The 144,179-nt window shown below is 36.1% G+C and overlaps 1 protein-coding gene across 1 annotated transcript; it reads left to right on the top strand.

The window, feature by feature from the left end:
* Positions 1 to 49,855: 49,855 nt before the first annotated feature.
* LOC149783237 (acid-sensing ion channel 1-like) lies at positions 49,856 to 96,269 on the top strand. The gene is made up of 11 exons (XM_089931444.1): positions 49,856 to 50,427; positions 63,069 to 63,253; positions 64,570 to 64,691; positions 67,194 to 67,300; positions 69,352 to 69,515; positions 72,828 to 73,041; positions 74,612 to 74,681; positions 78,318 to 78,375; positions 83,813 to 83,880; positions 85,073 to 85,151; positions 93,851 to 96,269. The coding sequence occupies exons 1-11, from the start codon at positions 49,926 to 49,928 to the stop codon at positions 94,064 to 94,066; spliced, it is 1,785 nt and encodes a 594-aa protein (XP_089787570.1). The 5' UTR covers positions 49,856 to 49,925; the 3' UTR covers positions 94,067 to 96,269.
* The last annotated feature ends 47,910 nt before the right edge of the window (positions 96,270 to 144,179 follow it).

Below are 144,179 nucleotides of genomic sequence, written 5' to 3'. Positions count from 1 at the left end.
CGCTGTAACTGCCATCGATGACGTCACATACAAGATTGACCGCAATAACATCTGTGATATTTACGATCCCGGGTGAGATGTGTCTGCCATCGGATGCTGTACTGTTGTCGTGCTTGAGAATAACAGGTTGTGGTTTTATTCGTTCGTACGCGGCAAGAATATCTTCGAAAGATTGATCGATGAGATCAGAGACTGATTTTCTCAGCTCGGGCACGTTATATCCAGGAAATTTAAAATCTGAAATATCATTCACTTGAATACCATATTTAATTGCAAAATCTGCTCTGGCTATCTGTCTATAATTATCATCGATATAGTCTTTAAGATCCAGTAAAGCCTGAATTATTCTTAGATTTATAGTTTCCATGGCCGATGCGAGTTTGTTTAGTTTTTCTATGGTTGTGATAATATTATCACGCGGACTTGTTAAATCAGAAATATAATCTTGGAAATATACTCGCAGGAGTTGTAGCTGTTGTTTATGTACTAGATTGATCGGAATAAATAATTCAGATTCTATATCATCTAGACGGTAAACACGGAGCTCCTGCCCCCCCTTAACACGTGGAGCTTCTATACTCCAAGTATCGGGCATTAAAGTACTTTTTCTTGCTAGTAATTGATCTGCAAGGAGTAAATAATAATTGTACTCGAGGTCGTGTAGTGCTTCTTTATAGGTCATAAAATCCGATTTTTCAGGTTTTGGTGGACGAGGTTTAACCTCGGGGGCCTTTGGCCATCCTAATAATGTTCGGATTGAGCTGTTATAAATATCCACGGCGTATCCTGGCGTTGAGATTTCAATGACCGCAGACAGCGTTGGTTCATGAGCTGTTATAGATATTTTGGCTTCCTTGCCGGTGATTCGTTTTATTTGGCGTTGTATCTCATTATTGATTTCTTCGATCTGATAACTCCCAGTGGGAAGTGTAATTGTATTCCAGTCAAGTTCACCCTGTTCGCCGGAGTCGGCTTTGCTTTTCCCGAACACGAATGAATTATTTGGCTGCAGACCACCAAATGATGCCGACCTAACATTGGGCCAGCTGTGATACACACTGAGCTTTGCTAACGCGATTTCACTCACTGGAATTGGAGTTCGAAAATTAATACCGAATTCTGGTGTCGTCGAGGACACTGAGATCATTGTGGTCCTTACCGGTGTTGTGTTTGTGACTATTTGTTGAAGCAGTTCTATTGACATTATTTATTTGTTTAGTTTTCAAATAGTCATTGTACGCATCTGACATTAGTTTGAATTCAGAATCTGATATCGTAGCGTCGCTACTTTGCACGTCTAACGATGATGATATCAGCGATGATAATTTCTGATATGCGGTCGTGGCTGTATTTAATTTTGTCGTGTAATCGTGCAATTTTGTGTTAGCACATGATGATATTTTTTTTGCTATGATGCCGAAAACTCCAGCTGTTGTTGTGGCCGCGGAAACACAGATCGTGGCGGCGACTGCTGCAGTTACCGGAGTGACCGCTGATAGTATTGCTCCGGCAGATGCAACAACGGCAGATACTGAATAAACCATAATATCCAGCACTGTTATGCGGCGCTTGTATTTTTTTACTTTTTGACTAGTTACTTCGATGACAGTTTTTAACTCAGATTGCCACTCACGGACTTGATTGTATCGATATTGTTGAGCATCTGGCGTCGTTGACATTATTCAATTACGCGGTAACCAATTGAGGCGTTGCAGCGACGAATTCCAAACAAAACCAGTAAGATGTTGCTGTTAAACTATCGTCCTCGGCTTCAAGCATAAATGTTTCCTCGGTTCCGCTGTTTAGTATTACAGTGCAAACCCCGGAATACTTATCGGTGGAATGTCTCCAAGGATATGTTGTGAAGATTTCAAATTTAGCGGCTGAAAACACAGACAACCTGTAAACACCGGTGGCTGTTGCTGTATATTTGATAGTGTTATTTTGTCGTGACCATGTTGCGAATCCCGATGATACCGTGAATACGATGTTGGTGATATGCCCCGGAGTAACTCCAGTGGGAACTTTAATCAAACTGGCTTTGTTAACGATATCAGGAATACCCGATACGATATCCTGCTGTGTTTGTTTGATCGTGTTAATGTCGGTCTTTACATCAGCGAGTTTTACATCGACGACTGGAGGAGTCCCAAAGAACTTATCCACGACCTCATCAGTTTTTACGAAGTTTCTTCGAAATCTTGTAAACGCGCCCACGTGAACATCATGCTCTGCACGCAGCGTATTTAGTTTTCCGTTGACGATGTCCACGTATTGTTTGTTTGACGCATCCTGGTCGGATTCGGGATTCGCTAACGCGGTTATTTTGTTGCCGCTCATGCTGAGTTCGCCTGTCATCGTGTCACCGGCTTTTTTCACACATTTATCAACACCTTTATCAATACTGTCTTTGATGCTTGCGATTGATATATTCGAGTCCTTGATCCGGCCGCCATCACTAAATGCAACGAAGTTATCCTTGGTAGCTCCAAGAACTCTGCGAATTATATCATTCCACTTAATGTTGCTCGTTCTTAGTTTTCCTTGCCTGTCTTGGAAAATAGCAACTTCATCTGGGTCAACTCCAGCTATATTCAAAAGATTATCGACTTCATCTTTGGTCGCATATTTTGAGAGATCAGCATCTGTGCTTGGTTTACCTCCTCGTGTGAAAGGTCTTCCGTAAATATCCACCATTATTCTTATTGCTGTTTTTCAAATGCTAGCATTTCTCGATGCGGTATATTCATACACTACTTTATGAGGAGGAGTTGCTGGATTTCTTGAGATTGCATCAAGAACATTTAAAACCTCCCTCCCACAAATGGGCGGATCAATTAATGTTTGTGTTGGTAACGTCGACTGCCACACTGGAACATTAGAAAATCTGCTGACATACTTGAGAAACTCAACTGGCGGTGCTAAACCGTACGAATCAAAATAGATAATTCCACGTGGATCGATCGCGTAAGCAACCAGTGAGTTCCCGGACCATCTTTGTTGTCGAGATTGATAATGCCAGTTTCTGGATTATTCGGTCGTTGCGGTAATTGATCTCGCATAAATACGCCTCTGAAATGTTTTACACGCAATTTTTTAACAGCATCGAGTAAATCAAAATTGCTCAACGGCGTTAGAATTTTTTTGGATACCATGATGGTGGAGTTCCTGGTAGTCTTAGACCGCGTCCCTTTTTTTTCTTGTATCCTTTTCCCGTTGCCTTTTTTAGTGCCATTCCAGCTGCAGTTCCAACTGCACCGAGTGCTGCGGCTTTTGCTACGGCTGGTGCTGCCGCGGCAATCAACGCCGGTATTGCTGCGAGAAGAGGAAATATTCCACCGGTTTTAGTCATGTCCTTGATAGCTGCAGCAGAGAAATCAAGTCGGACACCGGTTTTTGCTGTTAGTGCCTTATTAAAATGTTTAAGCTGAGTATTAGTCAACGACAATTTGTTTGGACCACCAGTAATCTGATCTCGTTTTAGTGTTATTGATGTCCCGCACGTGCTTGCGTTCTTTGATTGCAATTTCTTCGTTTGACCGGAAGTCAAGGTGACATTAACATGACTGTATGACATTATATCCTAAGTTTGATTTTAATTGCGTTACATATTCTCGATTGGAGCGTCGATGACCCTCATTCGTCCGCCAACACCTTCAAGCAGCATTGCTTTATCGGAGAGTATGACAGCAATCGCTCTGTAACCACCAGCAGGAACACCTACACGAGCTCGGAAATGTAGGTCGACAACAGATTGTTTAACCAGATCAAGATGTTCCAGCGAAAAGTAATAAATCGGATATAAACTCATAAAGTCTCGCTGTGATATTTGCAGGCCAGTGTCTACATTAAGGTCGCGCCCCATAAATGACATCAGACGATGATACGCGCGTGCGACACGATGATGTTCGAAATCTATTAATATATCCTCAGATGGCTCCTGATGCCCATTTATTCTCAACGAAACTTCAGAAACTCCAAGTGTATCAAATACCATTGGATTTCTTTCCTGGCTATCTGTTCTAGCACGGTATTGAAATGCAATGAAAATATGTCGTGGTGCTGATACTCCTTGTTGCGATGATATATGCCATGTAAACAACCCACCATTATCACCCTGAATAACGTCTGTGGTTGTTGTTTTCCAGGATAGCAGTGATTTACCGCCCGTGTCCATGAAAGACAACAGTCGTTGTTCTTCGGTGATTGACGGAGACAACACTGGCATCCACAACCACAGTTTAGTTAGTATTACCTGACCAGGGGCAACAGCAGCATCTCGCCAGATAGCGTCATTATCATCAGGTTTTCGCACAAGTACAACTGTGTGTTTGGCACCGAATATGACCTTGTGGACATCTCTGCAGAATCCAAAGATGTGAGACAATGGAATCACACCTGAGAACTCTTCATCTCCACTTAACATCGATCTACGTGTTGCAAAACCCAAATTAAAATTTTCGTTCATCGATGCAACTGCGTCACCGGCATTATTCATTGTTACATTCCTGTTCTCGGGGCTGTCGGTTATATCCTTTGCAAACATCATTGATGGTCCGGCTGATCTGGTGTAATCATCCGAGTATCTCGCCAACCCGAGAATTGTTGTGGCAACGTCGACGTTATCATGAATTGTTTCAATTTCTTTTCCATCTATCATGTAAATAGCGGATTTAAATAACGCCATGATGCCGTTGTTAACAAATCCAACTCGGTCGCCGATTCCGTAGTTAGTGTTATCATTCTTTAAAAGCCTACCTTCAACTTCGATGAAGGCCTCAGCGGGCAAGAAGTATCTACTTGTATCCTGGACCTGTAGTTCAATTCTTCCGCGTTGGTTAGGATCACGTGCTTCATAAGAATAATATTGAAAATCACGTACAGAATCATCTTTAAGTACTGGTTTGGACATATCAAACGCGTCATTGGATTTTCGTGCAAACATTATTATTATTTGTGATGATCTAATTAAAATGTTATCGTCACCGGAAACCACTACCAGCTATCAAATTAGCAGTTACACTATCTTGCAACGCTTTGGAGGTAATTCCTGCTGTTGCGATCTCAGCTAATTTCTGATTTACGGCCTTATTTACTACGCTACTAACATTTGCCGGCATAGCTTCAGTGGATGGTAGTTTTACTGGCACCAACCTCTCGACTGGGTTTTTTTTTCGTATCAGCTGTGCTAGTCGATCCTTGATTGATTGAAATGCTTTCCCGGCAAGACTACCAACAGTGCCAATGGCTTTATCCTTGACAACATCAGCGGCTTTCATCGCGAATTGTTTTGCTAACGGTCCAGCTTTCGGAGCGATTCTTGTGACTAAATCCCTAACAACATCACCGACTCCATCTCCGTAAACAACCTCGTATACTGGTAATCGTGAGTTTACTACTCTGACACTTCTTGGTCTGCGAAAAGAATCGTGTAGTATCATTTTATTTAATTATTGTTTATCTAACTGAATTTGCTAGCAAATTTAATTATTAGTCGCTGTGGTAACCGTCTGCGAGTTCATCAATGAGCCCCCGGTAGATGCTGATATCCATGATGCCACGCTGAAATAGTCTCTGACAGATATCTGCGGCTTCATTTATAATTTCCGGAGAATTGTTTCCGGCACGTCTTCCTCCGATGAGAACTTCCAACCGTGATACATCATCGATGATATTATTAGGGCAGGCAATAAAACCGGATCCTAAACCCTCCCCTGTTGATGGTACAATTCTTGGGGATAAAATGTCTTGAGGCAAACTTTCAGAAGATGTTGTTAAGCTAATTATCGGCGACCTAGTTTGTTTGAATTTTTGGCCCCGCGGACTTCCTTCAGATGCAGCCTCGTATTCACTTAACGGAGTTAGGTCAGGATCTATTGCTCTTCGCCGTGAAGGATATTGTTGTCGTTCTGTGTGTTGCAACGGTGATTTTTCTTCTTGAGGTTGCGATGGTGGAATTTCAAGTTTACGTATAGCATCTACAAGTCTATCGTATTTTGTATCGTCCCTGCTGATTTGTTTTTTATTTTCACGTATACGATACGAATATTTGATAAAATTATCATCTGTCATAGAACCGTGTTCTGGGTTTAAAGACACATCTCTTCTAATCAATCCTAACAGTATTGTCTCAGGTAATTTCTCTTCTGGTACATTTTTAAGAAGTTCAATATAATCCGGCGTAAATCTTTTGGCGGGGTCAGTAATTCTCCCTGTTACTCGCTTACCAGCAGGTACTGACACAACAACTTCATCGGGTGGAGGCGGGGGTTTAAGTCCAGCTGAAATATCCTGTAAAATTTTCCTTTGCTCTATTAAAGCCTCTTTGGTAACAGCTGCGGATTTTTCAGTAGCTTTGGTCACGGGTTTAAATAATTCCTCCGTAGTCTCTGCAAAGCCTTCCCGTGCTTGCTGTCTTAGTTGTAATTTTTGTCTGACACTATCACGGACAGGAAGAAATTTCTGAATTGCTTCGAGACGTTCTCGAGCTAATCTAGTCGTATGTGCTTCTCCAATATTTGCCATTATTTATTTGTCAATGATTTAATTCCGCTAACATAAAAATGTTTTTCCTTGGAAACTCATTTCCCAGAGCAGCAGAGGGGATGGACCCGACCCATGGATTTTTCAATAACGACCCCGCCACGGAAACTGTTTCAGATTTATTGAAGTAACCCAAGTTGTCAGTGCAAACTCAACGAGTTTGTCCCTGGAAACTCTTCGAGTTTTCGGGGGACATTTTTTTTTGTCCTGTATTCTGAATAGAAGGGTTTATTTCGTCGAAATAAGCCCTCTATCGAGGAATAGTTTCCTGGAGGGGTTTATTGTGCAAAAAGTTTCGGTCTGTACAGCCCCTCTGCTGCTTACGTATTTATCAAACAGAGTAAGGCACGTTAAAAACTGCAAGCAAGTAAAGTCTATTTAGCTGGTTTTTAATTGCTTATTCAACTGTCTATTTCTAAATGTTATTGATTTATTACTGCCACGTACAGTTCTTGTTCTAATGTTGAATATGTTACAGGTTAGGATTTTGAGAGAGAGAGAGAGAGAGAGAGAGATAAACTAATTTATTTATCAATTTATACCTACCTACTTGGCTGCATGGTTATCTGAGGATCAAAGGTTCGCCAACATAACACTGGTCTGTCACTAATATGATGATGTATTAACAGCTTATTTTTATTAGTATTGACAAATAACGAGGAAATACGTGATAGTGTTGATAAAATGTAAATATGGCCAAACAAAGAAACAACAAATTATAACGATTATCGTTAGCACATATTTTTGAACATATCTGAACATCAATCCCATAATATCGTCATTAATTTATTTGAACATTACTTGATGATCAGTTCAAATCATCCTCGTCATTAATTTGTATGAACATTGCTGGATTATTATTATTATTATTATTATTATTATTATTATTATTTTCTTTTCACAGCATGTTCTGTTCAAATCATTCTCGTGATGATGTTACGTTTAACCAATGCCTTGATAAGCATTTCTCTACATGGGTCTGTTTTTTACAGTAAGCATGGTCTCACGTTTTCAATTACCTGCATGGTTCGATTGTTTTTTTCATTGTGAGTAAATCTAAGATATTATGTAGAAGTACTTTTAATGTCACATATCTTCTACACCGATCGATGTTTTTAATTTAAATTTTCGAATACTGTGACGAGAAAAACCCACGGACGCTAATTTTTGTTTCATATAAGCTAATTTCATTTCGTTAAAGGTTATGTATGATTTTAAATGTTAGCGGGCTTTATAGCACCGTCAAGCGGTGGTGTGGTGGTGTGTTATAAAGCGGTAATATGTGAAAACGTCCCCTTGCAAATGAAACAGTATAACCACCGGCCTGATCAGGCACATTTGGTCGTAGTTCGCCGGACAGGAAAGGGCCAAGAAGGGGAACTTAAAAAGTGTACGGACAAAGTCTTTGGTCGATCAGGATGCAAGGCTCGACCAAGAAACGCGGAAATCTTGCGATCGAAGAAATCTCCTCTCATCATTACGCACTGTTCGTCTCTCTCTCTCTTGATCGAGTAACGACGCGCAACCAGCGACACAGGTGACGATTCTGCGACTCACTCAGCGACCCAGTCGGCGACTCAGCGATGCAATCAGCGACACAGTGGACGACTCTGCGACCCAGTCTGTAACCCAAGTCGGTAGCTCTGCGACTCAGTCAGCAACACATTCAAAGACTATGCAAAGCGGTAATATGTGAAAACGTCCCCTTGCAAATGAAACAGTATAACCACCGGCCTGATCAGGCACATTTGGTCGTAGTTCGCCGGACAGGAAAGCTCCAAGAAGGGGAACTTAAAAAGTGTACGGACAAAGTCTTTGGTCGATCAGGATGCAAGGCTCGACCAAGAAACGCGGAAATCTTGCGATCGAAGAAATCTCCTCTCATCATTACGCACTGTTCGTCTCTCTCTCTCTTGATCGAGTAACGACGCGCAACCAGCGACACAGGTGACGACTCTGCGACTCACTCAGCGACCCAGTCGGCGACTCAGCGATACAATCAGCGACACAGTGGACGACTTTGCGACCCAGTCTGTAACCCAAGTCGGCAGCTCTGCGACTCAGTCAGCAACACATTCAAAGACTATGCAACCTAGTCAGCGACTCTGCGACCAAGTCAGCGACACGGTCGACGATTCTGCGACTCACTCGGTGACCCAGTCGGCGACTCTGCAACCATGTCAGTGACTCAGTCGGCGACTCTGCAACCATGTCAGTGACACAGTCGACGACTCTGCGACCCATTTGGGTACTCTGCGAACCAGAAGACGATCCGGTGACTCAGTCTGCGACCCAGTCGGTGACAAAAATATCTGGAATAAGATGGTATCCCGCTAAGGTAAAAATCTGTCGCACTCTGGAGCGCGAGTCCTCAGGCAAATTTAGCGAGGTATCACTCCAAATAGAAAGACCTATCCTAAAGAACCCGAGATAGCGAGACTCAGAGTAGTGTTGCCAAGGGAGTTTCCACCTCGATACCATGTTTGCCATTTGTGTACCTTGATGGGACAGGAGTTCCTGTTTAACCTTTCTAAGCAGAAAACGGATGACATCATGCGAACAGTACAGCCTAACACGGCATAAAGATCATCTGTATTAAACAATAATCTTTCTTAAACCGATTGCATTTTTAGAGTCCTTAAACTATAAAAAAAAAAAACTCTTTCAAGCAGCCGTCTGTCTTAAAAGGACACTTTTCTAACACACCAGAGGGAACTGTTTAAGACAGGTTTTTACTCTATTAAGGTAATGTGTACAATGTTTTAGAAGTCATGTTCCTTTTACATTATAAACCATAGTAAGAAGAAACTTTGGGCTAATATTAATTACTATGACCAAAGTTTGACCTTAATATGCACAAAGTTTCTGTATCTCCTACATAAGCAAAATTCGAGTGTCATAATTGTTAAAAATATTTTAGAATATTTTCCACTAGTGTTAAGTATACTTAATTTGATTTGTTAGTTAGTTTTTTATTCATTATATGCCATGGCTTATGTAAAATTGTATATTGTAACTGACGTAGCCCGAAATCAAGTTCACTGTTTACCTGACCAAAATCATTGATTTTTTCAAAACTAAGTCTGTAAACAACTAAAACATAGCTAATATTTTTTTCTATGAGTATGGGTTTATTATTTGGGTCATTATCAATAAAAATAAACATGCTTATCTTGGTCTAATTCAATTACATTGTGTTTACCACATTCAATATTATAATTTAGTAGCGTATTTTATCTTGTAAATATTGGAATCTTCCAGAATGTAATTTCCCATTATGTAATAGTTTTCTTAGAAACTGCTAATTGTGACCTACTTAAGGTACAAGACGCTAAAATCTTGCTTACTGGAAAAAAATATTTATCCTGCGACAACAACTGGGCAGAAATCGTTTATACTATTGAATTTAAATTTTGACTTGGGTGAGAAAAAAAAAATTTCCCTCAGGAAATACTAAATGCTTTATATATAAATTTCTTGAAAGGAGACATTAAACGGGGTTATTGTGAATTCAAACAAGGAAACCTGGAATTATATTACTGTTGTTCAACAACAGGCTGTTGGCACATCTTCATTTTACAGGTCACTACAGGCACATCAACACCATAATCATTTGTTTTATTGTTATAATACCACTAAAGTTTATTCCGAACATTAATAATCACGACTTGTGTTAGAAATTCTATTATCATTTGGGATTTAATTCGCAATGTCGTAAGTTCTTTTTAAATTTTCACTTTTTATTCAAGGGAAATAAATTATTTGTTGAAATATAGAAAGACTTGCTGGCTTTCACTATTTTCTGTTAGTGTCCAGAGTATAAAGTTTAATAGTGTTGTATTAAGTTTTTTGGTCTTGGGTATAAAATTTACCACTATTTTTGAAATAATTTCAACTCTTAATTATCTCTCTAGAATTCGTGAAATTAAGAGCCTGCTAATTACGTGGTTTAAGAAGGTTTTAGCTCTCATTGGAAGGATAAATGTGTTAGGGGTTTTATTTATCTCTAAAATTAATAATCGTTTACATTCGTTACGGATGTAATTTCGGCTCTCATTGGAAGGATACATATGATATGAGTTTTATTTATCTCTAAAATTAATAATCGTTTACATTCATTACGGATGTAATTTCGGCTCTCATTGGAAGGATAAATGTGATAGGAGTTTTATTTATCTCTAAAATTAATAATCGTTTACGTTCGTTACGGATGTAATTTCGGCTCTCATTGGAAGGATACATGTGATATGAGTTTTTATTTATCTCTAAAATTAATAATCGTTTACATTCATTACGGATGTAATTTCGGCTCTCATTGGAAGGATACATGTGATATGAGTTTTTATTTATCTCTAAAATTAATAATCGTTTACATTCGTTACGGATGTAATTTCGGCTCTCATTGGAAGGATAAATGTGATAAGAGTTTTATTTATCTCTAAAATTAATAATCGTTTACATTCATTACGAAATCATCCAGACTGGTTCTTAGTGAACTAAATACACTATTTTATAAGTTAGTATTGCATGGATCAAAGGATAAGATCAAGACAAATATCGCCATGAAGAACTATCATGGGGGCGGGATTAAATATCATTGATATATTTAAGTTTGTGAATGCGTTGAAAATTACAATTTTCAGTCTCAATTACTGATAATATATTTTTCATGGAACATAATTTCTAAACTCATTGAAAAAGAATCCTTGTCCTTGTTCGTTGGAGATCTTTGAGGCATATTTATAGGTAAGTATATCGTTAAAATAGGTCACGGCTGAATATTTTTTTAGGACTACAAATATGGTTTAATTCTCTTATTACAATAGATGGTTTCTTGATATGTATTGATTATTTTAAAATTGGTATTCTATTAACATATATTTCTTAGATTTTCATGGCATACTTTCATGTCATACTTTAAGTAATTTGAAAAGAAATGTAGTATCAGTTACGATTCAATCTGCAACTGCCATTTACAAATATTAATGTGTATTATATTATAAGAAAAAAGATTGGATGTTGCGGTATATTAATATATAAACTCATTGGAAACAGTGAGGTATCAACTTCTAGAATAAAATCTTAATTTTGAATTTGGCACTTTATAAGATGGCAACTGGCAGAAATGTTTCCTGTTACTATATAAAACTTCAAACTGTGCCAAGTGTTAGTTGGAACTGAAAATATTAATAGAAACCTGGCTATGAACGCCTTCCTCGAAAGAATCCGAACTATTCGAAATGAGCTCTGCATGTTACATACAGAGACGCCATTCTCATTTCTTATGGGATTATTGCATAAGTAAGAGTTTTATACAATGGATACATGTAAATTTAGTCATACTAATTATTTGGGATTCATAAAGATAAATATTATTTTGGAATTAAAGGGAAATCTGAAGCTATTGTTATAGATAATATGATAATTCAATAGGCCAAATTTATATTTGACAGAGAACTTCCACGTTTGTCTCAGTTTAGAATTGCGTAGCATATAACATCAATGTCGAAAATGATAGCACTTCATTTTCATTGCAACTGCACACAAAGGTCATGCAATATATCCTTGTGTACACACATAAAAATACAATACTCGTAAGCTAACATGTAGAGACATGTAACACTAATTGCTGCATGTAAAAGCAAAATGGTAACCACATAATCATCTCAACCTAGTATATTGGGTTCAAAATCTAGCGAAATCAGCACGACAACCATAGCTACAACATGATACAGATTTGTGGTTTTTTTTTTTTTTTTTTTTCTGTACAATAGGTAGGATCCCTGAGAAACATCAGAGCCACACCTATCCATACTGCTAGAGATACCGACTAATCTGATCTCAGTACATTTGACGTCATCACCCTTCCCCACTGTCAGATAGGAAACCCAGTAGCGGCTTTAGCAAACGTGAGGCCCGATTTGGATCAATATGGCGAGTCCCGTGCATTTACGCGCGGAGCCCCCAGAGAGCATGACATTTGGAAATAAACGTTCAACAAGTTTTATAAGATAGTGAACTTAAAATATTCTTACATCGATTTAAAATTAATTCTCTATATACATATGTTTGTGTAAATTACTAACGCGCGGATCAGATGCGAGCCTGTGGCCCGAATGGGCCAAATCGGTTCAGTCGGCGTAAGGCCGGCCCTAAGGAAACAAATACCTTTCTGGCCAAATTTGGTAAACAACATATTCTTGGATTCCGTCCTCCCTCCCTCGCTCTCTATCTAGTCTTGGCGATACAAATTCTTAGATTTCGTCCACCATCCTTCCCTTTCTATCTCTCCATGAATTGCTGGTGATAAAAATTCTTAGATTTCGTCCTCCTTTCCCCCTATGTATCCATTGTTGTTGATACATTTGGGAAGGCACTAGTATAACTTCCTTTCATTTTACACAAAATGTCAACGCCGGCGCAATTATACTTATTGTAGATTACGGATAAATAACAAAGATCATTATTTCATTAGCCTTATCACACATTTTATCATCCATAAAATATTATGCCTTCCTAAATGTTCAAATAAGACACATTAATACCATACTTAAAGGCTTTAATAGGTAATGCTATGGTACTGATGAATTTACTAAGTACTTATTTATCAATAATACAGCAATTAGCAAAATACCACTTATCTATCAACGTGAGATTTCGCCTGATAGCAGTATGGGTTTTAATGGGTTTAATGTCTCTTCCGTTTGTATGTTAGCATAATACGATTTGTTGTGCTCACAAAATAGAGATGTTGTGAGTACTTTGTGAGACAACAGATCGAAAGTCCATGCTAAATCATTTTAAAAAATCAAGTAATTCTGTGAAACATACAAGATCACAACTTATGTTTAAAAAGCAAGGTTAAAGTTGATAAACGTTGAAAGTCAGGTCAGGTCTACCTAATTTGAAAACTAATTTTACAGTTGATTTTACAGTCACAGCCTTATACTCCGTCTGCAAACGTCTACAGTGTTGACTAAACACCGTCGTTGTCTGGTGGGTGAGTCTATTTTTCCGTGGAGTTTACAATTTGTATACCGGCACATGCTCTAAAAACCAAAGACAAAACATTGCTTGCATGGATCATTGTGTAAATAGTCGCCCAGGGGGCAGGGGCCAGCTTGATGTGCAAATTTAATGCCGCAATCAGCGACTTGGTATAGAAAATCATAACAAAACAACTAAAAATAAAATAAAAAAAATACACAAGTGAGGTCACAATTTTCCATATTTTTGGATACCTATATTAAAACAAAGCAAAAGAACATTATCCACTTGACCAGATAACTCAATGGCTTTTCATAGCTGAATAAGTTTATGTACCCAACCCCAAATATATGCCTGAATTTTTCATGTCCGAAGGTTATGTTTGACACCATGTGATGCTCACAGTGCAAACACAGGCCTTTTTCCTAGATGACATATCTGCAGAACAGTGTGTGCTAAACAGGGTGATGTAATTGAAAACAGTTGTCATTCAAGCTGTTTTTTTTTTTGTGAGATATTCTACTTGTCCCAAAACCACGTGTTTACTGCTATGGGAGGCTAGCTCTTCTTCCTAGCCAACTATTGGTATTTCACTATCAACATACTGCAGAGTAACTATGGATTGTGTATATGCCTGACATCAGTTTCAAGAGCAACACAAGCCCGAAACACCGTGTTCACAAATATATCCATATCTTTAAATTGTAAACAATAATAGCTGAAAAAGTCACACTATAGCCTTAAGTTAAGAAATTAGCCAGGGGCTAATTTACGAAACTGGACTCTGCCATCTCAACAAGGCTACGACATTCATTATAAAAATTCTAGAAGCGCAGGATGGGTATGCTTACCTTTGTTGTCTACTCATTGATATTATGGAATTATAACATAGCTGTAATTATTAATTTCATACATTATTAATTACACTTATATTGATGTTTATATTCGTCCTGGATACAGCTGGTAAAAACATTGCTCTGGATTATGTGAAAAGATGCGTGAAGATATTTGGCAGTTATGGAAACTTGAGCAAGGAAGAAATTCATAATTATGAAAGCACAAATACAAACTGACAAAATAAATTTATCGATGAAATGTTGGAGTTTATTCAGACCAAAGTGGCATGCGAAAATGTATGCCTTAGCCAGTTCAGATTCATTTATCTGACTTTGCTCTATAACAGTCTTCATATAAATTCGGTAACTGTATCGGGTCTAATTTAGATAAAGACATTCACTATTTTTATTCCTCACAACATTACGTCAGTTATGTAGCCAATCATAACACCTTTCAATTCGATTCAGGAGAAGTCCCCATGTTTCTGTTTCAGAGAAACAAAATATAATTCGTGATAGTGGTACATCCAAACACTTAAAAAACATCCATAGTCTGTGCCCCATCCCTAAGCCGACATTAGAATCACAGTTTTTGAAGCAAGAGCAGATACTTCGACAGGTGCTTGATGTATGGCAGTCACCAAGATTGTCGGCATTCGCAACCACACCGTTTGTCACTTCTCCATACACTTTCATTAATGAAGCCTTCTGAAAACTGTTGACGCATCGTCCTAATAACAGACAACTTCAGCGACAGATGGTATTGTTCATTAAATCATCAAAAATCATACAGGGTGAATTACTACGGCAGTTTTTATTGTGAGTCTAAGTCTTGATGTCTTTGTTGTGACCCACCCATACACACCAACCCCTATACATCTTAAGGCAAAGTGCTGTCATACACACCAACCCCTTTTACATCTTAAGGTAAAGTGCTGTCATACACACCAACCCCTTTTACATCTTAAGGCAAAGTGCTGTCATACACACCAACCCATTTTACATCTTAAGGCAAAGTGCTGTCATACATACCAACCCCTTTTACATCTTAAGGCAAAGTGCTGTCATACACACCAACCCCTTTTACATCTTAAGGTAAAGTGCTGTCATACACACCAACCCCTTTTACATCTTAAGGTAAAGTGCTGTCATACACACCAACCCCTTTTACATCTTAAGGCAAATTGCTGTCATACACACCAACCCCTTTTACATCTTAAGGCAAAGTGCTGTCATACACACCAACCCCTTTTACATCTTAAGGCAAAGTGCTGTCATACACACCAACCCCTTTTACATCTTAAGGCAAAGTGCTGTCATACACACCAACCCCTTTTACATCTTAAGGCAAAGTGCTGTCATACACACCAACCCCTTTTACATCTTAAGGCAAAGTGCTGTCATACACACCAACCCCTTTTACATCTTAAGGTAAAGTGCTGTCATACACACCAACCCCTTTTACATCTTAAGGTAAAGTGCTGTCATACACACCAACCCCTTTTACATCTTAAGGTAAAGTGCTGTCATTCACACCAACCCCTTTTACTTCTTAAGGTCAAGTGCTGTCATACACACCAACTCCTTGTACATCTTAAGGTAAAGTGCTATCATACACACCAACCCCTTTTACATCTTAAGGTAAAGTGCTGTCATACACACCAACCCCTTTTACATCTGAAGGTAATGTGCTGTCAGATATGAACTCTTTTCGGAATGCACGCTGCGTTACTTTCTTTCCAGATTTCTATAAGCACTATTCTTCATATCTCTTTAACATTTCTCTCAATTCTGCCTTATCAATAACTCCGATGTAATGCATTCGTATTGTCTGGTTGGCATAGCTACATCAAACCAGGCTCTTTCTAGCTTAAGGTTCTAGATAGTGGTTTATTTACTGTGATGGAGATATTTAAAAAGTTCTTCCTTGGTGAACATTTCGTCAGGGCATCTCCTGACAGTACTCATCATCTACTTGTAAACACCTTTTAAGGCTGATTATCTATCTATTAACTGCCGTTTGGAATTCACTTAAGGGTATCTTGTTGATACACGGGTAGAACGCACTTTCAGTTTTCATGTTGTCTGCTGCTCTGATGACAGAATCCAGCCAAAGGTTGATGTTGATGATGTTGTGGGGTTTAACGCCATTTTTCAGCACACGATAGGCTATACATGGCGGCCAGTATTAATGGTGGAGGAAGAACCCGGGAAAACACCGGGAAGAACCACCGACCCACGAGAAGCTACTGGCAAGCTTTCTCACATACCCACATTGGCCGAATCCTAGACTCGAACCCACGCAGACAGAGGTGAGATGGCAGTGATCCGTAACGGAGAGCGCTTTAGACCACTCGGCCACTCGGGGACCCCCAGCCAAAGGTAAACTGGAATTAAATCAAGACTCTTTATATAATCTTTATAAATGATCGACCACTATGTCTTACATACTCTAATTCCGAAATATTGATGACACAGCTAACGGCAAAACTGGCAGTTCTATAGCTGATATCGATTATCATTTTTTTAAATTATATCCAGTCTAATTAAAACTTCGGAGCGCAAAACATAGTACATATAAATCTATCGAACCATCTAGTACGACAATTGGCTCCACTGAAAAACTGTTGAAAATGCACGCTGTCAAACTTCGTAATGAATTTGAAAACTTTTCTTTGTATACCTCAAAAATTGTGATAATGACCTTCATTGGTATATCCAAGTTAATCACATTTATCTTTAATTAAATAAACGAATTCCACTTGCAAAAATTCTAATTACGTTTCTGAAATATTCTTAAACTATATTCCAAGATCAGCATACTTGCCTATTACAGATTATGGACACGCCATTTGAGGTGACTTCATAATTGCTCAAATAACTGCAAAAAGAAGCTTCCTAAATAGAAACTATTATGTTCACATCATTCCCTAAAATGTTTTCGATATTGACATGCTTGTTGCAAAATGCTACGCAATCTACAAGGCGGTCGACAGCTTTGCATCCATTTGTCTGTCTCATATCAACAAAACGCTTATCTTCGTTTCTTTTCTAAGCATTATTTTTTATTTCTCCATCTCTAGCTTTACATATTGATAAATCATTTATTTTATCGGGTCCAAAATTATGCAGTTTCTTTCGAGAGACATTTCTTGCCAGCAGCACTTTACCTTTGGGAACATTACGTACCATGAAAGAATCCATTAAGCAGCATGGTTTCACATTATTTTTTATTATTATCTGTAAATGTTCTTTTAAGTGGAGTATGATATGACAGTTTATATCAAAAGTACTTTAAAACTTGCTAACTTGCATCTATTAGCATTTGTGTGATTTCATTCAATAACAAGACCGTTTGTATTTGTTTACATACATCAGAATATGGCTGTCTTTTTATTGCTGTTTCATTAATTAAGATTTCTACTGTCTAATGCTGTCGGTAGCAGATCCAGAGTTGGTACTAACAATAGATAATAAACATGCTATGTTACCTATTATGTTATCAAACACTCTCGCAAATAAGTTGAATCCAACGGCAAACTGTAAATATACAAGAACCGGTCTATGCAGCTTGTTAAGAGTAATCAGGTAAACAAACAACATAGCAGATCTGCTGTTATTTTTCCGCATTAGACCCTGTTCTGCCATGCCCATAAGTTCAGTCCTACAATAATATTATCTGTGCTCATCTTTTTGACATTTCAAAAAGCGACATCTTTTGAGAAGAAATAATTGGATAACAGGGCTTTGTATACAGACTTATCTTTAGTCATTACTATTTTTATCGTGGCGGAAAGTGAAAATTTAAAAAGATCCTACAGTATTGTGAATTAAATTCCAAATAGTATAAATAAATGTTTTATTGCTAGCCCAAAATATCGATTATCCCAAATGAATTCAAATAGCGACTCTGATTAATCCCAATCTTGAATGTGCTGATGTACCATCTGCCTTATTAGCATTGTTGATGTGCTAACAGTTTTCATGTATCACAATACTATAATCAAAAATATATTTGAATGATTTCACAATGCATGTAATTTCAGAAAAGTGATTTACTAAAATATGTGTTAATGAGCACTTTCTCATTCCAATAAAGAGCTTAATTAAATACATCCTCTCAAATTAAAATCTGAACATGGCTAAAACACTGATTCCACTTGTTATGTTAAAGTAGGAATAAAATAATTTTGTTTACTTTCAACTTGCATTAAAACCAAAGACTATGATGAGGGTCATTGTAATGGTGATTTCCATCAAACTGTAAACAATATTCGTTTCTTGGGTTAGAATAAAAGCTGTATCTAGAATTAAAACCAAATTAACATGTTTACCCACAAATTATAATAATCTTAACATATAATCTGTAATCGTAGGCTAAAATCAGCTATGTAATATATTGTTTATATGATAAAAAATAACATTATTCAGGTAGGCCCAAACTCCTACTTTTATATATTCTATTGATAAAGATTACTCATACAATACAAACTAAATATACATAACAGCTGGTAATAATTTAACGGCACATTAACCGCGTGACTGCCTATATCATTGCGAGGAAATGGGAGCTATTTACCATTCTTAAGGAGACAATTACGAAGCCGGCATTGACTTGATTGGATTGTATACAACCTACAACACGTGCAGTACGAGTTCGATGATCTACTGAGCTAAGCTACAGTGGCTCCGCCACTGCAGAGAAAGACAAAAAACCCACAAAAGAAAATGAAACTTTCATATCAAGTGCCATATAAATTAAAACGAAAATGATAATATTAAATTTACGCGGCTTCAAGAGAAATCTGTTTTGACAGTAGATTTCAGATCATATATCGCACATTTTAGATCATGATTGTTTTCTCTTTATATATGTTTATGGCGCAGTAACACGTTGAAGTTCATATGAGACTGAGGCAAGCAGAGTAAATTATTTGTCCATGAACACACTACTGTATACGGTTCGCGATGATCTAATTGTTGGAATCGAAACTGCATTCTTGTCACCAGTCCAACGCAGTAACCACTGAGCCATCGCGGCTATCTCAGTTTCTATAATGACTTTGAAGGAAATGATAATTTTTGCGATGTATGTGCATACTGACAACGATGAAAACGATTATTATTATTATTATTATTATTATTATTATTTAAAACCTTAATCTGGAACATAATGTTATCTTTACAACCAGAGGTAGTACCAACTGGTTCTGTCGTTTGCTCTCTTGCATACCTTAATTTGCTTTCCATTGCTTTCAATTTATACAAGCTTAAATATACAATTACCTTGTTTCTGCTTACAGTTTTATTTCTCTCTTTGCAGCTAATTGACTACTTTTAATCTTTACGATGGTTTCCATCTAATCATAAAAGGCATAAACCAAGGAAAAGAGACATAATGTTGAAGAGTCCCAGAGGGAACATTTTCTTTGTTTAGTTTTGCTCTGGCACGCAGAATGTGTGAATAGCTCGTAATGGAATCAGATAAAAAAAATGTTAGTTATAGCTATAACACAGGTAGCAATATAAGCAAATCACACATTACGTGCAGGCTCTCTGTTAGTGATTATTGGAAGCAACAATAAGTAATGGCCAGGTCATCCTCCTAAATTCTAACTCTTCTTTTATCCGTAAGCTACTGGAAAATCAATCGTCATCTAAAACTAGATATATGATCAAAACAGAGCTGATATTAACATGCTTTTGTAGATATTTGTCCCTAAATCTCTTTGAACTCTGGGAATATATATGTATATATTTGGCCCTAAATATTGTAAGTAACCTCTAATTCTTATCTGTTAGGGAGGGTTCATTGAAGAAGTTCCACTCAACAGTAAAGTCAACCAAAAATTTTTAATGAAAGTAACATAACTAAGAAACTGGAAAGCTGTCACCAATACAAATTATTTATTGAAATAAGACATATATTCCTGCAAGTAAACACTCGTTGTTTGCACTCTTGTATTGTAACAACTGGATACTGACGTTAAATTTCGATGTCTTGTTTCTGGATCATTTCAATAAAATGTCTCAGCACATAACAGTCTGTTTCAATGTTAAATAAATTAAATAGAGTGACCCCAACAGACGAGAGTTGAAGATTTGCTTTGTATTCGTTTAACCCAGGTTACCAATGTAGTGGGAAATAATTGCACGATAATTTTGAAGATTAATTTGCTTACTCAACATTTTCTACATGATTTTCCAAAATGCTTGCCTCTGCATATTGTTAAAAAACACGGACGTTCAAATGTTCAAAGTATTTCTTATTTTACTAGTTTTTCACCTAAATAATGTCCAAATAATTCAGAGTATTATTATTACTTTGTCAGTCATATACTATTATTATTATTATTGTTTATTATTATTATTTAGCAATTTATGTATGTCATTACCTAAAAGGGGTGTTGGACTTCGCAGGTGTTACTTCTGGTTTTGAATCTGACCGCGCTCGGCAATTATCTCACAAGTACTGTCTTCCACTCCAATATATAACATTCGGTTTTATACCACGTGACATTACTGAACCAATCAGAATTGGCAAACCGAATCCGCCAACGAATCAGCATATAAAACATTCTCACATCTTGTATCTTATTCTGTACAAAACTCTGAGACATAAACTCTATATCCTAAAAATTTCTATATAGTTTTCAGTAGCAGAACATCTGTTCTCGAATGGATAAATTGTGTCAAACTAATGACAGGGTATGATGATACTAAAAGCATTGCGGTTGCTGGGGAGGTTGCTTCTATGCACAAAACAAATTGCATTACTCAAAAATTCTAACAGTTTTTATATAAAGTCGGTATATTTAAGATATTACTTTCGGCCATAAGTTCACTGTGACTTCATCTGAGTGGAAATGTACGTGAATCACATATCTGTAATATCGAACCATCGAGGTCATGGGTCACAAACGAACAAAAATGGCGTTCATTAGAACTTGATCGTTGAAAAGTTCGTTTACCGCGAAACACGAACAACCTGAAACTTCATGATTAATACAAGAGTTGTGATGTTTCCATCAAACAACCACATCATGGAGAAACACATTTTGTATTAAATGAGGTAACACAAGCATGTAATTTGTATAAGAAACGGTGCTGAATGTAAAATAAACCATGACAAGCCAAGTGTAATATAATGATCAACATGGTAAAATATAAAATTTATTGACAGAGATTTCCTACAGGCATAATAAATATGGGATTAACCAACTAGTAATTCAATATAAATTGACTACAGGGACCGCAGGAAGTCTGAGAACATGCCTATGAAGTGGCGCGTTATCGAAAATAGGGAGAAGTTATACGTTAAAATTCATGTAACCACAAAGCAACTAATTTGCCACAACTACATGCTCTTGCACTGCTCAAGGTCCAATGAGCTAAACATGTAACACTAATATCTTAAAAGAAACATTTCTAATAACATATGGAGAATTAACATGCAGTAGTAAATATCCACCCCATCTCCATTATGGTGCACAGCTGGCTAATCCTGAGCCTATGACAATATTTTTGAACTCTGTGAATATAGATGTTTTACGTTGTTGATATTTGGTCCATAACCTCTTTGAACTGTGTGAATATAGATGTTTTATGTTGTTGATATTTGGTCCATAACCTCTTTGAACTGTGTGAATATAGATGTTTTATGTTGTTGATATTTGGTCCATAACCTCTTTGAGCTGTGTGAATATAGATGTTTTATGTTGTTGATATTTGGTCCATAACCTCTTTGAACTCTGTGGATATAGATGTTTTACGTTGTTGATATTTGGTCCATAACCTCTTTGAACTGTGTGAATATAGATGCAGACAATTTGCCTACAAACTGTCTTAGAACTCTGTGAATATACATGATTTATATTGTAGGTATTTGACCCTAAATATCTTTTAGCTCTATGAATATAGATGCATTTGCAGATGTAATACTTCATGCCGATCCACTTGTATAATCTTACCTGTTTTACTAATCACAGTCTGGTATAATCCAAGTACACTCTCACATCCTGTAATTAATCATATACAAGTATAATCCAAGTACAATCTCACATCGTTTAATTAATGATATACTAGCATAGCCCACATCTAACTTCACATCATTTACTTAATTACACGCTGGTATAAGCAAATATAATCTTACATCTTTTACTTAATCACATACTAGTATAACCTAAGTCTAATCACACCTTTTATACTTAATCACATACTAGTATAACCCAAATCTAATCACACCCTTTTTTACTTAATCACATACTAGTATAACCCAAATTTAATCACATATATTTATTAAACTTAATTATCTACTATTATAACTCAAGTCTAATATCACATCTTTTGACTTGATCACATACTAATAACATATTTTTGACTGATCACATACAAGTGACGTATATTTTCCTTTGTTTTTTTTCTTCATCTTTCTCGCATCCCTCGTTCAATCAACTCTAACTTTTCTGTAGCTCTGATTGTAGGACTAAATAATCATGGTTTAGGTATTTATCGATGAATCAATTTTACCTTATCTCTCACAACATAAATGAAGTCCGCAGGATTTCATATTGACTATGTGAGTGGTAAATACCAACCATGCTGATTTAATCCTTATAATTACACTTTACATACATTCTGCTATCATATTAACTGATTTCATGACCAAAACGTTCTCATTGAGATAGATCGATGTTTTGTTTTATAAGTCCCTTAACAGGGACCGAGTACCTAGCAGAATTTTCGCTAGTCAAGAGTCGTCGATTCTTTATATAGTAATATAGAGGACAGTATCAGACTTTATATAGCAATATAGAGGACAGTATCAGAGCGGGTCATACCAGTTGTACATTGCTATGATCATAATTCTGGTAACAAAAATAGTCCATGAATTTTAAACCAGTCTATTACGTTCTTTCTAACATTACACTTGCGTATGTCACGTGTTGTAATAGCATATGGTGATCTTGGTTTATACGAAGTTCGATCTTTAAAAGGCATGTCCATTATTAGTGACATCCTTTGCTCCACATATGACATAATAACAGGCGGTGAAACATTGTCAAAGTACACTGCAGTAATTTATCAAAATTGTCTTGTAAAGCCTGCCATATTTTGTTGTGGTAAAAGAGGTAAAGGTTGGAATGGAGGAATGATTGAGCGATTACATTGTTTGAACTTCAAATGGGCGATCTTGATCAGTGAATGCACATTTTGTTCGTTAATCACAATGTAGATGGGTGGGACTTCTTGTTAACATTTATAGTGTAAGACATTGGTATAGATAAAGCTTGACACGAAATTACCTGGAAACTGAAAAACAAACGTAGTCCGCAGACTATACCAATGAATAAGACGTTATTGAGAAGTATCATGTGACAGTTTATATCCAATTATATTGCAGAAAATTTGATCGATTCACAAAAATTGGCAATTGGAATTATTCCATCAGATATGTTGCTATTAAACGTGTGGCATTGGTCTATCGTATGATGAAAATGTCAAAAACGGCAAAGTCGTTGGAACCCGTCCAGAGGTTTGCTGCAAAATTTGCTGCATACCGTAAGGTTGTTGGGGCCTGACTAAAGTTTGCTCAATAATGCGCAAGAAGACAGTGTTTGTGCAACTCAGTATCTCATTAGCTGATATCAATGTTTTCGAGTCTCTACCATTGTGACATATGTCAGTTAATCGGTCCTCTATATATTCTTTATGATTTCAGTACTGACCGTCATAACCTCTACTATTTTACAAAATATCTTGCATCTTTTTGGCATGCGTAACACATGTTATAAATGATGAAATAGCGAGTTTGCTTTAAAGAGCATATAATAGGTAAAAACAACCACAGGCATTTCATTTCCAACTTGGCTGAAAGAAAGAACTCATCGGCTTTGTGTGCAGCTGATGACCACCATATAGATACCTTCATTAAAAGCTACTAACCATTACGCATTGTCAGTCTAATTCCTAAAATGTAATCCAATAAAAGACATATACTCAAGCATTGTATAGGGAGGTGGCTTTAAGATAGCTTTAGCTTTTAGCACGTAATATATTGTTTTATTGCTAATGTTACGTGTTTAGACTCGAATAAACAGTAACACAAGAAAGAGTAAAAGCAACAAGATTGAGAAATATGAACAAAATATTTATTTCCCTGGAGAAAATGCTGTAAAAATAAAAAATAAAGAACTTACAGTTTTAAGAATCAGATACAAAAATAATCCAAGAATAATCCACGAATAAAATTTTAGAAGTCTTAATAATAAATGATTTCAAGTTCGTGTCCCGATGAAGAATCCATGATGGAAGGCGATGACGTATGCTGTATCCTGTACTGTATTGAAGTCTACAGTTCCTTATAGAAACACAAGAACTAATCCGGTGATTGAAATAATTAAATTTCTTTGGTCAAGAATTTTGCGTGAGCACTCAAAATATTTCAAGAGAAACTAATTAATCCTTTTGAATCCAAATAATTTGAATAGACATTAAAAAGTAATTACCACAATGACCACAAAAGAAACACATCTACGTCTCAATGTTTAGAAGCCCAACTGTGAGATCTCTCGAAACAATTTTTTAAACACTTGAATATCGCACAAAACAGATGCCCGGATAAGGGTCACGTGATCAAGTTTATCGTGTATGGCCCTGACAAGATCCAATCAATTTACTCAAAGAATAACATGAAAAAAGGTTGTTTACTTGAATAAAACTATTTAAATAAACTTATTTACAAGTCTAGGATCTCACTTTTATTATTCCCACAATACAAATAAATAACAAAAAACTTGTTGACGTGACTGTTACTAATTTTGAATTAAGGTCTGGAACCAGGTCAGCCTTATATGTTTAAAAAAATGAGCAGTCAAGGTCAGACTTTCTTCTGGAAAAAATATCGAATTCCTAGTAAGCAGAACTACATTATTTTGACATATAATGAAATTAAAAAATAAAAAGACTTTAATACTTATAAACAATTAAATCACACACACACACACACACACACACACACACAGATATATATATATATATATATATATATATATATATATATATATATATATATATATATATATATATATATATATATATATATATATATATATATATATATATATATATATATATATATATATATATATATATATATATATATATATATATATATATATATATATATATATATATATATATATATATATATATATATATATATATATATATATATATATATATATATATATATATATATATATATATATATATTAAATCGCATATACTTAACACTAAGTTGTTTTGCCAAACTTTTAAAAATACATTTGAATCTGAAGGAACTTTAAAGATGAAAGACATAGCAGCTAACAGAGCAAATTATCTGGAAGGAATTTAAGGTACACTGACAAAATATATTGCTAAACTTGTAGCATTTGAGGCTTGTTTTTACTTCATTCCTTCATTGCTAGCTTGATGTTTTGTCACGTGCTTATAATGATTCTATCTTTCTTTTCAGATGCAATGATAATTCGTTGACAATAGGATTCAAATATATGTCTAGGTTGAAGACGGTAAATCTCTCTGCAAGATAATCGATTCTTTCAAAGATATGGTTTTCTTCTTTTCGGTTCGTTCTTCGTTTTGCTTAATTTGGTTTTAACACACTTGAATGATTGTCGTCATCGAACTGTATATATGATCAAACGTATCTGTTCATATACTTTATGAAATAAGGTGAAGAATGATTTGCGAGATTTAGTGAACTAAAGATCGATTTTATTCAATGGGTTTCATAATATATTGTTTAAAATGAGAAAGATAGTAATATTATATTTATCACACCGCGACATATGATGATTTTGTTCAATAAGTTTGCTTTCTAATTTATTGAAATGACCACATTGTGCTTTGTAATGTCTCTCTTATGCCCTTTCAACTTAAAATTATGACGTAAAGGGGTGATTATATGATGTGATATCGGAAAAAATCTCGTATGGATTTATTAACCTGAATAACACACAAGAAATAATAACAATTCTAATGCACTGTTGTTTGTTAGTATATACAGCACTCTGGCATACTATCATCCGTTGTCATGGTAAATGATGACGCAATTTCTTGTGATTTATGGTCAAACCTTAATGTAGGTCTTCAAGCAATTAAGTTTTAATTTTTCAGAAACAAGACAGTTTGTTAATTCTAGATTTGATATCAATTTATTGTAAATAGCCATAAGAATAACACGCAATTGACATAATCATGAAAATAATAGATCTGGACAATGAGAAGCAATTGACATAATCATAAAAATAATAGATCTGGACAATGAGAAGCAATTGACATAATCATGAAAGTAATAGATCTGGACAATGAGAAGCAATTGACATAATCATGAAAGTAATAGATCTGGACAATGAGAAGCAATTGACATAATCATGAAAGTAATAGATCTGGATAATGAGAAGCAAAGAGGAAGTTTGACAATAAAGTGCGGCTGTATAATGATGCGTAATATCATTAAAGCGAATCAGTTATCACACATTCTGATTAATATTGTGATATCAAATATAGCATTGTGCGTTCTTGCTTATTGTAAGTGCATCCCAATATTAATAAGACCACAGTCATACTTACGCGTTATAGACATGTCATTTTTTTCAATCTTAATAATGAATAGGAAATTTATTGTCAGAATAATTTTAAACAAATTAATTCCCACGTTCGTAAGAGAATCACTCGAATAACATATGCGCAAATTTATTCGTTGGCACTTTTATAGAAAATATTACTGTCATTTATATCTGGACACACCCGCTGACTTTATTATACAATTAGTTAAGACGATTTACCCGTATAGTGTCGAGTCTGTGATTTGTCAATTTCGACACAAAATTCATGGAAGACTTTTTGATCTCTTTCCGGGTGGTGAACATAGAGCGCGAGGATACATTTTATTTACTTGAATATCGCGTGCGGCTTGTGTTTTCATTAGTGTGACTGTTAGTTAAATAAAGAAATTTTGCAAAAACGAAACAACATTTCTTCTCATTAACGTTGTGGGAGTGTGTACTTAGGTATTGATATCGCACACTAAAACAAGTGACTTGGCTGGAAACAAAGAAGTTAAACATGAAAGATCCCAAATAGCCATTGAGGAAAATAGCACGAGGACGGACGTGAAGGTCAATTATGGTTAATATCTTTTAATTTGAATAAACTATGCAGGTACTGAACATGGCTACATACTTTATTCTGCGCATATACCGAATATGCAGAATTGTTATCTGATAAATAAAAGAAAAATAATTAGGTTCTATTAAGATGGGACAATTATAAAATGTGATGGTAGTTGTTTTTAACAAATGGTGTTTCAATCACCTTCCTATCAGATCAGAGATAAAAATGTTATCTCACAAAAACATGTGCGAAACATAATACGACATTGCTTGGCGAAATCAGTCTCATGATTTGTTCGTATTTTTCTATGGCTTTATCACCACGGTACACCTGGTTTATTCTAAACAAATTTGTCCTGGTGCTTGTTGACCGTTGACAGCTATTTTTATTTTTTTATTATTTTATTTTTATATGTTTTTTTTTTATTTCATGGTGTTTGGTTTTGTAATACCATTATTATGTTTTCTATTTTATAGGTGTTGTCTAATGTTGTAAAGCGCCTAGAGCTTCTAAAGATTAGGCGCTATACAAAGTCCTCATTACTGATATTATTATTATTAAGATACAATTATTTAAATTAAAATGATAGATCGATCAAAATTTCTATATGGAATCATTAAAGCATCCGTTTTAGACCATCTTCTCTGTCTGATGGCAATCCGATTAATTTTGTATCAGGTGATATACGTGCTATTTGTGTTAATCTCCTTTGTCAGGAATTTGATTACAAATTGTGCGTGATTTTCATTTTAATGCATTATCTTACAGCTTGTTAATGAAAACGACGGTTCAATCTGATAATTTATAAGATTCATTTGTACAAAAACTAAACAATCATTCTACCGATACATTCCTTCTGGGATACTCTTTTTGCCAGCAGTATTTTACTCTTGGGAACATTACATACCATGTAAATAAACAGTCCATTAGGCAGCATCGTTTCACAATATAATTTATCGTGATCGGCAAATGTTATTTTAAGTGGAGTATGCGATGGAAATTAATTTCAAAGGTATTATAAAACTCGTTACCTTGCATCTATTAGCGTTTGCGTATTTCATTCATTAACAAGACCGTATGTATGCATCAGAAATGAATTGTCACTTTGTTGACGTATTTTTAATTAAGAGTTTTAATGGTTAACGTTGTCATTAGCAGCTTCAGAGATTTTACCACATAAAGATATAGATGTTTTATATTGTAGACATTTAACACAAAATAACATTGAACTCTGTGAAAATAGATGCTTTATGTTGTAGACATTAGGCCCTCAATCTCACTGAACTCTGTGAATATAGATGCTTTATGTTGTAGACATTTGACCCTCAATCTCACTGAACTCTGTGAATATAGATGCTTTATGTTGTAGACATTTGGCCCTAAATAAGATTGAACTCTATGAATATAGATGTGTTATATTGTAGACATCTGGCCCTCAATCTCATTGAATTCTGGGAATATAGATGTTTTATGTTGTATACGTTTGGCCCTAAATAGCATTGAACTCTGTGAATATAGATGTTTTATGTTGCAGACATTTGGCCCTAAATCTCATTGAATTCTGGGAATATAGATGTTTTATGTTGTATACGTTTGGCCCTAAATAGCATTGAACTTTGTGAATACATATGTTTTATGTTGTAGACGTTTGGCCCTAAATCTCACTAACTCTGTGAATATCGATGTTTAATGTTGTAGACATTTGGCCTCAATCTCATTAAACTCTGGGAATATATGTGTTTTATGTTGCAGACGTTTGGCCCTAAATAGCATTGAACTTCGTGTAAATAGATGTTTTATGTTGCAGACATTTGGCCCTAAATTTCATTGAACTCTGTGAAAATAGATGTTTTTTTGTTGTAGACATTCGGCCTTAAATCTCATCGAACTTTGTGAATATATATGTTTCATTTTGTAGACATTTGGCTCTAAATCTCATCGAACTTTGTGAATATAGATGTTTTATGTTGTAGACATTTGGCTCTAAATCTCATTGAACTCTGTGAATATAGATGTTTTATGCTGTAGACGTTTGGCCCTAAATCTCATTGAACTGTGTGAATATAGATGTTTTATGTTGTAGACTTTTGGCTCTAAATCTCATTGAACTGTGTGAATATACATGTTTATGCTGTAGATATTTGACACTAAATCTCTTTGAACTACGTGAATATAGATGTAGATATTTACCCCTAACTGTCTGTGAACTCTGTGACTATAAATGTAGATAATTCGTCCTAAATCACTTTGAACTCTGTGAACATAGATGTAGATATTTGGCCCTAAATGTATGTGAACTCTGTAATTATAAATGTATATATTTGGTCCTAAATCACTTTGAACTCTGTGGATATAGATGTAGATATTTGACCCCAAACATCTTAGAACTCTGTGAATACGGATGTTTTGTATTGTAGGTAGTTAGCCCTAAATCTATTTTAACTCTGAGAATACAGATGTTTTATGTTTTCGATATTTGGCCCAAATCTCTATGAATTCCGTGAATACAGATGAAGATATTTGGCCCTAAACCTCTTTGAACTCTGTGATAATAGATGTTAATATTTGGCCCTAAATCTTTTGGAACTCTGTGAATATCGTTGCATATATTTGTGCCTAAATCTCTGTGAACTCGGTGAATATAAATGTAGATATTTGGCTCCAAATCTATCTGAGAACACCGTGAATATAGATGTTGTATGTTGTAGACATTTGGCCCTAAATTGCTTTGAACTCTGTTCATGTAGATGCATTGTCAGCTTGAAATACTTCATGCCACTACACTTGCATGATCTCACATGTTTTAATAATCACAGACTCGCATAGACCAAGCATAATCTCACAGCCTTAACTTAATCGTAAACAAGCATAGCCCAAATCTACTGTCACACCATTAATTTAACTATTACATACTAGTGTAACCAGATATAATCTTACATCTTTTTCTTAATCACACATCAGCATAACCCAAATCTAATCACACCTTTTATTTTACTTAATCACGTACTAGTTTAACCCAAGTCTAATCACATATTTTTTACTTAATCACATACTACTATCACCCAAGTCTTATCACACATTGTTTACTTAATCACATGCTACTATCACCCAAGTCTTATCACACATTGTTTACTTGATCACATGTTACTATCACCCAAGTCTTATCACACATTGTTTACTTAATCACATGCTACTATCACCCAAGTCTTATCACACATTGTTTACTTAATCACATGCTACTATCACCCAAGTCTTATCATACATTGTTTACTTAATCACATGCTACTATCACCCAAGTCTTATCACACATTGTTCACTTAATCACATGCTACTATCACCCAAGTCTTATCACACATTGTTTACTTAATCACATGCTACTATCACCCAAGTCTTATCACACATTGTTTACTTAATCACATGCTACTATCACCCAAGTCTTATCATACATTGTTTACTTAATCACATGCTACTATCACCCAAGTCTTATCACACATTGTTTACTTAATCACATGCTACTATCACCCAAGTCTTATCACACATTGTTTACTTAATCACATGCTACTATCACCCAAGTCTTATCACACATTGTTTACTTAATCACATACTATTATATCCCAAGTCCAATTTCACCAATTGTTACATAATCACATACTATTACAACCCAAGTCTAATCACACAATGTTTATTTAATCGCATGCTAGTATAACCCATGTCTAGTCTCGTATCTTTGACTTGATCACATTACTGGTATAATCTAAGTTTGTACAGCACACTTCAAGTGACGTTGTATATTTTCCTTTGTTCCTTTCTCCATCTGCCTCACGTCCCTCGTTCCATCATCTCTGTCTGTTCTGTAACTCTTGTTAAAGGATAAAATGATCGTAGTTGGGTAGTATTTATCGGTGTGTCAACTGTATCGAATCACTCACAAAGTAAATGAAGTCTGAAGAACTTTATGTTAATATTGCGAGTGATTACGTGCAATTTACGTATCAGTAGATACCCAACCATAACCATGTAATCCTTATAATTTCAATTTACGTCCATTCTTCCAACATAACAACATATTTCATCAACAAAACGTTGTCTTTTAGGTAGATCGATGTTTTTTCATAAACCTCTTAACTTCGAGAGTATACTAAAAACGATCTTCGCTAGCCAAAAGCCGTCGATTATTTATATAGCAATATAGTGTACAGTGTCAGAGCGGTTCATAAACTTGTTATCATCATTTGCTATAGATTTGTTATGATCATTATTTTAATTTATATAAAATGGTTGATACTGTTTAAACCAGACTATTAATTTTCTTCTTTACATTACGTCTGCGTGTGGCAATGTTTTGTTTTTGCATTCATTGTTCTTGCTTTGTATTGATTTTGATCTTTAAAAAGCATGTGCAGTTTTAGTGATATCCCTTGCTCGACATATGACCCTAACTTTTAATATCAGCCGGTGAAACATTGTCTGACATATACATTCTTTGGTAAAATGGGTGAGTGTTATAATGCAGGTTGACTGTGCAATTACATTTCTTTAACTTCTAATGAACCATTTTAATCCGAGGATTGCACATTTTTGTCGGAAATCAATGTGGGTGGGTGGAACGTCTTGTTAATATTATGGTGAAACACATTGGTATAGATAAAGCTTCACATAAAATTATCTGGAAACTGGGAACCAAAAGTAGTCTGCAAAATTTACAGATGTATAAAATCACTTTGATCCGTATCACATGACTATATATATCCAATCATATTTCAGAAAATTTGGTCACTTTATAACCATTGGCAATTGGAATTATTCCATCATACATGTGCGATCACACGTGTAGTGTTGGTCCATCATAGGATTGAAATGTGACATATGCCGAAAGGTTGTTGGAACCCGTCTAGAGATTGCTCAAAGATGCGCACATAAAAAACAAACAACAGTGTTTGCACATCTGAATATTTCATTAGCTTGCATCAATTCTCTGCCTTCCTGACAGATGTCAAATGTTCTCTCCTCTGTTCTTTATGATTTGAGTACTGATGGTCCTAACCTGCACTATTTTACAAAATATCCTGCATGTTTTTTGTCATTCGCAAAACAGTATATACATGATGAAAGAGCGACTATGCTTTAAAAGAGCATATAATAGGTGAACACAAACCCAAACCTTTCTATTCTAGGTTGGCTGAAAGAACGAACTCATCGGCTTTGTGTCCAGCTGATGACCATTATATAGATACCTAAAAACGTCGCTCCCACTAAACTCTACTAGCCAATACGCATTGTCAGTATTACTCCAAAAATGTACGTTGTATTCCAATAAATACAATATATGTGGCACTGTACAGGGATGTGGTTTTAAGCTTGTTTTAGCTCTTAGCAGAGAATACAGCGTTTTGTTATTAAGGTGGTTTGCCAAAATTTTAAAAATATCACGAGAGTCTAAAAGAATTTCATAGCTTAAACACATGCCAGCTAACATATCAAATTATATAGAAGGAATTTAAGGTACATTGTTAATATATGTTGATGAATTTAAAGCATTTGAATCTTGTTTTTACTTCATTCCTTCATTGTCTGTTTAATACTTTGTAACGTGGTTATAATGGTTCCATCTTTCTTTATATGCAAGAATAATTCGTTGGCAATATGATTCAAATATATGTATATGATGAAGACGGTAAACCTCCCTGCAAGATAATCGATTCTTTCACAAATATCGTTTTCTTTTCTTCTGTTCGTTTTGACATAGTTTTGACGGAAACTTTTATGAATTTATAGAGAGAGAATTAAATCGGGGTCTACAGGACGGATTAAACCATATCCAGGCCTTACAGACCAGTATCAGTTTAAACGAAGTAAGAGAAATTATTAAAAGTCTAAAGAAATCAAAAGCATCGTACCATGATCAAATTTGCAATGAACATTTGATCTATGGCAGCGACTACCTCATCGAGTGTATGACAATTTTATTTACTCGGATGATTGATCAATCTTACATATCTGTAGATTGCAAAATAGGGTTAGCAATACCACTGTACGAAGGTAACAAAAAATCAAAGAACTCCCTCGAATGTTAAAGGCCTGTTACTTTACTGCCTGTTATCTACAAAACTTTTGAGAAAATTATTCATGAACGTTTGGTAACCTGGCTCAAAAATACTAATTCTAGTATACCCAGTTCACAATAACATGGTTACCAAAAAGGTTTAGGTTGCACAACAGTGAGTTTTGTGCTGATGCAATCAGTCCAATATAATGTTAACACGGATTCATGAGTTTTTGCTGCTTTTCTTGATATAAAAAGGCATTTGATACCCTGTGGCACAAACGACTACTTTTGAAATTATTCATGTTGGGAATTACGGGTAAATCCCTTTTAATATTTTTTAACATGTATACAAATTTACAGAGTAAAGTTCTTGTCAATGGGCAATTTTCAGATTGGTTCTCAATTGACCAAGGAGTGAGACAAGGGGGTGTTTCGTCAATCTTGATGTACACAATATTTATAAATGACTTGCTGCTACAGTTAGAAAATAGTGGATTTGGAGCAAAGATTGGATCCTTAGCTGTGGGAAATCCAACCCTAGCTGATGATATTTCACTTTTTGCTATATATCCTAGCAATCTACAAAAGCTGTTAGATATAGCATACGACTACAGTAATAAGTGGCGATTCGAGCTTAGTGTCACAAAGTCATACATTATCATTTTCGGTCCCCAATACAAGAATTAGGCCAATATGAAATGGTATCTTGGCCCGTCATGTTTGCCGGTTACTGATTCGGCAACACACCTGGGTCACCGGATTAATTCAAAGCTGACGTCGCTTGACGCAATGCTCGATGCATGCAAGAAAGGAAAACAAAAATCTTTTCACGGCCTGTTTGGTATTGGCATTAAACCGAATGGTTTAAATCGTTTGATTGCTGCAAATGTAATCAAAAATGTAATTTTTCCTTTAATGTTTTATGGATGTGAATTATGGTGTAACATTTCAAAAAGTGACCTTACTTCATTGGATAAAACTATGAGGTATTTTGCCAAACATTCACAAGATTTACCATCACATACAAGATCAGACATCGCCCTGAGAATGCTAGGATGGACATCAGCGCAGTCCGAAATTGATATAAGAAAATTGATGTTTTTACACAGATTGTGTTTGATCCTAATAATGTACATACTAAACGTATGTTTAACGTTGCGTTATTTCACTTCATTTTGCGCGGACACTTGGCCGGGTATCTAACTGATTATTTGCATCATTCTGAAATTCCAGATAAACAAAATTGGAAAAAAAGTGTAAGGTCAAAAATTGTTGGTCTTGAAAATAGCCTCTGGAGAGTTGGTATGTATCATCAAGCAGATTTTGATAGATTCTCTTCGATACACGAATACTTACGACCTGCCTCAGTGTGGCAGTCGGCTAAAGCCATACAACTCACTAAGGTATTTACACATGTCGCTAAACTATGGGCTGCTGTTCCTCAAACACAACTCGATATGTGTATTAGATGTGGAAATGTTTATACAGACTTGATACTTCATTGTTGTGTTACTTGTCCTTATATGTCGAATTTCAGAAACTCTTTCTGGGATTTCCTTACTGAAAAATTTCCACTGAGCCTTCACTTTACGTTATTTAATGCAGAAGATGAGCTGCAACTACAATATCTTCTAGGTAAAAGGTTACCATCAGGTGTAATCGACAAAGAAAACTCCAAGTTATTCGTCCTGTATGCAGCATACTTTGTCATGCAGTGTGCAGCTATCTTCTGCAAATAAGGTACTGAGACTTGCAACTTATGCAGTTGACGAACACTTTGTTGACTGATATAGTGTAAGAATTTGTATTCTAATATTAATTTGTATTTGTTTGTATTTTTTTTAAAAAATACTTACTTATTGATTGTATTCAGATGATTTATTCTTATATCTTGTAACCTTCTATGGAAGGAAATAAAGATGATGATGAAGGTGTTTTGCCAAAATTGTAAAAATAACATAGTCTAAAAGAACTTCATAGCTTAAACATACCAACTAACAGTGCAAATTATATAGAAGGAATTTAAGGTACACTGTCAATATATGTTACTGAATTTCAAGCATTTGAATCTTGTTTTTTTTCTTCTTCTTCTCATTCATTCATTGTCTGCTTAATGCTTTGTAACGTGATTATAATGGTTCTATCTTTTTTATACGCAAGGATAATTCGTTGACAATATGATTCAAATATATGCATATGATGAAGACGGCAAACCTCTCTGCAAGATAATCGATTCTTTCAAAAATATAGATTTCTTCTTTTCTGTTCGTTCTTTGTTTTCCTTAATCTGGCTTTATACACACTTGAATGATGATCGTCATCGTACTGAATATATAATCAAACGTATGTGTTCATTTCCTTTACGAAGTAAGTTGAATAATCACTTACGAGATTTAGTTACTAAAGATCGATTTTATTCAATTTGTTCGTCATATATTGTTTAAAATGAGCACAATTGTAATATTATATTTATGACACGGTGATATATGATGATTTTTTATCAACGAGTTTCCCTTCTAACTCATTGATATGACTGAATTGTGCCAACTTAATTATGATGTAAAGAGTGAGATTATATGCTGTGTTATCGGAAACTATCTGATATATGTTTATTAACCTGAATAGAACATACTGATTTGTGACACAATAACAAATTTGTTTAGATTTGTTGGAATTAAATCTTTAGAAAATTTCTTTACAATTAATATGTTTTGATGATGTAAATACAATAGTTTCACAATCTTAAATTGAAACAAAAAATATCATATTTGCATTATACGAGATGCATCGTCAAGTACAATTTGTAACTCAAAACTGCGTCAACTCTGAGTAATCCTTGTCTCTAATGTCAATACACATTGACATCATAAGTGAGCCGGCTGAATCTTATTTCACCATCGCAAGCGGTAACCAGAATAATATTGTAAAAATGTCGCATATATAGGAAATCAATTAGCGATCTACACATAGGAAGTACGCTCCTTCGTCATAATAAACCTGACTTGGAAAATCTCTACGCATTGAATGACGTCATTATGGAGACCTCAAACTATTCACAGTGAAATATTAAAAAGAATAATGCAATGAAGATACGTAAATACAATATTAAACAATTTAAAAATACGTTATCAAAAATTTACTTAGTTAAAGGATAACGGTCTGGAACCGCCTTTGTTAATAAAGAGGTTTGAAAACCTAAATGAAGATGTCTTACTTTTTCTGTTAACCCACACGAACAACAGTTATTTAGTGAAAAATAGTTATTAAATTGTAACCCTTCTATCACCTTGGATTTAATATGTACAGTTTGGAGACCTTGATAGAAATATAGACATAATGGACCCTTCTATCACCTTGATAGTAATATACACAGCATAGACTATTCTATTACCGAGAAAGTAATATACACTATATGGACTCTTCTATTATCGTAAAAGTAATATACACTATATGGACTCTTCTATTACCGTAAAAGTAATATACATTTTGTGAACTCTTCTATTACCGAGAAAGTAATATACACTATTTGTACTCTTATATTACCGTGAATATAATATAAATTATATGGACTCTTCCATTGCCTTGATAGTAAAGTACGTTTCATGGACCCTTCTGTCATCTTGATAGTAATATACATTTTAAAATGTAAAGAACTGAAATGGTCATAATTTACTTCCAGTGATGTAGACAGTGGGAGTTCTAGACAATTTTTCTTCTGTGACTGTCCATGGGGTTCATCCAAAAAAAAATTCACCGTTTGTACTGGTGGTCTAACGGACATTGTCATCTATGTAAGATCAGAATGTTTTTGTGTTGCTGCTCTCCGTAAGACAATCACATCAATCTAACAGAGGCAATAGACATGGAAAAGCCGCAATGTGCCTCTCTGCGGCTGCAACGTGAAGCAAAAAATTAATTCTATTTTGGTTTAGACAGGTCTGGTATATAGCTTGTTTAGGTCTCACTGGATAGTTTCGTATTTTGACACCCTCGTAATTTTTACGGTAGAAGGCAAGAACCTAATTATCACAAGTCTAACATTTTTAAATTCACACATAAGCTAAATATGTAATGTGGTTTAGATTTACTTTTGGTTTAGATTTACTTTTGGTTTAGATTTACTTTGAGTTACGCTTGGAAATGGGTTGGCTTGTTGGTGACTGCCTGTCACAGTTAGACGAGCATTGAAGATCAAAGGCGTAAATTGGACTGCAAATGAGCAGCCGACTTGGCTTACGTATTTACGTGTGTCTACTACTAAGGTAAATATCTAAAAATCTAGATGGTTGAGGGGTTGTTGTTGTTGAGTTTAATTATAGTAGCGTTCGCACAATTGTGCATGTGCCACTTTTTTCTGACTGCACCGCAGCCTGCTAGTTTTTCCTGGGGAAGAGGATGGTGCCACCTCCCCCAGGCTTTTATGGATTCAAGGAACCCTGATAGTTTGGCCTCAATCTGTGGGTCCATAAAGGTCCCTACAGTTGAATGGTTGGCTGTCATTAGTGGGAAGGAGAGCTCGGGAACGGTCCTGCTTGCTTTACATCGCTGGTTTCTTGTTGCATTTGCCTGGTGTTTTTTTTTTTAAATATTTTTTTTTCGAGATTTTTTTTTTTCTTCTTCAAAATGTTCTAAAAGGAGGGGGATGTTCTATGCTGTTTATAGAGGTTCTTAGTAGATATCATGTATGAAGAGAGATTTTCAAGGTTATTATAGGATTACTAGTCGAGGTGTTTAGGGTGTGTTTCCTACGTTATGTTATTTATAAGTTTTTAGATATTACCTCTTTAAGTTATTTATTAATTGATGTTTTTAGAGATTGAATGTTATTTATACTTATTTAGCAAGAGACCGGAGTCCTAGCCGATTGCACTGTTCGTTAAGGACATCTAGAACAGGAATCCTAGCTGATTACTCGGTTCGTTAAGGACATCTAGGACATCCGATTTTGCGGTTTCCTTAGTTTTTTATAGGTGCTTCGTAAGTGAATTATTTATTAATACTTTTATAAAATTGAATGATATGTTATGGTTTTTGATGTGGTGGCTTCTAAGTTTATTTAGCTAGTTAATGGGTCTTTTGGTTTTGTGGGGTTAGTAATTATATTTTGTTCCTAAGTCCTGCTGAGTCTATGAATTGATTTATATTTGTATATGCTGATTGTTTATTTTTATTAGAGTCCATAAGTAACTCTGGGTATGTGTGTGGTGATCCAATCTCTTTTTGGTTTTTGATAAATATTTTCCGAGCGGGTTGATATTTTGGGCATATATTGAATACGTGGTGTAGATCTTCGGTGGTGTGGCAGTTAAAGCAATTAATGGTTGCTGTTTGGGTCCTATAAACCTTCCAAAACTGTTTGCTAGTTCAGTTTTTCCAGTTATTGTCCTGTTTATGGTTTTCTGTTCTAAATAGGTACCCTTAGGTAGCTGTATGTTCCTATCTACGTTTTTTGGGGTTTCATGGTGCTTTTTACCTTTTGTGGAGGAGTTCCAAAAATCTTGCCATGTTTGGTCTATATATGTTTGTGCGAAGCTTATTGCTTCTGTAGAGCTATAGTTAAGCTTGATAGAGTTTTGATCTCCTAGTTTGGTTTTTGCAACTTTGTCTGCTATTTTGTTGTAGGAGATTCCAATTTGCGACGGTATCCACATGAGCTCGACTAATTGATGTGCTGTGGTGATATCGTCGATCAATTGGCATGCTCTGTCGAGGAATTGTTCCCTAGAGTGTGTATTGCGATTTTGGATCGATTTGATAATGCTTAGGGAATCGCTTATAATGACTGCTTTAGGGATTTGGTTGTCTTTGATCCATTGTAGTGATTCAAGTATAGCCCAGAATTCAGTGGTGTAAATGGAGCAATAGTCAGGTAATCTGGATCCCGTTTGTATATTGAATTCAGGGATGACTATTGCTGCTGCTGTTCTTGGTGGGTTGTTTGTTTTTGATCCATCGGTATATATTTTAACATAGTCCGGGTATTTTTGGTTGATTTCGTTTACCAGTACAGGTTTTAGTAAGTTTTCTTGTCCTTCTTTATTGCCTAATTTGGTAGCTTCAATGTTAATCCTTGGTGGTTTTTGTAACCATGGTGAATTGTTCTGGTCTGTATTGTTTGTTACCTGTTTTTTTAGTAGAGGTATCTTTTCTCTTAGTTCAAGGATTACTTTGCCACTTGGTGTGATTGGTATGATTTTGGGTTTGAAGACAACTTTACACTTATTTATAGCTATTTTGGTGGGATGGTTGTCTGGGTGGGTATCTAATCGAATGGAGTATCGGAGGAGCAGTTCTTGCCTACGTAATTTTAAGGGTAGTTCTCCTGTTAGTGTTTGTAGTTTTTCTAATGATGTTCAGGGCAGTGTTCCTGTGCATAATAATAAGGCTTTTCTCTGGATAGTGTCATGTTTTTGTAGTACAGGCTGCTTAGCTGAGTTATATGCTTGGCAACCGTAATCCAGTTTTGATCTAATTAGGCTTTTATATATCGTGAGGAGGGTTTCCTGGTTGGATCCCCAGTCAGTCCCTGTGATGTTCCTGAATAAATTGAGATCTTTGTTACAATTCTGGGTGAGCTGTTCAATGTGCTGTTTCCATGTGAGGTGTTTGTCAAAGAGAATTCCTAGGAATTTTACTACTGTTACGTATTTGATTAATTGATTTTGTATATAGAAGTTTGGATAGACTAGGTTGTTATTTCGTTTGGGGGTGAATATGATTGCCACAGTTTTTTCATGAGATATTTTGAACCCCATTTGTCCGCCCATCTCCCTATGTTGTCTAGGCTCTGCTGGATTTCTTTAACTACTGTGTTATTGGCAGGATTTCCATTCCTCCATATGCCACTATCATCTGCAAATTGTGACAAGTTTATTTTTGTGGAGGCTACATTGAGGTCAAGGTCGTTTACCATTAGGTTAAATAGTAACGGACTTATTACACTGCCTTGCGGTGTTCCATTTTCAAGTGAAAATTCTTCCGAATGGGTGTTGCCTATTCTTGTAATTTTCCGGCCTGTGAGGAAATCGCCAATCCAGTTGAACAAGCGTCCAGTTATTCCAAATTGGTTTAATTTGGCCATTAGTCCATTGGTCCATACTAGGTCGAACGCTTTTTCTAGGTCTAAAAAAGCCGTTATGAGGTTGCGATCGGTTTTCCTATGTGCGTTAAAAGCGAGTTTGATGTCTGTTTCCAATCTGAGAAGCTGGTCAGGGGTGGACCATTTGTTCCGAAAGCAACATTGACTTACGGAGAGTAGGTTATTGGATTCTAGGTGGTGTTTTAACCTATTTGCGATTATTGTCTCCATTATTTTGCAAATATTGTTTGTAAGGGAGATGGGTCGGTACGAATTTATGTTTTTGAGATCTTTACCTAGCTTGGGGATTGGTATTACTATGGCCTGTTCCATTTGGTGGGTATTTGGCCTTTATCCCATATCCTATTAAAGAGTTTGATTATGGCTATTGTTATATTGATAGGTAGTTTTTTGTAGATAATGTAACCTAACTGATCCTTACCAGGGGATGTTTCGTTTTTGGATCGTAGGGCTATCTTCCATTCATGTACTGTGATGTCGCTATTTAGGTGAGATTCTTTTGTTCCTTGGTCTTGAAACATTTGAGGTTGGGTTCCCTCCATTAGTTTTTTGTGTTCTTGAAAGTTTTTGGTGTGATTATTATTGCTACTCATGTTCGAAAAATTCTTCGCTTGGAGGTCTGCCTTATCTTTATTTGTTATGGCATTTTTAATTTTTGGGGCTGAGGTAGTTGCTTTCCCTTTTATGGCTTTTACCTTGTCCCACAATTGTTTTGAGTTTGATTTTAGACCCAGTTTAGAGCAAAAGGTTTGCCATAGATTAATTTTAGCAGTTTTTATAGTTTGTTTTAGTGCTTTTTCTTTATCTTTATATTGATGGGAAGTAGATAGAATTTTTGGTGCATTTATATTTATTTAAGGCCCTTTTTCTTGTCTTTATGTGCTATAGTGCACTGTGTAGTCCACCATGGTACAGGGTTTTTATTTTGGATATTAGTTGTCTTTGGTATGCATTGGTTAGCTGCTTCTATAATTGTGTCTGTTATGTTATCATAATACATGTCAATACTTGGGCTTTCTAAGTTATCTGGATTTACTCTAGCTAGTAATAATTGGAATTGGTCCCAGTCTGCTTGTTGGTACCTCCATTTAGGTGGGGTTTCGTTAGGGATGTGTTGAGTTTTTGTTTGAATATTGATTGTGATGGGAAAATGGTCACTTCCTAATGTATCTTCCTGATCCACCCACCAATTTGTGATTTGAGCCAATTTTGGGGTAGTGATGGTTAGGTCTATGGCTGAGAGAGTGCCATCCTCAGGGTTTAATCTAGTGTTCGACCCGTCATTTAAGATGACCAGATTGTTCTCAGTTATCCATTTTTCAACCATTTTTCCTTTTTGATCTTTTTTTTACCTCCCCATAATTCATTGTGTGCGTTGAAGTCGCCACAGATCATTAGATTGTTGTTGTTGTTATTAGTGATTGCCTTTAGTGAGATTAGGTTGGTAGGGCAGAAGGTACCCCCTGGGTCGTATGCATTTATTATTTGAATGTTTGTGGTTCCTATATTTATCATTACTGACATTATTTCGATGCTATTATTAATGTTTATGTTAGGGGGTACTTCTATTACTTCATAGTAGATTAGTGTCTCTATTAAAAAAAATTGCTAGCTCACCCCCTTTCTACCCCATGGGTCTGTTTTTAAAGATTCCCTGGGTATAGCCTTGTAGTTTGGGCAGGCGTTTGTGTTCTTGTGTTATGGGGGTTTCCTGTAGGCAGATTACGTCTGGTTTTATGGCCGTATTATTCAGTTTGTTCTGCAGTTTTGATAGGTTTTTAAAGATTCCTCTGCAGTTCCATTGCCAGATGGTGATTTTATTATTTTTTGTACTATTCATTTTTGACGTTGTCTTTATCTGTTAGTCTTGTGGTCCAATCAGCTAGTATGGTGAAAATGGTTCTGAGGGTTCTGATTATGCTACTGAGATCTTGCATTATGGTTCGTGTTGTTAGGTTCATTACTTAATGTATTAATTCTGTGTTGGGGTGTGTGTTTGATTTGGGGATGTTTGGGGTGACACTTTTGTTTGTATCTGGAGTGTTATCAGGGTGGTCATGGTTAGTTGCAATGTGGGTTGTAGTTTTTGGTTCTTTTGTTTCCTGATTCGAGGGTATGTTTTGTGGTGCAATGTTTTCCCTTCTGATTCTGCGTGGAGGGTTTTGGTGCTCATTGATTGTTTCAGAGGTAGATTTTGGTGTGTTGGGGTTGTTTTTACAAATAATGTTTTTGGCAGAATGGTAGGTGAGGTGTTTTTCGTTCATTAAGTCCACTATTTGTTTCTCTTTTATTGCAAATCTGCATTCTGCCGATCTAGGATAATGGTTTTCTTTATAGTTAGCACATTTTTGTTTAAATGTGTGGCGTTCTCCTTTGTGTTGACCTCCGCAGTACTTACATCTTGGTTTGAATCTACATCTGAGGGAATAGTGTCCCCAGTGCAGGCATTTGGTGCAAAATCTTGGCCTATTTATGTAGTTTTCCAGCTTATGGTACACTCCTGACTGTCCTAGTTTTATTATTGAGGGTATTGGCTCGGTAGCCTCTATAACTGCTTTGTTTGTTCCTTGTCCCTTGTGATTTTTAAGACGATATACTTTGGTGGTCTGTGTTCCATTTGCTGTGAGTTTATGAAGTAGGAGTTCATTGCTTATGTCCTTGTTGTATCCGTTTAGTGCTATTACTTTTTTAAAGATAGTGGTTTTAGTGGGTTCAGCCAGATTAGTTGTGGTTTCACTGTGTTTGGAGTTCGAAGTGACTCATGGTTTCCTCTGAGTGCTATGGTGTCTCTCTACTTTGATCTTTATTGGGCCTATAGTTTCAATTTGGATGAATTTTTCCACCTGTTGAATTGTGCTGCATTGGACAATGAGGTAGTTTCGCCTTGGTCTTATCAGTTTGAATTGTCCAGTGTGAATTTTGGCCAGTGCTGTCATAATACTATTGGTACTTAGACTAGTAAATTCTGTTGCACCTGCTGCTTATGTATATGGTGTGTTCGATGGAATGATAACTGTACATTTTGTTTTGGGGGTTATGTTGTTGTTTTATTTCCTGTTTTGAGTTAACCTTACTTGTGGGTTGTTTGGATTGTTTTGGGGGTTTAGCGGGCCCTTGCCATTACCTAGGTATGTGTTTTGGGTTGTTTGGGGTCTTTGGGTTGCCATATTAGTGATGCTGCTGGGTCGTTTTGTAGTGTCTAATTCATTGGATTTTTTCCCATAGGTTGGTGGTTCCCTTGCTGTTATTATCCCAGATGGTCCAGGAGTTTTGCTTGAGTGTCTAGTTTCTTTCCTAATGTTTTGATTTATTGTTGTTTGCTTGATTTCCTGTTGTTGATTTGTTTGCATGCTTCTAGAATTGTTATTTTATTTTTTGGTGAATTTTGGGGTGCTGGTTATGGTTAAGTGGTCTAATTGTGGAGAGTTTAAGGTAAGTAGGTTACTGTCAAATTCATTTGTTAGGTTTGGAATAGTGGTGTCTATATCTTCATTTGTGTTTGGTTTTTCCGCTTCCTTGAAGAGGATTGGCGATAGTATTGGCATTGTATTCATATTGTTCCCTGGAGTGTAGTTTTGTATTTCTAGTACTTTCTGTTGGTGGGGTGGGGGTGTGTTAATCATGTCTGCTGGTTTGTGGTTTGTTTGGTCTGTGTTTGAGACCAGAATTTCGGGTCCCAGTGTGATGTTGGTTGAATTCGAGTTTGCTGTGGTTGGTACTACTTGCGTTAATCTTGCTTGTTTTACATGCTTTATTGGTGCTGTTTGGAGTTGTGATACATCCAATATTTTTACTGATTTATTGATAGGGTTGTTTGATTGTTTGTGTGTTTGCGTGTTTGGATTGAATAAAACTATTTGTTTGGACCTAGTTTGCATTCTTCTACTTAAATTGCGTATAGTATTGAATGATGACTTATCTTTTGTTTTTGTCATAAGCCAGGCTGCTCCTCCGCTAGAAGTCTCTCCTTTGTTTTCTGTTACGTGTTCCCATCGTTCCTTTGTTTGATAGTTCCTTTGTTCTGTTCAATTCCTTTGTTCACGGCTTGGCGGTTTGCTGATCGTTTCCTCTTCTTGGTATTATTTCTTTGCTCTTGTTTTCCTGTTCCTTTATTCTATTTTAATTGGTGACGGTGGTGGCCGCAACTCAGTAGAACTTTTAAAATTATACACCAAGCCGGTTTTACACAGTAAAAAAATCAAGCAAATTGAGAGAAAGTTTTCAAACTTAACGTTACGGTTGAGGGGTGATGAAAAGTATGCTAATGTGTTACAGTACTAGTGAACTTAATTTATGCATAAGGCACATACTGATTCTTTTAGCTGCCTTATCACAGGAAACTATTCAAAATAGCTATTTCTTGTCAGGGTTGGTGGCAGTGTTGGTTCAGTATATAAACCACCAGTTGCATAGGAATTAACCTGATTGCTGCAGTCAAAATCTCATATGTATGCTTTCTACAAAAATCATTAGTAGTTTGTTTTTATTTGCATCTTCAGTGTAAAAATGTTTTCATTTTTTTGCAATAGGTCATTGTTGGATGAAAGTTCACCAGAAAAACTGTCCAGTGAGACCTCAAGACCTGTAGTATGGGTCTTATTCTGGCCCATAAGACCAGAGCACGGCCCATATCCATCGCCGCTCCTATACTTAAAACGCTCTTGCTCCTGCGCGCGCAAGCGCTTCAACGACTACAAGCATACTATACGCAAGAGTGCAGCGAAACTTCAAACGCAAAGCCTGTTTTGTGTAATGGGAGAGTATACTCTGGGTCATTTTGTTTTATTCAGACACAATGAACTAGTTTGTACAATTATGTAACGTGGTAATGGCATATAGTACACCACAGTACAAAAAATAATGTTGCGAAAAATACGTGCATCTCTCTGCTGAAAGGAAGAACAGATCCATACGGCTGCCCGTGTGCCGCACGCTCTCACTGGTGTAAGTGCGATACAGAGGAAAGGCTCAGTAATGAACTTTGTGACAATGTGGATACGTGACAGAATCAATTTCGACTATTGTTGCTTTGCTCAAGAAAGAGAGAGTGCACAAAATGGTCTCCAGCAGATCAAATGATCTCCCAAATTCAATCTGGGCCACAGTACTTGCTCAGTGCAAGCGCACAAATTTGAGTGTGATGGATAGTTATGGTTGGGGTGGGGTGCTCCCAATATTTTGTTTTAACTATTATAGAACTCCCACCCAGGCTCAATTTTGGTTGGACATTAAATTAGTGAAATATGAATGCAAAGCTCCGAGCCCCCAGTCAGCAATGTCGACGGTTAAATGGTTAAATATACAAAAAGGTTGAAATTCAATGAATAACAATTGCAATGAAAATTTAGTAACAATTCAATAATCGAATGCTTCAAATTTCCAATTACACTCCTTCCGCTCGACCCTTTCATAGCCTTTTGCATCACTTGATTATCAGTGTGAGATCGATTTCCAGTTCACCCAATTCATTCTCCTCTTCCTCGCCGACTTTCTCCAAATTCCTTCTCCTCCTCGATTTCTTTGTACTCCTCATACTCCATCATGAATATGTATGAACGCATGATAACAGCTTTGAAAACAATTTACGATTTATTTATTGCATGTTATATGAAGAAAGTCAAAACGATCAAAGTATTTTACAACTATCCGTTGAGGTTGAAAATTCTATAAAGACAAGTGTACATTATGCTGATAATTAATAATATCGGTGTGGTAATTTGGATGAATTAAAAAATGAGACAAATGAGAGTTTTAACAAAGATTTACAACGTGTACAGATACTTTCCAAATTTAGGTAGATATGAAGACTCTAGCGTTAAATGGTAGTAATGACATAATTAAAACCGAAACAAAACAAAAACACGAAGGCTATGAAAATAATAGTGAATACTGAAATGGGTATAAATAGGTTTTTTATAGAAATTATAATTGATGCATTATTAAAGGATATCAATGAAAATAAAAAAGAATTTTGAAATTAAACTTAAGCCTGGACTTGTTTTATGAGTGTCGTGATAATAACGTGTAACTGGAGGTCTTTGATTAAGGTATGAGTTGAACACAAATGATTAAAGTTTATTTAAGGACAACAACGCCTACTTCAATCTGACAATATTATAAATCTAAACAATTTGCAAGTATCAGCCATTTCTTAGATCATTGTCGTAAGTAAAATATTCTTTTAGTGAGCAATTCCATGCAGGGGCCGGAAGCTGTTAATTGCTGATTCATTTATAAAGTGGCCTTCATTAAATTTCTATGTGGCTGATCCTGCCGAGGTGACAATCTCAAGGAGGCATTTAAATACCAAAATCATCATGCAGATGACATCGGGTGTACTTGTATATTGCTCCTGTGATTTCTCTTTGTCTGGCTGTACGAGATGCTATGTCTAGGGTGGCAGTCATCGGGGAAGGATACGGTTGGCTTACGTTTGGAATTTGTTCGATTTGTGTTGTTTCTTCCTCTTTTTCCTCTGTAATTAGGTTGGACCATCTGTTGCCATGGTTGCTATGTTTTGAGACTTTAATTTCCGTTGATGTAATAAAGACCTGAAAATTTGATGAAAAGTTTCTGGTTAGGTCAAATAATCTAGTTTTCGAAAAAAAATGTTTTCTTTCGATAACGGTTTCTTCCTCCAAAACTTTTGAGAGTTGTGCGGGAAGATGGGCTTTGAGTCGTTGTATGAGGCTCCATTCTTCGGATTTTTTTATAAAGATCACACTAAACTTACGTATTTGGGCTTGGACCGAAATTACGAAATCCAAATATTAAATTTATCCTGTCAGGAAAACTGATGGGAGGGTCACCAATGTGTGGTTATTACCTTTGAAATATGTTTCCTTTTAACATGTACGCTTTTTTTTCATGACAGGTATCATATCGTTTTAGGTGTATTTTCAGAATTCGGGGTTCGTTGTCTTACCTCTACAGTTATATATATATATATATATATATATATATATATATATATATATATATATATATATATATATATATCACTGTCTACAACAATTCAAACTCTCTCAAGAGCTACCGCAAAGCCGGATAAAATCAGAAATGTGGTAAGTCTAACCTGCGTTTGAGAAAATTATTAATTATTAATCACCTCACAGTCACTACACAGTTAGAACTATTTACCCTCCCATTTTTGACTGTATCGTACCATTGACTACCATATAAATTTTTTTCCAAATTAGAACTCACGAAAATTAAAAGTGATCCGTATAAAAGATATTAATTACTAATTGTTCTTTTCGTATCGCAGCCATCAATTAAATAAAGTAATAATAGCAATTGTTTTTGTTTCAGTTTTCTCACTCCACTGCCCTCAGTAATATATTCGTATAACAAAAAAAAAACTATGCTGCTCCTTTCGCTCATGGTGAATTATTTTCAAAGTTTAACAATAAAAATACATTTTTATTCTTGATGTTTATTCTTCTTTTCTAAAGGAAACACATATAGCTAGATTCTACTAATTCAGATTTTTATAATATACCTCATGACTTTTATATATAGATAAGAATCAATAACAGTACCGTCCTAAAACTGTTTGGATCGTATCTACTGTCTATATGGGACTATTTATTTCATTGTTAGTCCAATTAGTATCTAGCGACAGAAGACCAGTTACGGCAATACGGATAATATGATGAAAGTGTTTCTGTATGCGTTATGATCAGTGTTTGAAATCGTTGATGCAATTAAAACTTTATTTCACTGACAGGTGCTCGAAACTTGTAAACAGACGAGCCAGATTTTCTTTCTGAAGGTTGTTAAAGTTTGATCTCAGAATTAAGTACGAAACTACTTTATTTACAATGATTGGGTAAAAATCCCAAGAGTTCTCGCTCGTCAAAATGATAATCTCTTTTCCGTCAGCAATCTATGTAGATTTATGGCGTTAATCATCGCTTTAGTCTGGGGGGAATCGTAAAACTATATGACCTGGATAAAGGACAGCAAAACCACTATTACAATATGTTTATACTGTGTCAGAACTGACACATCTAACACGATGTCTGAAGATACCTACTCTTTAATTTAGAAAAACAGTTTTACCCATTTTTTCGTACCATAGGATGGGATAGAATGAAATCAATTGTAATGACATATCCCAGAATTGCACACCTTCACTCTTAACTAAGAATAATCTCGCTGTTATTGTTACAGAAAATGAGAATCGTTTATTATGTTTTCGTTACTATGCATGCCTACATGTATGTATGTATGTATGTATGTATGTATGTATGTATATATGTGTATGTGTGTGTATGTATGTATGTATGTATGCATGTATGTGTGTGTGTGTTTGTGTGTGTATGTATATGTGTGTGTGAGTGTGTGTGTGTGTGTGTGTGTATGAGGGGGGTATGTATTTACTGATGGAGGGAAAGGTATAACGGAAGGATGGGATAAAATGATACATGGACGTATGGATGCCTTGACGCATATCTTATTACAGTTCTCAATTTTTTAAAATCAAATCGTCGTACACTAATCCATCCATGAAACTAGAGGAAACGGTATCCAGTAAGCACGTTTCGTTTCTGTAGTTATGGCTTTCTCTAAGGAATTGATTGGCGTACTCAGCGAACCTGGACCATTGAATCAATTAGTTTTCTATTAAATCATTATGGTATTTGCTCATCATATCGACTAATTCTAATGGCGATGTATAATAACGCTGTCACAATATTTAAACTATGTATGGGATAAGATGAGATATGAATTGGAGCTGATACAGCAAGAGTAACAGTCAAGGCAGGTAATACTGAAAAATACATTAAATAGTGTACATTGAAGTCATTTCTACAGATTTTGGATTTGTATCATAGCTATTTTATTAGTGTACTTGAGTCTTTTGATCTTTATAGTTTTAAATACATCCCGTGCATTTTCATGCTGGTTTATTTGGATGTAAAAGCGTCACACAGGCCAATAGTTATGATTGGCTTTTATCAATGTGAATTGTTGTGAACGCTAGGGAAGTGAAGGAAGGATGTGAGGCCTAATCCAATTTTTGACAGGAAGTGAAAGCATTAACGTTTTTAACAAGGTAACATATTGGTTAATATGTATTCATATTTTAATAGTACAGAACAAGATATTTTCTTAGCTTTTTCTCTTTTCAGATCAGAGAATCAGTGTTCCCCCCACACCCACACATATCTTCAGAAAGAGCAATTTCACAACGTGTAGTTAGACTTTCACTGACGAAGCCATTCTCTGAATGGATATGAAAGTCCCCGTATTAAACATGGATTCTACAAAGAAAAAGGACAAGAAGAAAGATGCTTTCGAGGAAATGGTCAAAGCCTTGGATTACAAGAGATACGATGGCTCACCAAACGAGAATTGGTCGATATTACGTGAAAGATACGACCAGTTCTGTGAAGAAACGAGTTTAACCGTTCTTTCCAGAATTCATAATTCAAAGAACATTTTCAAGACAGTCGCCTGGGTTTTGCTAACCTTGGCAATGCTATCATGGATGACTGTGGAATGCTACTGGCTTTTCTTGAAATACTTTCAATACCCAGTGGAAGTGAAGACAGCACTCAGAGCAGTTCCCAGACATGAATTCCCAAGTGTGACCGTATGTAACCTCAACCCTCTAAAGGATTCTAGAAAGCGCGATGAACCCTTTAACAGTTTAGGTAGTACCTTTATCATAAAAGACGACGATATGTTGTATAACGAATACGTAGGAGGGCTGGAAGAAAGATTAAGAGGTAAATCTCTCTCTCTCTCTGTCTCTCTCTCTCTCTCTCTCTCTGCGTTTTGTATATGTTTCGATTAATCTCCTAGAAAGAATTAAATCTTTTCTTTTTGCCTTTAAAACCGCCTTGAATTTTGTAGGACCCTTGCAAGACTGACGAATGTCTGTAGTGATATAGAAACAAGAATACCATACCAGCAACTCGAAACAGAAAAATATATGTGTAATGCTGTTGCATTTGTTTTGAATACAATCGCCTCCCAAAAAATTGAAAGTAGCTAAAGCACAATGACACGTTTTAAGAATCCTTTGTAATTATGAATGACTTTTAAAAATGAAATGCAGTTTGTGAGAAAGTATGGCAAAAAAAGTTAACAATTTATCTGGTTAAAATGATAATTTTCCGACTTAATGTGGTCAAGGCAAAATTTAACGGACATTTCTTTTAAACCAGGCTGTATATTGAATTGCAAACTTTATATTAAATAAGCATAACTTTCGGGATTATTATGCATACTTTTTCTTTAATGTTTGAAATATGCAACATGAGATTGAGGTTTTCTACTTCAGCTGAAATAATTGAACAAATAAGGAATTTTGTCCCATTTTCGAATATTTGTTTTAATTTTAATTTTTTTTTTATTTTTTTGGGTGGTGGGGAGGATTGCAACTTTTGAAAATAATTCTTCCTGCATGGCGCAATTGAATACCTTTGCAAGTTTTATGCCGAAGAATCTTAAAATAAATCATTTTGATTTTTAAGTATAATTTACGGAGATGACTGACTGTGTTGTGGATGAAAATGGGACTTGAAGTCAATCAAAAATACAGACCTTATAATGCTTTATGAACATGTATAAAATTTTCTACATATTAACGTGGGATTAACAGATTACATGGGATGTGGCACGTGGAACTCCTTCTACAAGTTGCGGCAACCTATATTAACATCAGTAACACAAGTTTACATTTTTAAAATGTAAATCTACCTCGATGTTGCTATATTTGCCCACTTCACAAAGGACGATCATAAACAAATTGACAAATTCTTTATTCAACTCCTGTTACAAAACACAACATATTTGGAAAATATTAGTATCTTATTTTTCTCACGTAAATGCAATACAATTCACATTGACAGCATTATTACATTATTACATTATTACTTTATTACAGTCATGACTTCAATGAAATAAGATCATGTTGAAACTTAATTATAGAGACAATGGTATATTTTGGAAGACATGTTTTAAATTACTGTATATGGAACACAAATTAATCTCAAGTCAAGCAAACTGGTTAGTTACTTTAGAATGATGAAAGCTAGGGTACTTTCCTTTTCCGTAAAAATAGAATAATAAACACATGGAGTAATGATGATTTGATATTAACGAAATTTCGATAAAATAATGCCAACCATTTTAGTTAAACACCAAGTTCTCTGAACACGTTAATTTGTTAAACTTTTGCACTTTTGGTCTCGTATGGAAGTGCTTGGGTGTTTGTTGTATTCTTTGTTCTCTGAAATAGCAACATTCATAGACATAATGAAATTCATCACCAACACAGTTATGCAAGCACTGTGTACACACTTTGACATACCTCTGCATATTTTCCCATCTACTCTTCTTTTTTCCCAACGCTAAAAATAACATGACTGTCAAAATTAAAATATGATTCACGACTGCACTAATAAATACTGTATGATGAATCTACATAAAATCAAATGTTTCTAAATCGCAGAGTCAACATAACACAGTTCACAATGAAATCAACGATTGATATGTTTATAATTTATTTTCTTTCCCTCATTCCAAGATTGCGTAGTTTCTAGAATTAAAATTATTGATCGTAGTTGTATATTATAATTTTTAAAAAAGTTAAGGTACCATATATGGTGACCAAAGAGTTCTCTAAGTTTTAAATAAATCTGAGGTTTTTAAGGAGCTTAACATTTGTGCCAAAACAATTTTGTGTCCAAAGACCAACTGACTTATTTCATTGTAATAAAATGACATATTTAGCTATTGAAAGACATGAGTAAATTTACTTGACTGATTATGTACTTATTTGTACAGGTTCATAATGAATACTCGAAACTGAAGTACAAGATAAAGGCTGCATCACATGTTGAAAGCAAAAGCATTATAAAAAACAATTATTTATAATTTATTCTTGTCAAATATATTTGGAATTTTTAACTAATGTTATCTGAGTAACAAAGCAGTTTACATTTTCGAATTGTAATTTTTTTCTTCGGATTGTTTACAAAATGCTTAGAGTGTCCGACTCGATGCTGGAGGTCGGGGGTTCGAACCCCGGCAAAGGCATACCAAAGACTTATAAAAATGATTCCAACACCTGTTTCGCTAGGCGTTCAGCATTACGAGGTTGGTGTTAGGAATGGTCGGCCTGGTGTCAGGATAATGTAACTGGGTGGAACATGATGCTGCATGTCTGTGGTATGATGCCCCAGTACTAGACATCGCTATAAACTGCCACACTGCATACATCGGAACGATATGACTGAAAACTGATTAAAGCTACGTTAAAAATCCAATCACACACACACACACACACACACACACATCGAATCTCTAACAATATCAAACACTTGCGTGTACCTCCATTGCGACTGATGCTTTCTCTGTTTCCATGGACTTCTAGACAAGAGTTGTTGTCAACCGAAGGGTTTATAAACGCGCTAAAACCTCAAATAATTTCCCCTAGCTAACTTCTACTCATTCAGGAGTCTCTAACATGCATGGTGTTTCTTGCTTCACATTCTTATTATGACTTATCCGTACATAACATTACCAAGCCCATAGTGCATGGAGTTATTCAAATGACCAAACAATTTACGAGAAATTATCGTAAGAACTATTAACGTTAAGAATTAGGAGGAGTCCATTTTATTAAACTAAGCCGTGCAACCATTAAGTTTCATGAATAATTTAAATTATGAACTCTGCTCCTAGTACTTGGCTTATTACACGGTTCGAGAAAAACCGTCCCAACAATGACTCCCCAGAATCAAACAAATAATCATTAATATTTATCAAAGATAGAAAGTGAGGAGACGCAAAAACGATAATATATATACCCTAGGTTTGTTACATTACCCACACCTCCAAAAATTACTGTCCCCAAACTGATCATAAACATACTTGTGTCCATGACTCATACTCGATCACTCAGTAGAAATCAACGACCACCGGAAGTCGTGATTCCTAACAGGATAATCACCCAAGCAATCAAGATGTCAGACATCTGACCTACTATTTCTGTTAGACAATGAAAAGAGGTGCAATCACTAATTGCTTTTAAAATATTAGAAATAGGAACCGCATGAAGCTCAACGAATGATGACTGGAAATAATAATATATAACTCAAAGAATGATGACTGGAAATAATAGCATTGCTTTTGGTTTGGATATAACGCAATTTGTCAGCATATGATAGGCTACACATGCAGGCTAGCATAACTGGTGGGGGGAGAACCCAGGAAAACCCCTGTAAGAACCAGCCTACACACGAAAATATATGGACAAGCTTTCTCATATATCCATACTGGCCGAGCCTAAGACTTGAACTACGTGGAATGAGTTGAGATCGGTAAAGGCAAGCACTTTAGACAACACTGCCACGCGGGTCATCAATCAATCAATGATATTTAGAACTATCTGTTTCACAGAACAAGCAAACCAGTTCTAAACATGGCATTGCGACAGGGCATCTGATGCAGCTTTTTCATTTTCGAGCAATAGGAGCAGTCTTTTTGTTCCGTTACCAAATGAACACTGATCTTCACTCGCTGATTACTCCAATTACCCATCATGACAACCCCACTACACAATCACCGATGCTATGCTGGTACCCATCAACTTCAAAGTTAACTAACAAACGCTTCTAAAAAAGACCTCTATCAAGCGAAAACACCACAGGTTGATTCTGCTTAAACACGACCAAACCAAAACTCATGTAAAGAAACAATGAATCATACAGGACAACGCGTCTCTAACAGAAATGGGACAAGCAGCGCTCGAACTAATCTTTGCCAGGTCCATTGCTACGTGTCTCATGTCCGTTTCTCTTAGACATGCGTTGTACACTCCGCCATATCACAGTCCTAGCTTGAGACGTAGCGTAATATGATGACATTTCCTCTTCCTCAGGCGCCATGGTCCATTCCATTTAAAAAGAAACTTAGATGATTACCCATTCTTTCTCAAAGTATGGCGTAACCACACACGGGGTCACCAATGCCGAACGACTGACCATAATACTTGATATTTTAGTTACATTTTTGATGCCAAATATCATTGCCAAATTCGTCTCGCCCTTCCTCGTTAGCCACCCACTTTGCCTTCTTATAATCTACCAAGAACTTCAACAGATTCTGATCATAAGGTAATTAAAATATAAGAGTGTATGCTATTATTATTTACGACTCTAGATGACCCACTTTGGACGATATAGTGGTCAGCAAGGCTTGAATAATATTGTCAATCCTTGCAATATTTTAGACAATATATCCTAGCTTGGTGCTGATGTCCGACAGCGCAACTTGAACATTATGCATATTTTGTTGTGGTTATACAGGTTATGGAAAGTGAACTGTGGATATAAAGCACGATGAACATTCTGGATAACGAGGTGAGACATATATGAACCGTAGTCGTTTCTGCAAGGGATCGATGATCACTGAGCCCTTACACTGAATTTTAAACGTTCTCTTAATTTTGTACCTTTTTGGGGTCGTGTTAATAAAATTCGTTTGTTCAATGAACAAACATACACTTACCAATTAATGGTTAGTCACAAATGAAGCATTTATGCATTGTAAAATTTGCCGAGGGCTACAAATGACTGCTTAAACCAAAGTATGCGCACTTTGGGTGATTGTCACACCAAACGGAATGTTGGATAGCACCAAATTGTTTTTATACGTGCCACAATGCCTGTATAGTTTTGGATATAATGATATATATCAGTAATATGAATATTTATAAATTTCTGGTCGCATTTATTTATTTATTTATTTATTTATGCGTCAATATACGTAAATTTATGTATGGTCCATTACTCTTAGTAAATCATCTACATGTAAAGCATGATATGCTGCATAATTGTCACATTCCATTAAAACAAAAACAAAAACAAAAATCATTTCATTTTCTACTCTGGAATATAGTGATGAACGAAATGTATCTGAGCACTATAAAAAGACAACCCGAACACTATCTTGCCCTACTCGAGTTTTCTATTTGAAATAAAAGCAGAGCTGTACGCAAATATTAAAATAAAAGCAGCATTTGAATTTTGTCTACATCATGAAAAAAATATGTTTCATTATAATTTGTGATCTAAAATCAATACATTTCTACCAGTAATATGCATTCCATGGAAAAGCAAACTCAATATAATTTGCCGTAGTCAAAATCTCTCTCTCTCTCTCTCTCTCTCTCTCTCTGGCTTGGCGAAAAATAATTATATTCAACGTGCCCTGAAAGTTGAACTGACGTTGGATCTGATGTTTTTGAAACTTGCATATAAAATTATTTGAACTTTTTTAAATTTGTAATATTTTTCGTCCCAAGTTAAGAAACCCCACAAACTCACAACCTTGCAAGAGCACATTCGCGATGTTCAAATTAGAAAAAGAAACAAAATCATAAGTTTACAAAAACATATTAGCTTCACACAAACAATTCTCATTTAATTAACAAAGTGACAAATATGACGCATCTAGTACAATATCATTGCATTCATTGAATGATAAATACAATTTATAACGATATGACCTTGAGTAAATTAAGCGAAAATATCTAATTCTGAATTCTACTTGGGTTCATACAAGTTTCACACAGGCCAAACTATGATATGTCTGAAACTGTCACATTTATAACATTTTCATCCGGGAGCCACGACCACATTTGTTATGTATATTTGATTTAATTATATCTGGTATAATATATATTTATTTCAGTTTACTTGTTTGTCAGTTTTAAAAAAAATATTATATTATTTTTCATTATAATGCAAATTATATCTCTAGAGATGATACGTTTTTCAGAAAATAGGTTTCAATATATGTAGTATCCGCGTAAACAAGTTCTATTTTAATTTAAAACAAATGGTTGTTGTCGAGGTCATTATGGGACTTCGTGCTTAAGATAAAACAATTTTTTCTTCTTTTTTTCTTAGAGTAAAATGATTGGTTTTCGTCAGGGTCACACTTGTGTACATGACCTTTAACAAGTACTAATTTCTATAATCTTCTAGAACATCATCACTTGATTCCCCTGTTTAAGTTTAGAATACGATATAACCTATGTTTTGGAGAATTATTCTCGGTAGAAGCTGGGCTGTTACACTGGAAGTTGTATGTTGTCCTGTTTGGAGTTATTTAAAATTACTTGGATTAAAATTATTTCAAATTACTTGGATTCAAAAGGATTAATTCTGTTATGTGTCTGGAAAATATATCTGCTCTTGTAAGATTCTTAATCAGAGAGTTCTTATAAGAAATTTATTTTGATTTCCAAAACCGGAGTGACAATTCTTGTTTCTACAAGGAACTGTAGACTTCAACACTACATATTTGAGCATACGTCATCGTCTTCCATCTTGGATTCTTTGTCGGGATTCGAACTTGAAATCAGTAGAACATTTTGTTATTAGGGCTTCAAAAATTGTATTCGTGAATTATTCTAAGATTATTTTTGGATTTGATTCCATAAAACCGTAAGGTCATATATTTTCATTTTTACAGAATTTTTCCAGGAACATAATTTATTGTATTTTTCAAGGCTTGTTGTTTTCACTCGTTCTTGTGTTCCTGTTTTTTCGAACCTAAACACGTGACATAAGACATGCATATTATGAAATTTAGGGCTACCAATGTAACTTTTTCAGATACCAGTGAGCGCTAGGATTGATCCTCCATATATTTGAAATGCAACTTGCTGCCAGTAACACAAGTTGCACTCAGTAGGATTGGTAGCTTTGTAATACATGTAAGAAAATGTTGAATACAAATTTGCACCTCTCCATTCTCAATATGTTTGAAATACAAATTGCAGCCATTAACAAAAGTTGCACTCAATAGGCGTATGTACGCGTATGTCAAACCCAAGAACTTTGCTAATATTAAGTTTTCCGTTAGAGGTCGGAGAGCCCCATTATGTTTAACATACGACGTGATGTTTAGTGCCATTAGAGACTAAGGGCATAGTAGGTAGGATTGACACAGAGATGTCAAGATTTTGTATCAAGTAATTTAAATTCTGCTTTGTGTTAATAACTATGAATGACAGCCATTCTTAAAGAGGTGTGAGTTACTAGACATACTGTATTGGATATTATTGGTGGGGGGCAATCGGTACTAGGTCCATGTGTATTGATCAGTCAAAAGTGTATTTTAAACATTTTAACGTTCGCTTTCCCGTTAGAAAATAAAGAACCCAACGTATGCTAAACCTACAGCGCAGTGTTAATTTCCATTAGATGATAATGTGCCCCGGGAATGTTAAAATAACGGCATAATAGTCATTCCCGTTGAAGGCTAGACGGTCATCCCCGTGTTAATTCTTTTTATAATCCAGATAGCGCCAACAATATTAAATTCCCGTTTGGGTCCAGAGAACTATTTCTATTTGAAATTTCCATTCTGCAAAAGAGAAGTCCACACATTTTAAACCTCTGGACAGTTGTTTTAACAGAGGGATTCCTATCTTGGCGCCATTAAAAGATCGCGGCAAAAACAATATGTAGCATAGGATTTGTCATATGCCACTCAAATGTCCTATAATATCAATCCTATTGAAAGACGCTCAAGTGCCATCCTATACTACTTCTATCTCGGCTCAAAGATGCAACAAAAACAGAACCTGTGTGGGTGTTCCGTGGCTACTGCATAACAGATGGTGGCATTTGCCCTAGTTTGAGTTACGAGGTTTTAAGTGTATTTCAAATAGGTCATTGTTAATTATCTGGCTACAAGGGTGTGTGGGTGTGGCGGGGTGGAGTGGGTGGGTGGGGGTAATAAGGGTAGACAACTGCTGTGTCTCCTTGGTTGTTGATGGGCTGGGTTAAGAACGGCCCAATGCTGTGAGATGAACAGATTTGATAAAGCAGTACGGATAAAGCAGATAGCTTATTAACACTATAGTTTTTGTACAGTTTACTAACACTATTGTTTTTGTACTTTGTAATCATTCTATTTAATCCTAATATTCTTCTATGAATGCAGGCTCTTCTATTTTTTATATATTGTTAATTACTATATCTAAAGAAGACTTTCTTCGAAAAATGTTAACCATTTGTCGTTGAGTGTAAGATACTTCAGGGGTAAGGCAAAATATCGAATAGATACAAGTCATCTTATTTCAGTCAATGACAATATAAACTATTCATGTGAACGTTATAACTCGATGCCTGTACATTTTAATTTGGGTTTCACTTTTGCACATTCATGATTGCGCCTTTTATTGAATAAATAAATGCATATTAGAAAGTTAATGGTCTTTACGCATTTTAAGGCATATTCCTCCTTGATGGAAAGAGAACAAAAAGGGAGGGAGATAAAGAAGATGGAGTGAGAAAGATGCAATAGGCCTAAACATGGAAATTCGGGTCTGAATAATATACAAAGAGTAAATTTACATCCTAAATGGATAAAGCAGTTGCGAAAGTAATACCTCCAATGTGGCGATATCACATTTATCACACCGGTCTATTTCAATATCACACAATAATTTATATAATAAATGAGAATATTAACGTACGTAACACTTAAATATGTGTTGATTTGATCTTTTGCATGTTAATCCCAAGGTTGTGTCATGTCCTTTACCATGTGTTACTGTCATTCGCAATACATAATTTTACCTGATGTACCCCGTAGTGGTAAGCGAGAACGCTAACATTTCATCACATTTGGAGTCTGGAATATTACGGTATAAATCCTTCCAATTAATCAATATTAAAGTGTTGTCAATAATGACTGCATATTATTTACTCATATTTGGTGTTCTAATATCTTGCCATGCAGTGGGTACGGTACTCTTAATTTTGCGCAATTATTTTTTCTCTCTCCAACGTATTTTGAGGAGCGCTAGACGATCGCAAACCGAGTAGATTTGTAATTTCAGAATAGAAACGTGTGGTCCTGTTGTTGTGTTTATAATATATGTTTACTCCAGCTTGCATTTGCTCGCTGAAAAGAGTGAATGGATAACGGACTGGATTATAGGTCGGTGGTTTCGAGTTCAAATACAATCGGATTTGCTTTTATCTTTGTATTTTAAACCATGATCATAACGCTTTCTTCTTTAAAAAAATTAAAATAGCTTCTATTTCGACATCTAGCATATTTTATCTTAACAAAAATCATGAGATATGGTGTCGAATGTTTCACTAGCTGTTGTATTAGACAATCTGAAAATGGATGCAAACGTATAACAAGCTTTCCTGTTATTCATACCTCTTGAAAATGGGTCGTCTAATATAAGGGTTTACAGATCATTTCAAGTAGAAAACGTTATCCCTGACCTGGAATTCTTTTATTAGAAATATGTAGTCTTTCGTGAACAATATTATTTAGTCAAACACTTGACCTCAGGTCACATTTCAGTTTCTTAAAAAAATAATCCCGGGGCCCCGAGTGGCCGAGTGGTTGGGTGGTCTAAATCGCTCGCCGTTACGGATCCCTGCTATTTCACCTCTGTCTGTGCGAGTTCGATTCTTTTCCTCGGCCAATATGCGTACATGAGAAAGCTTGCTAGTAGCTTCTTGCAGTTCTGTGGTTCTTTCCAGGGTTTTCGAGGATTTTGCACCGCCATATATACTCGCCGTCATGTATAGCCTATTTTGTGCGGGAAAATGGTGTTAAACCCTACAACAACAACAGTAATTAAAACCAATCCCTAATAGACAGAAACATTCTAGAAAGATCTCAACGTTTAGAATATAAAATATTAGTTATTATTTAAAAGTCTGTTACTAAAATTATAATAAATAAGGTGGACTGTGTCAGGCACTCCGAGTGAATTGTAGGGAATTCCAATACCTAGACCAATGATCTTCATAAACATGTTTACTTCTATTAATAATGATAACAGTTTATTAAACCATACACATACAGAATATTTTATCTATGTATCAGTTATTGACAGAATAAAATATAAAAATCAATAATTCAGGTCAAGTTACAATTGAACTTGATTTTGAGCAACGTTAAGTTAAATTACAAACGTTAAATGAAATGAAAAATTAAAAAATACCTAACACATAATGAAAATTAAATAAACATAACACATCCCCTGATAAAGGAAAATAAAGCTTTGAACAGAAAGAGTTCTTTTTACATTAGTCACATATTCATATGATAAAAATTATATAAGATGAAATGTTATGAATGACACAAAGTTTAAACGAATTAATACGTTATTTCTATTCACGTGAAAGTGCATCTGCAATTAAATTGTCTTTTCTCTTAACGTTCATAATGTCATTATTGTATTTCTGCAAGATGAAACTTCACTTTGGTAATTTATGATGTTTTGTTTATCATTTTCCCAATGAAAGTATGGGTCATGTGATCACTAAATGCAATAATAGGAGAAGGAACTGAACTAATATACACAAAGTAAAGCATTCCTTCTCTATCGTGGAATAATATCTCAAATACGTATGTAGTTTATTACTAAAATAGCACACTGGATGACTAACACCATTTTTGTCATATTTAATCAATACTGAAACAACGCAAACATCACTTACATCAATAGACATTGTAAATGTTTGACTGAAATTTTAAGCTAAAAGAACTGGTGAACTCCTAAGTGTGGCCCCTTAACTTATCAAAGCCTCCTGACACTTTTTAGACCAATGATTTTTTACTCAGTAAATTTTTCAGGGGTTCAGCAAATATGGAATGATTGCAACAACAGTTTCGATAGTTTCCAGCCATACCCAAAACTCACATCAGTTATTTCTTGCTGATAGAATCAGGGAATTCAGAGATAGCCTTGACCTTAGCATTAGTAGGTTTAACTTGTCCATGCCCCATGATATGTTATATAAATGTAACCCAAGCAGGCCAGAACTCACTTTTGGATAAATTAATTGTCCAATTTGCATCTATGAATCTATCAAAGAATTTCCGAATTATCTCTAAATAATATTTCCAGGTGTCGTTGTAGATAATGACATCATCAATGTAAGCATCACACTTATCTAGACAAGATGTAATCATGTTCATTAAGCATTGAAAAGTACAAGGCCAACCATTCATTCTAAATGGCATCACTTGATATTGATAAAGTCCATCTGGAGTCCACGAATGCCGAAATTTCATTTGCCTTTGTGTTAGTGGAATTTGGCAAAATCCTTTCAGAGGGTCAAATGGGGTGATGTACTTTGCATTTCCAATTTTAAACACCAGTCACGCATGCCAATGTGGTAGCCACATAGGATATTGTAAAATATATTTGGGTCAATTCCAATTTATGGACAAATTTCTGAAGTTTTAAATGTCATTTTTGTGAGTTACATACAAGAGTATTTTGATATGGGTAGTATGCATACTCCTTTGAATGTCAGGAGAGCAGTTGTTTTCTGTTTTTGAATTTTACACAGTTTCTCAAGTCCACTAAATATCTTCGCGATTGTTGAATAAACGTGTTTTGTGTTTACTGGCATTCTCTGATAAATATCTTGCCCGGATACCCACTGCCTGTTCTATCAATAGCTAGCTAATAATTGAAGGATTCAGTGTCAACACGTCCTATTGTTTCATCAACATGCTCATTAATGTCAGCATAATGTCTTTCACATTGTGTCATCTATAGTATAAGCTTCATTGTCCCACTTTAGTTATAATTTTTAGTTTACAGCTTATACAACAAGTGACATACATATCAAATTGATCTACTAAGAGGTACTGAACATTCTTTTTCAGAAGATTTGGAGCTGCCATTTTTTTGAGCCGAGATATTTATTTTCTTTTATCTTAAGATAATTAATTTTTTCAAACGATATAATTAACATAATTTTGGTTTTATTTTAATATTTTCCAGCTATTGACAGACGGGCATTTAAACAGTATCAGGCCCCTGCCCCAGAATATTAAAGCTTAGTACCTTGTATAATAGTGGTATATTATGGTACGTATCGTGGTATGTTCAGAAATACCACGGGATACCACAGTCCAAAAATGTTCGATGTACCCAGCTCGACTTATCATGGACTATGACTGAGGAGTGGCACTAAAATCCTAAGTTGAGAATAATTAAAAGAAAGGCGGATGAAAAAATAGTCACCATGTTATTATCCCGAAACTTTGTGCTTCCTTTTCCTTTCTAACTTCACAAACATTGGATTATCTGTTTGAATGGAATGATCAATGTTTTATTTGGTTTAAACGAAGTATATGTTAAACAAATAAATGACAACGATTTTATTACCAAAAGTAAAAAAGTAACAACAAAACATAATGCTGACAGTAACGAACTAATACTACTATTTCAGGAGCAACAGCAGCAACAGCAGTAACTCATGCTGCTACTGAAAAAGATACTGACGACAACAGCTATGAAGGCACATATACCTATTACTGTCCTTAGTTTGTATTATTATTATTATTACAGATAATAAAACTAAAACAATGGGCCCAATGGGAGGGAATCTTACCAATGGAACTTCCGATAATGACCCACATATGGAGGCTGAAATGCAAGAATACATGAAGAACAACTCGTTCAAAAAATGGGAGGCACTGGAAAACGAGACCTTGGCAAGAGAGTTCTACTCCTCGATGGACGATGGCTTTATTGTACGTAGGAGGTTTTTAAGAAGACCGTTATCGAATTGATTCACTTATGCCTGGAAACTTGATATGTTAACTATTACAAGCTGTCAAGTTATAGTGAGCCTAGCCCACACGTCGATGTTAATGGTTAAGTGTCACGCTGATTAAGACAGAATGTAATGAGATATTATCTACAAAATTGTGCACTATTACAATGACAAATATATATTAAGTTCATCTAGGTGTTTGATATCTATATATGTGTAATAATAAATAGTCGATCATATCAAACATCCAGTTTTTAATTTTGTATTTTCTGTTCAAATTATTGTACACAATAGTTTCGACATTCTTTATATCGCAATTTTAAATCTGTCACAAACAATTCTATACTCAACTTGTTTTCCTTCAAGAGTCTGTCGTTTTTTGAGTCTGAATGTTCAATCAAATTAAGCTTTCAGCTAAACTGTCGACGTTTTGGACTGAAGTTCTTATTCTAATAAGGTTCACTGACATGGAAAAACTCACACAAATCTTAACTGGTATTATCGAGACTCGTTAACATTCATTATCGTTTGTCATTGACATATCAAGTATTGAAGTCTTCATTTTAGGTCACATAATGATCACATCTGCTCCCTTTCTTACGAGCTTATATTATCGCTTAATGAACTGATACTGTACTTCATGTGTAGTTAGAGCAGTTTTTATTATTACCGTATTTTATGTGTAGTTATGGTAGTTATTATTATCATTACTGTATGTTATGTGTAGTTATGGTAGTTATTATTATCATTACTGTATTTTATGTGTAGTTATGGCAGTTATTATTATCATTACTGTATTTTATGTGTAGTTATGGTAGTTATTATTATCATTACTGTATGTTATGTGTAGTTATGGTAGTTATTATTATCATTACTGTATTTTATGTGTAGTTATGGTAGTTATTATTATCATTACTGTATTTTATGTGTAGTTATGGTAGTTATTATTATCATTACTGTATTTTATGTGTAGTTATGGCAGTTATTATTATCATTACTGTATGTTATGTGTAGTCATGGCAGTTATTATTATCAATACTGTATTTTATGTGTAGTTATGGTAGTTGTTATTATCATTACTGTATTTTATGTGTAGTTATGGTAGTTATTATTATCATTACTGTATTTTATGTGTAGTTATGGTAGTTATTATTATCATTACTGTATTTTATGTGTAGTTATGGCAGATATTATTATCAATACTGTATTTTATGTGTAGTTATGGTACTTATTATTATCATTACTGTCTTTTATGTGTAGTTATGGCAGTTATTACATTTGTCATTACTGCAGGCCACTTTCGCCTACTCTTCCATAGCGACGAAGTTGGATTCGACATATCTAGAGAGTTTCGGTCACCAGAAGGATGATCTGATCATGTCCTGCAAATGGCAAGGGATGCAATGTTCACCTGAGTATGCATATCAATCATACATTTGCACACAGGCATGCACAAGCACGTTCATTTTCACAACGCCTCCTGAAATCTCTTTATTTTAATCATAAATAACCCCGCTGACACACTGTTGGAACCGAAGCATTACTAGACTGACCAAAGCACCTGAAAAACTAGCAAGCGAATAAACAAACCAAAGAATACAACAAAAGTTAGATAAATTTCACATAGTAAAGGCCGCTTGTTCTGGCTGTTCATGACCTAAAATCCACTGAGATCTCGCGGTGTTTTTACTTTCCTCTGGCAGAGTACATTATAATTCAGACTGAATCTAACATTGGGGAAATTAAGAATAGTAACAGATTGAATCTAACATGTACATTATGATTGGGGAAATTAAGAATAGTAACAGATTGAATCTAACATGTATATTATGATTGGGAAATTAAGAATAGTAACAGATTGAATCTAACATGTACATTATGATTGTGGAAATTAAGAATAGTAACAGATTGAATCTAACATGTACATTATGATTGGTGAAATTAAGAATAGCAACATGTTTTAACATGTAGATTTTGCATTTTATTACAATAATAGCTGAGAACAAATTCAGAATTAGTTTTTAAACAAAACCCAGACTGAATTGGAAAATATGCACATTCGAATTAGAATCTTGAACATTTCTGGGGGAAAAAAAAACAAAAATGAAACTGCTGTATTGGTTATTTTGCATTAGACACGGTTCCGGTTGATCAATTTTTATTTTTTTTGCATACTCGAACTTTACCTTTTATCCTACGTTAGATTCGACAATTCTGTTACAAAATATTCTCTCGGAATTAATCTTTAGGAATCTAGAGGAATAACTATACACTTGTTACTGGTAAAATATATTTTTCTCTAAATCAAAAAAGTCACCTACAACAGAGAATTATTCTACTAGTCATCTTTTTGGCTAATTGACAATAATAACACAACAGAAAAGGTATGGACGCTTGGAAGATTATTTCGTATCACTACGGTTGTTGTCCTGAACGTCGAACCTTTACTGTATATGTCAAGCTTAATTTCGATTGTTCAGTTTAATACAAGTCCGGGTAATTTTGTTCTTTTCTTTTTCTGCTTTTAAATATAATTCTACCTAGTTTTGATATGATCTGGTTGTAAAATTTGGAACCTAATAAAAATAGTGCATGCTAAAATTTAGAACATAGAATAATAATAATAATAATAATAATAATTGCGATGATTATATTACATGGCGCAGAAATTTCCCATTGGATGTATGTTGCAGGCGCTAGAGTTTTTGAATGCATTCACACAAATTTATGCGATGAAGAATTCAATAAATTACAAATGATCGAATAATGCAATCCTTAATGTCCACTTTAACTGCAGATAATTTACAATATGATTTTCAATATACTATTGTTAAATTGTTTGTGAAAATTTACCAAGACATGGATACCAACACACAAGAACTGCTATGCACTGAGCTCTTTGAACAACCGCAATTCAGCATGCGGTATCATCATGCTAGTCCCACAAATCAGGACTCTGTTGGTTTGCTAGGACACGGGGTATCTGATCTCGCCAGTTTATGAACTCTGCAAGCTATTGTAGATTATTTTTTCCACAACTCAAAAGCGCATATATCGATCGTTTTAACATATTAAACAGAATTTCTCACGGCTCTTTAAAAAAAGTCGGTTGAAAGGGCATTTTGAGGATCTGTACAGCATATTACCACATCAAATCCGGTTATTGACAATTTGTAGACCCGCGTGAGAATAACAGATCCCTGCCTATTATGTCATTTCGAATATTCGGGCTTTAGGGCCGGTGAAAGGGTATTTTGCGCACCAAACAAACTTGCCACATTACGCACTAACCCATTTTGAGGCATAGCTTATTATAAACTGTTCATTAGTATATGATTTGTTAATTTCATCACTTAGTTTACATATTTAATTATAATAAGTAAATAACTTACAGTGTATTTCATATTTGGCTTCCCTCGAATCTTGGTGTCCTATGCGGCCGCCTAGTACGCCTATTGGGTTAAAGCGGACCTTTATCGGCGGATTATTGGATATTCAATCAATATCGAGGATCCAGTCAGACGCAACTTCTTTGATTTAAAATTGGTTTGGTCATGTGACTGAATCGTCTGTGAATTGGTAATTTGACAGTCACCTGACGAATATCTCGTCATTTGACTATTATTACGGTTAATGGCTGCTTCAAATTACAAAATGGATGGATTGATTAACAGTGTTCTGAACAATTTTAGTATAAAAGCCAAATGTTGTTAAAATTTTACAAATTGCAGAATTTAATGAATGGTTAAGATCTTATCTCAAGCCACCCAACATAACAGTACAGGTTTGGCGACTAAATTATAGGACTATCTTACTTTAATAGACAAATGTTCCCGATCATAGACGGCTACATCTCCAATTCAGTTGCAAAGCGTTAAAAATACAGCTTGCAATTTCTCGTTTTGAATTGTTTCTAGGAACTTTACCTACATATGGAATATGAAACACGGGAACTGCTACACGTTCAACTCGGCGAATGACCCCAATCCTGCGTTGTCCATAAACTACGCCGGTCCGCTCATGGGTATGTATTTTGAATAAATATGGCGCCGTACATAAGGTCTGGAATGATAACACGATTTGCCAATGATTGGCTGATAAATAAATTTAGGTCACCTATACACTTCTGCCTTGGCACCCCAAACATAAGCTTATGCCACTGAAATATGCGCATCATTCCAATGACTTTATAACAGTTTGTTTGAAAAGAGGCATTATTTGTTTTCCATTACAGATAGCGAATAGAATGCACTTTCTCAGAAAGAGAGCGCGTTGAGAATGTCATATGACCACATTTTCATATGCATATATCTTAATCTCTTCTCTTTCTCTGCCCCCTTTCTCTCTCTCTCTTTATATATATATATATATATATATATATATATATATATATATATATATATATATATATATATATGTCTCCATCCGCTTCTATAATTAATTCTGGATTGATGTCTATCTCACATAATATTGTTTTTAACTATATCCTTCAGTTGTAAGCTTTCTGTCAAAAAATATTTAATAAATATTTATATTGACAATATTTCCGAGAACCGAGAATTGATTTGTCAACAGCTCGTAATTATTACTTAAGAGACCGTTGACCGATTAGACTGTGAGCCAACGGACACTTGGTAAGTGGCCATTCAGATGGCTGTGCCACCTGTCAATTAAATATCATCACAGAGAGCAATAAATCATTGACCAGTTCGCTCCCCAGCTAGTTGTGCAGCGTTGCATAATGGTTGGTCGGACATGGTCTTACCCGACCAAGTAATTTAAATAGAAAAGAATTTATATGCAAATACCTGCTATCCAACCAAGTAGGTTACACAGAAAAGATTTATATACAATTTCCGGTCTCGATAAGTTTAACATTTTCATCCAGTTTTCATGAAACTTACAGAATATAGCTATGCTTTATGTTTTAAACGTTGAGAAAACTTCTCGAAGCTAAAGAAAGATGGTTTTAAAGAAATGTATGTATGCGTACCTGTAGGTCATCTTTCATCAGCTTATTTGGCCAAATATCCGCTGACTGACGTCTGGTCCCATGATACTTCTATTTCTGTAACGCGTACAAATTCATCTTGTCATCCTGCTATAACGTTTCAGTTATAGGCTTGGTAATCAGTCTGCGGTGTTATAGTATAGTAATACATTTGGAGTATGCGCATTTGTTTATAGCTCTCTATTTTATATAATTTTTTTTAGATTTTTGTGATTACTTGTTTGATGATGGGAAGTCGGTGCTGTCTTCAGACCGAAATAATTAGTCAATTACCTGGTGGAAACGTCACAGTGTGAAATGTTACTGAGTTTCCATGATTCCATAGTTTACTTTTGGTGAATTCAGGTCAGAGCCGCATGAGTGTTCCTGTCGCTCAATAGTCCGTATTAAAATTGTGTAAATTGATTGTGCGACTCCAGGTGGAGTATGTATGATTGGAGACAGGTAAATTATACAATGGGATAAACAAGAAGTGACTGTTCCGTCGTCGGCAGGTGCTGGTTATTGTTGCTACGGTGGTAAATATGGTATAGAGCTACAGAAGAAATGTGGCTTGAACTTATGATTTGACTGACCTAAGGTGGCGTAATAAAAATAGTTCCCTGTATTAGGTGGTTGAGTTATATTGTTTCACGGCATGAAATACTGGTGGTACGTTGCGGAAAGTTAATGAAGAGAACCACGCAGTTGTGAGACAGACAATTTGGAAGGTGTGAGATTTTTGGTCATGAATTAATTAGAGTAAAATTATTTTTAGTGTTGACGCGTTGGTATTTCCAGCTTATCACAGTAGTTGTATAGAAGTCTTTGGAATCATGGAGAACTAATGACTTCTAGCGGGATTCATGCCAGGGTTAGACATCGCTCGGTCAAGAAACCCAATTGATTGTTACAGGATCTTAGCAAGTTTTCACATCATAATCTTTAATGTTGAAAAAAGTTACAGTGCTAATGAATTGGAAGCGCGTAGTCGACGGCTCAGCTGAATTGAAAATAAAATGTATTAGGGCACATACTGAAATCGAACTGAATGTAAGTAATACAATTTGTTTCTTGCACATTAGGTCTGGCCATAGAGTTAAACATCGAACAGGAGGAGTATATCTCTGCACTGTCCCCTGAGGCTGGGGTTAGGGTTGTCATTCACAAGCGCGGAACCTATCCTTTCCCCGAGGATGAAGGGATTAACATTGCTCCGGGCTATATGACATCACTCGGACTAAAAAAGGTGAGAACCAGATCAACATATTTTGGTATGCATCAAGGAATGCATGCTATAGGTTTCACGTCTAAATAAACATAGTTACGATCTAAGAACACGGAACACGTTCTTAAGTCTGTTTTCTGGTTCATAGATTTCTTTACTATTCTTATGGAATTCTATCAGTTAGTGACAAGACGTACAACAAAGAGGATTGAATGAACTGTCATTTTCTTCTTGACTGTGGATGTGTGAATAACACCGAATATACACATGAGAGAGAGAGAGAGAGAGAGACAGAGAGAGACAGACAGAGAGACAGAGACACTGAGAGAAATTTATTTATTGATTGTTGGATATGTGTTTAACTTAAACTTGTTTACTAAGACTTTTTAGTGCTGAAGGGATCTAAATAAAGTGCCTTGCTTGTACAATGACAAATCACATCAGACAAAATTCTTCACACCTACAACGTTGCATCTGTACGGTCATCAACATCAATATTTTATTGTAATAATAATGCTCGTGCTGTTGCATTCGGACACAAATATGTTATTGGCTTCTTTTCAAGTGGGTGTTGAGCCGGAGCTTAGCACGAGTGTACTGCATTCCACCGGACAATTCTGTTAAAAGCAGTTTCCAAGGAACATGGCAATAATGATCAAATGAAGTACTGAGCTGCGACGTTATATTGTTCCTGCCAGTCTGCGTCAACTAATCTCAAAGGGACAAACTTACATTAAATGAAGCACGATCCCAATTGCAAATATTATCTCTTGACACACAAGTCCTTTAAGAACCCAGTATTTTTGTTGTAGTGTTTTGTTTTTTTGGTGTTTTCTTTAAACATCGGAACATATACTTTATACGGGTAAAGTTACTTCACGTCTGTGTGGCCTCGAGCCCACTACTGATTGATTTAGAGCTGTATATTGTTGACTGGTGCAGAAGAATATTTTAACACGGACGTTTACGATGCACAGATATGAGGGTCTGTTGAGGGTCTGTACTCTACAATATTTTGACACTAATGTTTACACTGAACATATGAGGATCATTACTCTAGAATATTGTGACAGCTGTTTACACTGCACAGATATAAGGGTCTGTACTCTAGAACATTTTGACACTCACGTTCACAGTGAAGAGTGACAGAAGTCCATACTTCTACTGTGGCTCAAGGTACTATGTTGGCCAAGTGGTTAGAGCATCCCCCTTGATGTGGGAGGTCTCGGTCGGGTCGTAGCGAAGACATAAAAAATGGTACTAACAGCTGCCTCGCTCGGCGCTAAGCATTAAGAGGTTAGTGTTAGGACTAGTCGGCCTGGCGTCAGGATAATGTGACTGGGTGGGACTTCGTGCTACATGTCTGCGGCATGATGTCTCAGTGCTAGACATCACTATATGCTGCCACATTGCAGATATCGTAGTGATATGACTGAACTTTTTTTTAACGCTACCTTCAAAATCCAACACACACAGAGACACACGGATATTTTAGTTGCGTTAAGGTGACTGGCTGATTAAAAAATTATTCATTGGAATTACAATGTGCAAGTTGACTATATGACACAATCGCTAATTATTGTTGTAGGGTTTAACGCCATTCTTCAGCACAAAATGAGATCTACATGGCGGCCAGTATAAATGGTGGAGGAAGAACCCGGGAAAACCCGGGGAAAAACCACTGACACAGGAGAAGCTACTGGCAAGCTTTGTCACACACCCATATTGGCTGAACCCGAGAATCGAACCGACGCAGATAGAGGTGAGATGGCAGTTATCCGTAACGGTGAGCGCTTTAGACCACTCGGGCTAGAATGTTATCACATCGCCACGTTCCAGGCTATTGAAGCATCAGCGCACTGAATATTAAATTCATTTAAAATACCATTCATTCGGAACACTCTATACATTTGATCTTGTAATAGAACTGTTAGGACTATTTAGGATTTAATTCATAATATTGAAAGTTTTTTTAAATGTTCACTTTGTATTCTTGGGAAATAACTAATTTGTTGAATTTTACAAGACTTATTGGTTTTCTCTCTTTTCTGTTACTTAATTCAAGACCCTAGCATCGTAACAATAGGATGACATAAAAATTGGTTCTTTATAGAGAAAAAGATAAAGAATGAAGAAAACCAAAAGAAATACGTAACTGAGCGTTTTTAAAATATGCACTAAACGGCATACCATTTAGGCTAATATCTACATTTTGATTGGGACTAATCCGATATAAAAATAAGATTGTAAAAGGGCTGTCTGATTACAATTAGTGTGCTGTTAAAAATTAGCGCTAAAAACGGTTAGGTAAACTAACAAATGAAAACACGACTGTAAAAGATGCCAGTCTTAATATTTAAATAATCTTGTAGCAATATCATACAAAGAAAGTTTTTATATTAAGATGTAAATCATCGGTGGAACCATTTAATATGTTGTCATTAAAGACTTGTTCGAAATCCCAATTTATCTTGTAACAACGTCCAAACAAACCCGATAACCTGAAATGGTCAATGATGTAGAGTGTTTTTATTTTTCCATAATGAACAACACATGTGTATTTTTATATTTACTGCGCACATTACCGAAACGATTTACTAAAATCATATAAGAAGCATATAATAAATAATATGACTGCACTGTGTATTTATCTCCTATAAATGAATTGATATAACAATAATGCCAGGACAACAGGTGTTGACATATGAATTATTAAAAAAATCCGCGTAAACCAGCTATCTTAACTTGTGTATAAATCTTAACTATTACAAAACTTTGCTAATAAAAAATTATAGCCAGTCCAGTCTTTTCTCAACTTTTGGGAGAAAACACTTATCGTTATATCAGCGAATGATTTCTGTAATAAACGCTTGAGAGACGACGACGGTTGTATTACAAGAGGTACTATGTATAGCTAAGCAAATACGTTCGACCACCATCTGCACTATAATTTCTCGAACGCTGATTTGTAATAGCTAGTCTGTACACCTAGGCTACCATCCAAATTTAGTTGTCTGCTTTCAAATTTTGCCATGATCTGATGGGCTACTTTAATACCAGTATTTCCGAGTAAGGCACTCATCTCCAACTACATTGGCAATTTATCCTCTTCATGATCTAATATGCTGCTGTACACCTATTACTAAATCAATTTAGCATATGTGGAGCAAATATGTTAGCTCTAAAAGCTGGAAAGCGATATAATATATGAATTTTATATTAAATATGACCTTTGAATAATGTATTTTAATCTATGTGAAAAGATCTTGTCTGATAAGGGGCAATAGCTTTAATGACATATTTATTCGAAAGTCCTGTTATTTTCTATCTCAGACTGTAGTGAGCCGCCTTCCCCCGCCTCACGCTGACTGTGGCAAAGAAGGAGTGGGGGTAAACTTCTACACCGATACATTTGGAGTGGAGTACACGAAACAGACATGTGTCAAGTCCTGCTACCAATCAATCATCATGGATAAGTGCAAGTGTGCCTTTCCATTCTTCCATGTGCCGCCTGAGGCAGAAATTTGCAATACGTCCGCTCAGTTAGGTTGGTCGCCTATTAAATATTCAACATGAAATAAACGTACATTTCTTCTTCTTCATCGTCGTCTTCGTCGTCTTCGTTGTCGTCTTCTTCTTCTTTTTTTGCAGACTACCATCAAATGTATTGTTGCAAATTAAAGTAATCCGTGAATGAAAATTTCCGTGCTGTAAAATTAACATATATTTGATGCAGCTTCACACAGTCTGGAACATGCAACTCGGTGGTATGTATTCTGCCGAAGGATACATCGCTGATGGTGTTTTTAATTCAGTGGATATTGGCATTGTCCTTATATGTACTTGGTATTACTGACTTCATTTTATTAGCTGTCATTCCTAATTTCGGACACAGTCGGCTGCAAAAGGCATTCACTTTTTATATGTGGGATCCCAGTTTGGTATACGTAACTTTGCACCAATAGGAGTGTTCGCTCACTTCGCTTTTTTCATTAACTGTACTCCTATTTGTACTCCTATTTCCTCCACTTACAATGCGACAGTACGCTACTTACATTGCAGTCGAAAGAGAGAATAAGCAGGCATAAATAACATGTGCTACTAATCTATACCAAAGGATAGAAAATATTTTTATCCACACTAAGTGTAACAGAAGATAAAACAACAAGCAAATTTTATTTCCAATAGTGCATATTATCGCAATTTTATTTCCAATAGTGCATATTATCGCAATTTTATTTCCAATAGTACATATTATCGCAATTTTATTTCCAATAGTACATATTATCGCAATTTTATTTCCAATAGTGCATATTATCGCAATTTCGCCCTTCGGAGTATCTGTAAAATTAGCGAGTTTGCTCAGTCTACCCGGATGCGGGAGGTCACTGGTTCGAACCCCGGTCGAATCATACCCAAGACTTATACAAATGGCACTAACAACTGTTTCGCTAGGCGCTCAGCATTAAGAAGTTAATATTAGGACTGGTCGGCCTGGTGTCAGGGTAATGTGACTGGGTGGGACATCATGCTACATGTCTGCGGTATGATGCCCCAGTGCTAGATATCACTATAAACTGACACACTACAGACATCGTAGAAATTAAAGCTACGTTACAAATCCAACTATCACACACACAGACAGACAGACACACGCACTGTCTACCATACTATTGTAGGAAACATATCAGTTTGAACAAGACACTCCACCAGTTACTCTCTGCACAAGTGAGGCTACATAAGGACATCGACTGTGAGATTAATTTTATTTATAGCCATCATATTTACAAATGCTATGAAGGCAGATTGCAGTCCATCGATTTAGCTTAATGACCCATACTTACATAATGGTGGAATTCAGAAGGAGAATTAAGTACCATCGTTCACAGTTACACCATTCTGTATAGCGTCTGTGCACCTAGTTCCGGATAAATTTTTTATATTTTTATACATTTAAATTTGATTGTCTCTTTGTTTTTTTGTTTTTTTATCTGTCCCTCATTCTGTATGCATCTATGAAGCTAATATGTGTATGTACGCCATGCAATGTATTTACACGATGCAGTGTATGTACACGATGCAGTGAACTTAGATACTATCTGTCTTTCTTCTTTCAGCAGTTTGCGTTGATAAGCTCTGCCAGACCGATATGGAAAAATGCAACGATCAATGCCCTTCTTCGTGCGAGTGAGTATAGTGCATAAATTAATTGATATGTTTTGATAGTCGTTGCCACTCATTTCCGTTAATAATCACTATCACTTATTTATGTTTGATTGTCACTATCACCCATTCATGTTATATAGTCATGACCACTCATATTCGTTGAATATTCAGTATCACTCATTTATGTAATTTGCCACTATCACCCATTCATGTTATATAGTCATGACCACTCATATTCGTTGAATATTCAGTATCACTCATTTATGTATTTTGCCACTATCACCCATTCATGTTATATAGTCATAACCACTCATATTCTTTGAATATTCAGTATCACTCATTTATGTATTTTGCCACTATCACCCATTCATGTTATATAGTCATGACCACTCATATTCTTTGAATATTTAGTATCACTCATTTATGTATTTTGCCACTATCACCCATTCATGTTATATAGTCATGACCACTCATATTCTTTGAATATTCAGTATCACTCATTTATGTATTTTGCCACTATCACCCATTCATGTTATATAGTCATGACCACTCATATTCGTTGAATATTCAGTATCACCCATTTATGTATTTTGCCACTATCACCCATTCATGTTATATAGTCATGACCGCTCATATTCTTTGAATATTCAGTATCACTCATTTTCGTTGAATATTCAATATCACTAAATTTCGTTTAATAGTGGACCTAGTGGTTAGAACGTCCGCCTCGGATGCGGGAGGTCGTAGGTTCGATCCCCGGCCCAGGCATACCAAAAACTTATAAAATAGTACTACCATCTGCCTCGCTATGCGCTCAGCATTAAGAGGTTAGTGTTAGGACTGGTCGGCCTGGTGTCAGGCTAATGTGACTGGGTGGGACATCATGCTACATGTCTGCGGTATGATGCCCCAGCGCTTGACATCACTATAAACTGTCACACTGCAGACATCGTAGCGATATGACTGAAAAATGGTTAAAGCTACGTTAAAAGTCGAAATCACACACACACACACACACACACACACACACGATCACTTGTCTATGCTTGATAGTCATTACCGTTCATTATCGTTCTTCTTAACGAAGACTTTATACATATCGGAGTACATGTCTTAATCTCTTAATCACTATTGACCTTTGTCAAAATAAACAAAAACCATCAAAAGACGCACTTTAAACGACGTAACATAACCTTTCCTGTGTTCAACCAGCATTGGACAAACTAAAAAAGGTGAATTAAAGTGCTATAGTCACGCTCAACGTTATCTATCAATACATTTTTGTGATTATGCTTTAGAAAAGACAACAATTTGACAATGACGTACTGCCAGTTTTGTTGTTTACGATTACTGCAAGGTGTACGCAAATGTATGATGATTTTGAGCATTATATATATATATATATATATATATATATATATATATATATATATATATATATATATTAAATGAGATGAGATGAGAGAGAAAACCATAAAGTTTTGTAACATTTAAAAAATAATTTATTTCCCTGGAATACAAAATGAAAATTTAAAAAGTACTTACAGTATTGAGAATCAAATCCCAAAATAGTCCAGTTGGTGAAAATGGGTTTGTGAATGTGAATATCTATATCTATACATATGTATTTAATGAAAAGCATTTTGGAAATAGCGTGTTTATAGTTCTTGTAGTTGGTTCTATTAGTTCGATTACAGGAAAATGTATTGTGGTATTAGCGTGTTTTGCAGTGTCATCGCTTATTGTCATAAGGTCCTTGGAAATGCAGGGTCAACAACGTCCTTAAGACAAACCCACGCAGTATGTTTGACATATTTCTTGTTGCCTCTCGGTTTGATACGAACCTTTGAACTGGCTGTTTTATAACACTGATATGTTATATTATAATCAAATAAAGTTCTTTAATCGTAAAGTCGGTAAAAATACTTTGTTTAGACATTTTGTATCGATGTATATACATATTGTATATTTTGTTACAAAGATAATATAGGCCTAAACATTTCAGTAAACTATCCTGAAACACTAATGTACACTCAGAGACGCAATATCGTGGTGGGAAGTCATATCTGATCCATCAAAGGTTACCACTTTGACTGATTACACATACTATAGTTCCACAGTGTGAAAAGTGGTTTATTTGCCAGTATTGTAGCTTCATTTTCGTTTCCTGAACACAGTATTGGAAGAAAGTTTTGTAAAAATATAAAACGACTGAAGACGTACATATAATTGAAAAAGTTTTTATCATTTTCCTGTAGTAATGTTATCCTGGCAATGCAGTTTTTTTTTATTTCTTCTTATTATATTGATCAAATACAATTTATTACTTTTCGAGGAAAATGGTCATATCTTGATTTAATAAACAAGATTAAAACTGTCTTATGATTTACCTCCGAGTAATCCGACTTCAGACAATCCAAGTTATTCTACTCCAATCGGAAGTAATTGAGAATGGTCCGAATGAGGCTAGCTGCAATCGGTACATCGTCAACTCTTTTCGATGCTAGTCGAATAACACCGGCTGTCTGAAAGAAACTCACTGAGAATATCCTCTTCCTTTTCTATCGCATGCTAAAAAAATAAAAACTCATATGTAATAATGGTCCTTTTGAATTGCTCTTAAGCTCTGGTTGTTATTACATCAAAATAACGTCATAGCGTCATAACGAATAGATAATATATCATCCCTGACAGCATATCAAGCTATAGTTGCAGTTAATTGAAACAGAATTTTAATAAAAATTTGCAGAAAAATATCTTTAAAATTTAAACGGACAGGTATTTCATTGATTGTTGAAAATTGTCAAGTATCATTTTCAAGACCTTCCTGTTTTGCGACTTTCTTTACACATCTAGCCGGATTTTGGTCCGCTAGGAACTTATCAATTTGGGAAGTATCACCGTAATTACCTCAAAGTCTCTGTCAGTGAGTCGATTATAATCGAGTCTCATCGGAAAGAGACGATGATATTCTGAATGCAAGAGACTCAGAGGCAGTCGTAGTGATACTTTCCGGATTTGTTAGGCTTATAAAACGATAGGTGTTGAAAATAAAATTAGGAGACATAAAAGTGTAAATGGATAATAAAATACCTGTAATTTTTATTGTTATTCCTGCAACTCTGTATTGACAAAATTTAAGAAATCATTCGGTTTCAATAGCACGCATTTATTACTTACGTCACTGTTAATGATGGACGTCATGAAGTCCTTGTGACGTCAATAAGGTTAAAATAACATATAAACAACATTGGTCTTGACGGCAATTCAAAATGGCCATTAGGAATGTATCTAGCATACGATGGTAAAAGCCGAGGATGTTTCGATTGTGGCTATTTGTATACCTGACGTCATGTGGTTACCAATGAAGATGCAAATGCACTGGTGGCTACTGTGGTATTTCTGAGGTGCTTTTCCGATCATCGACGGAGAGGTCATACCATGTTCCGATTGACAGGAGGCATACAACTCTAATCTTCGCATTCGATAAAAGAGATAAGGCGATAAACCTCGTGACCTTTGGATTATCAACGATTGTGAACATCGTTTATTGTCGATTGTATATATTCTTAATAAACTTTATTTGCCTTTCATTTTTAATAATACCGAAACAGGGCTTTTCAAAATTGCTGATACTGCAAATATGATTACTTTCAGTGAGTCAAGGTTTGAACCAGTGATGTCAATCTCAAAGTGGCCCTCGGAACAGTACTCGGTAAGTTTTAACCCACCATCTCTTTAAATTTTTAAATAAATAAATTTTTAAATAAATAAATAAATTTTTAAATAAATAAATAAATACAACTCAGTCATTTACGGAGTTAATCAGTTGGCCAGTATTATGTTAGGTGTTTAGGCTCTAATAAACAGTAACTAAGAAAGAGTGAAAACAACAAGCTTTGACAAATTTAACAAATGATTTTTTTTCCCTTGAAAAATACTGTGAAAATGAAGAAAAAAAGAACTTACCTTTTAAGAAATGAAATACAGAAATCCAAAAATAATTTACGAATTAAATTTTAGAATTCCTAGTAATGAAATGTTCTAATGAATTTAAGTTCGAGTCCCAACAAAAAATCCAAAATACAGTTCAATGACGTATACTGTAGGCAGTATAGCGCTGACGCGTTTACAGTTCTTTGTGAACCACAGAAAATAATATTCCGGTGTTTGAATTCCAAATATTTTTTAGAGGAATGTCTAAGAATTCCGTATGAGCACTACACTATTTCCAGGAAAACGAATTAATCTTTTAGAATCCAAATAATTTGAATAAAAATTGAAATATAACTCCAAACTGGTCACAACGAAACGAACACGTTGATATCAAGTTGGGTTTTTTTGAAGCTTAAACGGAGAAATATCTCTCTAAACATTACTATTAAATCTAACTACTGCGCAATTTCTGAAAATCTAGAATTGCGAAAGAGAGACTGTTTGTATCTAAAGACACGTATTCCCAATATGACCTTGATAAAAACCAATAATTTTACTCCGAGAATGAAATAAAAATAGAAAGCTTTTGACTTGTTACAGTGATTTCTGAATCAAGGTCGGGAACTAAATCAGCTATACAAACAGTGTTTCTTTTTTTTTGGGTGTTTATGAAAAGAGTTAGGTCGAAGTGAATATTGTGAAATAAATGCTAAATAAAGTAAACAAAATTTCATTACTTTTGACATGTAATGAAATTAATATAAAAATATTTTTAAACTTACAAACAATTAAATTAAATCAAATATACATAACACCAGCAACTCCTCTGTAAGGGTCAGCTATTAGGTTTGAAATTATCTGGTATCTTTGCAAACAAACCCATCTGCTAAAGAGTCAGAGTAGAGTTAGCATTTTCTTTGATAAAACATTGAAATCTAGAATAATGGATGACTACGCAATATGCAGATTTAGAAATTTAGCGATAGGTGCCACTCTTTAACCCTACGTAATTAGGTAAGCAACAAGAAAATATCCTGTTATTAATACACAAAACAGTTGCTAATGCAGCTTCAAAGATTTCTACTTTTTTAAATGACACAATGTTCTCGCTTTAGGAAACCATTATTAAATTTAATATTCTTATCAAGCTGAAAGTAGCTTTTAAAAAGATGACCATGAGAAATTACAGCAGATTTGTCACAACCCCTCTTCAGTATTAGGGCTAATACGGCAGAAAGGTGGACATTTAGATTTTAAATGACTCACGAGGCCTCACTTGGCAATGCCGAGAATCTAACAAACATGAACAGCTCAAGGTAAAATATGTAACAATTACACTTCACTTTTAAATTATTACCTTAATTTGGTCTGTCACAAATGCCTTCTTTATTGCATAACATTAGATTTAATGTCCTAATGTGATACAGTCTCCTACCAGTTAGTCCTGTGTACTTATATGTATTCGTTCTTCTCTTATCACCCCTTCTCATTCCCTCCTTCCCACTTCCTGTGTCGCTCCTTGTACTATTATCCTTCTCCTGCGCACTTCCTGTGCTAATCCTTGTACTCTGCTATTCCTGGTACTATTCATCCTTCTCTTTCTAGAGCTTAGTGCCGTCTCTACGTGCACCCTGGGAGATTCCTGTAGAAAATATAAGAGACGTACATCCAGTTCCCGTTACTTCTCTCACAATCCACCGCTCTCTCACGGACGTCTTATCAGAGAACTTACGAACACTTTAACAGGAGATTGCTCAATCTAACGTCTCTCATTCCATATGTGCCTTACTCTACATACAAACAATATTAGGCTACTTAATGAAGTTTCGTAGAACACGCACAAACATTAAATGTTACACCTGACACAACAATCTAACGTTGTTACAATAATCGTTCACAATGCACGTGTCCTACCAACAATAGAATGATAATTATCAAAAGTAAATACATATGTGTATACAAATGCACTCTGTCTACTTCACATAATTCTTTTAATACATACTGATAAATGCAAATACATATCCCAATTCAATTTTCTCTAATATTTTTGTATATTATTCTCTAATGATTCTACGATATGTTAAGTTCAATGTCCTATACGTTCTGATACACAACATAAGCCCTACTTGCACAAATCAACACAAATCTTCGGCTGAGAAACTTCCTACCTCTGAAGCTTTATGTTTCTCTCCCAGTTCAATTCATCTTTCCCTTTTGTTTCGGAGTGGTCTTTCCCCGAGAATTCTTTTTGGTACCTCCTTGTATCGTCCGCTCTTCTAGAAAGGCCTGAAAACCACTGAATAATTTTACACAGGTAATGGCTAGAGGTTTCATTGTCCATTTGTCTATCTGAGACATTAGCTCATCCTACTTGTAGATTTTTAAATTTCTCTAATTCCGATTGGCTGGTATGCTTTGATGTTCGCGGCTTTGACACGAATCTTTCACATGTAGCTGTGAACGTAGAAACAAGGCCTTATTAGCAACACACAGAACTTAAATCCTTTGAAGCGACTAGTCCAGTTAACCTTAATTACTGAATAATCGCACAGCTGGACATCCGCTGTGGGCCTTACAAAGTCTTTTGTCAACTTTCATAAAACTTACGTAGCCCTCAAGCAAGCAAGAAAGTTAAAATCACGGCCGTAATGATGGAGAGATTCTGACTATTTCCTCACAATAATGTTGATTAATTAGGTGTCTTAGTATACATGTATTCATTTTTCCCAGTTCCTGTAAATTATGTGAATATCCTTTCTGAAAAGATCTTATAAACTAGTAGATTTGATGCACAGTGAAGTTCTGTACTTTCACATGTTATGCTTCAATAATGTTGCTGTTTCTTTAAAGGGTTCTGGTTGGCTGCGTGGTCTAATTTATAGATAACTGACATATCACATCGGTCCATTTCAGTTCGGATCTCGGCTAAGCCAACGTGGGTATGTGAGAAATCATGCCAGTATCTTGTCTTGCGTTGGTGTTTTTTACAAGGGTTTCTCGGATTCAACCTTCACCAATTATACCGGCCGCTATGTATAGCCAATGATATGCTTTAAATTGTATTAAATTCACAAGCCGTTACTTGAAATTATTATGTACCAGGGCTGATCAAAATTGCTTTTCAAACACATGTCAGAGCAACTGGTCTCGGAAAATTGTCCCACCTACATTTCTACTTCTCGGATAATTTCCATCTCCTGCCTAGATTCGATGACATGTATGCATTTTAATCCAGCAAAGAAAAAAAAAAAAAAAAAAAAAAAACAGGAAATGAAATAATATACAACATTTTTATTTCTTTAAGAGATTTTGTTTTGTATTTTTGATTGTCAATGACCCTATAAACATTAATTCTTGGTCCGATATGCTTCCATCACCAAGAACAGAAACGAATTTACAGGAATTTAAATTTTCCCTAATTTCTTGTATTGATACCTGTTCATTTGACATAACAAAATATCTTGCCTTAAATCCTACAATTAGCACGAAGCAGAGCACCGTTCTTCTCATGGAGTGCACACAGCATTTTCATATCAGAAAATGATTTTCCAGTTTGAACTAGGTTTAAATGCCTTTTTTAAAGACAGCTATTATTTGTTTATTTATTTATTTATTTATTTATTTATTTATCATCATTCAGTTTTCAAATGGCTTTCCTAGTGGAGTGTGGGCAATTTTAAATTTAGGGATTTTCTGCAGATGATAATTGGTGTTCTGCATATACAGCGCTGTGAAGTTTTATCAGGATGAAAAACTGCTATGAATCATGCCAAGAAATTTTTAACTTTCACAGGCGTTTAATGATTATTCCGTTGTGCAAAATGTCCAGTACTTTCGCATGGTACGCTTCAGTGATAAAGCCATTATGGCAAAAGGTTCTGTACTTTCGCATGGTACGTTTCAGTGGTGATGCCGTTATGGCAAAAGGTCCTGTACTTTAGCATGGTACGTTTCAGTGGTGATGCCGTTAGTTGAAAAGGTCCGGTACTTTTATAGGGTATATTTCGATTATGTTGCTTTTATGTGAAGAAATTACTTTTTTATTATTTTATGTTTCAATAATGTTCCGATTTATGAGGAAGTCTTACATTTTCACCTGTTAATTTCAATGATGTTTCCGTTATTTGAATAAATACATTTAGGCCTATTGACACTGAATGTGCAGACTGATTTAGACCTATTGACACTGAATGTGCTTACTGATTTAGGCCTATTGACACTGAATGTGCATACTGATTTAGGTCTATTGACACTGAATGTGCATACTGATTTAGGCCTATTGACACTGAATGTGCAGACTGATTTAGACCTATTGACACTGAATGTGCTTACTGATTTAGGCCAATTGACACTGAATGTGCATACTGATTTAGGCCTATTGACACTGAATGTGCATACTGATTTAGGCCTATTGACACTGAATGTGCATACTGATACAGGCCTATTGACACTGAATGTGCATACTGGTCATTTTCTATTGTCGAAATTGTAGGAGTGGAATTATTTCACCATCCATTTATTCAACTATAAAATCAGACACAGTGGTAACAGGAATGTCGGCACATACTTTATTATATTTTGCCCAGATACCGATCGAAGGCTTCGTCGAGATACAATGGCAAAGTATATATGAACTTAGTGATAATTTTAAATTGTACTAAAGAAAATCACAACCCATTATCAACGTTTCCTCTTGAGTTGTACTAAGCAAGGGTAAAAAATTTCATTTAAAAGACAACAAGTTATGTTAAATACATAAATTGTTTAATATAAATTTTTAACATATTAATATTATTATGTGCATCATGAGCGTGGATTAGTTCCTTATATATTTTTTCAGTTTTTATTGTTTTTTGTTTGACATATTATTGTACCGTGATCTGATGGGCATGTACGCTCCTATCATAGGAGGAAATACATACATGATATGGCATTCATTCGTCTAGTCAGTCAGGAGTTTTACTTGTTTGTCATTTAGTCGTAAAAAGGAAACAAAATGAAACAACGTGTTTAAGTAAAGAAATGAATACCTTTCATTAAAGAATTGACACACACACACACACACACACACACACACACGCGCGCACGCACGCACGCACGCACACACACACACACACACACACACACACACACACATATATATATATATATATATATATATATATATATATATATATATATATATATATATATATATATATATATCTTTCCTTTAGCGACATCTTAGTGACCGGATACGGAAAACATCCAGTAAATTCATGGATGATGACAAAGTTGCGGATAGGTAATATCATCTCGCTCTCTCTCTCTCATTCTCTCTCTCTCTCTCTCTCTCTCTCCCATTCTCACTCTCTCTCTCTCATAACCTTCAATCGTTTCAATATTAGCATCAGGGAATTTTAGTTGCGGTTGTGCCATGGCCTGGCGTAATTTTAAATTCGTTTTTCCTTTTCATGTAATTTGACTTGAAAAACATTTTATGTCACGAGGTTAATTTTGAATATGAGTATAAGAGAACTCCTGTCAAATGTCAACGAATTTGAGAATTATTTCGAGTGAACCTTTGCTATCCACAAAGCAAAACACAATAGAAGACGCTTTAAGAAGTATGACAGCTTTAACACACATTTTAAGTTTCCTGTATAAGGTGTTGTTAAAATATACATCACAGATGCAAGTTCAGCCACGAATTTAAACGATTATGTGCGTATCGTGCTATTTTTCAGAACAGGCTTTAATAGAATATACACCAATATTGCTCATACACATCAAACCATAATTATCTTCAAGCAATGAATAATTTCTTGGGTTTGTATCCCCCCCCCCTTGTTTATAAAAGAAAGAAACACGCATCAGAGCAATTATGATACCCTTAGTACGTCTGTCTGTCCGTATATCAGTTGTCACATCTTCTCTTAAATAATTAGGTGGAAATTCACTAAACTTTGAAGTTACGCAACCCGTTAAAACGAATGGCTACAGGGGGCGCCATCTTTGGATATTGACTTTGTGATTTATGTAGGGTGCAAAGGTCAAATCAGACAAAAACTTAAACAGCAATTACGTAATTTTTTGTGTGCTAGTTGTCCTTCATAAATAGAGTCATTCTACAAAAGCGTATCGCATATTTGGCAGCGTTTGCTTTTGACCCCCCCCCCCTCCGGCCACTGTCTGTGGACGGGTGTGAGAATGGGGTGGTATTGTAGGTGGACGGAATGTACATTGAAAAGCGCTGATGTGTGATTGCAGCTTCTTTTAACTTAGAATCTATGTCATCCCCATATGTTCCTCAAGAAATATGAAAATATATCGTACAGTTTTTCTTCTTTAATTCCTTATTCTTTAAAATCTATTTTAAAATATTTGAAATGGTCATAGAAATACCGTAAATTAAAAAAAATGTATATGCAGACTAAAACACGTTTAGACTGATGGAAAATGTTTGCTTTTTGTGACAAATCGTCTTTTCTCAATAGCACTAACACACTGGCCAAATTGGAGGTTTACTTTGTGGACATGTCCTACGAAATGATTGAGCAACAGAAATCCTATGAGGTATGCATTTTTAATAAAGTATGTATGTATGGATGGATGGATGGATGGATGTATCTATGTATGTGTGTATGCATGTATGTATGTATCTATGTATGTATGTGTTTGCGTGCGTGCGTGCGTGTATGTATATATGTACAAGTTTTCATGCCTGTAAAAACAGATAAAAAATTTCTTAGAAAAGTACATGATTGCTATATTCTTGTGTATTACCGTATATATTTATGTATATTAGATCAAGGTAAATATTTGTGTATACCAGATCAAGATATAGACTTGTGTGTTAGAGACCGAGATAAATACATGTGTTTAAGAGATCACGATATATATATTTGTGTGTATACTTGATACGACTCTACGGTCTCAAACTAAGTAACAGGCAAGAGTGAAAACCAACCAACATCGGAAAATTCAACAAACTATTCACTTCCGTAGAACACAATGTTAAAGCCGTAAAACAACCCACAGCACTGTCAACCAAGTCCAATTAGACCTTAAGGTGCAATCACAAATCCAAATGTGTGAAGTTCCAATTGAAATCCAGTGGTATTCCAAAATAATTCCTGTTGTTACGAATTTGCTAATATGCCAATAGCTTGGAGTGTGGTGATGTGCTAACAGTCTTTAAATGTATCATAATAATGCAAAAATGTCCTTGTCTGAATTCACGATAATTCTAAAGTAAAGTTATAGTTCAAGAATATTATTGAGCACTGTTTAGTTCCAGTGAATACTAATTTAAATAAATAACTCCAACCAAATTAAAATGTGTACAAAAGAATAAGTTTAATTCTGCTTCAGATGTTCAGGTGAAAATGAGTAATTTTTCAAACAATCAACATTATAAATAAAAATAAGAAATAATAATAAAGCCAGAATATTGGTCAGTTTCCTCCATTAATCATTTAACGCTCTCACCAAGTCTAAGTATATCAAAATTATAAACTTAATGACCTAGACTCACATTCATCTAAACGATTAATAATGTATGTATCTACAATCATAAATAAAAGTTTAGCTATGTGTTGTGCCGAGTGGTCTAAAGCGCTCTTCGTTACGGATCACTGCCATCTCACCTCTGTCTGCGGCGGTTCGAGTCTAAGATTCAGCCAATGTGGGCATGTGAGAAAGCTTGCCAGTAGCTTCTCGTGGGTCGGTGGTTCTTTCCGGGGTTTTTCGGGTTCTTCCTCCACCATTAATACTGGCCGCCATGTATAGCCTATCGTGCTAAAAAATGGCGTTAAACCCCACAACAACAAAAAAAAAGCTATGTGTTGTATTGTTTACAAAAGAAAATGTCACTGGTCAGATACACAATCACTTGATTTTAGGCAATGTCGGTTACAAAATTCAGATTTACATAACATATAATCATTAAGAAAAACCAACAAACACTGAAAATTAAATATACATAACATACTAGTGTATAAGAGATCAAGATATATATATATATATATATATATATATATATATATATATATATATATATATATATATATATATAAATCGTTGAATTTAGAACTACATTTGAAACAAAATTCACTCAATAATGGCAGCCAGAAGAAAACAAAAATTGCACGTTTAAGAGGGATTGGGAGACAATTGATGACATAGTTAATGCTGAAGACAAATATTGACTCGGGTAAGTGACGAGAATTACTGTATTCACATTCTCCCCCAAAGTATATAATGATAACAATAATAATAATAATAATAATAATAATAATAATAATGATGATGATGATGATGATGATAATAATAATAATAATAATAATAATGATGATGATGATGATAATGATAATGATAATGATAACAATAATAATAATAATATAAATAATAATAATAATAAAAATGTTAATAATAATAATAATAATAATAAAAATAATAGTAATAATAATAAAAATGTTAATAATAATAATAATAATAATAATAATGGAGAGATCACCAGGAGCAATATCTCACAATTTGGCTAGGAATAGTGATAAAACTAGACCCCTAGAGAAGATGAGGTTCACAGTAACGCGAGTTCTCGCAGTATCTCGTTAATCGAAATCATCTCTCAGAGTGTGTGTCAATGTCAGTACACCAAAGACAATGGTCCACTATATTAGCCGAAGAACACACGTAGATCTTGAGTGGGACTTGAATCATTCTATCTTAACAGAAAAGGCTCTTAAACAATTAATAAACAAAAAGTATGGTCTTGAGGAATAAATAGATAAATATATTCCAAAAGCTGGGTATCATGCTTCTGATTCCTTCCTGGATCTTGATTCTTCATCTTCACCTTACATCATAATAACAATGTTGAATTAAGCAGCGTCAGCATTTACAACGAGAACTTATGTGTCCGAAACAATGTATGGATTTTTTCTCTTATGAGGATTCTGCAGATACGATCGATATTTGTGGTAACGATTTACAATCTTGGGTAGAAAGTTCATCATCATCATCATCTTTATTTCCTTCCATGGAAGATTACATGATATAAGAATAAATCATCTGAATACAATCAATAAATATAAAAAAAAAAAAAAAAAAAAAAAAAAAAAAAAAAAAAAAAAATTCTATATTGGAATACAAATTCTTACACAATATCAATCAACAAAGTGTTCGTCAACTCATAAGTTGCAAGTTTCAGTACCTTATTTACAGAAGATAGCTGCACACTGCATGACAAAGTATGCTGCATACAGGACGAATAGCTTGGAGTTTTCTTTGTCGATTACTCCTGATGGTAACCTTTTACCTAAAAGATATTGTAGTTGCAGCTCATCTTCTGCATTAAATAACGTAATGTGCAGGCTCAGGGGAAATTTATCAGTAAGGAAATCCCAGAAAGAATTTCGAAAGTTCGACATATAAGGACAACTAACACAACAATGAAGTATCAAGTCTGTATAAACATTCCCACATCTAATACACATATCAAGCTGTGTTTGTGGAACAGCAGCCCATAGTTTAGCTACATATGTAAATACCTTAGTGTGTTGTCTAGTTTTAGCCGACTGCCACACTGAGGCAGGTCGTAAGTATTCGTGTATCGAAGAGAATCTATCAAAATCTGCTTGATTAGACATACGAACTCTCCAGAGGCTATTTTCAAGACCAACAATTTTTGACCTTACAATTTCTTTCCAATTATGTTTATCTGGAATTTCAGAATGATGTAAATAATCAGTTAGATACCCGAGCAAGTCAAACTTCTTTGAGGTATAATATAAATTTGAAATTAACCCGCAGCTTGACATGCATCCGCTCAGAATGAAGTGAAATAACGCAACGTTAAACACACGTTTAGTATGTACATTGTTAGGCATCAAACACAATCTGTGTAAAAACATCAATTTTCTTCTATCAATTTCGGACTGCGCTGATGTCCATCCTAGCATTCCCAGGGCAATGTCTGATCTTGTATGTATTGGAAAACCTTGTAAATGTTTGGCAAAATACCTCAGAGTTTTATCCAATAAAGCGAGGTCACTTTTTGAAATGTTACACCATAATTCACTTCCATAAAACATTGAAGGGAAAATTACCTTTTTAATTACATTTGCAGCAACCAAAGGATTTAAACCATTCGGTTTAATGCCAATACCAAACAGACCGTGAAAAGATTTTTTCCCTTTCTTGCATGCATCGAGTATTGCGTCATGCGACGTCAGCTTTGAGTTAATCCGGTGACCCAGGTGTGTTGCCGAATCGGTGACCGGCAAACATGACGGGCCAAGATACCATTTCATATTGATAAAATTCTTGTATTGGGGTCCGAAAATGATAATGTATGACTTTGTAACACTAAGCTCGAATCGCCACTTATTACTGTAGTCGTATGCTATATCTAACAGCTTTTGTAGATTGCTAGGATATATAGCCAAAAGTGAAATATCATCAGCTAGGGTTGGATTTCCCACAGCTAAGGATCCAGTCTTTGCTCCAAATCCACTATTTTCTAACTGTAGCAGCAAGTCATTTATAAATATTGTGTACATCAAGGTTGACAAAACACCCCCTTGTCTCACTCCTTGGCCAATTGAGAACCAATCTGAAAATTGCCCATTTACAAGAACTTTACTCTGTAAATTTGTATACATGTTAAAAAATATCAAAAGGGATTTACCCGTAATTCCCAACGTGAATAATTTAAAAAGCAGTCCTTCGTGCCACACGGTATCAAATGCCTTTTTTGTATCAAGAAAAGCAGCAAAAACCCGTGAACCCATGTTTACATTATATTGTACTGATTGCAACAGCACAAAACTCGCTGTTGTGCAGCCTAAACCTTTTTGGTAACCATGTTGTTGTGAACTGGGTATACTAGAATTAGTATCTTTGAGCCAAGTTACCAAACGTTCATGAATAATTTTCTCAAAGGTTTTGTAGATAACAGGCAGTAAAGTAACAGGCCTGTAACTTTCGAGGGAGTTCTTTGATTTTCTGTTACCTTTGTACAGTGGTATTACTAACCCTTTTTTGCAATCTACAGGTATGTAAGATTGATCAATCATCCGAGTAAATAAAATTGTCATACACTCGATGAGGTAGTCGCTGCCATAGATCAAATGTTCATTGCAAATTTGATCATGGCCCGATGCTTTTGATTTCTTTAGACCTTTAATGATTTCTCTTACTTCATTTAAACTGATACTGGTCTGTAAGGCCTCGATATGGCTTACTTCGTCCTGTAGACCCCGATTTAATTCTCTCTCTATAAATTCATAAAAGTTTCCGTCAAAACTATGGTTTAAATTCGGCGTGTGAATGTCCTCATAGTATCTAGCAAAGCCATTTGCGATGGAATCATCATCACGGACACAAACTCCATCAGTTGATAGTTCCTGACAAAAATTTGTATTGTTCCCTCTCTTAATGTTGATCATTTTCCAAAAGTGTCTTACATCGCATTCATGTGCTTTTTCAATTTCTTCATACACCTCCCCCATATATTTTTCCACAGCAAGTTTTTGAACGTTTCTAAAGTCTCTCTTCTTATCTTTATATTCTCTGTAAGAATTAAATTGACTACCCCTCGGTCTTCCCTCATTTATCCAAGTATACCTAGCTTGTCTTTGAAGTTTATGTGCTTCTTTGAGTTCATTTGACCAATATGGTTTGGCATGATAATTGAATTTAGACTTTGGAAGCGCGATGTCGCTTGACTGCTGTATTGCATTAACAATGTGCTGGTAAAAGCTATCAACATTGTCCGAAATAGTATCTATATCTAAAGTTTTCAGGCGAAGGTCCAGCTCAGATTGATAGTTTTTCAAGATATCAGCGTTTAATTTATTCCAGGCTATGTTGTTTCTCTTCATAGACTGTCTGAAGTCTCTCCCACAGGTCACTGTACGAAGGGAAGTAAGGATAGGGAGGTGGTCAGATATCGCGTGCTCTTCGTGATCTGAAACAATGTGCACATTTCGTAATCTACCTATGCATTGATCCGACAGTACAAAATGATCAATCATCGTTCTTGCTGGGGTGAACGTATAGCGGGAACCAGTGCATATTATTAAATGTCCAGCACTCACTAGATTATTATATCGCAAGAATTCATGAAATACTCTATCTTTGTAATCTCTGAAAGTGGCTGGTTCAGCTACTGCATTGAAATCACCAGTAAAATACACGTCCCCCAGCTGTGAGTACTGATCATAGAGATTTTGAATCAACTCAATTTGCGCTTTGTAACAATCTATGCCATATAATAGGGTCGGCATATATACACAAAAAATATATACATTTTGCATATCAGGAAATTTGAATTCTATGCCAACAACTCTGTCACTATTAACTTCATCTATAAAGTTAGCATATCTCATGAGAGAAGTTTTGCAGAAGATTGCAACTCCTCCTTTACCACATTTTATTAACATACAATTAGAGGAAATATCCTCTGCCTTAGCAGTGCATTTATAATCAGAACGAATAGTATCGCAAAATGGAAGTATGTGCTGTAATAGTTTATGTTCAGTTACGCAAGCTACGTCAACATTATATTTATCCAGCATTGCACTAAAGCTAAGAGCAGAGGACATAATTCCTCTAACATTCCAGGTCAGTATATTAAGATTCATATTAACTTGCAATATAGGCATATTAATACTTATGCATCGTGAAAGCAGGACTAAAATGACAAAGATGACAAAACACATTAACTTACGACAGAACATAATGGCAAATTTATGAACAATTAACTGTCACCCTAGTCACAGAATATCGCATCCTGCACCTTCATTTGCCTCCTGATCGCGATTGCTAAACCTGTCTCGCCAAGATTGATTCCCATACCACCTTCTTACATAAACACCTTTTGGCCATGTTACATCATTTTCAACAGTGTCGCAGTCTGAATTATATACAGTCAGCTTGGCCGATAGACAATTACGTCTACTGTGGATAAACTTTATGAATAACGGATCTATATCGTATTCTTTCAAGAATTTACCGAGGCCTTCAGCAGTAGATTTGACGCCAATGCCACCCACATAAAAGCGCCTTGTTCTACGTCTAACTACACCTTCAAATACAACATTCTCATTTTTGTCATCAACATCCTCATGTCCAACAATACTCTCTGAACCTATTTCTAAACCTGATTTACCAAATAATCTAGGTCTTTCTACCTGACCCCCAATAACGGTAGGTATCTTGCTAGGAGGGGTTTTCAAGTCTATACCTTTCACATTACTGTTGCTAGTAATCGGATGCCTAGCGTTCTCTATCCTGGTCGAAGTCGAAGTTAACAGTTTATTTTGATTCTGAATGGGTGTGCGCACAACATTTGTCACATCAGGATGAACACTGGCTTTATAAATCTGTGGGATATTTCCATCGAAGGGGGCGATATGTCTTCTAACGAAAGTCTGTGAAATTATATCCGAACTTTTTGAAACCAGAGTTTGCAGAGCACTGACCCCACTCTTTTCCATAGTTGTTTGGGCCGTTACACCGGTTCGTGACTCCACTGCCGTTGTACCTGGTGTAGAGTCGTCAGCCTCAACCAACACGGGAGACAAACAGTTGGACACTGCAGTTCTGAATTAAGCAGCGTCAGCATTTACAACGAGAACTTATGTGTCCGAAACAATGTATGGATTTTTTCTCTTATGAGGATTCTGCAGATACGATCGATATTTGTGGTAACGATTTACAATCTTGGGTAGAAAGTTAAATATTTACCTATCAGTTCGTGCGTACGGTATCATAAACGTATATACGTGTTCATTTCTTCTGGTTCGTTTTGGTTTAATTAAAATCGTTACAGGGATGATTTATTTATTTAGACCATTAATGAAAAATATTAATCTATTTTCTGTTTTACGTTTTGATTTAGTTGTTTCTAGTACAACTTATGCTATATTGGGGCCAAACATATTAGGATTTATTCATAATTAAATGTAACAAACCTGGCTTCTCCGTCCAATACATCTTTTAAATTCTGGGAATGGGGGCGAGGAGGGAAAAATGTGCAAGCATATTTAAAACAGGTCTAACTAAACACTTGAAAGCTGATTCTTTCTCCTTGGGGTGGGGGGGGGGGCGGGAGGGGGTACCGTTGCTATCTGTTGAGACTATAGTATAGGAATGCGCCATTATCATTTTATTTCAGTTTAGGTCCAGATGTAACCCATTCTTCAAGGTATGTACATGACCATGGCTGTGCTTTTGCTGCAACTATTCAGTAAAACATTTTCTTGAATACATGCTAGTGATTTACTTTCCCTTGGAATTATCAGACATAATAAAAATTTCTTTGGCTCAAACCAGCAGTATACCGCTTGCTATATTTTTCGTAATTACGCAGACGCAATATACTTGACCAAATAAATTTCGAGTGATCTCGACGAAATATCTCATACAGAATTCTCGCGTTGTTTCGAGTCCTGGACATAATAGATTAAATTTTCCTTTGGTCGATCTTAAATGTATTGCTAACAGTTTCTGCATTCCTCATCTCAGATATTTTGTGGTTTTCATGTCTGATCTTATCTCCGTTACTTCTCGTTAATGTGTGCCATTTTAACATGTCGTATCAGGGCTTGGTTATCGATTTTAACATTTCGTGTCAGGACTTGGTTATACGATTTTAATATTTCGTGTCAGGACTTGGTTATACGATTTTAATATTTCGTGTCAGGACTTGGTTATACGATTTTAACATTTTGTGTCAGGGCTTGGTTATACGATTTTGCAGACTTTATACCTTTCAAAAACAAAATGACCCTTTAATGCAAGATCATAAGCCGATCCAAATCATTCCTGACATTTTACATTTTACTTTGTTAATGTTCGTACTTAGTGTTTGAGATGCAATCTACAGGAGTCCATGCTATCAGAACCCAGTTCCATTACGGTATTTTATTCCTGGCCAGTCTCTTCTAAACCGTGCACCCACAATGATCATATAGGTAGAATTTACTTATTGTATTTCTTACCTGATTATTCTTTTCCTAAATTTACATTATGAGCTCAGCACTTTTGAATGCTACACAAACTCATGTATTCTTCTTAATTTTGAATCTATTTTATGCAGCTTTGACCTTCATGTCATAAGCCCTAAATTTACGTCATGAAAAATAATTCGTTTGAGTCTATTTCTGTAATACATGCAGCAACATCTTAGTCTTAGAACTCATTTACCTGTCATGCGCATCTATTTTTAGCCTTTTCTCAAATTTTAAGCCTTCTTAACCTTTCAGTCCGAGAGCCTGATATCGGATATCGGAGGTCAGCTTGGACTGTGGCTAGGACTGTCCGTCATTACATTAGGTGAACTGGTGGAATTTATGGCTTCCTTAAGTCATCTCATCACCACTCGCTGCTGCGGTAGGGTGGGTAAAAGAACCCCCAGAATGTCCAAACACCAGCTGACCAAAGTTCAACCAGCTTTACAGAGCAACATGGATGAATTCTGAAACCCATAATCCTCTTGCAGACAGATGATGCACACGTTATAAAATGGGTCATCCTGCTAAAGATGCGCACGATAAACAAGGAAATATGTGCCCTGGAGTGGAGCGAAACATTAATTATATACATGTATATTTAAAATCTGGTTATTAATTTTAAAAAAGATTTTCTATTCTTCAGCTTTCTCACTGTTAAAATCGAAATCTTTATTTGCCTCTGTGATCACTTCGAAATGACGTATCCATATTAATGCACTGCGGCAAAGACAGTCTTGTCACAAATATTTCGTTTGTACGGTTTGAAAGGTTTGTAAAATCTATCGACTTAACATTCTTTATATTTTAAAAACACATCCCTTTCTCTTGTGTGACTTTTTGTCAATTATATGCCGTTCATTTTTTTTAAAGGATTCTGTTTGATGCGCAGTTAATGATGTACTATTTTGTTTTCATTTCCAGGATGATGTGCGAGTTTGTCGGGGAGGATTGTGTAAAAATTAAATATGCGAACATATTCTTCATATCTGTACCTCACATTAGGCAAATATCAACTAATAAAAGAACATAATTTTATCTCCAACCAGACTTATAAACGGTTGATGAGACTTCGACGAGTCTTTTAAATCATTATTGCGAGAGAGGAAATTTAGAAATCTTGGTAAAATAGAAAAAGAGAAGGGGTTTGGTATGATGTTTTTTTTTGTAAAGCTGAACAAAGGGATAATTTGTGCTGAGGCAGACAGAACGATAGACGGAATTCCTATGTTATGTTTCTAACCCAGCGCCCTTTCGGTCGATAAACAATTCGTCTTTCAATGAATTTCCTCCACAACATACCTTCAAAAATAAATGTGTATCCTGACAACAAGACTCTGAGTATCTAGTAACACAGACTTATTACTCTACACGTGTGACACCCGATGTACCATGTCATACACACTTATTTCTCAACATGTTTGACAACCTATTTACTCTGTCACACACTTTTATTACTCTACACGTGTGACACCCGATCTACCATGTCATACAGACTTATTACTTTACACGTGTGACACGCGATGTACCATGTCATACAGACTTATTTCTCAACACGTGTGACACCCGATGTACGACATGGTACATACAGACTTATTACTCTACATGTTTGACAACCTATGTACTCTGTCCCACAAACTTATTACTCTACGCGTGTGACACCCGATGCACCTTGTCATCCAGACTTATTTCTCTGCATGTTTGACAACATATCTACTCTGTCACTCAAACTTATTACTATACATATTTTGATACCCTATGTATTTGGCACCCTATGTATCTGTCACACACTTGCTAATCTACATGTTTATCACCCTACGTACCTTGTGACACAAACTTATTACTCTACATGTTTTGACACCTTATGTAGGAGACGTTCTATGTATCCTGTCACATATACTTATTACTCTACATGTTTGACATTCAATAACTGTGATTCCCCTACTGCTATTGGTTAACATCAGAAAATACTCGTGTACATCTTTGGCGATCATGCTCAAAAGCTTATGCCAAAACGATTGCCGTTAAAGACGTATTTCAGACAATGTTACGAGCAAAAAAAAAACCCATCTTCGTCAGAGGAAGAAACACGCTACATCAACAGAACACACACTACACACAAAAATCAAGAGATATGTTTGACTCCTATATGTTTGAATGACGGGAAATCTACAAACAAGACACAGAAAATAGAAGAAAGAAGGAACACAAAATATGTAATAAAAAAACGGTCAGCCCAACAAAGCTTTATAACATAAACCAAAAAACGGACTATCATACATGTTGAAATAGAGCTTTTATATATAAATCATCTGTGCACTTTTAATTCAAATGCTATGGTATGGTTTGTAAGTGTTTATTGTAGTTAATATTGTTCAGTTAATCAAGCATTGTATGCAGGAAACAGTTCTTTTCTTTCATCTTTTGTCATATATGTTTAATGTCTGTTTTCAGATTGTATTGAAATGTAAAATGTAAGGGTAAATATTCTTTCCTTCTGCATGATTAGCCAATATCATGTAAAAGACAAACTATATGATACATGTTTAGGTATTTTCAATATTAAGGTAAATGTTTCAAAACTAGGGCTTTTATTTTTTATCTTCGTGACGTGTCTGTTATTATTGTCCTCTATTCATTTTTGACCGGAATTTTGTGCAAATAAATAGTATTTATGGTGTGAAATAGTTCATTAATTATATTAATTTTGATACCAAGAGCTTACTTTGTGTGATTTTACAGCCTAAAATTGATTGAACTAAAGTAGTATGAATCTATCAAACCTAGAACGATGTGATTATCTAATCAATACAACATTCGCATTTATAAACAAGACAAAATATAATCTAGTCAAATTATGAATGTTATCAATGAAAATAAATTTAAGGTTGTCAGCGGAGGAGAAAAGAGATCGCCAGTCAATCAATCAGTCAGCGCATATATATATATGTGTGTGTGTGTGTGTGTATGTGTGTATGTGTGTACACTCAGCATGCGTGCTTCCTTGGCCAAGAAGGATTTCATCGCAGACTGGAGCAGAATGTATCCGCTTAATACCGACGCCAATACAGCATATGTTCGAGTCTGTGTGACATTAATAACCTAGATTTCATTTAGAAAGTAAAAACAAAATTGCTCATACATCTGCATTAAGAGACAGTGTTAATCTCTATGAAATGGGCAAGTAACGTTTACTTCAGATGGATGTGGAATCAGAACACAATTAATTTCACCACATATTCCTTATGTTTGTTTCTCAGTACTCATCATTCCAGTTAGTCCAAATGATAATAAATTACATATTATACTAAAGTACCTTCAAATATGAATTCACGGTGAAGTTCTTGTCATAGGTTATCCGACATATTTTTGAGAGGCTGGACTATATACAATGCACCGTACATTGAGTCACGGTATTTCACTACTAGAACATCATGAATGCCTCATTATTCAACGTCCATTGTAGCCGAAATACACACAGACAAACGCACCATAGTGCTCAAATCTAAAGAATAAGCAATTGCCTTTAAATCAATAATAAAAATGCCTAAATCTATCCTTTTTATCACCACCAAAAGGAGAGAGGAAAACTGCTCGTAAATAAACCTGGAAATAAACCTTTAAACAAGCTTGATATGATATTCAACTTCAAATTCGCTTTCATCACCCTGAAATTACCATTTCTCTATATACATATTTTTAAAATTTATTAAGGCGAGGGCTCCCGTGAGTTCAGGACCCGTTCGACCAAATCGGTTAACTGGGACTACATGGACTGCTAAACCAGACGTAATAATTGTGACCTGATTCCATATAAATAACTGTTCAACAAAAATTGTAACTTTTGATTGTAAAGTCCTATCTAAGATCTATAGAAGATTCAAAGCAGGTCGCATTCACCTATTCTGGAGAGCATTAAACAGATAGGAGAATCTCGCAGCTGCTCAACCATTACATCAATATTCATGTCTACATGTATCGCATCTCCCATTTCTCCGTCCACTGTTACTATTTTTGTTTTCAAGGCCGGCCTTAGCCAACGCGAGGCCCGATTTGGATCATTTTAGTGGGGCCCACTGAATTTATGCTCGGGACCCCATTTGAGCACGGCCTTTGGAAATAAACCTTTAAACAAGTTTGATATGATATTCAACTTCAAATTTGCTTTCATCACCCTGAAATTACCGTTTCTCTATATACACATTTTTAAAATTGACTAAGGCGAAGGCTCCCGTGAATTCGGGGCCCGTTCGACCAAATCGGTTAAATCGGCCCAAGGCCGGCACTGTTTGGCTGAGTGCTTCTTTCCTAACCAAAGTATGTATTAAGTGTAGCGGATCCATCGAACTTTTTCGAAAGCTAATGCATATAACCAATCTACCTTTGTTCACAAGCTTGTGAATGGGTTAGACCAATTTCCTCGTAGAGTCTGGATGGACTTGATTTTCATAGTAAAGAAACATTTCAAATGTCACACAACACTGGAATCTGTAAAAGTAATTATAAATGTATTTGAGTTAGGGGGATGGGACATAGATAAATACATGCATACATACATGCATACATACATCTCTCTCTCTCTCTCTCTCTCTCTCTCTCTCTCTCTATATATATATATATATATACACACACACACACACAAATACATTCACACACACACACACACACACACACACACCGTATAAACTTTGACACATCGGTCTCAGTTTACGTGCCTCACACATTGTCCAGTGTTTTCTCGCAGCATACCTGCTATTAATTTCACCCCATTAGTTTTAGACACGTCTGGAAAATGAGTCAATAAGGTTTTATTTGTGTATACAGATACGCTTAACCTTCACTTTGAACACTATTTGCAGCTGATGCGACGTAAAATGTACTGGTTGTTCCAACATTTAATATCGTCTTGTGTAGAATTTAAGTGCAAAACGTTGCAAAATCAATATGCAGAATAATAATCCTCTCATTTCGTAATCTGCTCACGATACCTGTTCTCCATATATTCTGTCTCTATGCAAACCACAAAAGGCTGAGAATCAGTCTACCGGTGATACATCATCGCCATGTTTTTCTGCGAATTTGGACATAGACCACAATTAATTTTGCTATATATTCTCTACGTTTGTTTCTCAGTACGGACCTTTCCATTACAAATCCTATGTTAATCTAAAAGACCTTCAAAGATGACTTTACGGTGAAGTTCTTGTCAAAGGTTAAAAGTACAAAGTTAAATTCAAATAATCTGTTTGAATATTTCTTATGTAATCTTTAGAGTGTTAATTTACAAATATTTTTGTAATGAATAATGCACAAAGCAAGATAGATCATTAGAATTCCCATAACATCATGTATACCACAATGCTACATTACATCAATATTTATTATGCAATCTTTAGAGTGTTAATTAACAAATATTATTAGTAATTAATAATGTATAAAGCAAGATGGATCATTAGAATTCCCATAACATCATTCTGACCACAATACTATATTACATCAATCAGTTCTTAAACAAACTGAACAATAAAATGGAACGCATTTTGTGCTCAACTTACATCATTTTTTGTTTTCTTACATCCAAGGGTAAATATACCTGGGGCAGTATATTTTATCCCTTTAACTTGTATTTCTTTCTCGGACAGTTTAACGTGATTTAGCAGAGAACTTGAGTAGGTTCCATTCTAAACTTTCCATCTCTGTCCTCTCACTAAATGCCATATAACTATGTTTATTAACAATTATTGAAGGCTATACAGGTATATATGTGTTACTCAGGCAGTTATCCCATCAAAACACTTAAATTAACTGCATGGACCCTAAAAAAAGTTTATTTTAAATGAAAATCACATTTTGACTTACAAAGATATTTTCTCTGACACAATTTGACAAATATCCATCAATGGAGCTTGTATATGATGTAGGAATATATACATGCCGATATCATTTAATATCATTCTAAAAATATTATATTTGTTCATTTTTGGGGCGAATTTGTTTTTTAATTTCATTTAAACGTTTAAAATAAAAATTAATTTTTTCATTTTCAATTTCATTCTTACATTTTAAAAGTCAATATATATAACATATTCAAATTTCATGTATCTATCGTTAATAATAATGATTTTATACCAATTTAAACTTTACTCAAATATTGGACCGATAGGACATAGAACACAATTAATTTTATTATATATTCTCTACATTTGTTTCTCAGTACTGACCTTTCTACTGTGTGACAATCAATACAAATTATATGTTAATCTAAAATACCTTCAAAGATAACTTCACGGTGAAGTTCTCGTCAAAGGCTGACCTGCTTTTTTTTGAGATGCTGGACTGTCAACAGAGCAGCATGTAAACAGAACATAGATTTCACTTCCGGATCATCACCAAGGCCTTATTAACCATTGTGCAGCACTGTCACCGAAATACACAAGGAAAACCACACCCTGAGCTCATGTTCTCAAGAATAAACAATTACCTTTAAATCCCTACCAACAATGCAAAAATCTAACTCTTCTATTACCTCCAAATGAGAGAGGAGAAAATGTTCTAAAAATAGACTAGAACTACATTGGTGGATACTGAATCGGAACTGTTAATTGTGACCTGATACCATTTGTAGCTCCGCAACCATTCCGAGACACGCAATACACCACTCTAAATAAGGGTACGATATTGCATAATTGATTATGTCTTTCTGGTGTTTTGTGTTTTTTCTTTTCGTTAGAGGTTTTTACAATATGCTTTAATTGTTCTGAAAAAAGAAAATTCCAGCGCTAAAAAAAAACAAACATTGATTTTGTTACCACCAAATGTCTTTCTTTTAACTCATAACATACATAAAGGTACCTTGAAACAATGTTAACATAGCCAATATTCGCAGTAGTATTAATCACTGTAACTGAAACTTAAAATAATGCCGTAAAAAACCCAGAGAATACATGAAATCAATCCTTTGAAAGGCATCTCGTCTTAAATGGTATAAAAACAAAGATATTGACGAAAATGAGTACAATCCTTAAGATAAGAAGTCATTTTTTTAAAACCACAAATCACATCCTTTTAAAATACAAGATCTTCTGAGCTGGTACATCATAAGGGCTGAATCCCAGAGCAAAACAGTTTGACTACATTTGTCGCTTTTTACGACATGCAGGAAAGCACATCGGACCAATTTTGTTATCCATTAGTTTCAAGAATAACGAAGCAACTGTCCCAGTCAAGTTTTAAGAATAACTTAACAACTGTACCAGTCAAGTTTAGCCTGATGAGCTCAACTTAGGAATCGTGAGGAGGATGAATAAGTGTAATGAAGTTGTATATTATATATGTACTTGTCAAAAATAGGACAGTTCCGTTTGGACAATATCTGCATAAATCTACATATGTTACAAAATTCAAACCTTGCGAATTCATTTAATATTTCCCTATCTTTGTTCAGTTATCCACGTGTACGTTTGCGAGGTTTGTATTTATCCACACATCTACCCACCGACTTCCATGCCTAATTAAATTCCAACATCATTTCTCGAAGATCTACTAACATGTGAAAAATGTTGTATATGATTTTCGTAATAATGTCATCAATTGAGCTCTGCCATTTTAAACATGTACAGTGAAAATGTGCCTGTTGAAAGATGGCAAAGCTAAAGAAGAATATAGACTGTGGTTTAACAAGTACCAAGTGCTACAGGAGCTTCTTGAAGATGAGGAAGGCAATGCGAACAACACACGGCAGAAAGTTAAGGAGGCAGTAAAATCAGCAGGCCAAAAAGTACTAGGCCCCATGAAGCATCAGCAGAAAAAGTAGATTTCAGCCGGAACATTGCATAAAATTCAGGAGCGGAAACAGAAAAAAGCAGCAGCAAATAGCACTAGGACAAGAACTACAAAAATAAAGTTACACCAAGAAACGCCTTGTAGAATTTCCTTTTTGTGACTGAAAATACACCCATTTCTGACCTGAACTGATCTGAACCTTTATCATTAGACACAAATAAACTGCTTGTGTAGAACAGCATGAATTGATTTATTTAATTATATTGTCCGAAAAGAAAGAAAAAATAATACACAAAAAGTAACTTTAGCGTTGTCAATGACCTTTACGTCTTCATTTGTGATCTTATGAATGAATTTCATCATTGCTTCTTGCATTTATCGCGTACATGAACAGTACACGTTTTCTCAATCAGAAATGTCCCACGATCGTTTCTTGAGAAACCTATTGTGTGCGTTGCTGGCCAGGGTGTGCAATATTGTTTTGGGTCTCTTGTATGAATCTTGTCTGTCAGTGATGTTGTTTCATCCAAAAGAGTATGCGAAAGAAAAGAGACAAATGCAACATAAAAATACAAGGTTCTTATACGATCCACTTCTATAGGTCGATATAATTAAACAACTTGAAAATATTGTGTACGAAAAGAAAAACAACTACCTTTTAATAGTTAGGAAGACAATTCCAATTTTAATATGAATATGTTTTGAAGATTGGATCTTATAGAAATAAATCTTGCTAAGTGAACAGTCAATTATATGTTCGAAGAAGTGCATGCTTAGATAACTAGAACATTATCAAAAACTTCCTCACTCTCTGACTGAGAATTCCATTTGTTGTAAAGGAGAAAATCTTATGGATCAATATCTTGTAGCACTGTATACATAATTTTAAACTCATTATACTCTACACAAAATGCACACAAAGTGTTTTGTATCTCATACGAGTAAATACTCCCCATTTTGTATCTCGTACGAGTAAATACTGCCCATTTTGTATCTCGTACGAGTAAATACTGCCCATTTTGTATCTCGTACGAGTAAATACTGCCGATTTCAACACCAATAAGTAAGGTCATAATGGAGAGAGCATTTCTTTAAATATGGAAATACAGATTTATGGGATTTAAGTCGAATACAACGAGTTTACTTAATAAGAAAATTGAAAATTCCAATAAAACTAGTTTTCTAAATAAGGAAATAGAAATCAAGGATTGCTGGGATTTAAGTCCAATAAAACGAGTTTTCTTAATAAGGAAATATAAAATACAGATTGCTGGAATTTAAGTCCAATCAAAGGATTTTATTTAATAAGGAAAATTCTGTAAGAGCAAAGAAGATGATACATTAGCAAACTTGAGCTTATTTGTGGTTGTCGGAAAACATATCATGTGTATGCAATTCTATATTGGTTGCTGTTCCATGTGAGCTATATTTAAATAGTTTTGTCTTTATCACATACGATTTATGGTCGGTACAGTGATAACATAGTGGCGATATAACTTTTGGAATTACTTGTTTCCGGTTTGGGAAAGAAAGATATATATCCTTATCTATGTTATTAAAACATGTATTTCTGTAGTGTATGCTTATTTCATTCATCTTCGTTTGCTTCTTCTTCTTCTTTTTCGTCTCTCTCTCTCTCTCTCTCTCTCTCTCTCTCTCTCTCTCTCTCTCTCTCCACATCAGGATGAGTGGTAATGCCGGACTGTATAATCGTTACAGAAATATTCTTGTAATCATAAAATAAATTAAAACTGTATAAGCCAATCGATTGAATAAGTGACATTTTATGTCTTTCCTTCATTTTTTTTCCTTCTTCTCAATTACATATCACTATTTTGCTCATTATTGCGGCCCGTTAATTTATGACATTAAGATTTTTAAATTCATAATGATCAAGTTGGTGTTCAGTTATTCGTTCATTTTAATGCATTAATTACTGTAGGTATTACTTTTAATGCATTATTTGCTGTAGGTATTACTTTTAATGCATTATTTGCTGTAGGTCTTACTTTTAATGCATTATTTGCTGTAGGTATTACTTTTAATGCATTATTTGCTGTAGTTTTTACGTTTAATGCATTATTAGCTGTAGGTATTACGTTATACGTTCATTTTAATGCATTATGTGCTGTAGGTATTACGTTGTACGTTCATTTTAATACATTGTGTGCTGTAGGTATTACGTTGTACGTTCATTTTAATGCATTATTTGCTGTAGGTTTTACGTTGTACGTTCATTTTAATGCATTATTTGCTGCAGGTATTACGTTGTACGTTCATTTTAATGCATTATGTGCTGTAGGTATTACGTTGTACGTTCATTTTAATGCATTATTTGTTGTAGGTATTACGTTGTACGTTCATTTTAATGCATTATTTGCTGTAGGTATTACGTTGTACGTTCATTTTAATGCATTATTATTACGTTGTCATGATTATGATTGATCTGTCCTGCATTCAGCGTTGACAGTCGTACCTATATAACTCTGCTTCAGTATTACTGAAAACAATATCCAAGTAAAAAATTCTTCATTACTATATTAATGAAACCAATTCAACTGAAATGTTCTACATATTAATATTTAAAACTCCTCTGCTATATTGCCCTTGAAATCGATTAATGTTAAAATCTCATCTACTATATAGCCCTTGAAATCCATTAATTTTAAAAACTCCTCTACTATATTACCCATGAAATCCATTAATATTAACAACTCCTCTAATATATTGCCGTTGAAATCCATTAATGTTAAAAACTCCTCCACTATATTGCCCTTGAAATCTATTAATTTTAAAAACTCCTCTAGCATATTGCCCATGAAATCCATTAATGTTAGAAACGCCTCTACTATATTGCCCATGAAATCCATTAATGTTAAAAACTCCTCTACTATATTGCCGATGAAATACATTAATTTTAAAAACTCCTCTACTATATTGCCCATGAAATCCATTAATGTTAAAAACTCCTCTACTATATTGCCCATGAAATCCATTAATGTTAAAAACTTCTCTACTATACTGCCCATGAAATCCATTAATTTTAAAAACTCCTCTACTATATTGCCCATGAAATCCATTAATGTTAAAAACTCCTCTACTATATTGCCCATGAAATCCATTAATGTTAAAAACTTCTCTACTATACTGCCCATGAAATCCATTAATTTTAAAAACTCTTCTACTATATTGCCCATGAAATCCATTAATGTTAAAAACTTCTCTACTATACTGCCCATGAAATCCATTAATGTTAAAAACTTATCTACTATACTGCCCATGAAATCCATTAATGCTAAAAACTCCTCTACTATATTGCCCATGAAATCCATTAATTTTAAAAACTTCTCTACTATACTGCCCATGAAATCCATTAATGTTAAAAACTCCTCTACTATATTGCTCATGAAATCCATTAATGTTAAAAACTCCTCTACTATATTGCCCATGAAATCCATTAATGTTAGAAACGCCTCTACTATATTGCCCATGAAATCCATTAATGTTAAAAACTCCTCTACTATACTGCCCATTAAATCCATTAATGTTTAAAACTCCTCTACTATATTGCCCATGAAATCCGTTAATGTTAAAAACTCCTCTACTATATTGCCCATGAAATCCATTAATGTTAAAAACTTCTCTACTATACTGCCCATGAAATCCATTAATTTTAAAAACTCCTCTACTATATTGCCCATGAAATCCATTGATTTTAAAAACTCCTCTACTATATTGCCCATGAAATCCATTAATGTTAAAAACTCCTCTACTATATTGCTCTTGAAATCCATTAGTATTTAAAACTCCTCTACTATATTGCCTATGAAATCCATTAATGTTAAAATCTCCTCTACTATATTGCTCTTGAAATTAAATAATGTTGAAAGCTCCTCTACTATATTGCTCTTGAAATCCATTAGTATTTAAAACTCCTCTACTATATTGCCTATGAAATCCATTAATGTTAAAATCTCCTCTACTATATTGCTCTTGAAATTAAATAATGTTGAAAACTCCTCTACTATATTGCTCTTGAAATCCATTATTATTTAAAACTCCTCTACTATATTGCCTATGAAATCCATTAATGTTAAAAACTCCTCTACTATATTGCCCATGAAATCCATTAATGTTAAAAACTCCTCTACTATATTGCCCATGAAATCCATTAATTTTAAAAACTCCTCTACTATATTGCCCTTGAAATCCATTAATATTAAAAACTCCTCTAGTATATTGCCCATGAAATCCATTAATGTTAGAAACGCCTTTACTATATTGCCCATGAAATCCATTAATGTTAAAAACTCCTCTACTATATTGCCCATGAAATCCATTAATTTTAAAAACTCCTCTACTATATTGCCCATGAAATCCATTAATGTTAAAAACTTCTCTACTATATTGCCCATGAAATCCATTAATTTTAAACACTTCTCTACTATATTGCCCATGAAATCCATTAATTTTAAAAACTCCTCTACTATATTGCCCATGAAAACCATTAATTTTAAAAACTCCTTTACTATATTGCCCATGAAATCCATTAATGTTAAAAACTCCTCTACTATATTGCTCTTGAAATTAAATAATATTAAAAACTCCTCTACTATATTGCTCTTGAAATCCATTATTATTTAAAACTCCTCTACTATATTGCCTATGAAATCCATTAATGTTAAAAACTCCTCTACTATATTTCTCTTGAAATTAAATAATGTTAAAAACTCCTCTACTATATTGCCCATGAAATCCATTAATTTTAAATCTCCTCTACTATATTGCCCATGAAATCCATTAATGTTAAATCTCCTCTATTATATTGCCCATGAAATCCATTAATGTTAAAAACTCCTCTACTATATTGCCCATGAAATCCATGAATTTTAAAATCTCCTCTACTATATTGCCCATGAAATCCATTAATTTTTAAAACTCCTCTACTATATTGCCCATGAAATCCATTATTGTTAAAAACTCCTCTACTATATTGCTCTTGAAATTAAATAATGTTAAAAACTCCTCTTGTATATTGCTCTTGAAATCCATTAGTATTTAAAACTCATCTACTATATTGCCTATGAAATCCATTAATGTTAAAAACTCCTCTAATACATTGACCATGAAATCCATTTTGATACAATCTCTACATGTATATAGTTCAGTTGAAAATGCATTTAGTAAACTATGCCCATCATACACGAATCAACCCAACAATTACGACGGAGTTAACACTTTACGCAATTGAATAATGTCGACGATCAGAGGTCATTCGGTGTCAAACAGTCACGGTTTTAATGGGCTTCATCAAATAAAGGCTGCAACTCAGCAGAAATTAAGAGTAAACTATGTACAGGCTAGTGTAAAGGCTAATGTACAGGCTAGTGTAAAGGCTAATGTTGTTGTGATTTGGATTTTTAACGTAGCTTTAATAATTTTGGAGTCATATAGCTACAATGTCTGCAATGTGGCAGTTTATAGTGATGTCTAGCACTGGGGCATCATGCCGAAGACATGTAGCATGATGTCCCACCCAGTCACATTTACCTGACACCGGGCCGACCAGTCCTAACACTAACTCTTAATGCTGAGCGCCAAGAGAGGCAACTGTTAGTACCATTTTTGTAAGTCTTTGGTATGACTCGGCCGGGGAACGAACTCACGACGTACCGCATCCGCGGCAGACGCTCTAACCACTAGGTCACCGGAGCGGTAAAGCTAATGTAATGATAATAATAATAATAATAATAATAATAAAAATAATAAACTATCTTTAACGAGGATAACACATTTGGTCATGGCTGACCCATCTGCCATGTGGTCCTCAGTTTTTGTAATAAAAAAATAAAAATAGAAGATCATGTAATAACCATGTATCGACATACAAATATATATCAATTATGGATATGATTTTAAAGTTTTCTATTCGGAGCTTTTAATATGTCATTCCAGCTGGCCTAGAAGGAATTTCTTAAATGATATTTTTAAAGAAGCAAGGGAAGTTGAATTACGTATCCTCATTGGTAAGGAATTCCATACAGTAGAACGCTGCGTGCGCTGGATACAAGGCTAAGTCATTGATAAATAGTAGAAAAAGAAGAGGCCCTAATATAGATCCTTGAGGAACACCACTTAAGATATGACTTGGTTCGGATATATGTTTACCCGTGCAAACAACCTGGTGTCTGTTTGTGAGATACGACGTGAACAAGGCAACAGAGTTTGGAGAAAACTTGAAAGCTGAAAGTTTTTTTAATGAGCACCGAATGTAAAGGCTAATATAAAGACTAATGTTGTTGTTGTAGGGTTTAGCGCCATTTATCAGCACACAATAGGCTATACATGGCGGCTAGTATTAATGGTGGAGGAAGAACCCGGGAAAACCCCGGAAAGAACCACCGACCCACGAGAAGCTACTGGCAAGCTTTCTCACATCCCCACATTAGCCGAATCCGAGACTAGAACCCACGCAGACAGAGGTGAGATGGCAGTTATCCGTAACGAACAGCGCTTTAGGCTTTAGACCACTTGGGCACTCGGGGCCCCAAAGGCTAATGTAAAGGCTGATTAAAAGCTAATGTAAAGGCTAATTTAAAGGCTAATGTAACGGCTAATGTAAAGACTAACGCAACGGCTAAAGTAATAGCTAATGTAAAAAATGTAAAGGCTAATGTAAAGACTAATGTAATGGCTAACTTTAAAATGTAATGTAAAGGTTAATTTAAAGTGTAATGTAAAGGCTAATATAAAATGTAATGGCTAGTGTAATGGCTAATGTACTGGCTAATTTAAAGTGTAATGCAAAGGCTAATTTAAAAGCTAATGTAAAGGCGTACTTAAAGGCTAATGTAACGGCTAATGTAAATGCTAATTTAATGTAAAGGCTAATTTAAAAGCTAATGTAAAGGCTAATCTAAAAGCTAATGTAAAGGCTAATCTAAAAGCTAATGTAAAGGCTAATGTAAAGGATAATTTAACGGCTAATGTAATGGCTAATGTAAAGACTAAAGTAATTGATAATTATAAAGGCTAATGTAAATGGCTAATGTAATGGCCAATGTAAATACTAATGTAATGGCTAAGGTAAAGGCTAATGTAAAGACTAATGTAAGGGCTAATGCAATGGCTAAGGTAAGGTGTTGTTATTGTTGTTGTTCTGGGGTTTAACGCCATTTTTCAGCACACGATAGGCCACACATGGCGGCCAGTATTAATGGCGGAAGAAGAACCCGGGAAAACCAAGAAAGAATCCGAGACTCGAACAAGCGCAGACAGAGGTGAGATGGCAGTGATCCGTAACGGAGAGTGCTTTAGACCACTCGGCCACTCGAGGCCCCAAAGGTAAGGTGTAAGAAACTATTAATATTATTGTCGCAAATGAATGCTATTTTTTTCACGGGGCATATTAGTAATGAGAATATATTTAAAAGCAAAACGTAGTCATTCATTAATATTTTTATAACAAATGGTTCAAGAAACAAAACATTGAGCAGTTAATGTCAGATCTGCACTTTTTGTAAACCTTAAGGACTTAATGAACTTGTAAAACAATATTTCACCTTAACTTTGACAAGACAAACTGTCAGTCACACGCAAAACAGAATGTGAACGGATGTGGACAACATGTTTTTGAAAGTTTGCGATTGCGTACAAATTGACACGCATCAATCATCAACGAATGCTATATAAATCTGGAAGAGACAAATCACAGCAGTTCGAAACCTGCTGCAGAGAAAATGAGGGTAACATTCTTCATGGCGAGTTTTCTGGTCTCGTTTTGCGGCATCGTCAATGGTACGTCATATAATTTACTTACTTTAATTAAATCCCCATCTTTTTTATTAACGCAAACACGCATTTGTATAACTGAACCAGGGAAACGTTTTTCGGAATGCGATTTTCAAGGCTTGTTTAGTGATTGTTCAATTCTTTTCATTTATTTCCTCCTCAACTTTCCCTGTAGTGTTTTTAAAATGCATTTGCCTCTTTCCCAAATTTATAAAGATTTATACACATTTCATTTCCTACTCTCATGATTAGTAAGTGGTGTGATATAAGCCATTCCGTAGTCTTCTAAAACTATTGCTTTCGTTAACAATATCTTCACATTTTAAGTAAAGCTGCATATTCTATTTGCCTTGACTCTAAACGTTTTGACAAAATGAAAGAATATTTACAATTATAATCTTTGCCTTTTTCCTCTTAACAATTTCTAGGCCAGTCTTCAGCAGTTAATAGTCCTAGCTTCCATAGTTTTCAGTTTGAACTTGGAGATAATGGTGACATTCGACCTATCGGGCCTGGCCGAATACCAAGAACGCAGAATGTTCAACAAATAGTTCCATATGGTAGTATTAGGTCTCTTCTGTATCTTCTTCCATTTGGCATATGGTAAGACATCTTGTCCAAGAAATTTGCAAAGTTTTCGAAGTTTGAAAAAAGTGTAGTGTTAATCTTTTGGCTAATTTTTATTTTCCATTAATATTAAAACAAGCGTCGGACAATACGAGGTAACCAACGGTCAACGGTCTCTCTTCAGTTTGTCGGACAATACGAGGTAACCAGCGGTCTCTCTTCAGTTTTGATTCGCTAATTCATCTTCATCGTTTGGTCAGGCTGAAACGTATGAAGTTGTTTTATAAATATTACAATAAACACATGTTCCTCAAAATTTCATTCTTTCTGTTCGATGCATCTAGAAGTAAATATCCTATTTAAAGATTATCTAGTTGTATTAGCTTGCAATACCGGTTTCTCTACAGAAAGCGTCCATCTGTTGTTTTTTTTTCGACAAAAGAAACGTGTAAAGCTCAAGCTCGTGACTTCGCCAATGATCGGAGAGAAAAAAACGAAAAATACTATTTGGTACTGTTGCTATTACGGTTCCGTTTATCTTGTTTGCCAAATGAGGTCACGTGATCATCCTCACAATTAAAGAAAGAAATCTTTCCTTTTCATGTTCAATGCCATTTTATTCCTGGTTGTCTTTTACTGACTCTGATAATAGTGATATTATGTCATGAGATTGTGACGTTAAAAATGTTATTATTACGTAATAGAAATAACTTCAGCGTTCGTTACGGACGTTTCCCTTATTCTTGGCAGAAATATTCCATGTTTATTTTTTAAAGCATGAAATCACTACACATCGTTCTTTGACCGAACATATGCAAGGTTTAAAATTACTTTTTTTTATTGTGCTTACATACTGTAGCGTAAAGCTACTCAGGTTTTACCACTGTACTACAAAATGGAAGTATTTCCGATATGTAAACTTTGAAGAAAAGCAATGAGTTGTTCCGAATGAGGTAGTCGTATATATATTTCTCAATTTCTGGAACTTTGGAGGACGAACAACGGGCTATATGTATTGGAATACAATCTAATAATGAAAGACAGACGTTATAAATAATAGGCATCAATAAAATACTCGTACACTTAATTCTGAGTAAAGAAAAAGAAACATAAATCATACAGTTTTTAAGTCTTATGTACATGTTTAAGTTCTAATTTACAAAATTAAACTTAAAGACAAATTAAACAAGTCGTGTAATTTGTAACAATTTTGTTTTTATGACGTTACTATTAATTATGACAAGTCATTGAGACATTGTGGGGTAGAAAATTCTGTTAAAGCGTAATTGCCATTTCAGATGTCATTAAGGCGTAATTGCCATATCAAAATGTTATTAAGGCGTAATTACCATTTCAAAATAGCATTAAGGCGTAATTGCCATTTCAAAACGGTATTAAGACGTAATGGCCATTTCAGAATGGTATTAAGACGTAATGGCCCTTTCAAAATGTTATTAGGCGAAATCGCTAGTTCACAATGGCCACTGTTTTATCTCATTCAGAAATCCTCTTCTCGTTCTATTGTAAGTTAAATAACTTAAACTGTCTGAGAGACTCCAATGTAATGAAAGTGATACTTCCCAGACTAGACAGTTGTCTGCAGATGAATATCTGTCTAGATGTGAGAAGAATAAGATATAATGAAATGACTGATGACGCAAATAACACTCAATGACATTTCATTCATACATAAAAAAACTGGAACTATTTATTTGTCATGATATTCCTCAAATATTTTAACTGGCTTTGTGTGGTGTTTTACAATACCGAAACACAAGTATGTTATTTAGTAGCCAATAAATTAGCCCCTCGCCCGTGATGTATTGATTTTCTGGTTGGGGTTGATGTCACATGTTCATTGAACAATGCGATTATCTTCTGACAAATATGTCTGCACACATCGGTGTACATTTTATACATTTGCCGGTATTTATCGTGTCTGTGGAGCTACCATCGGCTGAAAGGTACATTATAATTACGGAGATTATATTATGTGTGTTGACTTGTAATTCCACGTGGAATAGCACAACCATCGTTCTTGTGGCCATTTTGAGTTTCGTGCTAGATATAGACGTTACTATTTACCGGTATGTGTCACAAGTGAACGCGGGTTTGTTGCGGAATGATTTTGCAAACAGAAAATTTACACAGTTTAATAAACGAGTGAAATCAGTCCCACATATCGTCCATCAGTATCAACAGATTTGTGGGGTTGATTTATCGGACTAATTATTAAGTACCGAGGCAACTTGATTTAAAAAGCCTTGCCCAACGATACACCATTATAACCAACATGGGACTGTACAATGGGGAAATAAATTCAAAACCGCACCCGTTCAGTTCCGAGCTCCTAGCATGCTAACGCCTGAGCCAAATATACTTTTAACACTTTTGATAATAAAAGTAGAAGCCATTTGGTTTCATTACCCTCAAAACTATTGCTTACATTGCTACTTGTAATGGCATCTCGTCGAGTCGTTGTGACTTCAGTAACATTATTTTGACGTAATGTCAGTAAAGGTCGAAGATATTCCAGTTGATTTCTATATCGGGTTCTGAAGTCTTTTAGAGAATAGAAGAAGACAAAAAGAGAGCAAACGGACTGGCCAACAGCGTAGACCAATTGGAGCCACCTCAACCCTTAAATTTAAGTCCCTAAAAAGTACTTAAATATAAATAATGACTATTTTGAACCTTGAACTTTTCCCGAGCACGCAAATGCTATTAAAGGGTAATAGTGTTATATACGTCACAACGACTTGTTGATATATCACCACTCTTGGCAACGTCAACAGTAGTCGAAAACCATGAAAATGGAATTGCTTCTAAATATTTCTGTAAGCAGCAAAATAAATAATATTTTAAACTGAGTGTCCATGGATTTCATTCACGTCCGTAATTTTGTCGAATACACGTTTCTCGCCAAACTTGTATCTATCAAAACTATATTAGCTTAGCAAACAATTATCAGTGGCTTTAATTAGTTGGTTAATTTTTATTTCTTTTTACACAGTGTTTTAAACATGGACCTTTCCTTATTGTAACGATGTTATACATCTGCCTCTCTTGCATTAACACTGTTATACATCTGCCTCTCTTGTATTAACACTGTTATACATCTGCTTCTCTTGTATTAACACTGTTATACATCTGCCTCTCTTGCATTAACACTATTATGCATCTGCCTCTCATGTAATAACACTGTTATACATCTGCCTCTCTTGTATTAACACTATTATGCATCTGCCTCTCATGTAATAACACTGTTATACATCTGCCTCTCTTGCATTAACACTGTTATACATAGGCTTCACTTGTATTAACAATGTTATACTCTGCTTCTCTTGTATTAACACTGTTAAACATCTCCCTCTCTTGTATTGACACTGTTATACATCTGCCTCTCTTCTATCAACACTGTTATACATCTGCCTCTCTTGTATTAACACTGTTAAACATCTGCCCCTCTTCTATTGACACTATTATATATCTGCCTCTCTTGTAATAACACTGTTATACATCTGCCTATCTTGTATTAACACCGTGATAAATCCGCCTATCTTGTATTAACACTGTTATATATCTGCTGCGCTTTTATTAACACTGTTATAATCTGCGTCTCTTATATTAACACCGTTTTACATCTGTATCTCTTGTATCAACACTTTTATGCATCTGCCTCTCTTGTATTGACACTGTTATACATCTGCCTCTCTTGTATTAACACTGTTAAACATCTGCCTCTCTTCAGTTAACACTGTTATACATCTGCTGTCTTGTATTAACACTGGTATACATTTATCTCTCTTCTATTAACACTGTTATACATCTGATTCTCTTCTATTAACACTGTGATACATCTCCCTCTCTTGTATTGACACTGTTATACATCTGTCTTTCTTGTATTAACACTGTTATACATCTGCCTCTCTTCTATCAACACTGTTATACATCTGCCTCTCTTGTATTAACACTGTTAAACATTTGCCCCTCTTCTATTGACACTATTATACATCTGCCTCTCTTGTAATAACACTGTTGTACATCCGCCTATCTTGTATTAACACCGTGATAAATCCGCCTATCTTGTATTAACACTGTTATATATCTTCTGCGCTTTTATTAACACTGTTATAATCTGCCTCTCTTATATTAACACCGTTATACATCTGTATCTCTTGTATCAACACTGTTATGCATCTGCCTCTTTTGTATTGACACTGTTATACATCTGCCTCTCTTGTATTAACACTGTTAAACATGTGCTTCTCTTCAATTAACACTGTTATACATCTGCTGCTCTTGTATTAACACTGGTATACTTTTATCTCTCTTCTATTAACACTGTTATACATCTGATTCTCTTCTATTAACACTGTGATACATCTGCCTCTCTTGTATTAACACTGTTAAACATCTGCCCCTCTTGTATTGACACTGTTATACATCTGCCTATCTTCTATTAACACCGTGATAAATCCGCCTATCTTGTATCAACACTATTATGCATCTGCTTCTCTTGTATTGACACTGTTACACATATGCCTCGCTTGTAATAACACTGTTATACATCTGCCTCTCTTGTATTAACACTGCTAAACATATGCCTCTCTTCTATTAACACTGTTATACATCCGCTGCTCTTGTATTAACACTGGTATACATTTATCTCTCTTCTATTAACACTGTTATACATCTAATTCTCGTCTATTTACACTGTGATATATCTGCCTCTCTTGTATTAACACTATTATACATCTGCTTCTCTTGTATTAACACTGTTATACATCTGCCTCTCTTGTATTAACACTGTTAAACATATGCCTCTCTTCTATTAACACTGTTATACATCCGCTGCTCTTGTATTAACACTGGTATACATTTATTTCTCTTCTATTAACACTGTTATACATCTAATTCTCGTCTATTTACACTGTGATACATCTGTCTCTCTTGTATTAACACTTATACATCTGCCTCTCTTGTGTTAACACTGTTAAACAACTGCCTCTCTTGTATTAGCACTGTTAAACATCTGCCTCTCTTCTATTAACACTGTTATACATCTGCTTCTCTTGTATTAACACTAGTATACATTTATCTCTCTTCTATTAACACTGTTATACATCTGATTCTCTTTTATTAACACTGTAATACATTTGCCTCTCTTGTTTTGACACTGTGATACATCTGCTTCTCTTGTATTAGCACTGTTATTCATCTGCCTCTCTGTATTAACACTGTTATACATCTGCCTCTCTACTATCAACATTGTTATACATCTGATTTTCTTGTATTAACACTGTTATACGTCTGCCTCTCTTCTATTAATACAGTTATACACCTGCCTCTCTTGTATTAATTCTGTTATACATCTGCCTTTCTTCTACTAATATTGTTATACATCTGCCTCTATTCTACTAACACGGTTATACATCTGCTTCTCTTGATTAACACTGTTATACGTCTGCCTCTCTTGCATTAACACTGTTATACATCTGTCTCTCTTGTATTAACACTGTTATACATCTGCCTCTCTTGTATTAACACTCTTATACACCTGCCTCTCTTGTTTTAACACTCTTATACGTCTGCCTCTCTTGTATTAACACTGTTATACATCTGTCTCGCTTGAAATAACACTGTTATACATCTGCCTCTCTTGTACTAACACTGTTATACATCCGTCTCTCTTGTATCAACACTGTGATGCATCCGCCTCTCTTGCATTAACACTATTATACATCTGGTTCTCTTCTCTTAACACTGTTATACATCTGCCTCTCTTGTATTAACACTGTTATACATCTGCCTCTCTTGTATTAACACTGTGTTACATCTGCCTCTCTTGTATTAACACTGTGTTACATCTGCCTCTCTTGTATTAACACTGTGTTACATCTGCCTCTCTTGTATTAACACTGTTATGCATCTGCTTGAATTGGATTAACACTGTTATACATCTGCCTCTCTTGTATTAACACTGTGATACATCCGCCTCTCTTATATCATATATCAACACTGTTATACATCTGCCTCTCTTGTATTAACACTGTTATATATCTGCCTCTCTTGTATCAACACTGATACATCTGCCTCTCTTGTATTAACATCGTTATACATCTGTCTCTCTTATATCAACACTGTTATACATCCGCCTCTCTTGTATTAACATTGTTATACATCTGCCTCTCTTGTATTAACACTGTTATACATCTGCCTCTCTTCTATTAACACATTATACATCTGATTCTCTTATATTAACACTGTGATACATCTGCCTCTCTTGTATTAACACTAATATATATCTGCCTCTCTTGTATTAACACTGTTATACATCTGGCTCTCTACTATTAATACAGTTATACATCTGCCTCTCTTGTATTAACACTGTTATACATCTGTCTCTCTTCTGTTAACACATTATATATCCGATTCTCTTCTATTAACACTGTGATACATCTGCCTCTCTTGTATTAACACTGTTATACATCTGCCTCTTTACTATGAATACAGTTATACACCTGCCTCTCTTGTATTAACACTTGTTATACACCTGCCTCTCTTGTATTAACACTGTTATACATCTGCCTTTCTTCTATTAACAATGTTATACATCTGCCTCTCTTGTATTAACAGTGTTGTACATCCGCCTCTCTTATTCTCCATTCTAATAATATTGATTATGACAAGGAGAAAGGCACTGCACGGTTACGATAATGATGATTCTGCCGCTGATAATGATGATGTCAGATATGAAGATGATCATGGATTTTTTTTTCCACAGTGATCATCATTCTTCGTCTTCTTCTTATTTTTCTTCTTCTTCTTCTTCTTCTTCTTCTTCTTCTTCTTCTTCTTTCTCTTCTTCTTCCTCTTCTTCTTCCTCTTCTTCTTCTTCTTCTTCTTGTCATTATTATTATTATTTATTATTATTATTATTACTATTTTCAGGTAGGAATGAATGAACATGAACTGGTCTCGCAACTTTGCGGATACAATGAAGACAGTCAAATCTTATTACTCCAATTAACAGCGCAAACCAATATATAATTATGTCCTTGTGTTTCATTTTTTTAGTCTCTCTTTCATAAGTACTTTAATTTTACGCTGTTTTCGGTGTACGTTTAATATCATTTTGATTTGACTGTTTATACGATTAAAACATACTTTACGAGTAATCTCTTTTTTATTTATTAATTCTAAATCACAAATTGTATTAGCTGGATTGGGCTCTTTGTTATTGTTGTTAAATCAATGGGTTTAATATTGTTGTCTGCACCCAGCTACAGAGTCATGGTGTTGAAGTTAAATTAAGAGAATGAATTAAATGCCATTAAGTGCAATTCCACGATGAAAGTCAGAGAGAGCATAAGTACTGTAATATTAGAAAATATGACGAGATTGGAGCTTGATCGTCGACAACAGCAATAATAACGCGATAATATTAAAATGACGAAATTTTGTCATTTCTCAGTATGATGCTAAAGTTGCCTGGCAGAAGAAAATCAATACAAACCAAAGTGGATAATTGTACACAATACTGCATGTTTAAAGGTGCTTTAAGGTGGATGACAAAGAGCGGGTTGATGGACGCGGTACGGATATAGAAATATAGAGAGTATTTCTTGAATCGAGTGAATACGAAAAAATACTTGAGTTATTCACAAACAAGATGAAAGAGAACCATCATTCACTACAAACGAGCAAATGTTCCTTTTGTTTTGTGCTAAAACCTGTTGGATTGCTCAAATGTATAATAGACTGAAATAGCAAATATATCATGGTAAACTATTAAGTCCTCAACGAACATGAATAATATTCTTTGGTTATAATTTTCGCGATGTCAATCGACTTGTGTGAAACAATACTATTGATAATTCATGCATGAGTTATAAGAAGTGTTGTCTTGAAAAATCCGCTCTTTCACGAAGACCGGAAATGTTTATACTTTCTTTCCGTATCATTACCTTTGTTAAGATGGGGTTTTTTTTATGGACATCACGCATTGGTTAGAACTTTAGAGATGTCTTCTGTCTTATCGAATATCAAGGCCTTGGTATGTCTGTTGGTCCGTGTCCCACCAGAATGTGATATATTGTGCATTTTCCTTAAACAAGACTTGAAAACTAATAGTGATGTTTTTCGCTTTTTATTTGGCTAGTAGCCTATCTTATTGTGTTTTGTTGACCTTGATCTTTCCAGATTTAGGTTTCAAGCTTCATACTTCTCTCCCATTCATTTATAATGTCCATTTGGGCGTTTTGTCTTGCCTTTCTTGTTTCCAGTTTAGAATCACGAGTAACCTATGCTCTCAAGGTCAAATGGATTGTATATTGTTGAACACTTTGGTTTAGGGTGCTGTTTTTATATGTATATGTTGTTTACACGTCGTCCTGTCTTGGTATAATGGGACGAGTTTTTATACATTATTTCTTGTCTCGTTCTGTTTAATCTATATGGAAAACGGTGCATACATGCATTATTTTTATAGTTATTGCTTGCGAACGAGTGTGTTTAATCTCTCCCTCTCTCTCTCTATCTCTCTCTCTCTCTCTCTCAAATTAAATCATGCAATCTTATTAATTTGTTGTTGTATACAGTCATCATATGGAATCGTCCGAATATCGCAAGAGAATATTTCAAGAAGTTCGTATGATTGAGTACGGTAGACCTTAAATCTGGTACGTGGCAATGTAACTTCAAACAAGAGTACAGATTCAAGCGCATACCTTTGCAACGATAAGCGTTGTTTAATTTGCAAACATATGTCCCAGACCAAATCTTTCAGAAGTTTGACAACAGTAAATAACTATACAATCAATACGAAGTTAGGATGTGTGTGTGTGTGTGTGTGTGTGTGTGTGTGTAAGTGTGTGTATGTAAAGGTTTGGTGCTTATTTTTATATGGACGCAGTCGAGGCTCCACTCTTATCTCGTCCACCTATGGGTGTGAAATACCAGTCCAGATTAAAAGTGACTGATTATATCTATACATGACTTTTTGTCATTACAATATATTTTGTCTGTAATTTTTGTTTTTCGTCTTTACACGCATGCATGAACACCCACGTTTGCCTAGAGTGCACGCATGGACTCACATATGCGAATGCAGATGAATGCGAAACAAAACATAACACAGAATACCAACAATAAAAAAGAGACAAACGAAACAGCAGGAATAACAAAAATCCATAATCAAGATAATATATTATGTAACTATGCTACACAACAATACTTTCCTTTATTAGGTCAAGAGTCAACAAACGAGTCATGGCTATTGTACAATGAGTCAACATGTTCCTATTAAAACTTTTAAACTAGCAACCATGCAATTATTTTTTAAAAGTATCGAAGAAAATATAATGTCATGGGATGATTCAGTTGCATATGGCGGAATTTGAGAAGGTGATAGAAGTATCAATATAGTTGCCCAGCTATTTCAAAGACAACTCATTAGCACCTACAAGAGTCCAATTTATTACCATTGCAATAGAACTTGATAAAGGATAAAATGGTGCGAAACCTTCGGCACCTAAATTAGTGTGCACTCAAAATACAAAGATCAATATGCTATCCACTTGTTATTTAAAGTTGTAAATTCAGTTAAAATTAACACTAAGTACAGCAGCTTTATTCGACGGAGAGCCATGGTTAAAATTATACACATAACTGAATGCTGTATGTTCAGCTAGTATTAACACATAAAACATCACACCATTTGCATTTACCTTAACCAGTACTAAAATCGGTCAAACGTGCCACTGATCACTCTGAAGCATGGAGCCACTGATCACTTTGAAACAAAAGCCACTGATCGTTGAAATAAAGAACCATTGATCACTTTGAAGCACAAAGCCACTGATCACTCTGAAGCATGAAGCCACAAATCAATTTAAAACATAGAGCCACTCACCACATTGAATGAAAGAGCAACTTATAACTTTGAAGCATAAAGCCACTGACCACTCTGAAGCATGGAGCCACTGATCACTTTGAAACATAGAACCATTGATCACATTGAAACAAATAGCAACTTATCACTTTGAAGCATAGAGCCACTAATCACTCTGAAACATAGAGCCGCTGATCACTTTGCAGCATAGAGCCACTGATCGCCTTGAAACAAAGATCCATTTATCACTCTGAAGCATACAGCCACTGATTACTTTGAAGCATAGAGCCACTGATCACTTTGAAGCATAGAGCCACTGATCGCCTTGAAACAAAGATCCATTTATCACTCTGAAGCACAGAGCCACTGATAACTTTGAAACAAAGAACCTCTGATCACTTTGAAACAAAGAGCCTATGATCACATTGAAACATAGAGCCACTGATTACCTTGAAACAAAGAGCCACTGATCACTGTGAACCTTATAGCCACTGATAACTTTCAAACACAATGCTACTGATAACTTTGAAACAAAAAGCCACAGATCACTTGGAAGCATATAGCCACTGATCACTTTGAATCAAAGAAACTCTGATCACACGGAAACATAACTTGTCGAAAAGAACAAATATAAACATGTGTGATGACTAAAGGAAATATTATGTAATTCAAAAATTCATATAACTCACAACAAAAATAGTCACGGACAAGGTTACGGCTTTAGATAAAGAGGAAAAACACTTAGGTGGCGCTCTACAGTTTCGTATTTTGCATAGGGTTAGAATTTTAAGGAAAAAGAATTTCCCATGATTTCTTCACTGGTTATTCAGGCTATATAATAAAGACTTTGTATATCTTAGGTGCTGTTAAAAGAACTTTTAATTCCCTTTATTTTGATATATGACTGATGGGTGTACTATGGCTTCTAGAGTATACAGCTTGGGCTCACTTAAGATGTGCTCGTTTAAAAAAACTGCTAGCTCCGCATGGTCATTTTCACTTCCTGGACTTCAGAGGTAAATTGTAGAAAAAAGAGCCGATAACGTTTTTTACTTTTCAGATATTTTGTACTTGGTTCATTGCACTTTCAGTAAATGCTATTGTCTACATCAGCAAAATTCGTTTTCCCTATTTTAATAATTGCTAAAGTTAGTGTACTTTTGATTAATTCTGGTTAATTTGTCAAGCACAGGGGAGCATCCATTTTGTTCTACCGTGTGCTTAGATCATGTACAATTTCCACAAGTACAGTATCCAAAGAAATGTCAGCCACATTACATAAAAGTAACATAGAGGTATGCCAACATTATCTCCATTGTGCATCTTACAAATGCAAACAACGTCACCTTACCTACGTCACTCTCTCAAAAGTTCAAACTAATTGGTGAGCGCCACCTTATAGTGTTAAAGAAAGTCTGTTACAAATGAATAACTTCTAATACAAGAAGGTCAAAAATCTATCTCGTGATAAAATTAAACGTACTTACAGGTAGATATTTGATAAGTATTACTGTTTATACCGGGAACCATAGTGATGACATCATATTAATTATTCAGATATATGATACGATTATTAGAACAAAAAATAATATGTAGGTGTTCCGAAGATGAAAAACAGATCCAATACGGTTTGAAAGATAAACACAATGGAACAGGAACACGATACAATTGTGGAATTTGAAACAATTTCTGCTTTTGGAAGTGACAAGAATTAACATAAATGCATACAAACCTATCGAAAACATAGATAATGTATAATTACTGCTTTTTTAACCAAACTTTGAATGAGCACGAAAGGAATTTAAGTTAATCATACCATCAAGAATCAAGAACAATACAATATTATAAAATATTATATTAAAGATGACTGAGTTATGATGATATGGTGACATTATATATATATATATATATATATATATATATATATATATATATATATATATATATATATATATGTGTGTGTGTGTGTGTGTGTGTGTGTGTTTGGTGAATAACTTCACGGCTACTGTAAATGCTCTCGACTTCACTGTTCTATCACAATGTAATGAAGGAGAAACTATAATCTTATTATAAAATATTGTTTATTTTCCTTTCTAGTTTTGTTTTCTTCTAAGTTTTCAATTATCCCTTTCTAAATTACTCGAGGAACCACGTTGTTTTCTTCCAAAATATTTTGATAGAGTTTTATTCCTTGAGTAAAGGACAACAATTATTCTCATATTTTCCATAGACTTTTATTGCTTGAGTAAAAACAACCATTTTCATATTGTAACGATTACCTCTTGCAGAATCAATATACTTTTGAATAGTCCCCTCCGACAAGTATTATGCAATTTATGCCACTAAATTAGATATCGATTAAATTGGTTGCTTTCGTTTGTTCACATCCAGTAAATCTGTACAATCATTTATCAAGAATAAAGCATCGGTTGACTGGTAGAGGTATGTTCTGATATTTTTTTCTATCCATTTTATATCTTAGCTATGATCATGGTCTGAGACAACTGAACGATAGGTAAAAGTGTTGGTTAATGATCTGTCTTTGCACAGCTAAAATCACCCCTACAGTATATGTTACATTCCAAACAAAACTCTAATATCATTTCAATCGAATTTGAAACATTTTAGCTTATCTTTTTTTTCTCATCATTTCTTATTGTATTGACTGCGTCATCAATCTTTGAATGATGCGGGTGATTCTTGAGAATATGTACAAGTACAACAACAAGCTTCATATTTCTAAAGGACCCGGTTCCAGTTGTTCAACTAGTGAGCTAAGTCACTAAACTATATTCAAAGTCCATACACTAGATGCTAAGTCCATACACTAGATGTTAAGTCCATACAATAGACGCAAAGCTTTTATCAAGAAGTCTTACAGAAATTTTCAACATCTGATCAGATACTCATACTATTGTCTGACTCTACATCCCCGTTTGTTTGTACCCCCCTACCGATTTCAAAAAAGAGAACGTTTAATGTGATAAAAAGTGCACAAAACTAAGGCAATTGAATCATTGATTTATAATTTTTAACCTGACTGTGACCAGAATGGCACTAATGATAGCACCACTTCATGCTTAACGGACTTTCCATACTAATACGGCGCCATATTGCGTACACTATAGGCTAGTTTATTACCGTCAGACAACATAATGACGTACTTCATCCTGTTCGGCAAATGCTGAATAATTGCGTAAATTACATAACGTTGAGAGTTTGGAATTATATCCCTCTGCATGCATGAACATAACAATTAAATCGCTTGTTAAATCCACATGAAAAGCGTAGTTGTCATTTTCCTTTGCTTGATTCGACATTGTAAATATCGGAAGCAGACGACTTACATATGTACATCCATAGTCTAATATACCCCTTTGCTGAAAATGGACTTGTCCAGGAACTGGAAATGGATCCGAGCATGTCCGTCTATTGCACTGAAAATTTCCGTTAAGCATGAAACGCGCATAAGATGAGGTATTAGGGCCCCTCTACTCCGAGTCAGGTTAGAAACTATAAATGAATAAATGAATTGGCTAAGTTCCTTGCAATTTTTTAACATTAAAGGTTTCCATTATTTAAATCGGTAGGGGTGTACAAACAGATAGGTTTATATTATCAGACTATAGATGAAAAGTCTTGTTTTCGGAAACAATCACATGTGATTAGTTTTGCTTTGAAGCACTAGTTTGGAAAATTTCATCAATCGATCATATGTGAATACCTTTGCGTTCACGCTGCATTAAGTATTCAAGAATATGTCGGATATGTCTAAAAACTCTATTTTCTACAATAACCGGTCATCCAATTGTTTTTTCTCCCGCCAATATGTTGAAGTGATTTAAAAAAGCTAATTCTGGTGTCCGTAATAAACCCACTTTTAAACATTCTACTATCATTTTGTCTTTTTTCAATTTACAAACGTGACAGAAATTCCAATAACTTTGTAAAGTGGGCCAGAAAATCTGATCTCCGTGTCATTAATAAATTCACTTTTTTTAATATATGACTATTTTGTACAAACAAGTGGGCCACAAAATCCAACCTTCGAGTTTTTAATAAACCAATTTTCTAAATAGCCTACTATGTATTTGAATAAGGAATGGGGGTGTGGATGGTGTTCTATTTCTGCGACACCCTCTAAATAAGACATTTTTTCATGTCAATCCTGTTATGAAATAGTATATGTAATATAAGCCTTGGTATGGGTACCGTAAACAATTCTTTGAAGCTAATAATAATAATAATAATAATAACATTATTAGTAATATTATTATTTGTATTTGACGCGATTAATTCATTTTGGGCCATGAAAGATTCATCTGCCATGTGGTCCTCAATGTTCCTAACAGGTCATACTATAAAAAAAATTAATGATTACATACACTCTCGTAGCTCGCACACGTATTCACAAAGATTTAAAATGAATTAATATATATGTAACTATACTGGTAATTAGATACATATATGAACAAAATAATATACATTAGGTATAAGCATTGCAGCATGTCGGAAGTCATGTATATTGCCTTACTCAGACTGTGATTAATCTTCCTTGTTTGTCACAAACAATAACGTGTGTATTACTATATTACCTTATCCAGACTGTGATTGACGTGCCTTGTATGTCACAAACAATAACGTGTGTATTAGTCTATTACCTTACCCAGACTGTGAATGACGCGCCTTCTTTGTCACAAACAATAACCTGCTTATTGATATATTACCTTATTCCGAGTGTGATTGATGTGTATTACGTGTCACAAACAATAACCTGCTTATATTACCTTATTCCGAGTGTGATTGATGTGTATTATTTGTCACAAACAAGAATATCTTATCTGTACGTGTAAAGTTGGTGGTTGTTTAACGTGTTTGCCCCACACATAACGCATCCATTAGGATTAACAGCACTGACCCAGAATCGCTAATGACAAATATTCAACAGACAAGGGTCGATGCTTTTGGTTTGAAAACACAGCGAGGTCAAACAGTATCTTCAATGATTTTCGAGGGAATAAAACAAAAGCAAATTAGGAAACGAATGCAAGTTAGGGTCTGCGTTGTTCGCGTTGAGCCACCGTATACACCAGTAAACACAAACTCTGAATGAGTTTTTACATGACTCTATAAATGATCAAGTGATACACAAGATAATACAGTCACACATAAAACTAAAATTATCAGCAAATACAATCTGAAAAGTTCAGCTAAAGTATATCACGAGACAAAATACAATTTATAACAAGTAACTGCAATTACATATCAAGCATACTATTATTCAATGATTCGTTGTTTCTAACAAGAACCCTTCAAATTTAGTTGACCAAAAATGGTTTTCTTTCTTTCACCTTTGAAGTTTTATAATGTATTAAAGATCTTGTGGTACGTATTAAAATGAATAAATGGCCTAAGATTATTTGTTGGGTCGTAGAACTTCATCGGTACATCCTATTAAGTATATATATATATATATATATATATATATATATATATATATATATATATATATATATATATATATATATATACAAAGAATAAAAATCATACGGGACCGCTCCGGGGCGGTCTAACGGTTAGAGCGTCCGCCTCGGAAGCTGGAGGGTGTGGGTTCGAACCCCGGCTGAGTTATACCAAAGACTTATAAACATGTTACTAACAGCTGTCTCGCTAGACACTCAGCATTAAGAGGTTAGTGATAGGACTGGTCAGCCTGGTGTAAGGATAATGTAGCTGGGTGGGACATCATGCTACATGTCTGCAGCATGATGCACCAGTGCTAGACATCACTATAAACTGCCACACTGCAAACATCGTAGCTATATGACTGAAAAAAAATTGTTAAAGCTACGTTAAAAATCCTAATTACACACACATACACACACACACACATACACACACACACACACACACACAACTCATTTGGCGAATAACAGTCCTTTCAAGTGCACTGCATCTAGCAAGGGATCACGTTTGTCAGGGATTGATTAAGATAAATGTATTAAACTGACTACGAATGTTCTAAGGCGGCGTATCCAGTAAGATTCCTTTTCGTTTTTGGTTTCGGAACTCCATTTGGGGTTGTGATCAATTGTTCCGAAACCTATGAAAGAAAAGGAATCTTATTGGATACGCCGCCCTAGAACATTGAAACCAATCGGTTTAAACCAAAAAGACTAGAAAAAGACAGCCATTCACAAATAAAATTACCTTTTGCAGCCGGCATATTCTCTTTTCAATAAGTCTCTAAATTTGCTTAATAGTCACCCAATAACATATAATTACAACTATAACAATGAAATATCTGGGATATAATTTGCGTGTAAATAAATTTACATAAAATAACAGATGACGCTATGGCTCATCCATTTCTAGGTCAATATAAAATATCTTTCAGCATCCGCAACAAGTCATTGTCATGTAAAGTTTCACAAAGACAACGGTTTGTCTGTTTTATTTGTTTGTCTAGTCTATGTTTTGTATTTGCCTTTGAAAAACCCTCATTATGAGTCGAAAGCGCGTAGGCTAGTTAGATAGTATTTTTGCACTGTTCGTAGTCAGCTTCTTATATATATATATATATATATATATATATATATATATATATATATATATATATATATATATATATATATAAAGTTTCTTATAAGCTCCAAAATGCTTAAACCACGAGTTGCACTATTTGCTTTTTAAATAACGATTTACTTATGAATCAATAGATCTGTCTGTTCATTTTTCCATCTATCTATCTATCTCATTTCGTTGCATCCAGTAGCGTAAGTGCGGAGAGGCTGACAGGGCACTTGCCCAGGACGCTAAAGGACTATAAACGCCAAAACCTCTTCAGACCATCATCGTCGTCCCGGGCGTCATTTACCCTTAGCAACAGGAATATGTTTTTACCATATGTACCGTCTTTCCACTCCCCATCCCCCCCCCCCGCACCCCACTCATAACTGTTTAAGTACTGAGTCACACCATCAGACTCATGTAATTGATCCACATTCAATGTCATTTAGACGCTTATATCATATGAGAACTCAACTAGCTTCCATGTTATACATTTGATGAAGTGCAACATCCGATAAGGATGTTTTCTCCAGAAGAATATGCGGAACAAAATAATTCCAGATTACAAAAGTAGAGCGTAAACGTATTTTACAGTGACCACACATTAGTTTCCTGCTATATAATTTTGATTTTTTAACATTTATGTAGTGTCTTTTCATTTTTAGATACGGTAATAGTGGACGTGCAATAAATTGCTCAAAGTGCTAATATGCATTTCTCTATCTTGTTCATCAGTAATATAGTACTCATTTATCTCGAAATGAAATGTATTCGATTGTGTTTACTTCGAGTTATTGCTCTCTTGGGTATATATTTTGTTTTTGGCCTTGTTGCATGTTGTTTGTGGTTATCGTTATCTAGAGGATGATCGACCACTGTTGTATTGCCCTGATCGAATAGATACTAAACTAATATATGAAATTAATGGATGGAATAACAGAGATCTGAGCAGAGATAAAGAAGAGAAGAACACGAGCCCACGTGTGCGGAATAAAATGGTTTAATCAATTTTATAGACAAAATTAAACTGAACATGGTACTTGAATGATACAGTTCCTTAGTAATAATTGCAAAGTTGATATATAAAAATGTAGTTAGCCGTTCTGTTTATATCGATAAGACACATTTCATCACGATATCGAGTGAATGATCGAACTCAGTTGACCAGCTTGCCTGCATAGCCTGGATATTTGGCGATCCTTCGAAATTCAATGTTGGTGACAGGCTAAAGTCGACGTATTTCTTTTGCTCTTGTCTTTCTATATCTCTTTAGCGTCTGTTTTGAGTCATCAACCGTAATTTGGTTGTCTTCTTCCTTTTGTCCATTGTATGAGTGTTTATATGGAGCTATTTCCATTTTTTCTAAAATAAATAAAAGACAACCTTGATATTTGCCAAGTGTTTTTTTTTAAATATATTCTGGGATAGATCTTTACTCACTCTATCGTTACGCTTGATATCGTCTTATCATAATTCAACAGAAACTAAGGCTAATTATGGGTCTGTTCGCATCCCGATAGTTAAACCCTAGCACCCGCGATTAACGGATCTTCCTAATGGCTATTCACTATCTCTAATTGAACTATGGCATAATCTATCCGTCTTAATAAACTATTACACTCCGCTGTGGACTATAAATCCCTAATTGGACTAAATGCCGGCCAGCAGGCGCTCATACTGCTAATAACATCGATAAACGGGTAGGATAAATCACATCTTACCAGTAGTGAATTGGGATACCCTAGCGACAATGGGACTTTAACGTTAAAATAGGGGGGTTGTACCCTGGCGAAAATGGAAAATTTAACATTAGAGAAAAATGTTTGTACCCTGGCGACAATGGGAACTTAACATGGGGAATAAATCGTGGGACTGTTGAGCGACAAAGGGAATTTAACATGGGGAATATATTTTGGGACTGTTGAGCGACAAGGGAAAATGGAACAGGGTCGGGACTCTGTTTTAATAGGGTCCCGACCTGATGGGTCTCTATTTATTTTTTTTTTTAAATAAAAATAAATGGGGTAGGCAATTGAAATTCTATCTCTTTTCGAGAGATTGGAGTGGCCCTGAAAAGGGCCTTTGGGTTTATGTTAATGTATTCATTAAAATAAGGGGCACCGCATTGGTCTTCTTCTTGTCCTTCGGCTGCGTCTCACTGTAGGACCGTAAATCAGGACTCTTTTGAGGCATCCTTGTCTTTCTACGTAGATCCTACGTATCCACAGACTGGTGTCTGTCATATGGACAACTGTCCAGTTGGATCGGACATACATGGGTATGTCCGTCTGGAACATCATCGTTGACACAAGGGTGGAAGAGTGTACGTCGGTCCACATGTTGAGGCGCCGAGAACAGGTGAATCAATGCAGTGAACTGCGCTTATTTATAGGTAGAGGTAGGATTGAAACGGATTGAGTTTGTTGACCAATCCAAACGCGCGTTACAAAATTCAGTCAGCCCGCATCCAATCCGAAGAGAGCAGTCTGTGACGTCACGTGGTCTATATAGATTCGCTAGCGCCTGTGTGCAGTCAATCTATGTGACAGTTATTCAACATGACGGAAACTCGGAAAACCATCAATTGGGGTGCACCAGCAGTGGAGACCACCCAAGGGAACCCGGACTTACTTCCAGAAGAGGTGAATTGGGATTTTGTGGATTTTCTTACCTCGCAAGAATTTGTTCCGGAACCTTCATCACCTTCTTCATTACCGCACGTGGAGAATTTTAGACAGAGACGGAAAGAAGAACTGGAGAAATTTATACAACAGAAAAAGGAAGCGGAACAAGCTTTTCTCCTACAGCAACAACAGCAAGAAGAAGAGGTAAGAAAAAACAACAACAACAAGAAGCAGCAAAGAAACAAGGGTGTGAAAATCAAACGGTCACGGTACTGTTAGACATTTTAGCGGAGTTAAGAAGTCTGAAACCAATGTATCAGACTTCTTTATTACGACCGAAGAGAATACGACCTTCCCGAGCTAAACACTCCAACCCTGTGACTAAGCCTACCGTGCCACCCTTAGTGATTTCAACCAAATCAACATCATCATCATCATCATCATCAACAGTACGCAGTCCAGAAGTAGGCCTTGGCCGTGGCAAAGGCTTAAGGCAGTTAAAGTTGATTGCTTAAACTCACCCCTACACCAAAAAAGGCCCTTTTCAGGGCCACCCACATTTCTCGAAAAGAGATAGACTTTCAATTGCCAATAACTCAAAAAAAAAAAAAAAAACCATTTTACCCCTATAGTACGTGTCTGTGTATGAGTGCGTGAGTGTACGTTCTTATTTTAAAATCAAAACCCAAAGACACTTACCTTTTTATACCTAATTTATTCTTTTATAAATATTTACAATCCAATTCACAATTCACAACAGAGCACTTTATAAAGTTCATACACTTCTTCTGTCTCATTGTTTAGTCTCTCTGTTTTTTAAATTTCTTCACCGTCACATTCTTTTCCTCCTCTTCCTCCTCACTTTCTTCCCTTCTTCTTTTCTTCTCCTGTTTCTTTTTCTTTACCTGGCTGCTTTCTTCCTCTGAAGAATCCCTCTCTTCTTCTGAAGAATCCCTCTTTTCTTCTGACTCCTCTTGTTTCTATTTTGGGCAATCTGGAGACCAATGTCCTTTTTCTTGACAAAAATAACAGGTATCTTGACTTTTGTCTCTTTTAACCCCTGTTTTTCTTTTTTTGACGGTCTGGACACTCTGAAGACCAATGCCCTTTCTTGTGACAGATATAGCAAGTATCTTCACTTTTATCTCGCAAAGAAGGAGAGTAGTCCGTCGGCTGGTCTGAAGAGAATTTTCTAATGACCCCTCGCAATGCTCTGATGAAATGTTCGATTTGTGTAGTCTCTTCCATCGTTGTGCTCGGTTTGAGAGTGAAATGAATAGTGAAAGGACAAGACACACACCCTTTTATATACGCTGGTCTGCCATGACTATAAATTAGTCTATGGTGTTTAAACTTTAGTCATTTGACGTTTTGCACTCAAGATGAAACGATCCAATTCATCTGAGAAAAATACATAAGAAGAAAGTACGAGGCAGAAACGTGATCTATCGCCTCGTACCAGGGCTGAAGTCTTGGCACAAATTTATGCCAGTGATTTTGAAGAGGACATGAGTGAACCAGAATCCAAACCCTCTAAACAAAGTTCACCACTCTTAGTCAACCCTGAAAAGTACTATTCCATTCGAGAGACGGAAAAGCGCTCCTCTAGAAAATTTAGAACCACGGCTTACAAATACATGGTGAAGTTTAAAGATTTCAAGGCTGAAGTACCGTTAGAGAAAGCAGAAGGGTTCATCACCGGGGTGTGGGATTCTTTGCTCACCACACTCAAGCGACAATGTCAATCCAAAGAAGACGATCGCTTGAGACTTTCCATACAACACGACGGTTTGAAATCCCCTGTTTGGATCGAGTTTAGCACCCCTGCAGAATTGACTGCTTCCAAAGCCATGGACAAGATTCAACACGTACAACAATCCAATGACCAGTTTGACATCACCGATGGAAAAGACACACTGGACATGACCCACGTCTCTCCTCCTCAAGAGACTGGACGCAAAAAGATGTTATTGGTGGACGAGTTTCGCAGCACCAAAACAAGTCTCGTCCGAATTCACAACCCTCAAGACCAGATGTGTTTAGCCCGTGTCATCGTGGTGTAACGAACCTATGCCAACAAGAACGACACGGTAGAATGGAAAAGAACCTGGAAAACTATTCAACGATCCGACCGAGCCAAACAACGAAGTGAAGCAGAACTCCTGTTACAACAAGCCGGCCTGTCCACAGACACACCCTGTGGCATTCCTGAGATGCAAACATTGCAAGATATTTTAGCTCCACGCTACACCTTGAAAGTGCACCCTCAAGAAATGCGTGGGCCTCTGTTGTTTCGAGGGAAAGACTTTAAGGACGGAAAATACATTCATGTCTATCATCACGATGACCATTTCGATACCATTACCAGTATTACCGGATTCCTGGGATACGGTTATTACTGTGAGAAATGTGACTATGGCTATAACAATCGAGAGCAACATAAGCATTGTGGCTCGAAATGCTCAGGATGTTTGGTCTCTCCACCCTGTCTGAGCGAAGGGCAAGAACCAGTGCATTGTTCAAATTGTCAGCGCACGTTTGTCAGCCCTGCCTGTTACAAACAACATTTGAAGGCGCAAGGTTCACAGAAGAAATGCGCTTGTCAACTGCTGAGATTGTGCCCCGCGTGTGGACAAGGCATACGTGCCAATAGTGCCAAGGCACACGTATGTTCAGGAAAGAAAAAATGTCACATTTGTCACCACATCGTGGACTTGGAACATCAATGGTACGTGCAAAAATACCAACCCCAACCAGAGAAAGAGGATGGACACAAGAAGAAAGACAATTTCATCTTTTTCGATCTCGAATGCATGCAAGAGACCGGCATTTACATTCCTAATATCTGCGTGGCTCGTCGAGCGTGCGAAAAGTGCATTCAAGAACCTATCATGAGTCATTGCCCTTACTGCAGCAAGATTCCTGGAGGGCGTGAAAAAATCTTTCGGGGACCGAATACGCTAGCCGAATTCGCCCGATGGGTCTTAGACCCCATCGACAAGACGTGGAACCAAGAGGACATCGAACGTTACGGAGATTGTCATCGTCATGCCACAGTGATGGCTCACAATTTCTCCGGATACGATGGACAGTTTCTTTTAAGATACTATACGGAACATGGCACCGAACGTCCTAAAGTCACTTTGAACGGAGCCAAAATAATTTTCATGCAAGTGGGACAAGTACAGTTTAAAGATTCGATGAGTTACTTGGCCATGCCTTTGAGTCGAATGCCTAAAACGTTTGGAATGACAGAAATGGCAAAAGGGTACTTTCCACACTTTTTCAATACGGAAGCCAATCAACACGCCGTTCTACCCCATTTGCCTGAGGCTCACTATTACGACCCCGACAACATGCGTACCGAACAACGAGACGCTTTCTACGCTTGGTACCGAACGCATGCCTACCCTTTTGACTTTCAAGAAGAAATGCTAAAGTATTGTCGTTCCGACGTGGACATTTTACGGCGTTGCTGTGGAAAACTTCGAGAATTGTTCATCGAACACAGAGGGGTCGATCCTTTGAAAGAAGCTTGCACCATAGCCAAAGCGTGTTCCTTAGTGTACCGACAACGATTCATGCATGAAAACACCGTGGCTGTCATCAGTCCTCAAACGACCAACTATGTCAAACGTCAATACTCGGTCAAAGCCCTACGTTGGTTACATTACTTGTTTGACAAGGAAGACAAATGGATTCAGCATGCCCGCGACGGAGGGGGCGAAAAGACCATTGGAACGCATTCGGTCGATGGCTGGGACTTAGAAAACCCCAAGATCGTGTACGAGTTTAACGGTTGCTTATTTCACGGATGTCCCGTCTGTTACCCTGACCGTGGCACTAAAAATCAGTTTTTACAACGAACCATGGAAGACTTGTACCAGGACACTTGTCAGCGACGCCTAAAGTTAGAACAGCAAGGATACCAAGTGGTGGAAATGTGGGAACACGAATACGATCACCGTTTGAAAACTGATCCCGAATTTAAACGCCTCGTGGAAAGTTACCAGTTCATGGACCCCCTGAACCCTAGGGATAGTTTGTACGGAGGAAGGACCAATGCCACCTGTTTGCTATACTAAGCCGACGAAGAGAAAGGAGAAGAAATCAAATACTTTTACGTGTGTTCGCTGTATCCCTACGTATGCAAATATTGTCGCTTTCCTGCAGGGCACCCACAATTGTTCACGGAACACATCGACCTGAAAAACATTCGACAATACGAAGGTTTGATCAAGTGCAAAGTTTTGCCTCCCACCGACTTGTACCATCACGTGTTACCTCACCATTGTCAAGGCAAACTGATGTTTCCTTTGTGCCGTACTTGTGCCGAAACATGCAACCAAGACCAGCCTTGTCAGCACACCCAGGAAGAACGCACCTTGACGGGAACCTGGGTCAGCGTAGAATTGTTCAAAGCTCTGGACATGGGATACCAACTGTTAGAAGTGTACGAAATTTGCCACTTTCCCAAGACACAACAATACCACAAGGGTGACCCCACGCAGAAAGGCATTTTCGCTGACTACGTGGATGCCTTTTTGAAACTGAAGCAAGAAGCCAGCGGCTATCCTTCCTGGTGTCACACTACCGAAGACCAAAAGACATTCAAAGAGAAATACTATGAACAAGAAGGCATCCCTTTAGATCACATCGAGAAAAACGAAGGCAAGCGATCGTTTGCCAAAGTGATGTTAAATTGCTTGTGGGGTAAAATGGCACAACGACCGTGTTTACCCAAGACGGAATATTTGACCGAACCTTCCCTCTACTTCCAGATGATTCACGACAAAACCAAATTCATGAAACACGTGGACGTCGTTCGCGATGATTTGATCTTAGTGAATTACGAAGAAGATCTGGACTTTGTACAAGACGACCCCTTTGGAAATGTCATCATTGCGGCTTACGTGACAGCTCATGCTCGCTTAAAATTGTACGAAGCTTAAGAACTGTTAGGGGAACGTGTACTGTACTTTGACACGGACAGTTGCATTTACATCGATCACCCGAGTCAACAGCACCCTGATATCGAAGGAGACCGTTTAGGAGCCTGGACAGACGAGCACCCCGACGACAAGATTCTAAGTTTCGCCAGTGGTGGTCCTAAAAATTACGGTTACGAATACCGGGACAAACAAGAAGTGCACACGACGTGTAAAGTGAAAGGATTGACTCTGAATTATCGTACCAGTCGAGTGGTGAACTTTGGCGTATTGAAAGAAGCTTTGCAGTCTAGAGAAGATGAACACCTTAATGTGACCACCTATCAGCCCAACAAGATTGTACGTTTACCCACTCACCACATCGTCAGTCGACCCTTGGAAAAAGTCTATCAAATCGTGTACCAGAAGCGAGTGCGACTGCCCAAGCACTTTACTTTGCCGTATGGACATGTTGGTATAAAACATTGGTTGTAAGAGGATAGCCACCCACCAGAAGGATGACTTCGCCACAGCAAGAATCGAGTGAGAAAACCGATGAGAACTCCAAGTTCAAACCGTACCATTTTCCGGTTTTCTTGCCTGACTATTGTGATTGTGCACGTCGATTGGACACGTTTCAAGCATGGCCTACGGATAGGAAAGGATTACCTTCTTCGCATGTTTTAGCTAGAACAGGATTTGTATACTTGGGACCTGAGTCAGGATTTGTCTACTTGGGACCTGAGTCAGGATTGGGATACGAAGTACAGTGTTTCGCTTGCGGACTGAAGTTACGAATGGATCTATGTATCTATAAAGATTCAGCTATTCTGGAACATACCCGATGGTCTCCGCACTGCCCTTACCTTTCTATAGCCTTTTCACTCATGACATTACGGTACAATGATGACGGTACCTTAGAAACGGTACCTTCCAAAACAAGACATAAAAAAAGAACGATGCGCAAGCTTGAGACTACATTGTGACTAGTATAAAAAGGGGCTATGGTCAAGAGCGATAGTTCATTGTGACTACCAAGACCAAGCGAACAAGATGAATACTTTCAGAGAAACACAAAACAAGTTCAGACAGGTACACTTCAAGTGTGGGACTTCTGAAGTGGAATGCGATTGTGAGCCTTGCGATGGGAACGATGCTGTACGCTGTGACCTTAGCGATGCCGTAAAGCATCATGGGAACTTTGTTCTCACTACCCCTATCATGGAAAGTGATGCTGTGCGTGCCAAACCTGAGGGATGCGAAAGCGATGCCGCTCGTCCTCTTGGACACTTTACTGGGTTTCATTTTAAAGGTGGATGTTCACCTTCACGTCTACCCCCCTACGGATGTCATCCAGCCCTGAGCAAACTCCTGTCCATGTCACCCTACCCTCATCGAAACGAACCTGTGAAAGACGACTATTCGTTCCCTGTACGTTTGTCGGAATACTGCGACTTTGAAAATCGTCTTCAATCGTTCAAAGGAAAATGGTCTAAGTATCTGGGAGGACCGACCCCCGAAGAATTAGCCAGAGCCGGATTTTTCTATTTGGGAGAAGGGGATAAAGTCAAGTGCTTCAGTTGCGGTGTGTCACTTCACCACTGGGAACCGCTAGATTCGGCCTACGTAGAACATGCTCGATGGTCACCGAATTGTCATTACTTACCCTTAGTGGGACCGAGACATTGAAGTAACTTACCATGTCGTTGAAGAAGAAGAATCCAGATTGGTTAGGAATCAAATGTTGGACATCACCGAGACTAGTATTTAAACTTCATTTCAAAAACGATATTGAATCATTACCTAAAGAACTGCAAGAGAAGATTTACAAGGAAGTTTGGCAGGGGTTTGCCAGAGTGAAATCTCAATGGGTCACTGTAGAACTTTTGTGCCGAGAAATTCACAAGAGGAAAGTGAAAAAAGTCAACCAGTGTGTTAGATTTCTTTGGGTTAAGTGTGCATTCATCCTATTATATCACTCTAGACCGTTTACATCAAAAGAGTTCAGTGAGATTCTTGGACGTTACCCTGAATGGCAGTGGTCAGACATTACTCACTATGTGGATTACTTTTGCTCTAGGAGAAGATTGTGAATTGTACGGACTGACCTATTCATGGATACTTTCAAAGAGAACATTCGTGCTTTGCCTGTGGAGTTGAGAGAACGCATTTACCGAGAGCTGGTCAAAATACAAGTCAAACTTAAAGAACAGTTGCATCCGTTACGTCACCAGATCTTTAACCACTGATACCTGAATGGTATAAAAGAACTGATTCGTCAGAAATTGTTTCAGTGGTCAGATCTTGTTCAACACTTTCAGTTAGTGAATGAACTAAATGTTCGTAATTTTGGTTACTTCGAGAGTCACCTAGAGCAACGTATTGAGGAAGACGAGTTAAAAGATTACCAACATATTTTACGTGGAATCTGCTTAGCGGAAGACGAAACATCTAAACAAACTCTGAAGTGTAGGTTACAGTATGCAAGATTTAGATTCCCTACTGGAGAACGAAGATGACTAGTTAGAAAGTACCTTTATTGCTTCCGAAAGAAAGAGACTATAAAATCAGGAATCCATGCCACGGGTTATGTCACAAGTGATTGAACAGATTCCGTGGAAGGAACTCAATGACCATATTCAAACCGTGGATCATTACCATCAATTATTACAAGAACTGTATCCATTCAATTTGGGTCGACGCATAGTGTGTGTCTTAGTGACTTGTTTTCTGGGATTTCGTTTACCAGCCGATTCCTTGTGGACTCTTTACGAACAGTACTTACCACCCAAATGTCCTTAAATGGTCACAGGAGACTTCTTTTGCTCAAAGCCTTGCGTTTTCATCTGGATACTTCTCGACCTCTACGGGAAAAAAAGATTCGTCAACTTTTAGCTACCGAAGACGTGTATGACGGTGTGTGTGTAGCTTCTGACTTACACCCCAATTGGACAGATGTCCGTGACTGGAAAAATGGGGGTTTTGAGGCTTGGACCCAAGAAGTGGCCCAGTATGCAAGAGAGTTGTTCAAGGAAAAAAGTTACTTTTCAACCTGTGTTAGTGACAGTGCCAGAAGAACCCGTCACCCAGGACAGGACTGTCGTGGACATGCCTGAAAGACCCTTTCGGGAGGACACTTGTGGCTTTTATGTATTTTTGTCTTTCGTGTTCATGTTTAAAACGTTCAATAAACGTGTTCTGAAAAAGTATATAAACTCTTGTCTTGTCTGTTTTCGTGTCACAAGTGACATTCCTAACACTATGGCTACCTCTGCTGTCTCTGCTCCCTCTTCCTCTACTGTCATAGTCATCGACGAACACTTAGATCGTGCCAGTTGGGAGGCTTTGTATCTTCGCCATCCCTTTGACATGCTCATTGCTGGACCTAGCGGTTCAGACAAAACCGAATTCGTCAAACGTTTGATCGAACATAAACATCATTTGATCGATTGACCACCTCAGCGCATCGTGTGGTGTTACAAAGTGTGGCAATCGGCGTACAGCCTCTTGCGAGAAAGTCAAGGCGATTCCATCGTGTTTGTGGAAGGCATTCCTAAAGAAGACGACGGCATCGTCTCTGACTCCCGTCAAACCCATTTGGTCATTTTCGATGACATGTTAGGAGAAGACGAAGAAGAAATTAAACTGTGGTTCACGCGTAAAGGGCATCATCGTAATGCCAGTGTCGTTTACATCACTCAAAATTTGTTTCAACAAAGTAAAGCCCATTGCACCATCAGTCTCAATGCGCATTACGTGGTCTTGTTTAAAAGCCCTCGAGATAAATCGCAAGTGCAAGTTTTAGCCAAACAGTTAGGAACGCCTTGGCTGACTCAGGCGTACGACGATGCCACTCAAACTCCACACGCCTATTTACTCGTCGATTTGAAACCTACAACCCCCGATGATTTGCTATTTCGTACCCACTTGTTTCACCACTGGGGCCAAGACGGAGGGCCTGTCCTGTACACGTCTCTGTCCTCGACTTAATTTCATTTCACAAAAAAAATCTATAAAAACCTCGAACACTTTTCGTCTGCCTCATACACCGTCAACATGACGTCCCTTCAATCACATCTCCCCGTCATATTGCTTCGTGCCTTGTCTGGCATCAGTCGAGAAAAAAATCCACAAACACGAGCTCGTGTCTTAGAAGCTAGTCGCAGAGAAGTCTTACGGTGGTTCACGGTGATGGCACGTCAATTGCTACAAGGGATCATTCAGATTCCTCATCAAACCAAACGCTTTTTTGATCGAAACAAAGTCGCTTTGATCCAACTGGCCGATCCCCGCATCGACACTCAAACCAAACAACAAATCATTTTGAAACCTGGAGGGAGCGGTACTCTGGGAGGGGTCATCATTCGCTCTCTCTTAAGATGGGATCCTAATGCCCCCAAAGTTCTCCCCAAGAAAAAAGTCACACGAAGCTCCAAGAAGAAGAAAAAGACCAGGTCCCCAATGAGAACTTCTCCAGTGGCGGGACCCTCCTCTTACCAGACACCACCCCGGAAAAAGAAAAGAAGCCCCCAGAAAAAGAAACAGAGAAAAAGTCCCCAGAAAAAGAAAAGTCCACAGAAAAAAACTAGTCGCAAGAGAGGCACTTCGGCCAGGACGCAACCTTACACTCGCAAACCATGACCTACCACGGCGGTGACCGCGTCTCCGGTAGCCTCAGGTTCATTCACTTCTCCGTTGATGACACCAAGAACGGAAGAGTACTTGGAGACATTGATCACACCAAGAACTTCTCCGTTGATGACCCCAAGAACTGCCCCAGTGACAGGACCCTCCAATTTAGTGGCAGTGGCCGCTGCTCACAAAGTACCTTCTCCCAGAATCAAAGTCCAAGAAAGATCGGGCACGTTACAAAGTTTACTGGATTTGTCCAAGCAAGAACTGGCTCGATTTAGTCCGTTGCGTACCCCTGCACGACGTGTCATGCCTGTCCTGAAGTTGATACGACGTAAAGACAATCAGTGGCGACGCGTTCCAGTATAAAAAAGGTGTGTGACCAAGTGGGGTATCAGTGTTTTGGTGCTCCTAAAGATGTCACCCTCCAGAAAACATCCCTCTTCTAAACAACCCCAAGGAAAGAAAAGGAAAGGACTGACACCACGTTTAGTCAAACATGGGGACATGTTATCTGTCCTGTCCAAAGCTTCTCCACCCCTACGAAAAAAACTCATTCAATCAGCCTCCAAAGAGGTCATCGATACCGTGTGCGAATGTTGTTTGAACGTCTTGAAAGGTACGATCCCTTTGTCCATACACCAGAAACAATGCTTAGGCAAACATCGTCACGTTCTTCGCCAAATGGTTCAAAAGAAAATCCCCCTTCGTCACAAAAAGAAGATGTTGGTCCAACGTGGAGGCATTTTACCCCTCTTGTTAGGCCCATTGCTGAAAGGAGTCTTGGGAACCATCTTCGGAGGACAGATGGGAGCAAGATAAAAAGGCCCTCTGAAGTCCCAAGATCTCAGAATCGACCCTTGACAACCCCATAGAAGGACGAAAACTAGCCTTAGAGCCTTACAAACGATGGATGGAATACCATCGTTGGCAAGAACAACGCACCCCGCATTTACCTCCCAATCCCCATTTGAGCGAAATGTCCCAGTTGCAACTCGAATTGCAGTCCTCGATGGATCGCCAAGATTTGTCCGAAACAGAAAAATCGCAAACGTAAGGTCAACTCTTGCAACGATTACAACTCTTTCACCAGAAAGCTTTAGACGAAACAGCTCTACCCACTCTGAAAGATTTTAAGACCTTGATGAAAAGTCCAGCACCATCACCAGTACCACCACCACCACTACCAGTGACCAAGACAGAAAAATAAGAAGAAGAAGAAGGGTTTCAAACTCCACCACAAAAAGTACGCAAGTTAACAACACCACCTACCTCCAGAATTGGATGGATTAAAAAGATGATGACCACTCCTTCTTCGTCACAAGAGAAAAAGAAAGTGAAGACAGAAGTGAAACAAGAACCGATATCCCCTGTTCCGACATCCTCCTCTTCGCCACCTATTGCCGGTCGCACACGCAAAGCATTGCAATCCAAGAAAGTACCCCAAGAGAAAAAGAGTAGCATCTTCCAAGAGTGGGTGCCTTATTAACACACAAACACAAAATGGAAAAAGTGTTAGCCAGCATTTACTTCGATCCCTCGCATCCTGCAGGTTATGCAGGAGTTCAAAAATTGTATCGTGCTGCCAAAACGCGACTGAAAAATCTCCGTTTACCTCAAGTGCAACGATGGTTACAAGAAGAAGCTATTTACACTTTACACAAACCCATTCGACGCAAGTTTTCCAGACGTCGCACCCGAGTGGAAGGCATCGATCATCAATGGCAAGCCGATTTAGCCGATGTCTCTCATTTGGCCAGCTACAATCGTGGCTACAAATATTTGTTTTGTGTCATCGACGTCTTTTCCAAATTTGCCTGGGTCGCACCCTTGACTTCCAAATCCAGCAGCGAGTTAGTGCGAGCCCCGCAACGAGTGTTGAAAGAAAGTGGTCATCACCCTCTTCGATGGCAAACGGACAAAGGCACCGAATTTCTGAACCAAGCTTTCCAAAAAGAATTAAAGAAACGTGACATTGATATTTTTACCACCGAGAATCCCGAAACCAAAGCCAGCATCGTGGAACGTTTTCAACGCACTTTGAAAGAACGTATGTGGAAATATTTTACGCATCACCACACTCTGAAGTACATCGACATCTTACCGCACCTGGTGCAAGCGTACAACCAATCTTACCATCGAAGCGTCGGACGTGCCCCGCAAGAAGTGACTCCCGAGAACGAAGTGCTGGTGTTTGAGCGCCTGTTTGGTACGTCCCCGACGAGGGCTGCCCCCAAGAAAAGTGGAGTGTTGACCGTAGGAGATTGGGTACGCATTGGCAAAACCAAACGTACTTTCAACAAAGGTTACTTACCTAACTGGACGACAGAATTGTTTCGTGTCACTGGACGAGTGCATGGCCGTGATCCTGCCGTCTATAAATTGGAAGACATGAAGGAGAAGTGCTCAAAGGAACGTTTTACTTACCCGAGTTACAACGTGTCACCAAAAAAGAAGACGACGTGTACGACATCGAAAGCATTCTCGAACGCAGAACCCGTAAAGTGGGTAAACGACGTGTCAAAGAAGTCAAAGTACGTTGGCAAGGATATCCACCCAGTTTTGATTCTTGGATCGACGCTTTGCAAGTCATCGACTATAAAAGGAAGTGATCATCATGCCCTTTCACACAGACGTAGCTACGTCGACCACTCCTTCACCCAGCTCTTCTCTGCGAGATTTACAAAAACAACCCTTGTGGGTGTGGTGTGGAGAACGTGTGCCTAAAACGCAAATCGTCTTTTTCTGCCAAATCTTCGTGGTGTATTGTGTCATCGGGGCAGCCATCGCCAATTTAAGTTTGCAACAAGGAGACAAACAATTGTGGACCATTTTATTGAGCAGCTGCATCGGTTACCTGCTTCCCAATCCCTCCCTGAAATTCTCCTCGAACGGGAACGTTGTGTCCAGTGCCAGTGCCAGTCACCACTCCAATAACAACAACAACCCTATTTTGGGCGGAGACACTCCTCTGACGTCCAGTAACCCCTCGGACAGCCACATAACTCTGGAATTATGAGTCACCAAAACCAATATTACTTAACCTTACCCAGTGACAGTTTCATGGAAGTGTTTCCCAAGAACACGTTGTGCTGTTACACGGCCAAATTACCTCAGACCATTCCATTAGATCACGAAGCCCATTGGGAAGTGGCTTTAGTAGAAATCATTCACCCGACCCAAGTCCTCAATGTCCTTCCCAAGCAAAACTTTTTTACTGTGGAAGTTCATGACAAGCAAATGCAACAGCACTTGTATACCCATGGCAAATATAACATAAAAACCCCTGGCACACAAAATCAAAAGTACACCACCTATCACTTGCTCATTCCCCCAGGCTATTAGTTTAGTGGTCAACATTTGGTGAGCAGCATAGCCTCCAGGTTTAACGTCGTGTTTCTGAAAGCTTTGGAAAGTGTCATAAAACGTGTCACCATGGAATACTACAAATCAGCTCGTCGCTTCTTGATGAAATTTGACGGGAGTAAAATCGTGTCCATTTTAATTTGTCCTGAATTGTTTGACACGTTGGGCGGAGACATGGACATGAGAATGGCCATGCTCAAGAAAAACGAATTACCAATCATTTACGACAACGAGTCTTTTAGCAAGTTATTTCGTGCCCCGGTAGAACTGAACCAAGGACTGAATTTGATGTTTGTGTACTCCGATGTGGTGCAGTATAACATGGTGGGACACACCTCTGTGCCGTTACTGCGTGTCATTCCTTTCAAAGTGGATTCTGCCACGAACGCTGACGAGGAAGGTGGAAACACTTACCACGTTCACCGCGAATTTGTCCATCCTCACTATCTGCCTGTCAGCAAGTCGTATTTGGACACGGTCAACATTGCTATAAAAGGAGATCTGGGACAAAATATTCCATTCACCAAAGGAAAAGTCACGGTGAAACTCCATTTTCGAAAACGGTTCTCTGACGAATCGTAAGTCATGTATCCAGTGTACCGAGGGGTTGCTCGACAGCGAGGACACGGTTTAGGACATATGCTGAAATCGGCCTTTCGTTCGGTGGCCCCGGTGTTGAAACCGATGGTGACACGCGGATTGCACGCCTTGAAAGATGCGGCACTGACGCAAGGCAAAGAATTTCTCCAAAATATCATCATCGACAAACAAAACCCTAAAGAAGCCTTCATGAGGGCAGGCAAAAATGTCTTGCTGCAAACGGGCAAAGACCTTTTGGGTCGACGAGAAACACCTATAAATGCCCTGCACGCTACCGAGTCAGGCATTCAGCAAGGACAAGGCAGAAGGAGACGACGAAGAAAACACCCTTTCACCAGACTTCACACTTCTAAAGCTAGAAAGGCAAAGAAAAGAAGAACCGTCCGAGACTTAGACGTTTTCGATTATTGAGACACAGAGAAAAATGATGCACCGAGAGTCTTGCGCTTGTTCCAAGTCGAGACGGGATCTCTTTGCCATGCCCTCCACGATGATGACGATGCAAGAATCTCAGTGGGTGGAATTTCATCCCGTCTCCTCTTTGACGGATTCCGCTCCCATTGAGTTTGAAATCAAAGGACAGCCCGAAGATTACATCAATCTGAATAACAGTTACCTGTATTTGAAAGTGAAAGTGATCAAAACGGACAACACCAATCCAGGAGGCGATGCTAGAGTAGCTCCTGTCAACAATTTCATGCATTCCTTGTTCCGCGAAGTGGACTTGTACTTGAATAACAAACTGGTCAGCAGCAGCATGGATACTTACCCATATCGTGCCTACCTGGAAAATCTCTTGACGTACGAAAAAAAAGCCAAGAATACTCATCTGGATGCTAGCGTGGTATGGAAACCTGACACGGCAGGTGTAGGCACGTTTAGCGACACAGTCCTGACAGAAGATGACAATCCTCACAATGTGGGGTTTAACGACCGTCGTAAGAAAATTCTGCAAGGGCTAAGTTTAGAACTGATGGATCGTTTGCATTTGTACATGTGGTTACAAGAAAAGTATTTGCTGAACGGGGTGGGTATCCGTCTGAGACTGAATCGTTGCAGTGCCGGTTTCCATTTGATTGCCCATGCCAATGAATACAAAACTATCATTCAAGAAGCCCGACTTTACGTACATCGTGTGGAAGTGTTACCTAAAGTGGGAAACGACGTCAGTCAGACGTTGAGCAGAACGACCGCCAAGTATCCGATACGACTCGTAGAAGTGAAAACGTTCACAATTCCCCTGGACAGAGATCTATGATCGAAGATCATCTGTTCCAAGGACAGTTACCCAAGCGTTTGATTGTTGGTATCGTCAGGAATTCAGCCTTCAACGGAACCCACGATCAAAATCCTTTTGAGTTTCAACATTACAATGTGTCCAAGATCGAAGTCAGTCGCGACAGTAAGACCTTGTGTACCCGACCCTTTGAGCCTAACTTTGGTGTCGCGAAGAAGTATTTGAGATCGTACTTGTCCCTGTACGAAGCCACGGGACAGTTAGGAACCAACACCAGTCACGGTATTTCGTACGACGATTATTCAGGAGGCTATGCTTTGTGGGGTTTTGATTTCACTCCAGACCAAGGCAGCGACGAGGGACATTTCCACCATATAAAATCGGGTCAGATTCGTGTGGAACTTCAGTTTGCAAATCCACCTCCAGATCACACAGTGAACGTCCTCCTGTATGCAGAATTTGACAATACCATAGAAATCAACAGTTTGAGAGAAGTCATTCTAGATTATTAGAAGCCATAGAAGACAGTTATCCCTCTTTACCTAGTGGAGAAACTTTGAAGATGGAATGTGAGGAGACCGTGGAAGAAGAA

Source organism: Sinohyriopsis cumingii, chromosome 14 (assembly GCF_028554795.1).
Source record: "Sinohyriopsis cumingii isolate HCF-2022 chromosome 14, ASM2855479v2, whole genome shotgun sequence".
NCBI lineage: Eukaryota > Metazoa > Mollusca > Bivalvia > Unionida > Unionidae > Sinohyriopsis > Sinohyriopsis cumingii.
This window is presented reverse-complemented; position numbering and strand designations above follow the sequence as displayed.

Excerpts from the sequence above, each read along its gene's own strand:
- LOC149783237 (XM_089931444.1), top strand. The coding sequence starts at position 49,926 with ATGGATATGAAAGTCCCCGTATTAAACATGGATTCTACAAAGAAAAAG. Across the intron at positions 67,301-69,351 it reads CTACGCCGGTCCGCTCATGG|GTCTGGCCATAGAGTTAAAC; the intron begins GTATGTATTTTG and ends CTTGCACATTAG. Across the intron at positions 73,042-74,611 it reads CAATACGTCCGCTCAGTTAG|CAGTTTGCGTTGATAAGCTC; the intron begins GTTGGTCGCCTA and ends TTCTTCTTTCAG.